Below are 144,179 nucleotides of genomic sequence, written 5' to 3'. Positions count from 1 at the left end.
ACAAAAAAACGGATTTCAATTTTGACCTTTTTAATTGAAATATTTAGTTGTTTTAAAAAGTCTTCAATTTGGATGTTTTAATCAATTTTAACAGATTGTTCAACAAAAGGATATTTTATTTAGGGTCAAAATTTAGTTTTGAAATATTGGATTTTTTTAGTCTGATCCCATTTTTTTAATAAAACTTGACTGTTTATGGTCTTGTAAATGAAGTGCATGAGCCTATCCTTCTGCACAAAAATCTCCATCACTTTCTTTCCTTTAGTTTTAAAAGTCTTAATCTTCCATTTTGGGTGTCGGTCGGAACAGAAAATAGGGTTAGGGTTTGTTTCCTGCCTTGTGCCCTGTGTTGGCTGGGATTGGCTCCAGCAGCCCCAAGTGACCCTGTAGTTAGGATATAGCAAGTTGGATAATGGATGGATGGATGGATACAGAAGACAAACGCAAGGTGCCTCACCTCGGACTGCGCTCTCCTTCACTTGCTGGGTTGATGTGTACGATTTGGCTTGGCCTGTTGCTGTCTCTCTGTATGTCGCCAATATAATGTCTGTAGACACATTTATTATACACCCTGACTTTGTCATATCTTTTAATGAATGTGTGTGACATATTTAGTGTTGGTGATCGGTCATAAAGCCACAGTGAATAGGCACAAGGTGAGTGAGGCAGACCGTACTGTGCCGCCCTGCAGAGGGCGCATGTGAGCCCAACAGGTGCCCATTGCTGCTGACGCAGAGGCGCCAATTAGTTAGTGATACCAGAAAGTGAAATGCGCTGCAGCACTTTTTTTTTTTTTTTTTTTTGTTCCGACTGCCAAAATGGAAGATTAAGGCTTTTTAAAACTAAAGGAAAATAAAGACTCTTACAAGAAAGTGATGGAGATTTTCATGGAGAAGGATAGGCACATGCCTTTCATTTACAAATAAAGGTAAATGCCATAAACTGTTTTCAATTTTATAAAAAATGGGATCGGACTAAAATTTTGACCTTCAAAAAAATTTTTTTATTAAAATTGATTAAAGCATTAGAATTATAAGCTTTTAAAAAACGGCTAAATATTTCAATTAAGGTCAAAACTGAAATCCGTTTTGTTTGTTGTACATGGCTCTGTACTTTCATTTGTATTGAATGAGTTTGAATTGTGGAATTGCAACAGCAAATTTATTACGCACGGAGGATGAGGAGCAAATTCTCTCTCTCTCTCTCTCGCTCTCTCTCTCTCTCTCTCTCTCTCTCTCTCTCTCTCTCTCTCTCTCTCTCTCTCTCTCTCTCTCTCTCTCTCTCTCTCTCTCTCTCTCTCTCTCTCTCTCTCTCTCTCTCTCTCTCTCTCTCTCTCTCTCTCTCTCTCTCTCTCTCTCTCTCTCTCTCTCTGCTATAAACGTAACGTTTTCTTTCTTCCACAGATGTGTGCCTTACCTGTGTGTGTAAAGAATGCAGATGAGATATGAAACATAGCCAGTAGTCCGTGCGCATGCTGGCTGCCAACTGATTAGTGAAGAAACGACTCTTTGGGGATCATAGCTTTGTAAATCTGACTCTGAAGGAGTCACCAGCCATGACCCTCACCTCATGTCACTGCCCTACATTTATGTGTATTTGCCATTTAAGGTGATGGAAACGGGTGTTTAGAGTCTGGGAATGGATTAATTCACTTTCCATTATTTCCACTGGGGAAAATTGATTCTGACTTTGAACAATTCAGAGTCCAAAGGGCCTCCTGAAACAAATTAAGTTCAAAGTACGAGGCTGCACTATAATGGGATTCAGGCTAGGGCCATCTTAACAGCATCATCGCCTCCACACCTGGTCCTAAGGAGGCAAAGTAGAGTACTGGGGTCTCACTTTTGATAGAAAAACCAACGCACACAGACATCGGAAACATTGTGGGCCCCCAGGTGCTCCTGGGTTCCACCAGCCAGTGCCCGTTGTGCCCTCACATTATGACATATTGATCATTTTAAAGGATAACGGATGCGTCCATAGTAAAGAAGCAAACGTCTCCTGATTTACTAGCCGGTCCACCTCTGAAATCTGACCATCTCCATTTACTTTTTGAGCGTTGACATCTCCATCTTTGCCCCTATCGTGATCTCGGCCCTCTCGTTTCTATCACATGGGTGGGTTTCCCAAACTAACTGCACTTTGATAATACATTAGTGTTTTAATTTTTCCCACAATCCCCCGCTATGTGCTTGGCAAATTTTAAAAGGAAATGTGTGGAAATACTGTGCAGTAGGCTGAATTTTTATTCCAAGTTTCTCATTTGTCTCGCAGGATGTCGGCAAAGAAAATCTTAAGGATGAGGTGTCGCCAATCTTTGTACTGCATGGCGATGAAGACCCTGGTCCCGACCACGTGGTGGCTCTGTGGCTGGGTATCTGTAAGGTTGTCATTACTGCCTGAAAGGATCCTACTCTGTTGGGCCCTCAAGTGAGGCCCTTAACTTAAAAGCAACTGCTTCCCTGGGCTGAACAATGGCTGACTCTGGGCCATGAACCCCAAAGGTCATGCAAAAAGATTAATAAAGTGTCATCACTGAGGGGACTGTGGCACTTGACAAGTGTAAATGTGTGACAAAGGCTTGACCTTCTGCTCATGGGCTCCATTTAGGCAATGAATTTAGAGTTACCCACACCGTGATGGACAGCTGGGATGCCCAAAGAATGGAAGGATAGGGGACACGGCCTCCTCCAGGACACTAGATGGCGATTTCCTTGAAGCATAGCGGTGCCCTGGATTCCTACAGGGCACCATGGGAGCTGGAGTTGGGCTTCATAGCCCTGCTGAGTACCATGGGGTGCTGCCAGGAGATGCTGCAGGGAGACGGAGGGGTGATTTTTGCTTCCCGTTTATCCCAGAAGTACGCCCGAGTCACGGGGACGGAAGCCCCAAAGTACTTCCAGCTGGAAGAAAATGCAAGTCCTCCATTTGACCCGGATGTGCTGGCAAGCCATGTGGGAGGAAGAACGGAAGCACTTCCGGGTCAAGGACTATATAAAGGACTGTTGGGAACCCACCAAGAGAGCCGGAGTTGGGAGGGGTGGAGGCGAGATAGTGTATGATTATAGTTATTGTTACTTAGCTGTGGTTTGGGGTGCTTAAAGGCACTAGTAATAGAAAAGGAATTAAAATACCTTTTTCCTGGATGTTTGTCTATCGGGTTTGAGCAGCGACGGCACCCTCTAGGGTCACACTGCCAATGTTAAAATTTTCAAAGGCTCTTTTTTGAGTGTGATACCTGAAAACAACTGCTCTGGGTGCTGAACAATAGCTGACTCTGCGCTGTGATCCCCAAAGCTCATGCAGATAAACATCTTCCCACCTCCGGGATTAATAAAGTGTCATCACTGAGGGGATTGTGGCTCTTGACAAGTGTGACAAAGGCTTGAACTTCTGCTCATTTAGGCATTAAATCCAAATTACCCACCAATGTAAAAAATATTCAATCCAAGTGTTTCAAATGCCCTTAAGGTGTTTTCTCCGAAAGTTCAGCTGGTGTCCTCCACCACACCTTCTGTGTTGATGGATGAGCACTTTCAAAACATTTCTTAATAATAAAGTCACATTTATAGAGCGCCGTTCACATCCCCAAGGTTGCTTTACATACAAAGTGGGAGAACAAAACAAGAAATTCACAGAAAAGACAAAAGTTTGTCAAAGATGAATGTTTTGAGTTGAGATATAAAAGTGGAGAAAGAGGAGCGATTTCGGAGACCATCTTAACAGTGTTATAGACCCACCGGGCAAAGCCGTGCACTGGGACCTACATAACTACTCAGCGAGTCACAACATACATAGATCAGCATGGGGCCCCTATGCTTGAGAGGGCAACTGCCCAGCATGCCCACGTGTTATGACGGCTCTGCTCGGAGAAACTGAGGAAGAGGGTTCCAGAGTTGAGGGGCCATAACACTGAAGGAGATGCCTGCCAGGGTGGAGAGTCTGGTGTTTGTGTGGGGACAGTAAGGAGATGACTGAGTGAGGACCTGAGCTGCAGCTGGCAGCTGAGTGAGGTAGAGGGGGGCTTTGAAGGTGAGAAGCAGAATTGAATCCTTGATGGAATTGGTAAGCTGGGGGAGATGTGAGCAGGATGCTCTGTGTGGCTGTGGAGTTCTGAATGAACTGTAGCTTCTGTACAGATGAAGAGGGAATAACAGTAATCGATTTGAGACATTAGGAAACAATGAACCAGATCTGAGCTCCATTAAAGGACAGAAATGGGTGGAGGCGGGTAATGAGACAGAGATGATAGAATGAAATTCTGGACAGAGACCTAATATGGAGCCCAAAAGTTAAGTGATGAATCAAACCAAATGCCAAGATGTCTGACAACAGGAGACGGTTTGACAACCATCAACAGAAACGGAGACGTTGGGTGCCTTAGAAAGTACCAGTAACACTTCAGTTTGATTGGCATTGAGTTTGAGAAAGTGATTTTACATCCATAGCTTAAGCTCAGTGATGCAGTCAGCTTACAATTGATTCCGTCTTTTAACAGTTTAGAGTCCCTAATATTAATTTTTAACCTTAGGAGGCACTAACTTCTTTAGGTTTCTCTAATAACCCTAAAACGTTATTTTTAAATTGTTTGGCTTTTATGTACTTTATTTGATCCTTATTTTGTTACTTTTTAGACCTCACAGTTAGTTTTATGAAAAATTGCTTTTAACTGTCTTAATTTTGCAGTTTGAAGTGTTTACATTCTTATGCACATTTTGTACAGTTTTTTAATAAAAGTAATAATTACAATAAATACATTTTAGGAGTTTTTTAGGCAATGTTTTAGGGTGTTTTAAAGTATTTTATAGGCTCTCTATATACTGTAAAAAATAATGATAGATAGATATAAAAGGCACTATATAATAGATAGATATGAAATGAACTAGTAAATAGATAGATAAATAAGAAAGGCACTTTATAATAGACAGATATGAAAGGCATGATATAATAGATAGATAGATAGATATGAAAGACACTATATAATAGATAGACACAACCATATTTAGTGCCTTATCTGTTTAGTAATTTAAATATTATGTATTGTCCCCTCATATCTATTATGCATTGTCTTTCACATGTCAGTCTAGTTTATATATATATATATATATATATATATATATATATATATATATAGATATATATATATATAGATATATATAGATATATATAGATGCAGCTCGATTGGCATTTGCCATAGAATACCAGAATTGGCAGGTCCACCAATGGTGTCCTGTGCTTTTCACAGATGAGAGCAGGTTCACCCTGAGCACGTGACAGAAGTGAAAGGGTCAGGAGAAGCCGTGGAGAATGTTCTGCTGCCTGTAACATCGTTCAGCATGACCGGTTTGGTGGTGGGTCAGTGATGGTCTGGGGAGGCATATCCATGGAGGGACGCACAGACATCTACTGCGTAGGAAATGGTGCTCTGATTGCCATAAGGTATCGAGATGAAATCCTTGGACCCATTGTCAGACCCTACACTGGTGCAGTAGGTCCTGGTTTCCTCCTAATGCACGACAATGCCCGGCCTCATGTGGCAAGAGTATGCAGGCAGTACCTGGAGGATGAAGGAATTGAAACAATTGAATGGCCTTCACGATCCCCAGACTTAAACCCAATAGAACATCTGTGGGACATTATGTTTCGGTCCATTAGGCGCGCCAGGTTGCTCCTCAGACAGTACAACAGCTCAGGGATGCCCTCATACAGATCTGGGAGGAAATGCCACAAGACACCAACCGTCGTCTCATTAGGAGCATGCCCCGACGTTGTCAAGCATGCATACAAGCTCGTGGGGGCCGCACAAGATACTGAAAAGCATTTTGAGTAGCAGAAATTAAGTTTTTGAAAAAATGGACTAGCCTGCCACATCTTCATTTCACACAATTGAGCCCTCTGTAGGCAGAAAACTTTTATTTTCATTAAAAGTCTTGGCATCCTTTTGTTCCTAAGACATTGCCCTGTCGTTATTTGTATAGATATCCAACTTCCTATTGAGATCTGATGTATCTAATGTGTTTCTTTAAAGTGTTCCTTTAATTTTTGTGAGCACTGTATATATATATATATATATATATATATATATATATATATATATATATATATATATATATATATATATATATATATACATAGAATACTGTACATAGACAGAAGTGATTGGCACTATAGTATTTAAAATAGATAGACTGACAGATATGAAAGGCACTACATAATAGGTAGCTATTCATAGATAGACATGAAAAACACTATACTGTATAAGTGAGAATGATGGGTAAAAATGAAAGGCGCTATACAGATTAAGGATAGATTGAAAAGTAAAGTACTGATTGACAGTCACATAGATTTGATTAGATACATTTTCTTAATCCCATGGGGAAATTCCGATATTTCAGGTAGTATAAACCAATGAAAGGCACAATATAAAAGATAGATAGATAGATGTGAAAGGCACTATATAATAGATATGAAATGATGAAAGACTAATCTTCTAGGCAGTCTTTTTGCTGATGACATTGTGTTGTGTAGCAACTGAAAAGAGGAAGTGGAGAGAAAGCTGGAAGAATGAAGAAGGGCTTTGGAAGATAAATAGGGAGAAGACGACAGAATATCTGAGGTTCAATGATGACCAGAATTCAGAAGTCAGCCTATAAGGAGAGCGAATGTAAAGAGTGGACACATTTAAATACCTAGAATCAGTGGTAGTCCAAGATGGAGAATTAGATACAATGATAACCCACAGAGTGCAGTGTGGATGGAGCAACTGGAAGAAGGTATCAGGAATATTGTGTGATCAAAGAATTAAAGTGAACGGTTAAAGGTCAGGTTTTTAAGACCGTGGTAGGATCAGCAATGATGTATGGAGCTGAGACATGGGCAGTAAAAAGGAGTGCAGGGGATTTGAGATATGCCAGTAAGAAATGAGTACTAAAAAAAATAAGGAAACAAATTACAAGCAAAGTTTTTAAGCATATTTAATATACTGTACTACTGAGTAAACTTAATTTATTAATTTACTCAAATTTAACTAAACTAAATGAGTTTGATTAAATATAAGTAGTGGCAACAATATTTTTTTTTTAATCTGATTTTCATTGAATTGCTCTTCAAACACTTCCTGCATTTACGCCAGCATATCTGGTTCAATGAATGGCCGCCTTTTCCACTGCTTTTCAGTATGTGACAGCGAAAATCATGAAATAAAATAGAACGTATCGGACATCACACCAGTTTTTTGTTTGTTTGTTCGCTAAATAAATCAGAGTGTTAAAAATGAACCAGAAAATACATTACCTTTGCAGAACACTAATTAAATAAGAAGTCAAATAATACTGTGACAGTTAGGCAAACGTCTTTTTATGTTGTTTACAGGTCGTAGTTTAGGACAAACGCCATAGCGTTCTCAAACTTATCTGAAAGTGTCATTTTCTTTTTCTGTGTAAAATAGTAATTTTAAACGAAAAACAAAATATAGGAACATACGTAACTATCCAAGAAATGTGCTTGCTTTTTAAAGCAAACTGACAAGGTAGGTAGTTAAAAAGATGTTACTTTACTCGCCATCCTCTCCACATGAAGGGAAAGGTTTCATGAAAACAACAACTGCTTACATCTGCAACTATACTAAATGAAATACAGCACGGAATGAAGTATGATTTCTACTTACACGTTGGTAGTAAAATATCTCTTATTGTGAATAAACATTACAGACAGCTGAATGTGTTATTGTAAAGACCAAGAAATCAATGTGAGAGGAAGTGCAGTGTCATTAAATTTAACTTAAATGTGTTCAATTCACAGTACAGTTTTTTTACTTAGAATAAGTTATAAAAAAAAGTTTACATTTTAAGAAAAATAATAAGTTAACATTATTCTTAATTTCTTTTTATTGAATTAGAATTAAATAATCAGATCCTGCCTGAAGAAGGGGCCTGAGTTGCCTCGAAAGCTTGCATATTGTAATCTTTTGAGTTAGCCAATTAAAGGAGTCATTTTGCTTGGCTTTTCTCTACATTCATAATGCTAGCACGGTACAACACCCTAGTACTAATTAAATAATCCATAAAAACAGTAAAACCCATTTTTATTAATAAAGTTATGATTATTTTGCATACGTTAGCTATTTTTTGTTGTTATTTTTCACACATACGAGGTTTATTTGTTACAGTGAATGGGAATGAGTGTTGACGCGGGGTAGTAAGTACTAGTTACTACTTTCATGGGCATGTGTGCCCATGCAATGTCTGCCCTCTAGGGGCAGTTCGGAATAATTAAAAACTAAATGTTAGAGATAGATAGGACTAGAAGTACGGGGTTTAAAAGGATTTTATTAGACATTTTGTGCAATGGGTGTATATACCTTTAAAAATATAAATATATGAATGGTGCTAGTGTACCCGTGCATAAGGCCTTCGGGCCGCTATCCCCGACCCTAAACCTAAACCTAATTTATTGGTTACTAATCTGGCTTTCTTGCTTTTTAGTCAGTTTTTTTTTTTTTTTTTTTAATTTTCTATGGTCTATCCCTCATTTTTTCTAATCTTAACCTCTTTAAAACAGGGCCCTGAGGTTAAAATTTTGTTTGTTTTTTTTATTATTTTTCTGGTCTATCTTTTTCTTTCTTAATCTAAATGTTTCTATAACAGGGCCTTGGAGTCAAAAAGAAATTTCTTACGCAGGTCCTGATGTTAATGTCGGGATTTGTGTGGTAGTGATTGTGTAGTGTTGTGGTAGTGTTTTATGTGGCGCAGTGGGTAGCGCTGCTGCTGCCTCGCAGTTAGGAGACCCGGGTTCGCTTCCAGGGTCCTCCCTGTGTGGAGTTTGCATGTTCTCCCCGTGTCTGCGTGGGTTTCCTCCCACAGTCCAAAGACATGCAGGTTAGGTGGATTGGCGATTCTAAATTGGCTTGGTGTGCTTGTGTGTGTCCTGTGGTGGGTTGGCACCCTGTCTGGGATTGGTTCCTGCCGTGTGCCCTGTGTTGGCTTGGATTGGCTCCAGCAGACCCCCGTGACCCTGTGTTCAGATTCAGCGGGTTAGAAAATGGATGGATGGATGATTTGTTTTATGTGATATGATGTTTGTTGATGGTTAAGGAGTCCTAAGATTTGGCTACCAGGAATAATATAGGAAGGGACCGGATTATTTAGAATCTGATCCCTAGTTTGAAAAAGAGTTTTTTTTTAGTGTTTGGGATTATTAATATTAATTTATCATTTGGAGTATAGTTCTTATGATCTGCTGATAGTGTCCTCTGAGTATCCATTTATAAAAAGAATTATTATCTAAGATTTATTTACAATTGAAAGCAGTATAATTTGACCAGTACGGGATATTCTTTATATGAGAAACCCTTATTAGGTATCAAAACAATAAAATACAAGGATTTGTAAAACTTTAGATATTTTTTTAATATTAATATTTGGATAGATAGGACCAAAATAAAAAGATATCTGGAACTAAAATTAGTAGTATGGGTGTTTTCTACAAAATAAAAATTTTATGGATAGAGTAAGTGTACCAATGCGTTTTTTGGATTTGCCTTTGGGCTGTTATCCCCTACCCTCACTCTACCCTAAACCTAACCCTAATTTATTGGTTACTTCTCTGGCTTTCTTGCTTTTTTTAAATTTTCATATTACAAGCTCATTAACCACCACAAAACCCTGCACTTATTGTAGCCGCCCTTGGTTTTCAAAGAATTGACACGCAGGGAGTCTCAGACTGGTGCGTTTATCTTTATTTACAGTGGTGTGAAAAACTATTTGCCCCCTTCCTGATTTCTAATTCTTTTGCATGTTTGTCACACAAAATGTTTCTGATCATCAAACACATTTAACCATTAGTCAAATATAACACAAGTAAACACAAAATGCAGTTTTAAATGATGGTTTTTATTATTTAGGAGAAAAAATCCAAACCTACATGGCCCTGTGTGAAAAGTAATTGCCCCCTTGTTCAAAAATCACCTAACTGTGGTGTATCACACCTGAGTTCAATTTCCTGATTACTGCCACACCTGTTTCAATCAAGAAATCACTTCAATAGGAGCTGCCTGACACAGAGAAGTAGACCAAAAGCACCTCAAAAGCTAGACATCATGCCAAGATCCAAAGAAATTCAGGAACAAATGAGAACAGAAGTAATTGAGATCTATTGAGAGACGACTCATCCGAGAGGTCACAAAAGACCCCAGGACAACGTCTAAAGAACTGCAGGCCTCACTTGGCTCAATTAAGGTCAGTGTTCACGACTCCACCATAAGAAAGAGACTGGGCAAAAACGGCCTGCATGGCAGATTTCCAAGACGCAAACCACTGCTAAGCAAAAAGAACATTAGGGCTCGTCTCAATTTTGCTAAGAAACATCTCAATGATTGCCAAGACTTTTGGGAAAATACCTTGTGGACTGATGAGACAAAAGTTGAACTTTTGGAAGGCAAATGTCCCGTTACATCTGGCGTAAAAGGAACACAGCATTTCAGAAAAAGAACATCATACCAACAGTAAAAAATGGTAAATCATAAAATATGGTGGTGGTAGTGTGATGGTCTGGGGTTGTTTTGCTGCTTCAGGACCTGGAAGGCTTGCTGTGATAGAAGGAACCATGAATTCTACTGTCTACCAAAAAATCCTGAAGGAGAATGTCCGGCCATCTGTTCATCAACTCAAGCTGAAGCGATCTTGGGTGCTGCAACAGGACAATGACCCAAAACACACCAGCAAATCCACCTCTGAATGGCTGAGGAAAAACAAAATCAATCAATCAATCAATCAATCAATCAACATTTATTTATATAGCACATATTCATACAAAAAAATGTAGCTCAAAGTGCTTTACAAAATGAATAGAGAAATAGAAGACACAATAAAAGATAAACATAAGTCAACATTAATTAACATAGAATAAGTAAGGTCCGATGGCCAGGGTGGACAGAAAAAACAAACAAAAAAAAAACTCCAAAGGCTGGAGAAAAAAATAAAATCTGTAGGGGTTCCAGACCAAGAGACCGCCCAGTCCCCTCTGGGCAATCTACCTAACATAAGTCAAACAGTCCTCTTTGTATGAATGAATGAAAATGAAGACTTTGGAGTGGCCTAGTCAAAGTCCTGACCTGAATCCAATTGAGATGCTATGACATGACCTTAAAAAGGCGGTTCATGCTAGAAAACCCTCAAATAAAGCTGAATTACAACAATTCTGCAAAGATTAGTGGGCCAAAATTCCTCCAGAGCGCTGAAAAGACTCATTGCAAGTTATCGCACGCTTGATTGCAGTTATTGCTGCTAAGGGTGGCCCAACCAGTTATTAGGTTCAGGGGCAATTACTTTTCACACAGGGCCATGTAGGTTTGGATTTTTTTTTCTCCCTAAATAATAAAAACCATCATTTAAAAACTGCATTTTGTGTTTACTTGTGTTATATTTGACTAATGGTTAAATGTGTTTGATGATCAGAAACATTTTGTGTGACAAACATGCAAAAGAATAAGAAATCAGGAAGGGGGCAAATAGTTTTTCACACCACTGTATGTTTCAAACTGTGGCTCTTTACTGTAGACTTTACTATCGTCACGAGCACCGTGAAAACTCTAAACAAATATAAACATACATTTTTTAACATTATACAAAGTAACAGAACAAATGAAAGAACATACAATTAATTGCGTACCTCACTCCGCTTACCAAGGGGTGCAACAAATCTAAAAGGTCACCGTTTCAGAGATAGCGTTAGTCCTCAATGTTTCTTCACACTTCTGGTATTTTACGTTGTTACATTCCCTACGTGCGGAATGATTTCGCGGTCATTTACACTTATTATAGATTGTGATAGACTTGTTAATGAAGAAGGAAACACTTCACTTCGTGACTGGGAAATCACTATAATTTGAAACGTAGTGTTATGTCTCTCTCTATGTGGATGGTACTTTAGATACAGAAGGGCAGAGCGGCGGTGTCAGCAGTCAGCGATGTCGTGTTTCTAATGGCAGGAGTGCCTGCTGGTGCTGTGACTGTCGTTATTGTGGCCGAGACTTTAACTGAGCACGTTATTCTCTCACAGCTTCTGGGATTTCTCTGTTGAGAAGACAGACGAGCAAAACTGGAGACTTGGATTTGTATAATCGCACTTCAGCTGATAGTCTTGGTCTTTATTTTATTTTTTTGTTGTAAGACACGTTAATATCCTCTTTTGCAAAACGTGTTTGAACTCTTCCTTCCTTTCTTCCTTTCTTTCTTCCTTTCTTTTTATATTTGCAGTAGAGTTCGATTATTTTTGTTTTATTTCACTTATGTTTTGGAACGGTGGAATCTTTGGGACCTAAGACATACATTGATGTCCCGTGTTTGTTTATTCACGCATGTGTGGAAACTTTTATGGAAGCAATACTAAAACAAAAATTAAAAAATAAATGTGCTCTTGTTTAAAGCTGCTTTCTGCTGTTCCTTAATTTTAACATAACACTTCAATTAAGTGTTATTATACTTCCTAAAGCTAATGAAAGCATTAAAGAATTAAACTGCACACATGAAAAACGGGACACCTCCGCGTGAAAATACGGAGCTGCTTACTTTCAAGTGTATTTTGCAATTCAGACTTAAGAGTGACAGTAAAAATTAATACTTACTGGCATGTTAACGTTACTTTAAGTTAAATTAGCTGTGCATTGTGTAGGTGTAAATTGTTACCAAGTGAACCGTCACTCCAATTTATTTATTTATTTATTTATTTATTTATTTATTTTCAGGGTGGGCGTTATAACAGAGTGACTAGTTGAGAACACGAACGCTTGCTTGGAGTTTGCAAAAAAACAAAAAACTTATTTGTTTGAAAAAATTGATGTCACAAAAAAGACGACGCTCTTTAACATTGAAGTCAGTGAAGAAAGAAAGAAAGAAAGAAAGAAAGAAAGAAAGAAAGAAAGAAAGAAAGAAAGAAAGAACGAGAAAACGACTGTTCTCTTTAACCTTTGGTTTCGCAGAGCCGGGCGGATTTAACTGGGCACGGAAAGGGGCGAACAATGAAACAAAACAAAACAAAAAAATCGGAATGGCGATTACAGCCTGAGCTGGCTAATCTAGTAAGTGCTCTCCGGGCACCGAGGGGCACCCCGACCCCACCTAAAGGACATCGAAGTCTACTCCCCGCTGTTGACAACGAGGGGCGCCGTCTGTGAACCCCGTCTAGGTCTCCCAAAGGGCTTCGAGCGGCCCGGCCCTGGCTGCAGCCCGCTGGTTTAACTGAAGTAACGGGTGAGTAAAGCAGGGTTCGTGAGCTGGAGGATGTAATGATAGTTGATTGGTCAGATGAACACTTACAATCTAACTAGTACTGGCTAGGTGTGTGGTGCGCAGACGCTGATGTAAGAGAGATCAATAGTGTTTGACTGAAAACGGCTTGTATTTAAAGGCACCGTCAATTAAAAACTAATAAACTCTTTCAATACTGTGTAATAATTAAACTACGAATCTAATAATATCGCCACAGTGTCCGGACGCGCAGACATTGAGGTCAAAGGCAGTTCTTCACGGTTGGCTTTCTTTCGATCCCCGTTTCTGTTCTGCTCTTTTCTTACTCGCCGATTTGCCACAGAAAAAGTCTCCGTGAAAGTAAAACGAGCTGATGCGTTTAATTATTAAATCATTTAAATGAATTTAACTCAATCTGTTTAAATGCTTTACTGTTATTTATTTTTTTTATTTTCATCATGAAAATAATCTCACATGTAAACCTTAGTATTCCAGAGCCGTGAGAGTCGAAGCTCATTTGAAGCCCTAGGCGGGGGGCGGACGGGGTCGGTGCCCCTTGCTCTCTATAGCGGGACATTATTAGACTTCTAGGACCTTTGCGGGGGGAGGGGGGTGTTGGGGTTTCCTCTGCCCCCCCACTCGGTGTCCGGTGCGCGAACTCAGATAAGAGGCACGCGCCTCATTTCCCCCAACTGTTGACGCCCCTTGCAAAACACACACACACACACTCCCCCCACATCTTTTGACGCTGATTGGCCATTTTGTTTACTTTATTTTTGTCACGTTTAAAGCGGGGTCTCGCTTCGAAATACATGCGGAGCTGCGGCCACGAGAAATAGAATACATCTGCTTTATTTTTTTCTTTTAGTTGTGACACGCGATCCATGAATTAAACATGAATTAAAATTTACTTCACGTTTGCATTACATTTTAAACTGTCACGAAAATTGCATGCCGTAGAGAAAAGCAATCGATCATTTGGCCGATGTGTTTTTAATTATGAGCCGATGAAACTGTGAACTGAACCCACATGCTGTGTATTGCATTTCAACGGAGTTGACACGTTGGATTGCATTTAAATTTGGCACAAATCGTCTGCCATACAAGACTTCAACGTTAATTGTGTCCACACTGAAAAAAAAAAAATGGTGGGTGCAATTTTTAAGATCTACACACTTGAACTGCATGACACATTTCTATCAATCTGAATTAAGCAACCTTAAAACAAGTTTGTGTCCTCTGATTTATTTAAATAATTTACATACTAAAGATAATTTTAAAATTTTCATGTAAAGAATAATACATTAAATAGGTTGTACTTAAATGTGATTTGTTCATTTCCTTTAAAATGATCACGTCTATTCATTTTACTATCGTTTCTGCTTTGAAAGAATTATTTGGGTTCGTTTGGTAAGATTTGCGTGTTTCAGCTGTATGACAAACAGCCATTGATGTCCTTCGTTTAATCTCAAAAACGGTTTGTTTTTCCTCTGATTTATACAATTGAAATTCTTAAGATAGACAAGTCTGAGAAAAAGATTGATTTAAATCATAATATGCTCAAAAAATCATTTTCTTCTATATCATCTTCTTTTACTTCTGTATATTAATAAAGCTACACATTTTATTCAGTCAATACTATTGAAATGATTATTTACATGTACTGTAATAAATTGGAGTGTATATGTTTAAATAGTTTGTCATATTTATATTATATATATAATTAATACTATTCAAGTGGTTATTCACATATTTTGAATTACAGTTTATATTTTTAAATTATTTAAATTATATTTATACTCAATTATATTTTTACTTATAAAATATATTTATATATGATCAATACTATTCAAATGGTTATTTATATATATATATATAATAGTTATATTTCATATTTTAAAATTATTTAAATTATATTTACTCAATTATATGTTTAATTATAATATATATTTAAATATTATCAATATTATTCAAATTATTATTTATATATAAGTATAGTTCACAATTTTACATTTTTTAGATTATTTTATATTTATATTGAATTTTATTTTTTATTATAATTTTACTTGTATATAACCAATACTATTCAAATGCTTTTCTTCTTCTTCTGCTATATATCAGTTATGCTACACTGCCGTTCAATCGATATTATTCAAATGGTTATATATAATTAACTATAGTTTATATTTTCAAGTTATTTCAGTTATATCTATATTTATCCATCCATTATCCAACCCGTTATATCCTAACTACAGGGTCACGGGGGTCTGCTGGAGCCAATCCCAGCCAGCACAGGGCGCAAGGCAGGAAACAAACCCCGGGCAGGGCGCCGGCCCATCGCAGTATCTATTATATTTTAATCATAATGTATATGCATATATTATCAATGTTACTATAAAGATTATTTATATCTAATAAAATAGTTTATATTTTAAAATTGTGTATATTATATTTAATATAATATATATTTATGTAATACTATTATATTTATATAATACTTTTCAAATGATATTCTTCTTCTTTCTATGTATCAATTATGCCACACATTTCCATTCAATCTATACTATTCAGGTGGTTATTTATATATACTAAATTGTAGTTCATATATGTCAATTATTTAATTCATATTTATATATTCAGTTATATTTGTATTATAACACACACACACATATATATATATATATATATATATATATATATATATATATATATATATATATATATATATATATAATTAATACTATTTAAATTATTATTTATATGCAAGTGTACTTCATCAATAGAAACAGTAATAAACCAGCAGGAAGGCAAATCCATTCTCTATTAATTTTCGATAGCTGCACTTTCTGTGTAAACTTAATAGTGCTAACTCTGCAATATAGTCGGCAAAATAAAGGAAAATTATCATAATTCAGCTTACACAACCACACAAAACTCAGTTCAGAATTCGCGGGTAAAAAAAAAAATCGGTTTACTAAAAGTTTTTAACTTTCTTTCCAGATCTGTAAAGATGTGCCGATCCCGTGGACCACAAGGCAACCAAAAGCGCGGATTTTATGCAAATACGGGATAGTCACGTACGTAACACGTGTCTGTTTCAAGTTAAAGCAGTGTAATTGAACTGTGTATAATGAAAACGGGCTTACCACGTTTCAAATGTTGAAAATGTGTTCATTTTGAGTAAGAGTTAAAACAGGTGAGTAAAGACAACCATCCCCAAGGCTGATATCGCTTCTGTTAAAATAAAATTAAAGATTTTGTTTTATGATGTAAATGCGACATCTAAGGGAATTATGTCAATATACGCATTAAAGATGATTGTTTTGAGTTATGCTATCTTAAATTAGATAAAGTGAATATCTCTATTGGTTTATTTTATTTTTATTTTATTTTATTTTTTACTATTTCTTTGTCACTTTCCGACCCAAATGTATTCCTTGCCGTTAATCAGACGCGGCTACCTTTAACGGCGGAGATGCCACAGCGTTTCTTCAGAACGACGCCAAAGTTATACAGAGACCCGAATTCTTGGTCCATTATAAGGGACCATCCGTAGGTTCCAGGAAGAGCCGTTATTTATTTACATCAGTAAGAGGCTCCATAGATTATCGACTATAGATAACAGCAGCCGCGGGTTCCTGCTTTTAAAAGGACCCTCGCTGCAGACCCTAACATGCCGGGTCAAGCTGAGCTTTGCTCGATCCGAGCACCCCCCTTTATAGCTCACGTTTTAAAATGAAGGTGACAGAGCGGTTCTTCAGAGCGATGTCATCGGGGTTCTCAAAAGACCCACCCACTGGAATGTCCCAGAAAGAGCCATGTATTTATTTAAATCTGTAACAGGCTTCATACATGAATAACCATGAGCAGAAAGTAACAGATTCGTGAGTCCTGATTTTAAAAGCATTACGTCCAGTAACACAAGCGAAGCCCAGGCTTTCTTAATCTGTTAGTGCCCTGCGGCCTGACATACATTAAAGATTTTTTTCTAAGTTTTAGGATTTTTTTTTTTTCAAACTACAAAGAACCAACTTCATATGCAAAGAACCCGTAACTAGAATGAAGTGGTTCTTTGTCAAGAAATGGAACCGTGCAGCCCATATAGTGCCATTAAAGAATCAGTTTTTTTGGAAAACTTTTTTTTTTCACATATTCTGAACATTTTCAAAACCCAAAGAACTTAATATGCACAGAACCCTTCCAAGAAATAAGCTGCTGCTTCTTCTTCTTTTTTTTTTTTTGATCAAGCGCTTTCTCGAACCGCACGCAACCCAGTAAAGTACCATTATAGGACCTTCACTTGTGGAAGCGGCTTCTTTAATGGCACTTTACTGGGTTGTGTGGCTCCTCGTATAGAGCCATTGCTTGAGAAAGAATTCTGTTTCATTCTGGGAAGAGTTAGTAGAATATCAAGTCAATGGGAAAGGCGCTATAAATGAAATGTATTAGCATTTTGAAAAGCTTTACTCAAAAACAATTTGCTAAATGAACTTGTTCCACACAATTACTTTGAGTAGTTTGGAAACTAAGCATTCGTTTTGATCTTATATACTCTTTAAAACGAAGTTGCCGCTGGTGATGCCACTAGGAGGGCCATTTTTGATTCCCGAAAGACCCATCCAGCACCTTTACCTGTGTTATTACCCTCCATGCAGTAGATAGCCACGACTATCTGGGAACAGATTTGTGAAATCTCAGTGGATTCCTGTTTTTAAAAAGGACTCTCAGTGCACACAATCACACAGGTAGCCTACCATGTGCCAGTAATTAAATATTTATTTTCTACACGTTAGATAGTTCCTGAAAGCACAAAGCACCGACTTCACGTGCGAAGAACCCGTCCCAGAATAAAATGGTGCTCGGAAAAGCAATGGGTCAACAAGAAACAAGAAAGTGAAGACCATCAAGTGCCATTAAAGAATCAGGATTTGTTAAGAGTGTGGACATCTTGTCGGGGCCCACGACAAAAAGACTTTAAAAGATCGATTACCGCCTAAGCCGGTCAGTTCGTTTATGAAAGCTTAAGGGGGCGTGCGCTCCATACAGTCTGCGTTATGTATATAGAGGGGGCATAAATTGGGTAACGCTCCGAGCATTGAGGGCAAGGTCATCAAAGTCTTTCTGGAACCTTCAGCAGATTCTGTGTAAAGGCTTCATTACAGTACTATAATTGGGTCACAGAACTGGGAAATATGAAAAGGCTCAGGATTTGAAGAGGGCTCTCGCTGCATGCAATTACACAAGTATGGGTTCAGGTCTGTGTATCTTACAAAATATTCAAGATTTCGTTTTATTTTCTAAAGTTTTTTTTTTTTTTTAAAGCAGAAAGAATTTACTCCGTTTGGAATGAACCCCTCCCTAAAATAAATGGTGCTTGGTCAATCACTGGTGCGACAAGGAATCGACCACACAACCTAGAACCGTAAGAGTGTACAGAGAACACAACAGTTAAGACATAACAATAAAAGTTATCAATTAAATTTAACGAATGTCTTTGGGTAGAATCACAGTTACTATTCCTTTCATTAAACGTATATTACCTATTTGTATTTGTTCAACATTCTTTTAGTTGAGGATACACATTTGTAACTTAATTATTTCGTTACATTACATGTGAATGAAAATTGTGGACAGTGGTGCGATTTAATAAATGCATAAAACGCTAAAGGGGGGAATTAGCGCGATAGAAAGCAGAGCAGATTCCGTTTCGGTTGAGTGCGTTTATTACATAATCTTAACGTGAGGTGTCACCGGTTGCACGGCTACACTCGGTCCCCAATCAGGGTGGTGGGTGCCGCAACGCGCTGTAATTAGCGCATGCGCTCTCAATCTCTCTCGCTCTTAACGTTAACTTTATTACTGTATCATCGTAAACAACGAAAAAGATGTTATTCTGATGTAGGGACGCAGGGTGGGCGACGTGTATCTAAATGTCAAAAATCGGCTTCCACGACCTCATGAAACCCATGACATTAGGGAAAAAAATCTTTTTCGTGAAAAGGCCGGTTTTTCATCGTGCGTTTGTCCCTCGTCTCTCACTCAGCTCTGTAGGCCGTTGCTCCAAGGCTTTCACCTGTGAAAGAAAACCACGCCTCCAAAAAACCCTCCCCTTTAAGAGGCGTGGTCCTCTAAACAATCCGATAAGTTACCAATTAAAATTGAAGAATAAAATGACGAGAGTATTCAAAACTATGAATTTACATTTATGTAATATGAACGAATTGCTAACATGGGCAGTGTGGACTTGAGAAAACCCAATTAAATACCGCACCTGCCCGATGTGGGGGCTGCAACAAGGGGTCCCCTGAAGCGAAGTTCCCCTAGTCAGCGGCTCAAAATGGGTTAATCGCGGGCCTTGCAAATTCAGTAACTGCCCAGAAAGTTCAAGTTCAGAATCTACCCCACAGTTTCCCACCATTTAATATTGTCGCAGAGTGAGTAAGACGGTCAACTCGTACAGTCGGCGGATTTTATGATGTTAACTGTAGAAGTAAAAATAACAACTTGAACGACTTCTGAAAAGAATCTTTTTTATTGGCTAAAATTGCGCAATTTTAAATATATATTTGGGGTAATGCTTATGTGCGCAGGCTATACCACCGGAAAAAATACGAACACCAATAAATGCAAAGACATTTTGTGCTTTAATAATAATAATAATAATAATAATAATACATTTTATTTATATAACGCCTTTCCCATGCTCAAGGCATTTATAATACTAATAAATAGTTTAACGACACTTTAGTATTGCGGTTTTAATGTTTTTCTTGTGAATTAATAAATTTGGAAGTCTTCTCATCATTTAATTGACTAAAAAAAAAAGAAAATGTTTCAAGGAAAGGACCGGTTAGAGGTCCATGGCGCATGCTGTGGTATTGCTACTGCCTCAGAGAAAGGAGACCACGCCGGGTTCACATCCCGGAAACACACGGCACTCTTTAATGGCAGCGTATGTGGTTCTTCGTGGAAACTTTACTTGACCTAACGTATTGGTTCTATGCATTTGAAATTGATGCTTTGGGCTTAGAAAAACGTCTTAATATGTAGAAAAAAAATCAGATATCTTTAATGTATAGTGGGCTTCAGGACACTAACATTAAGATTAAGAAAACCTGGACTTAGCCTGTGCTATTGCACATATACTGCAGTCCTTTTAAAATCAGGAGCCATCGGCATTTCACAAATCTGTTACCAGCTAGTCATGGTTATTTACTACTTAAGCCTGTTACAGATCTAAATAAATAAACAGATATTTATGGAACATTAGTGCGGCTGGGTCTTTTGGTAATCAAAAAATGGCTCCACTATGGAATCGCTCTACAGAACCACTCTGGCACCTTTATTTTTAAGAGTGCATGTGTGTAGTCGGCATGTTTTCCCAGTATCCATATCGATGGACTGATGATGCTGCACTTGTGTGGGATCACCCCAGTCAGTTGTTCCTGCTTGTGCCAATTGTTTAAATAGGATAGGCTCCAGGTGCTTGGCAACCCCACCTGGGATGGACGGATATAGAAAATGGATGGACGCAGTTTAGGTATAGACCTTCTTTGAAGGTTCATGTTCAAATGTGTGCATCCACACTGGACCAGTGTTGCCCTGATGTGTAAACCGCAATTGGGCCACGTGCAATTGGCTGCCCACACGTTTACACATATTGGGTCTACACGGGCCCAGTGTCAGTTGGTTACCAGGGGAACACGAAGTGCACAAGAAAATACCAGCACAGGCTATAGAAGCAAATCATGGGAGGTTGGGAACATGCGCTGATGCACTAATAAACACCTGGGATGGGGCAGAGTGCGGCGGGTGACACCTCACGACAACGCTGAAGCAGTGTGAGGGTTTTTTTTTTTACGGTGGCTAGAGTGCCAATCCTGCAATTTTTCTCTGAAAGGTAAATCTTAATGAAAAAAATGCATGTAATTAAGCTGTTTACTATTACAGGTAAAAAAAAAATTAACATTGGATTTATTGCAGACTGATTAGTTGTAGTAGGTTTGGAGTGTGCCTTGTTACAGTGCCGTGTCAAAGAAAAAAACAGAGAGTCTTCGGCACAAAGGAGAATATTGTAGGCCGCCGTCGGACTAATGCAAACTTGAAAAACGTCTTGTGGAACTGCTTCGCCGATAACGTCCCATTAAGGGAAGAGAATCCGTCCATTTTTAAAGTCGCGTATCTGGATGAGGATCACAGGCAGGAACAATCCCTGGACTGGGAGGGCGTCACTCTGTCCCAGCGAAGGATATCCATTTCTACAAACCCAAAACTCGAGGGATTTCATCCCAATCAGAGTAATCGCGCTGTAATTCGAAACGTGCTGAATTGTACGCAGTGAAATAGCCAGGGTTAGCTTTCAAAGGGTTAAAGTAACGGTATAGGAGCTGAGCCGTATTGCACTTAAAATGTCGATTTTACACCATTTCACTGTGAGCGAAAACCTTTTTTTGACGGAGAACCATGCAATACGGCACAAAGTCGCATTTGTTTAATACCCGTTGGAGACCATACAGAAAACAGACTCGGACTGACAGACAGTTTTCATAATTCGTCTCCTCCATTCTTCCGTATACTGACACAACTTAGTGCCACCGTTAAATACAATCTGTGGCTGCGGCCTTTAAACACAATGAACTGTCAAATATGAAACTTGCAAATGTATAATTAATTAAATGAACGTTTATGTTAAATAGGATTCTACGTCGGGCGATGGCCATCGGGACATTGCAAGCTCTGGGAATTCTATAGATAGATGGATACTTTATTAATCCCAAGGGGAAATTCACATACTCCAGCAGCAGTATACTGATACAAATATATATATATATATATATATATATATATATATATATATATATATATATATATATATATATATATATATATATATATATATATATATATATATATTTATATTTATATTAAATTAAATAGTAATAAGAATGCATGTAAAAGCAGACAATAACTTTAAATAATAATTCCCGGATGGAATTGAAGAGTCGCAAAGTGTGGGGGAGGAACGATCTCCTCAGTCTGTCAGTAAAGCAGGACAGTGACAAAAGTCTGTCACTGAAGCTACTCCTCTGCCTGGAAATGACACTGTTCAGTGGATGCAGTGGATTATTCATGATTATTAATAATTAAAGCATGATAATCACATTTCTAAAAACAAAGTTGTTTTTTATTATTTTTTTAATGAATTAGAAATTATCATGAGACGCACAAGTGAGTAATCAATGTACTTAAAAGATTACATTTTGTTAAAATTCAGTAACAAAACTGTTTTACATTCACAGTTGTCACTTTAAATAAGTCTGAGGAACTCGGATAAGTTACGCTCACCTAATTCCCTCTGGTTAGCGTAACCGGAGTTTAAAGCATTCGATACATTGGCATGGAAATTTTACACGCGTAACTGAATTAAGTTTCCCCAACGGATCTTTTTTTTTTTTTTTTTTTTTTTTAAGTGATATTGAGCCTGTTACTGATCTCAATAAAGGGTCTTTTGGAACTTTCATCTGGATATTTCTTTTGAGCGACCAATGATTTTTCTCCTTTGGCCGTGGTTCCTAAACCCGGTCCTGGGGACCCCCTGGGGCTGCACGTTTCTGTTCCAACTTCTGTTTTTCATTGGACTCGTAGACTAATTAAATAAGCTGTTATTGGGAAATTCGGATAAAGTGTGTGTGTGTGTGTGTATGTATATATATATATATATATATATATATATATATATATATATATATATATATATATATATATATATATATATATATATATATATATATATATATGAGAGAAAGAGATAGATATACAATTATTTTTTCCTTTTTATGTTCATCCAGATTTGCCTATAATTACCAATTAGTGGTTTTGACGATGAACCAGTTGAAGCCTTTCTTTTTTTATGCGTAAAGTACCATTAAGGCAACAAGGACTTTTAAGAGTGCAGAGTTGTTGTTCGCCCGAGTGTCTGTTTTGCTTGTTTTTAATTGTCACTATTCGGATATAATGAAGGGAGCAGACTGCGCAAAATAAGGGGAAAAGAACAGGTAAACGATTAAAAAGAGTTAAGCATTTAAAGCTATGGCAAAAATGAGAAATATTTCTAAATGTCTTATAATGTGAAGTCATACTGCTGTGCTTTTCTGAGTGCAGAATAAGAGAAAACTGAGACCAGCTAATTAAATAAAATCAGTTATTCTCAATTATCATCACTCATTGTGAATGTAGTTGGAACAAAACCCCGTAGCCAAAGGGGGACAGAGTTTGGGAACCATGGCGTCGCTCTGAAGTGCCGCTCTAGCGCCTTCATTTTTAAGGGGGTTGCTGTTATTTTGCATTAATTCGGTAATTGGAGAAACTCAGTTTAAGATCACCTGAAATTATTTAGGAATACAAGAACTTTTTGAGTTACTCGGACGTATTTAAACTGACAACTGTGAACATAAAATACAGTTTCGTTATAGTCAAGCGTCTACTCAATGAGCACAACCACATCATTGGTAAATAACATTGCCTATAGCAGCCAATCACACCAAGGTAATTAGCATATTAAATCACCTCCCGTAGCCAGCTCGTGTGCTTTCGGGCGTTCGACAGACTGGCCAGAATCTCGAAGCACAGGCGATTTAAGAGACTCTGCCATGCGGGCCGTCAGCCGAAAGACTCCACCCTCCCATGAGTCCCGACCTGGTCACATTTATTATACTTTTCAACGTCTAAATTAATAAGATCAGCAGGCAGAATTTTTGAAACACAAATCTTTTATTTTAATTTAGTAAAAAAGTTTAGTGAAAAAAAACACTAAGCAACATGTAGAAAACAGAAATGCAATAAAATAAATTAAAAAATCGAATAAGTAACAATTTAAATGGAGTGCAAAATAAATCTAAGGTGTGCATGGTAATAAAAAATAAATACAAATTGTACATAATATATATAAAAAAAGTAGTACACGTGATCGAAATAAAAAAAGACTTCTCCGCCTGCTGTAATGTTAATTCAATCGGCATTACGGATCTTTTGGATCTTTTACCACTTTTCGCCATCATTTCCTCTTTTATTCTTCTTCTACTTTTTTGTTTGCCTCCAGACATGTATATCCTCTTCATAATTTATTAAAACAGTCCTGATTACATTTGACTTTACAAAAAAAAGTGACGTTCATCACAGATCGTCTCGCAATAGATATTGGGAACCCACTCGTAAAGGGGCTGTCCGATTGTGTACTTGTAGTGTGGCGTTAATAATAATAATAATAATAATACATTTTATTTGCTTTACTCGGGGGCGTTAATTTGTCGCAGAAATAAGTACATATGAAAACGGGCGGTCTCGGGGGCCTCCTCAGAGTGTCCTGTCGAATACAAACGCGCTCAAAGCCGCCCATAACCGCACACATCCCTGGCACTTCAACGATTGTCATGTCCAGTCTTTTATCTTTCTCCAATGTTAGACAAATGGTCGAAAACTGCTAAAACTGCTGTATCTTTAGTAAAAGGATGGTCGCTCAGTACAAAGGAACACCTCTTATCCTAATAAGGCGTTTCTTGTCACCAAAATAACAAAAATCTACTCCAGTATTCTGGAAAACACCCCCCAAAAATATTTCTATACTGGAATTCTCCTCTGCAAAAAATATAGAACAAAAAACAGGCAGCGTTAGGGAAACTCTTAGCGCGTCGACGAGACCTTTTAAAAGTCTTATGTAAAGTGTCCCCTATTTACACTTAAAGTGTTCGTGTAACGGTAGCGCTTTTGCTGTTTTATTGTTCCTGATTTGTTAACAACGCATTCCAACGTGATAGCCAATGAATTTCTTTTGTTTTTATAAACATAAACAAACCGATCTCTTATGATAATTACTCCAAAGATGTCACGTGTACTAGTAATAGATACCTAAAGTCTACAGTCACCCACATTTTAAGTTAAAATAAATGAGCTGCGCCACGAGCAATTTTACTATATTTTTTTTATTATTATTATTATTTTAAACATTGATTCTGTGTAAAGTCAACTTAAGATGATTGGGTAACGGCAATGTTCCCAATGAATTTATGTAAATGATAACTCTTAGTTAAAGTAATGAAATTAGTGTTGTTGGTACACAAATTATATTTCTTAATGTGATGCGTTAGAAATTTAACAGAAATTAATATGTAAAGCTTTAAAACCACTTCATTGTGAATAAAGCCATTTTACATTATTTGATTAAAGACAACGGACCCCAAGAATCTTTTTTTTTTTTTTTTTTGAGTGGATGCCGACAGATCAAGAAAACTTCGAACTAACTTGAGCAGTTTTCCTTTTAAAACCAGAAACTCGTTAGGATTTCGTACATCTGTTAGAATTTATTCATGAAACCAAATTACCGAACTAAACAAACAAAAGTTCATTTTGAAATCTTCATTTGGATCGTTGTTTCGGGAACCGAACGTGGTTCATCTGTGGCTTCCCTCTCAAGACTCACTTATAGTGATCTTTTATTATTATTATTATTATTATTATTATTATTATTATTATTATTATTATTATTATTATTATTATTTTAAAGAGTGCAGGTCGCCACACTCGGTGTCACCCATCTGACAAACGTGTGTTTGTGACGTGAATGGACACCAAGGAATACAAGTCGAAAGAAGAAAAAACCGGGACACACCTGGAAGAACTTAAAGGCTTCACGCAGAAGAAGTCCGCGTTACCAGGATGACTTATAACATGCCGAAATCTTCTTCGGTTGGACAGAAATTTATCAGGAAACACTGCATTGTGGCAAAAACATTTGAACATCGACGAACTATATTATGTATTTCATAATAAATAGTAAAGTTAATTCAATATAATTGTGCCTGTATTACTTTATGAACATCTGAACAGTAGTATAGACAAAAAAAAAAAAAAAAAATAGCCAAGGGGTTAAACAAAAGTCTTGAAAAATGTCTATCCTGTCAATTTATCAATCGTCAATTTTCCAGTTTATGGCTTTGGTAAGCCTGGGTCAAAATGGTATATAAATTTAAATATATATTTTATGCAGGTTAAATCAAAGGCGAAAAATTAATTTAAAAAATACAAAACCATAAGATTTCATACATCCACTCATCCATTTCTATGGAGTCAGTCTGAGCAAACATCGGACACAAGGCAGGAACAATAAACAGACAGACAACGGACCACCGCGCGGTGAGCAAGCGTGCCTTTCAAACCTATCGATCATATAGTGCCCTGTCTATCTATCTATCTATCTATCTATCTATCTATCTATCTATCTATCTATCTATCTATCTATCTATCTAATCCGCTTATCCAGAGCATGGTCGGGTAGTAGGAGACATGGAGCCTATCTCAGTAAACATTGGGCATAATAACACCTGGACAAGATGCCAGTCCATCACAGAGTTAAAAACAAACACACACACACACATCATGGGACCAATGTAGCAATGCCAATTCACCTAACCTATATATTATATAGTGCCGTTCATATCTATCTATCTGTCTGTCTGTCTGTCTGTCTGTCTGTCTGTCTGTCTGTCTGTCTGTCATAGTGTGCCTTTCATACCACTCTGTAATACCGTGTACTATTTATGGATATCCATCTGTTTTCAAAATCCGCTTATCCAGAGCAGGTTCGGGTTTTTGAGTCTATCCCGGCAAGCACAACAATCCATGGACAAGGTATCAGCCCATCACAGAGTGACATACATGGGTCAATAGAGCAAAGTCTATCTATCTATCTATCTATCTATCTATCTATCTATCTATCTATCTATCTATCTATCTATCTATCATATACTGTATAACAGGATACAGTACGTGTGAAAGGCACTATATAATAGATAGATAGACATACTCCAGCAGCATACTGATAATAAAACAATATTAAATTAAAGAGTGATAAAAATGCGGGTAAAACAGACAATAACTTTGTATAATGTTAACGTTTACCCCACCGGTTTGTAAACGTCTTTAACGTTTGCATACAATAGGTGTGCAAATATCTATCTACAGTATATTATGTATCTCTACGCCCATTTTCTAAAAACGTCTCTCTAGAGGAGGGTCGCACAACAGCTTAGGACTTTTGGAGGCAGCATTGGCCGCAAGGATGAAACACACACACATACACACCCTCACACACACACACACATACACGCGCGCGCGCATTGGGGGCCAAGTTATCATCGCAAGTCAACTTAACCCACATGTCTCTGGAGTTTGGGTGAACATGGAGCATCGGGAAGTACACGAAGAGAACATGCAGACTCCTCGAAGATAGAACTCCCGGGAGACATGAACCCCAGTTTCCTTTTTGAGACGCTGCAGTTCCACCCCTCAGACACAGACATCGTCATTCTCAACTAAGTTATACCCGACCTCCTCGGCATACTTTTTTTATTATTATTATTATTATTATTATTATTATATAGTATTAGTATTATTATTATTATTATTATTAGTATTATTGTTCAGATATGTAAATGACAGTTCCTTCCTCTCCCATAACATCATCCATCCATTGTTTGTGCTGTCGTGCACCGCACGCTTGTCACACATAAGGGAAGAGTCGGTTCAGGACGGGACGCCGATCCGTTTTCGATCTCACCTACACTCAGATCGTTAGCTAAATTGCTCACATTTTCTCTTGTTCGTTTTTTCCGTCGATTCCGAGATGACCTTCGCGTAGTTTATGTTTCGACAGATGAGCTCCGCTGACCAGGGAGAAAGTGGAAGATCCTTGTTTTTTGCGAATAGACGAGTCGTTCTTTGTTCAGTGCCTGTGAGTTTGGAAATGACGAGTCCACTTTCAGCCGGGAAGTTTACCTCTACTGCGGCCTTTCATACCGAAGTTTGGTGAAGTCACAGAAGACGATACTTCGCGGGGTATTTTTGTAGGAGCTGATCTAAGCACGAGATGGGCCGGGAAGGAGTCAAGTGCGCGACAGCCAATCAACGCGGCAGGGGCGGAGAATCCCGTCTTATTTTAGCGATGGGATCGATCACAAGTCAATGGAACAGGAAACGAGATCTCGAGATCGTTTTCTTTTCAGTTATTTTCGCTATTTTGCCTTTTTTAGTTTCATTGCGATATTTCAGAAATTAAGGTAAGCAAGATAGCTTTACCCCCGATCTTTAAAAATTAAAAAAGAAAGAAAGTTCACCAGCCCTGCCGCATGGGGGCGCTTCCACCGATCCCTGCTAACTCTGTCTTTTCATTTCTCGTTTCGGACACTTGCGAAGTTGTCGGGATGCTGAGGAATTTAGTCTTCTGTCTGGGAGTCATCCGGATAACGTCGATGGAGACGGCTTTTGAAATTGGGGAAGCTAAGCTGGCAGGAATTCAGGAGACCTCCGGCACGAACATGGTGGCGCTCACTGCTCCGAACCCGCGCAAAGGTGAGTCAGGCTGGGGCCATCTTCTTATGGAATGAATTCAGATCTGTCTGTGAGTTTGGTATATGTAGAGGATGTGCAGATCGTTAAAAAGAGAAATCTATACATATAGTGTCTGTCGTGAGGCGATCTGTAAACTCAACTCGATTCGATTACTTAACTGCTTTGACGATGAAGGGGCATTCGGCCAAATGGAACTTAAACTTTTCTTTTTCTCCTGTTTTGTTTCCCATGAATTGAGATCTGGCAGTGTCGGAGTGCCGGGTTATAACTCGATCCATGTCTATCAATATGTCCAGGTAGAGATGCGTTTTACAGACGCATCCCCATGAAGATTCAGTCGGTCCCGTTTTTCTTTTTTTTTTTTTTTCAGTTGGAGTTGTAGGTCAGGTGACTTGCTGAGGGTCACACTGTGGTGTCAGTAGCGCGATCTGAAATCTAAAGTCTAAGCCACTGCCTCACATCAACTTACGGAGTTTTAGTGAAGGTCTTTTTAAATATGTGTGACTGGCTGACTATTAGGTAGTCCCACTCTCCTGGTTTATCTGGTAAGTCATTTTAGGAGCAAATATAGTCTTGGTTAAGGTCTTATTACACACAGAAGTATTATTAAGGACTTGTTTTAATCATTGGTGCTTTATAAATTCGTTTATGGAATCGCTTTATAGATTTGATTCAGCTGAAGTCTTGTTCAACACAGCATTAAATGTTAAATTGAGTGTAATAATCCTTGAAAGTGCCGAGCAAGCAGTTAACATCATGTCTTAACGGCAAGTTACCGAATGAAGAGACCTTCCAGTTAATATCTTTCTGTCCGTCGGATCACGCCTGGTTGCCAGTATAGGGCCAGTGTAGATCCATGCCCACCCACTTTTCTCATTGGCCCTCCCTATTTTGTAGCATATACATTTTTTTTTTTTTTTTAAACAAATGAAAAGTAACCTTTTCTGCATACATGCATCTTAATTGACATCTCATTGGATTAAATTGTATTATTTAATTAATTCATTATTAATTATTTATTATTATTATTATTATTATTATTGTAACATCAGTGACGGTCGAATCCCATAATCGCACCCTAAGTGGGGGGACGGGGATGGTGCCTCTCTGTGTCTATAGAAGTATTAGACTTCAATGACATTGTCCTCCTTGGTGTGTGGAGCACATGCCCCTTTTACTTATACAATTGGTGCCCCTTGGGGTCCAAAGCAGGTAGTCAGTATTAGACTTCGATGGCATTGTCCCCCGGGTGTCCAGGGTGTGTGCCCCTTATAGTTAAACAGTCGGCAACCCTCAGTTTCCAAGCCAGGCAGTCAGTCTTAAACTTTAATGACATTGCCCCCCTTGGTGTTGGAGTGCATGCCGCTGTTAGTTAAACAGTTGGCACCCCTCGGTGTCCATAGAAGGTAGTCAATATTAAACTTTAATGACATTGCCTCCCATGGTGTTTGAGCGAGTGCCCAACAGTTGGCACCCCTCGGTTTCTATGGCAGGTAATCAGTATTAAACTTTAACAACCTTGTCCCCCGGGGTGTCCAAAGTGTGTGCCCCTTTTAGTTAAACAGTTGGCACCTCTCAGTTTCCATGGCAGGTAGTCAGTATTAGATTTCGATGACATTGTCCCCTTCGGTGTGTGAAGCCTATGCCTCTTTTACTTATACAAATGGTGCCCCTCAGATTCCATAGCATGTAGCCAGCATTAGACTTTGATGACATTGTCCCCCTCAGTGTCTGGAGTGCATGCCCGTTTTAATTAAACAGTTTGCACCCCTCTGTTTCCATGGTGGGTAGCCAGTCTTAAACTTTAACAACTTTGTCCCCCTCGGTGTCAAGAGTGTGTGCCCCTTATAGTTAAACAGTTGGCACCCCTCGGTTTCCATGGCAGGTAGGCAGTCTTAAAACTTTGATGACATTGCCCCCCATGGTGTTGGAGTGCATGCCCCTATTAGTTACATAATTGACACCCCTCGGTGTCCAGAGCAGGTAGTCCGTATTAGATTTCAATGGCATTGTCCCCTTCAGTGTGTGAAGTCTATGCCCCTTTTACTTATACAAATGGCTCCCCTCGGTGTCCATAGCAAGTAGTGAGCATTAGACTTTGATGACATTGTCCCCCTCAGTGTCCGGAGTAAATGCCCCTTTTAAATAAACTGTTGGCGTCCCTCAGTTTCCATGGTGGGTAGCCAGTATTTTGATGACATTGACCTCCTTGGTGCCTGGAGTGTGTACCCCTTTTAGTTGCACAATTGGTGCCCTCTCTGTATACATAATGTGGATTTTATGACGCACATGCCCCTTAGCGTTCATAAATGGTGCCCCTAATGAATCGACCAGCTCAGGCAGTAATTGCCATTCTAAAGTTCTTGTCGTGGGTTCTTCTTGCCACCCCTGACATGATGCTCACCCACTTAACAAATCCTGGTTCTTGAATGACACTTAATGGCTCTTGACTGGGTTGTGTTGTTTCTTGTGGAGCCATTGTTTGACCGAGCACCATTTCATTCTCGTGTGGGTTCTTTGCACATGAAGTTGGTTCTTTGTGCTTTCAAGAACTTTCCAATATGTAGGAAAAATTGAAATCTTTCATTCCTGGAAGGCTACCTAAGAAAACCTGAACTCGGCCTGTGTGATTGCATGCACTGAGAGTCCTTTTAACCCACTGGGATTTCACCAATCTGATCCCAGACAGCCATGGCTATTTACTGCATGGAGGATAATACAGAGATGAAGGGGTTTTCTGGAACCTTCATGTGAGTGGGTCTTTTGGGAGCCAAAATGGTCCTCCTATGGCATTTTCTTGAAGGACCATGCTAACTAGGGTAAGAAAATAAGAGTTGTGCCAACCATCCATCCACCCATCCGTTATCCAGCCCACTATATCCTAACTACAGGGTCACGGGGGTCTGCTGAAGCCAATCCCAGCCAACACAGGGTGCAAGGCAGGAAACAAACCCCAGGCAAGGCGCCAGCCCACCACAGGGCTTGTGCCAACCACCAAAACCTAAAATATCAGACATTAGCAGGAGACTGTTAACTACTGGCTCACTTTCAATGTATCTCAACCCTGGGGGGTCACTAGGTGCCCCAAAATGGTTAGAAAAAAATGTTTTAGGGGTCTTCTGATTGCTGATTTCAGTTCTGCACCCAATCAAATGCGTAATACAAGTCTGTAAAGGAGGTCAAGGATGTTTACCAGACACTAGCAGATCATAAACTGAGAATGAATCAGCGGTGAGTGAGAGACACAAGAAGGTTCAAGATGACAGGGAGTGCAAGGTTCATATTTATTGTAACTGCAAAAGTGTTTGAGTGCGATGTAAATGTCTTCAGGAAATAAATAGTCTTAAAATAACTTAAAATGTGGATTTCCTCAGTCAATAAATAGATCTTCTTTTTCTTCTTCTGGCTGCTCCCATTAGGGGTTGCCACAGTGGATCATCTTCTTCCATATCTTTCTGTCCTCGTCATCTTGTTCTGTCACACCCACCACCTGCATGTCCTCTCTCACCACATCCATAAACCTTCTCTTAGGCCTTCCTCTTCCCTGACAGCTCTATCCTTAGCACCCTTCTCCCAATTTACATAGCATCTCTCCTCTTCATATGTCCAAACCAATGCAATCTCACCTCTCTGACTTTGTCTCCCTAACGTCCAACCTGAGCTGACCCTCTAATGTCCTCATTTCTAATCCTGTCCATCCTCGTCACACCCAATGTAAATCTTAACATCTTTAACTCTGCCACCTCCAGCTCTGTCTCCTATGCCACCGTCTCCAGCCCATATAATATAGCTGGTCTCACTACCGTCCTGTAGACCTTCCCTTTCACTCTTGTTGATAACCATCTGTCACAAATCACTCCTGACTTTCGTCTCCACCTTTCCTGCACCCTCTTTATCACTTCTCCTCCACACTCCCAGTTACTCTGTACTGTTGATCCCAAGTATTTAAACTCATCCAACTTCGCCAGCTCTACTCCCTCATCCTCACCATTCCACTGACCTCCCTCTCATTTACACACATGTATTCTGTCTTGGTGGTCCTACTGACCTTCATTCCTCTCCTCTCATATCTCCACCTCTCCAGGGTCTTCTCAACCTTTTCCCTACTATCTCTACAGATCACAATGTCATCAACAAGATTTTTGCCCGCGCACAACTGACCAAAATCCCACCATTGACACCACTATGTTGTAGCGGTGCTACATGATTAACATCATCATAAGTGTATTTTGTGCTGACGCCCGTCTTTCGTAGCGTTGTCCTGTTTACATGATCTGTGTGTCTTTGTCAATATGCTCCACTGGAAACAAAGGGGGAAGGATAACACAGTGGAACCGTGGTCCCTCATGATAATTTGTCCTGTCAATCCCATCACCTGCATCCAGGACATTGACTATTTAAACAGGAGGACAAAAAGTTCTGGTATACTGCCCATTCATTATAGAGTCAGGAGAAAGCAGCATCCCAGATCATTTACACCTTTTTCTACTTGACACTTTCAACACCTGACAACCTTACCTTTGCAACACAAAACCCTGGGGTTCTGGACTACGCAGACACACCGAGGATAAGCACGGTGAGACTGTTTCTTGTTGTTTGGCATGAGGAGCGAGCCATCATTCTCATCCGTATAATTGCCATTGGACACTTTTTTCCATCTGAACAAGGTTCACAAACATTATTCATTTTCCATGTAATCTTCTGGACTTTTATGTGCATGTCATGTTCAGTGTGGGGTCAAGAGAGGGTTTGTGTTGTATATTAACTTTTTGCTACACCTTTTTTTATTATTACTTTCTGCTGGTCACTTTTGGGGTTGATGTTGGGGCTGGTTGGGGTGTGATATATATATATATATACTGCTCAAAAGAATTAAAGGAACACTTTTTAATGAGAGTATAGCATAAAGTCAATGAAACTTATGGGATATTAATCTGGTCAGTTAAGTAGCAGAGGGGGTTGTTAATCAGTTTCAGCTGCTGTGGTGTTAATGAAATTAACAACAGATGCACTAGAGGGGCAACAATGAGATGACCCCCAAAACAGGAATGGTTTAACAGGTGGAGGCCACTGACATTTTTCCCTCCTCATCTTTTCTGACTTTTTCTTCACTAGTTTTGTATTTGGCTACAGTCAGTGTCACTACTGGTAGCATGAGGCGATACCTGGACCCTACAGAGGTTGCACAGGTAGTCCAACTTCTCCAGGATGGCACATCAATACGTGTCATTGCCAGAAGGTTTGCTGTGTCTCCCTGCACAGTCTCAAGGGCATGGAGGAGATTCTAGGAGACAAGCAGTTACTCTAGAAGAGACGGAGAGGGCCATAGAAGGTCCATAACCCATCAGCAGGACCAGTATCTGCTCCTTTGGGCAAGGAGGAACAGGATGAGCACTGCCAGAGCCCCACAAAATGACCTCCAGCAGGCCACTGGTGTGAATGTCTCTGACCAAACAACCAGAAAGACTTCATGAGGGTGACCCAAGGGCCCCATGTCCTCTAATGGGCCCTGAGCTCACTGCCCAGCAGCATGCAGCTCGATTGGCATTCGCCATAGAATACCAGAATTGGCAGATGCACCACTGGTGCCCTGTGCTTTTTACAGATGAGAGCAGGTTCACCCTGAGTATATGTGAAAGAAGTGAAAGGGTCTGGAGAAGCCATGGAGAACATTATGCTGCCTGTAACATCATTCAGCATGAGCAGTTTGGTGGTGGGTTAATGATTGTCTGGGGAGGCATATCCATGGAGGGTCACACAGACCGCTACAGGCTTGACAAAGGCACCTTGGCTGCCATTAGGTATCAGGATGAAATCCTTGGACCCATTGTCAGACCCTATGCTGGTACAGTGGCTCCTGGTGCACGACAATTCCTGGCCTCATGTGGTGAGAGTATGCAGGCAGTTCCTGGAGGATGAAGGAATTGATACCATTGACTGGCCACCACACTTTCCTGACCTAAATCCAATAGAACACCTCTGGGACATTATGTTTTGGTCCATCCAATGCCACCAGGTTGCACCTCAGACTGTCCAGGAGCTCAGTGATGCCCTGGTCCAGATCTGGGAGGAGATCCCCCACAACACCATCTGTCATCTCATTAGAAGCATGCACCGATGTTGTCAGGCATGTATACAAGAACACAGGGGCCATACAAAGTGCTGCGTACAATTTGGAGTTCCTGCAATTCAATTTTGGCAAAATGGACTAGCCTGCCACATAATGTTTTCACTCTGATTTTTGGGGCGTCTTTGAATTCAAGGCTCTGTAGGTTGATCATTTTCATTTCCATCAAACAACGTGGCATCCTTTCGTTCCTAACACATTACCCGGTCTATATCAGTATAGATATCCAGGAGGATTTCTTTTTTCCATTGAGATCTGATGTGTTTTCAAAGTGTTCCTTTAATTTTTTGAGCAGTTTATATATATTTATATATATATATATATTGTTTGGAGTTTGTTCACTTATTTTTTTATTAATAATAGGGGACTTCGCCCCCTGCTCGCTTTGCTCGCCCACCCCCAGCCTGCACTAGCCGCCAGCCACTTCACGTCTCTGCCGCTCGCTTATGTGGATTTCTCTTTCACCAAAACAACAAATCTTTTAATTCTCGCAGATAGGCCTCTTCATTAGGAAAGAAACACTACTTTTCCCTGATGGCAACACAAATTAGATGATCTAAAAGTCTCCAACTTAAAGTTTAAATCCGAACAATATCTATATACTTCTGTCATATCACCTATGTCCATATTTTCAATCTCTTTTCGCTGTTCTGTTATTTCACCAAGTAATGATTTCCATTTGTTAGCGCTAATGCGATCTTTACTATCAGTTTTTTGAGACTTTCAAAATTTAGTTCTTTCTTTATCTCTAACCTGCTCTGCATGGCAACGTTTTTGAACCTCTTTACAACATTCTACTTTGACTTCTACTCTTTGTCTTTTATTTCCAGACCCTGGCGTAGTTAAATCTCTTGGCACAAAGTCTCATCTCATGTGACTTGAAATTATTTCATGTAGAAATCCAAAAAAACTCCTTTGTCCGTGTTTTGCAGATATATTTCGTGTAAAGCGCAATTGTTTTGGACGTACAGATTTGTATTCATTATTGGCTGTAGAATTTCTAATATGTCTGATCGTTTAACTCTTTCGATTCTTTGTTGCATCACTTCTCCTTGATCATAAATATAAACCTGATGAACTGTGATTTCTTTGAAATTAAACTTGTCGTAGCTTTAATTGTTGCAGTACCACAGATTCTTATAGCGTGTGGTCCTGAATCGTGTAAATCTACATTTTTAACATTGAATGATGCGAACACGAACAGATCCTTGTAGATGCAAATATTTTGTCTTTAGTGTTTGTAGATTTCACTTTCACCAAATAACAAATCTTTTAATTCTCACGGATAGGCATCTTCATTGGGAGGAAACACTACTTTCCCCCGATGGAAACGCGGATTAGATGATCTACAAGTCTCCTACTTAAACTTTAAAGCTGAACAATATCTACATACTTCTGTCATATCACCTATGTTTATTTATTTGATCTCTTTTCGCTGTTCTGCTATTTCACTGAGTAATAATTTACGTTTGTTTGCGCTAATGGTGATCTTTACTATCATTATTTTGTGACTTTCGAATTTTAGCACTTTTATTCTCTCTAACCTGCTCTGCATGTGTATTGCGCCAATGTTTTAGAACCTCCTTATGACGTTCTACTTTGTCATCTGCTCTTTGTCTTTTATTTCCAACCCCAGGTGTGGTTACATCTCTGGGCACAAAGTCTCGTTTCTTGAAATGGGACTTGAAATTACCTTTCTGGTAAAGTTTTATCTCGTCCCAGGCTAAAAACTCTCGTCTCACGGGACTTGAAATTACATTCTGATAAAGTCTTGTCACGTCCCAGGCTAAAAATTCTCATCTCACGGGACTTGAAATTACATTTCTGATAAAGTCTCGTCTAATCCCAGGCTAAAAATTCTCGTCTCACGGGACTTGAAATTACATTTCTGACAAAGTCTCATCTCGTCCCAGGCTAAAAACTCTCGTCTCATGGGACTTGAAATTACATTTCTGATAAAGTCTCGTCTCATCCCAGGCTAAAAAGTCTTCTCTCGACCAAGGATTTTTTTTTTTATACAATAGAGACATACACTCACTTTATTATTTTACATACTGTTTGTTTGTTTTTTTTTATTTTTGATCAGCAATTGGGGAAGTTTATTTGGAAGAACTACGACCTGTCTAAAATCCTCAGCTTGCCAGGCCACAGGTCTTGGTGGTGTAGCTGGCGGAAAGGCAGAGTGAGTCGGCCGTTATAATGTTATCGTGAGCAAATCACTTCACCTTCCTGCGCTTTGACTAAAAACACAAAGGAAACACAACCAATTGTTTCTCAAAGGGTTTTAGTCACCTCAGATAAATGGTGTCAGTCAAGTAAGTAAACGTAAATGCGAAACTAAAATTACAAAACGCCACCACTCTTCAGTCCCGTGATAAGAGGAATTAGAAAATGGTGGAGATCAAATGGATTGGCAGTGATCTCTGTTTGGGGAAAAAAAAAAAAAAAACTTTCGGAATAAGACAATTTGATAGGAGAAAGTGAAGGAAAGGCCATCAATTATATTATCGATATTTCAGTGTCTCATAACGTGCAGATCGCCTTTCAACATTTATTCCTCAGGATTTTAATTTCCACATATTATAACCAAGGCCGTGCTTTGCTTGCGAATCCTGGGTGTTTATTTACCTGTTGACTTCACGCTGTGTTGTCTGCGGTTGGTGAATTTTTTCTTTAGTGCCTACCACCCAGGACAGTATGGGAGAATGTTTAAGTCATAAAGGGGGTAATAAATAGGCAAATGACTGTACTATGGAATGTGACAAAAAAGAGGACACATACAGTGCCTTTGGAAAGTATTTACTGTAATTGATATAAACTTTAACACAGTAAGCCATTAAACAATTTTAAGTGGGGAAAAAAAAAATGGTATGCTCTTAATGCTTTGTATTGATTTAGCATGAATGTCTGTTTTGCTAAAAAGCTCTACCAATGTTAATTACGCTCAACATGTCTGGCCATCGTTAGACAAACCCCAGTGGGTTGTGTTAAAGTTAATGTTGTTGGTTGCTTTGGTGTGAACAATCTCATCTGTGCTAAAGGTGTTAGCATAACTCAAGGAAGTCGTTTTACCATTGTGTTTATTTCACGTTCCATGTATTCATTTTTTTGGCTCTGAACTTGTCTTTAAACTCCCTGGAGGTCAGACATTGTAAAATAACCCTGCAATTTGATGTAACATCTTAAACTTTAAATGGGTTCCAGCCATGGCTCCAGACCAAAATATTTGGTTACAGTATATGGTATGATAAAGACCCAAAAATCCAACAGGTAACAATATAACTAACATTGCGGGTATGGTGGGCCTTAAATGATTTGGGGAGAGGACCTCGGGAATGAACAGAAGAACATGTGAAATTTGACAGTCGAGAGGAGGCCATTCAGTCCATCGAGCCTGTTTGTTTAGCTACTAGCTAAGCTCTCCCCGTGTCTCATCCAGATTCTTCTCAAAGGTTCTTAAGGTTTTTGCTTCGACTCCACGTTTCGGTAGTTTATTCCAGAGTAAGGACGTGCTTCCAGGCTTCAGTTTTAAAAGCACTTCCCTTTCATTTCCACTGATATCCTCGAGTACGTGATTCACCCTTAAGCTGAAAGAATGTTGCTGGATCTCCTTTATCGACGCCTTTGAGGATTTTAAAATACCTGGTTTACATTGTCCATGCAGTCTGCTCTGCTAAACAGGTTTTATTCTCCGAGTCTGTCAGAGTAGGACGTGTCCTCAAGTCCCATGATGCACTTGGTCACTCGTTTTTGCACAGCTTCAAATGCTGCTAAAGTTATGCTTGAAAGTTTGTGAACTCTTTAGAATTTTCTATATTTCTACATAAATGTGACCTAAAATGTCATCAGATTTTCACTCAAGTCCTAAAAGTAGATAAAGAGAAACCAGTTAAACAAATGAGACAAAAATATTATACTTGGTCATTTATTTATTAAGGAAAATGATCGAATATTACATATTTGTGAGTGGCAAAAGTATGTGAACCTCACGGATGATCAGTTAGTTTGAAGGTGAAATTCGAGTCGGGTGTTTTCAACCAATGGGATGCCAATCAGGTGTGAGTGGGCACCCTGTGTGATTTAAAGACCAGGATCTATCAAAGTCTGCTCTTCACAACACAGGTTTGTGGAAGTGTATCATGGCACGAACAAAGGAGATTTCTGAGGACCTCACAAAAAGAGTTGTTGATGCTCATCAGGCTTGAAAAGGTTACCAAACCATCCCTAAAGAGTTTGGACTCCACCAATCCACAGTCAGACAGATTGTGTACAAATGGAGGAAATTCAAGACCATTGTTACCCTCCGCAGGAGTGGCTGACCAACAAAGATTACTCCAAGAGCAAGGCACACGTGTAATAGTCGGCGAGGTCACAAAGGACCACAGGGTAACTTCTAAGCAACTGAAGGCCTCTCTCACATTGGCTAATGTTCATGTTCATGAGTCCACCATCAGGAGAACACTGAAGAACAATGGTGTGCATGGCAGGGTGGCAAGGAGAAAGCCACTGCTCTCCAAAAAAACATTGCTGCTCGTCTGCAGTTTGCTAAAGATCATGTGGACAAACCAGAAGGTTATTGGAAGAATGTTTTATGGACGGATGAGACCAAAATAGAACTGTTTGGTTTAAATGAATAGCGTTATGTTTGGAGAAATGAAAACACTGCATTCCAGCATAAGAACCTTATCCCATCTGTGAAACATGCTGGTGGTAGTATCACGGTTTGGGCCTGTTTTACTGCATCTGGGCCAGGACAGCTTGCCTTCATTGATGGAACAATGAATTCTGAATGATATCAGAGAATTCTAAAGGAAAATGTCAGGACATCTGTCCATGAACTGAATCTCAAGAGAAGGTGGGTCGTGCAGCAAGACAACGACCCTAAGCACACAAGTCGTTATACCAAAGAATGGCTAAAGAAGAATAAAGTGAATGTTCTGGAATGGTCAAGTCAAAGTCCTGACCTTAATCCAATCAAAATGTTGTGGAAGGACCTGAAGCGAGCAGTTCATGTGAGGAAACCCACCAACATCCCAGAGTTGAAGCTGTTCTGTACGGAGGAATGGGAAAATTCCCTCCAAGCCGGTGTGCAGGAATGATCAGAAGTTACCGGAAACATTTAGTTGAGTTATTGGGGGGTCACACCAGATACTGAAAGCAAAGGTTCACATACTTTTGCCACTCACAAATATGTAATATTCTATCATTTTCCAATAAATTATTATATATATATATATAAATAATATAAATATAAAAATTATATAATTATTTTCAAATAAATGACCAAGTATGATATTTTTGTCTCATTTGTTTAACTGGTTTCTCTTTATCTACTTTTAGGACTTGAGTGAAAATCTGATGACATTTTAGGTCACATTTATGCAGAAATATAGAAAATTCTAAAGGGTTCACAAACTTTCAAGCACAACTGTATGCCTTTCTTATGCCGTGGTGACAAGAACTGCACATAATACTCCAAATTTGGCTTTGGTGATGCATTTAAAAGAGGAAACACACAAGAGAGAAGAGGTAAAGGAATATCTCCACACTTAAAAGCTTTGATTTTGCTGGGTCTACTCTAAATTTGCCCCACCAAAGTTAAACTTAACATTTTTAGTCTTTGTACCTGCACTCCTCCAAAACACTGAGAACTGAATTATATTGTGGTCACTTGACCCTGGTGGTCCAATCACTTCTATGGCCTCAATTCTGCCCTGATTATTATAAAAAACGAAATCTACGCGGCTTCACCCGTCATTGGTGCGTTAACATACTGTGTCAAAAAAAAAGTCACTGATTACGTTTAAAAACATCTGTTCTTATGCTTCGTTATTTGTAAAGGTATCCCAGTTAACATTTGGGTAGTTAAACACCCCATAACTATAATATCAACCTGTAAATTTTCCCTTTTAATATCACTAAAGAGATTTATGTTGAAATTATTGTCTGCATTGGGAGGTATATAACATATTCCTAAATTAAGGCCTCTTTCCGTAATGCTTTCCAGACAAAGCCAGATGTCCTCACTAAGATGGGGCTCATCATCCAACAGAAGAGGCCTTGCGTTTAATTTCTGTTTGTCATAAAGAGCAACCCCAAACCCTTTTCTGTTCTTTCTATCCTTCCTAAAAAATGTGTTTCCCTCTATGTTATACTCATGTCCATCTTTGTTACGGTGATGTTTAATGGGCCCCCTTACAAGATAAAGTCGCTTTAATTTTTATGGGTCGTTGACAAAAAATGACTTCTGTGTTCAATTTTTCTTTAAGAACAAGTACATGTCTCAAAAGAAATTAAATGGGGGTGGCACAGTAGTGCTGCCACCTCACAACAATGAGTCCAGGGTTCAGGTCGCGGTGATGCCAATGTGGAGTTTTCATGCTCCCCCATGTGCATGTGAGTTTCCTCTCACAGTACAAAGTCATGTACCTTAGGCAGACTTGTGTGAAGTGTGTGTTTTCACCCCACAATGGACCGGATTGTTCCTGTCTTGCGCTTGATGTTTGCTGAGGTAGGCTCAAACTTCCCTGTGACGCTACTTGGGATAAGCTGGGTTTAGAAAAAAGAAGGATGGATGAATTGGCTCTGTGTAGTAGCAGCAGCAGTCCAATTGTCACTTATTGCTCAGAATACAGCGATTGTTGAGCATCTAATACTTCTTATTCTTCTTTCTGCTGCTCCCATTAGGGATCGCCACAGAAGATCATCTTCTTCCATATAATTCTGTCCATTAATTCTTATTATTTTACACCCATCACCTTCATGTCCTCTCTCAGCACATCCTTTAACCTTCTCTAAAGCCTTCGCCTTCTCCTCTTCCCTGGCAGCTTTATTCTTAACATCCTTCTTCCAATATACCCAGCATTTCTCCTCTGCACATGTCCAAACCAACGCAATCTCGCCTCTATGACTTTGTCTTCCAACCGTCCAACTTGAGCTGATCCTCTAATGTCCTCACTTCTAATCCTGTCCATCCTCGTCACACCCAATGCAAATCTTAGCATCTTTAACTCTGCCACCTCCAGCTCTGTCTCCAGTGCCACCGTCTCCAGCCCATATAACATAGCTGGTCTCACTACCGTCCTGTAGACCTTCCCTTTCACTCTTGCTAATACCCGTCTGTCACAAATTACTCCTGACACTCTTCTCCACCCACTCTACCCTGCCTGCAGTCTCTTTTTCTCCTCTCTTCCACAAACCCCATTACTCTGTACTGTTGATCCCAAGTATTTAAACTCATCCACCTTCGCCAACTCTACTCTCTCATCCTCACCATTCCACTGATCTCCCTCTCATTCATACACATGTATTCTGTTGTGGTGGCCCTACTGACCTTCATTCCTCTTCTCTCATATCTCCACCTCTCCAGGGTCTCCTCAACTTTCATCCTACTCTCACTAGAGATCACAATGTCATCAGCAAACCTCATAGTCCACAGGGACTCCTGTCTAATCTCGTCTGTCAACCTGTCCATCATCATTGCAAATAAGAAAGGGCTCAGAGCCGATCCCTGATGTAATCAAAACTCCAACTTGAATGCATCTGTCACTCCTACCGCAGACCTCACTACGGTCACACTTCCCTTTTACATATCCTGTACAACTCTTACGTACTTCTCGCCCACTCCCGACTTCCTCATACAATACCACAGGTCCTCTCCAGGCACCCTGTCATATGCTTTCTCCAGGTCTCCTTCTGGACTTCTCTCTACTTCTCCATTAACATTCTCAGAGCAAACATTGCATCTCTGGTGCTCTTTCATGGCTTGAAGCCATACTGCTTCTCAATAATTATCACCGCACTTCTTAACTGAGCTTCCACTACTCCTTCCCATGACTTCATGCTGTGGCTCATCAATTTTATTCCCCTGTAGTTACTGCAGTCCTGCACATCCACCTTATTCTTAAATATCGGCACCAGTACACTTCTTCTCCACTCCTCAGGCAACCTCACACTTTCCAAGATTCCATTAAACAATCTGGTTAAAAACTCCACTGCCATCTCTCCTAGACACCTTCATGCTTCCATAGGTATGTCATCTGGACCAATGGCCTTTCCATTTTTCATCCTCTTCATAGCTGTCCTTACTTCCTCCTGGCTAATCCAATGAACTTCCTGGTTCACTTTCTCCACATCATCCAACCTCTTCTCTCTCTCGTTCTCTTCATTCATCAGCCTCTCAAAGTACTCTTTCCATCTGCTCAACACACTCTCCTCACTTGTGAGTTAGTTTCCATCTTTATCCTTTATCACCCTAACCTGCTGCTCATCTTTCCCACCTCAGCCCCTCTCTCTATCCCACTAGTCCTTTTCTCCCTCCTTAGTGTCCAACCTCTCATACAACTCTTCATACGCCATTTCTTTAGCCTTCGCCACCTCTCTCTTCATCTTGTGCCTTATCTCCTTGTACTCTTGTCTACTTTCTGCATCTCTCTGACTATCCCGCTTCTTCTTCACCATCCTCTTCCTCTGTATAATCTCCTGTATTTCCTCATTCCACCACCAGGTTCAATTTGTCCTCCTTTCTCTTTCCAGATGTCAGGCCAAGCATCCTTCTTGCTGTCACCCTTACTACATCTGCTGTAGTTGCCCACCTGTCTGGTGACTCTTCACTGCCACCCAGTGCCAGTCTCACCTCCTCCCTAAACTCAACCTTGCAGTCATCCTTTTTCAACTTCCACCATTTGATCCTTGGCTCTGCCCTCATTCTCTTCCTCTTCTTGATCTCCTACAGACCACCATCTGATGCTGCTTAACTACACTTTCCCCTGCCACCACTTTGCAGTCTTTAATCTCCTTCAGATTGACTCTTCTGCATTCGATGTAATCTACCTGTGTGCATCTTCCTCCACTCCTGTACCTGTACGTCACCCTATGTTCCTCCCTCTTCTCAAAATACGTATTCACCACAGCCATGTCCATCGTTTTGGAAAAATCCACTATCATCTGACCTTCTTCATTCCTCTCCTTGACACCAAATCTACCCATCACCTCCTTATCTCCACTGTTCCCTTCAGCAACATGCCCATTGAAATCCACTCCAATCACCACTTTCTGTCCCTTGGGTACACTGTTCATCACTTTATCCAACTCACGCCAGAAATCTTCTTTCTCACCCATTGCACACCCAACTTGTGGTGCATATTCACTAACAACATTCATCATCACACCTCCAATGTCCAGCTTCATAATCATTACTCTGTCTGACACTCTGTGGTGTTATGGGTCCACAGCTCGTTGAGTAAAGGCCATTTTTAAATAAGTAATCGATGTGCTCGCGGCTTAGTGAGGGGACGTTGGGCCATAGTGGGCCGCGGGGCGATCCGTAGGGTGTGGGCGTTTCTCACCTAGTGCACAGGTGAGGAACTGCCCACATTCATGATTGTCCCGTGGCTAATGCTGCAGCTGCTGTGGCCCTCGTCATTTTAAAAAGAAGCGCAAGTCGGTTTTAAAGAGGAAAAAAGTGGAGAGAGAAAGGAAAGGAGAGGACGGAGGTTACCGGGAGCAGGAGAGGAAGCAGGCAGTGCGTGAGTGTGGTGAGCGTGCGATCGAGCGCTCGTGGACAGCTGCGTGGTGGCTGGGTGTTAGGCCGACACCCAGGCATTTGTGTTGATGTCGCTCCCGCTGAGCGATCAGGTAGCGGGAGTGACCAGGGAAGGCGACTGGCCGCAGAGAGGCCATTGAAAGGCAGCGGAAGTCGGGAGACTTGGTGGTGGGAATCCCCAACGTGGCGACCTGGCGTTGTGGGAAACCAAGTTCTCCGGGACTGGGATGAGTGCCATACCGGAGCCAGGGATCGGGAGGTCTCCAGTCTCAAATGTGTGATGTAGGAGGGCAGCTGCAGAGAGCGTCTTGCCTGCTGCGAAGCCCAAACGGGATAAGCAGGTGAGACGCTAACAGAGACGCTACCAGAAAAGCACCGGATTTGTTAGTGTTTTAAGACTGCTTCCATAAGAAGATTTAACCTCTTGTTTTAAAGGATTGTCTTTTCTTATTGTTTTAACCGCCACGTTCTTTTATGGATTATTTATTGACTCTTTGAAAGAACTGCACTATTTATGGAACACTGTTTTTGTTGGTTTTTAATAAAAGCACTTTTGCACTTTCTACCTTCCCCTTGCTCAGTAATTTGCCTCCATTGACTAGCTCACTCGGCAACATTATCGACGGTGTTGGGTTCAAGTGCTTCCAAGAGCAAAGGGAGTGTGGAGCCTGAACCCACATCGACACACACTCTTTTCACCTCCAAAACACTCTTGACGTGTTGTTTCTTCAGAATTAATCCTACTCCATTTCTCCTCCTATCCACACCATGATAGAACAATTTGAATCCACCTCTGATCCACCTGGCCTTACTCCCCTTCCATTTAGTCTCATCACACACAATATATCAACCATCCTTCTCTCCATCATATCAGCTAAGTCTCTCCCCTTACCAGTCATACTGCCAACATTCAATGTTCCTACCCTCAGTTCCACTCTCTTTACTTTCCTCCTGTCCTCCTGCCTTTTAAGGACACATCTCCCCCATCTTCCTCTCCTTCTTCTTCTTCGGACAACTGCAGCCCAATTTCCGGCAGCACCCTTTTGGCTAACAGTACTGGTGGCGGTCGTTGTTAACCCGGGGCTCGACCGATCCGGAATGGAAATTTGCATTGTTGTCCGCAAATATAGATTTGGTAAAATTTTACACCTGATGCCCTTCATGACATACCCACTCCCCCCCCCCACATTTATCGGGGCTTGGAATCGTCATTAAGAAACACACTGGCGTGTGCATCCCTTGTGGCTGGATTGATATTGCGTTGAATTCATCCGACCCACGACTTTAACAAGGGCCCCAGTCCCTGAACTAGCCACACAGCCCCACAGTATGATACAACAACAACAACATTTATTTCTATAGCACATTTTCATAGAAAAAGTAGCTCAAAGTGGTTTACATAATGAAGAATAGAAAAATAAAAGACACAATAAGAAAATAAAATAAGTCAACATTAATTAACATAGAATAAGAGTAAGGTCCAATGGCCAGGGTGGACAGAAAAGAAAAAAAAACTCCAGACAGCTGGAGAAAAAAAATAAAATCTGCAGGGATTCCAGACCATGAGACCACCCAGTTCCCTCTGATAGAACCTCCACCACATTTGACAGGAGGTAGCAGGTGTTTTTCTTGGAATGCGGTGTTCTTCTTCTGCCATACAAAGCGCTTTTTGTTCTCACCAAAGGACTCAATTTTTGTCTCATCAGTCCAAAGCACTTTGTTCCCAGATGAATCTGACTTGTCTAAATGAACATTTGATACAACAAGCGACTCTGTTTGTGGTGTGAGTGCAGAAAGGGCTTCTTTCTCATCACCCTGCCAATTGCACTGAATTGTAGAACGATGTCCAGATACACCATCTGCAGCGAGATGTTCTTGCAGGTCTCTGGAGGTGATCTGTGGTTGTCTGTCATCATTCTCACAATCCTGACTCTCCATATGCCGCTCCTGTATTTTTCTTGGCCTGCCAGACCTGCTGTGTTGGTTTAACAGCAACTGTGCCTGTGGCCTTCCATTTCCTGATTCCATTCCTTACAGTTGAAACTGACAGTTTAAACCTCTGAGATGGCTTTTTGTAGCCTTCACCTAAACCAGGAGACTCCACAATCTTTGTTTTCAGATCTTTGGAGAGTTGCTTTGAGGATCCCATGCAGTCTGTCACTCTTCAGAGGAGAGTCAAAGGGAAGGAAGCACAACTTGTGATTGACCACCTTAAATACCTTTGACCACTCATGATTGGACACTCCTGTCTATGAAGTTCAAGGCTTGACGAGCTCATCATACTAAGTAATCAGCATTGAGCAGTGACAGGCATTCAAATCAGCAAAATTGCAAGGGGACACACATTCATGCACAGCCAGTTTTTCACATTTGATTTAATTTCATATGACCAAATACTCTGTCACTAAAAATCTTTGTTCGGAAAACACCGCAGTTCTCCGATGGTCTAAGGAAATGAAAGACATACAACTCTTATATTTTTTGTTGAAAAGAGATTCAATTATTATGCAGGCCGAGAGGGGTTCTCAAACCTTTTCATATGACTGTAACTTGAGCAAATCGCTTCACCTTCCTGCGCTTTGACTAAAAACACAAAGGAAACACAACCAATTGTTTCTCAAAGGGTTTTAGTCACCTCAGATAAATGGTGTCAGTCAAGTAAGTAAACGTAAATGCGAAACTAAAATTACAAAACGCCACCACTCTTCAGTCCCGTGATAAGAGGAATTAGAAAATGGTGGAGATCAAATGGATTGAAAGTGATCTCTGTTTGAAAAAAAAACCAAAACTATCGGAATAAGACAATATGATAGGAGAAAGTGAAGGAAAGGCCATCAATTATATTATCGATATTTCAGTGTCTCATAACGTGCAGATCGCCTTTCAACATTTACTCCTCAGGATTTTAATTTCCACATATTATAACCAAGGCCGTGCTTTGCTTGCGAATCCTGGGTGTTTATTTACCTGTTGACTTCACGCTGTGTTGTCTGCGGTTGGTGAATTTTTTCTTTAGTGCCTACCACCCAGGACAGTATGGGAGAATGTTTAAGTCATAAAGGGGGTAATAAATAGGCAAATGACTGTACCATGGAATGTGACAATAAAGAGGACACATACAGTGCCTTTGGAAAGTATTTACTGTAATTGATATAAACTTTAACACAGTAAGCCATTAAACAATTTTAAGTGGGGTAAAAAAAATGGTATGCTCTTAATGCTTTGTATTGATTTAGCATGAATGTCTGTTTTGCTAAAAAGCTCTACCAATGTTAATTACGCTCAACATGTCTGGCCATCGTTAGACAAACCCCAGTGGGTTGTGTTAAAGTTAATGTTGTTGGTTGCTTTGGTGTGAACAATCTCATCTGTGCTAAAGGTGTTAGCATAACTCAAGGAAGTCGTTTTACCATTGTGTTTATTTCACGTTCCATGTATTCATTTTTTTGGCTCTGAACTTGTCTTTAAACTCCCTGGAGGTCAGACATTGTAAAATAACCCTGCAATTTGATGTAACATCTTAAACTTTAAATGGGTTCCAGCCATGGCTCCAGACCAAAATATTTGGGTACAGTATATGGAATTATAAAGTCCCAAAAATCCAACATGTAACAATATAACTAACACTGTGGAGGTGGTGGGCTTAAAATGATACTGGGGGGGGGTCTTGGGAATGAACAGAAGAACATGCGAAATTTGACAGGCGAGAGGAGGCCATTCAGTTCTTCGAGCCTGTTTGTTTAGCTACTAGCTAAGCTCTCCCCGTGTCTCATCCAGATTCTTCTTAAAGGTTCTTAAGGTTTTTGCTTCGACTCCACGTCTCGGTAGTTTATTCCAGGGTAAGGACGTGCTTCCAGGCTTAAGTTTTAAAAGCACTTCCCCTTCATTTCCACTGATATCCTCGAGTACGTGATTCACCCTTAAGCTGAAAGAATGTTGCTGGATCTCCTTTATCGAAGCCTTTGAGGATTTTAAAAAACCTGGTTTACATTGTCCATGCAGTCCATGCTAAACAGGTTTAATTCTCAGAGTCTGTCACAGTAGGACGTGTCCTCAGGTCCCATGATGCACTTGGTCGCTCTCTTTTGCACAGTTTCAAATGCTACTATGACCAGATCTGCACATAATACTCCAAATGTGGCTTTGGTGATGCGATCAAAAGAGGAGACACACGAGAGAGAAGAGGTAAAGGAATATCTCCACACTTAAAAGCTTTGATTTTGCTGGGTCTGCTCTAAATTTGCCCTATCAAAGTTAAACTTAACATTTTTAGTATTTGTATATGCACTCCTCCAAAACACTGAGAACTGAATTATATTGTGGTCACTAGACCCTGGCGGTTCAATCACTTCTATGGCCTCATTTCTGTCATGATTATTATAAAAAACGAAATCTAGGCAGGTTCACCCATCACTGGTGCTTTAACATACTGTGTCAAAAAAAAAATAGTCACTGATTACGTTTAAAAACTTCTGTTCTTGTGCTCTGTTATTTACGAAGGTATCCCAGTTAACATCTAGGTCCTTAAAGACCCCATAACTATAATTTCTACCTGTAAATTTTTCCTTTTAATATCACTAAAGAGATATGTGTTGAAATTATTGTCTGCATTGGGTGGTATATAACACATTCCTAAATTAAGGCCTCTTTCCCTAATGCTTTCCAGACAAAGCCAGATGTCCTCACTAAGATGGGGCTCATCATCCAACAGAAGAGGCCTTGCGTTTAATTTCTGTTTGTCATAAAGAGCAACCCCAAGCCCTTTTCTTTCTATCCTTCCTAAAAAATGTGTTTCCCTCTATGTTATACAGTAATCCCTTGCTATATTGCGCTTCGACTTTTGCTGCTTCACTCTATCGCGGATTTTATATGTAAGCATATCTAAATATATAACGTGGATTTTTCGCTGCTTCGCAGGTTTCTGCGGACAGTGGGTCTTTTAACTTCTGGTACATGCTGCCTAGTTGGTTTGCCCAGTTGATTTCATACAAGGGACGCTATTGGCAGATGGCTGAGAAGCTACCCATTCAGAGCGTGCAGTTAAGTTCCTGCATGCTGATTGGCTCAGAGACGGAGTGCCGAATTTGATTCTGCTGCGTTAACCAGGAAGTCTCGTCTCACTTATTCAGCATCAACGTGTTTCGCTGTGCAAAGAGTTAACTTTTGTGTTTATCTTTGTGCGTAGTCAAGCCCTTCATTTTGGCTCCAAAACCATTTGCTTCTGCTACGGCTTCAGAGGCCGTGCCCAAGCGTCAACGGAAGATGCTAACGATTGCCGAAAAGGAAAAAAGTTTTGGATATGTTGAAGGACGGGAACAGCTACACCGCTGCAGGACACCTTACCGGCATCAATGAGTCCACGATTCTTTTTATTTAAAAAGGAGGAAATGAATATAAGATCTACGGCCGCAGTGTCCTTTAACCAGGGCACAAAACGAGTTGTAAGTGGATGTAATAAGGCGGTAGTCTGGATGGAATCTGCTTTAGGTATTTGGATTGAAGACTGCCGGTTAGAAGAACAACGCCTGAAGAGGCTCCTTTAGAAGAGCTGGACCGCTCTCCTTTGTTGTGCAGTAAAATTAAACTCATTGTTATCGGACAAGTCGTCGTGTCATTGTTGGTGAATAGCCATAATTAATTTTCTACGTACAGTACTTAATACATGTACGTATGTCTAGTGTCACTCTACACACATTTTACTGTATACAATTTTTCTTGCATTGTACGTATTTATTGCTGTTGGCCTGTCTATCGTAATGGCAGTAACATATGTGATATCGGAGACGCTTGATATCTTTAAAATAATATTTAGGTTTTACTCTATATAAACAGTGTGTTTACATACAGAATTTCAACGAATCTTACCTAATATCTAATAGAATACAAAGGGTTTATGCTGTATAACTGTGCGGGAAATGTTTATAATAGTGTGGGAGAGTTTATAAGGGCTTAAAATATATAAAAATCACCATATAAACATATTGTTTTTACTTTGCGGATTTTCACCTTTCGTGGGGGGTTCTGGAACGCAACCCCCGCGATCGAGGAGGGATTACTGTACTCATCCCCATCTTTGTTATTTAGTTTCCATTATTTGCTGTAATTATGCTCCACTACCTACAACGGCAACTCACTTGCTTTATCAACAACTGTCTCTCTCTCTGTCTATATATATATATATATATATATATATATATATATATATATATATATATATATATATATATATATATATAAAATCCAACGTCTGTCTGTGTGTATGTCTGTCCGCTTTTCACAAGAGAACTACTTAACGGATTTAGATCGTGTTTTTTTCTATAATTTGCTTGAACATTCCAGTTGATTTTGTGGCTTCTCTCATCGTGCTAGGTGTCATAGTTCGATTGTGGTATCAATTTATTTGCATGAATCAGAGAGAGACAAGCTGCGGGCCGTGTTGCCCTCCACACTTACATTCCAGCTTCGGGACGTAACTTTAACTCCACTTAGCTAACGAACAAGAGAACTGCTTATCAGTTTGCAGTACGATTTGGAGTTGCTGCAATGAAATTTCATCCAAATGGACTCGCCTGCCTGCCTGTCTTCCTCATCATTTTATCCCTTTGATTTTCAGGGTGTCTTTGAATTCAGCCCTCTGTTGGTTGATCATTTTCATTGCCATCCTTTCATTCCTAATACCAGTGCCAAATTTAGACTTGATAAGGCCCTAAGCTATATGAGACATGGGGCCCTTTATAAGTATATATGACAATTGCTCACTCGGACAATTTGTTTTGGGGGCCCCCAAGAAGGCAGGGGCCCTAAGCTATAGCTTGTGTAGCTTATACGTAAATCCAGCACTGCCTAATACATCACCACATCAGTCCAAATCAGTAGAGAAATCCTGCAGGATTTGTTTCCCATTTAGATCTGATGTGTTTTCAAAGTGTTCCTTTAATTTTTTGAGCAGTTTATATGTTTTTTTCCCCACAAGAGCAAAAGTAGCTGGGTGTTTGGAAGTGCGCTTGGAAAAGTTATTTGTACTTGTTCTTTTCTTGTTATCTGTATTTGAATTAGCATCGAGGCGGCAGGGTAGAAAGCAGCAGTAACTGATATCGGCATTTGTAAATAAATAACCGCGTCGTCGTAACAGCGATTCCTTAGTTTAAAGGAAAAGAAAAAAAAGGCCGCGGCTGACTTCAAAGCAGTAAAAGGTGGAAGCTCAGTAGTGCGCAGGTAAGCGGCCTGCGTTAAGACACCGTCAGGCACAAGGAGCAGTAGGAGCAAATAAGGTAGTAAAGTTTTATTTATTTGTTTATTTTAGATTAAACAGTCCTTAGCGGTCCAGAGGCAGAACAGTTAAGTGGGCGACAGCGTATTGGTTCATTAATACGGGGGAATACAAACAGTGCGAGTGAAGAGCTTATAAGTAAGAAGAGCAAAGCTAGAAGAGACAGAGAAAAGTAAAGTTAACCTCATAGAAAGGCAGGCAGCTGAGAGGGAGAACAGTACAGGAGCTTAAGGGGGAAAAGGTGTAAAATATCTGTAGCAGATCTTAGTGTTACCATTTAAGTTAAGGAGCAGCTGAAGGAAGAAGAAATTTAATTTTAAGAGAAAAAAAAAATATAGTTAAGGCAGCTTAGTAATCCCAAATCAAATTTTAATAATGAGGCCAGTGCAATGCAAGTCCTGTTGGATGTTGGACTTTTTAGATGATGGTTTGGAAGAGCCAGTTGTCTATGAGGGCTACATCTGCAAGAGATGCCAGCTGATCCAGCACCTCGAGCTCAGGGTCGCTGAACTGGAGGAGGAGTTGGCTGACCTGCGTTGTAATAGAGAATTGGCGGACTTGGCCCAGGTGTCCTTTAGAGATAGTGTGCACCCCTAAGGTGGCGCGGGAGGAGATTCCAGACCAGACAGGTAGGAATAGGTGGGTCACGGTGCAAGGCTAAGGTAAAGGGTGCACACTGTCCGGGGCATCAACCCCAGAATTAGAAGTGTCTAACCGTTATCATGTCCTGGCGGAGCTGGACGGTGACTCTGATAATTCTGAGGTGGTAGGCAGGGTTGAGGAGCCCCAACGGGCCACCTCAAAACCAGTTCCCAAAAAGAGAGGTAGTGATAGTTGGGAACTCAATCATTAGGGGATTGAAGCGCAGGTGTGCTCCAGAGAGAGAGTCTCATGCGGTGTGTTGCCTTCCGGGAGCACAGGTGGGAGACCTCCTGGAAGGGTGGATAGGCTCTTGGCCAGAGCAGGGGTGGATCTAGTTGTCATTGTCCACGTTGGAACAAATGACATACATAAGGGTAGTCTGTCAGTTCTGCGATCCAAATTCAAAGAGTTAGGTACCAAGCTGAGGAGCAGAACTGACAAGGTAGTCTTCTCCGAAGTTCTGCCTGTGCCAGCGCCAGTCCAGGTAAGATTGAGGAGATTAGAAGGCTTAAGCGTGGCTCAAATCTTGGTGCAGGGTAGAAGGGTATAGGTTTATGGGGCATTGGGACTCCTTTTGGAACAGATGGGACCTGTTCCGCCTTTAAGGGTTACATCTGAACCGGAGGGGCACCAATGTATTGGGGAGGCGTATGTGTAGGCTAGTCGAGGATTGTTTAAACTAGGGAATGGGGGCAGGGAGTTTAGGACCGGCCAGATTGAGATCTATACATGGAAGAACAAACAATGGTGTAGAAATATATATATATATATATAATTTTAAGCAAACACGTAAAGATAGAAGGATTAACACATTAAAAATAGCTTGCCTTAATGCTAGAAGTATCAAAAATAAGGTAAGTGAGTTGGAGTTGTATGTAGCAGAGCACAATTATGATATTATAGCAATAACGGAAACCTGGCTAAATAACAAAGATGGGGATGAGTGTAACATAGAGGGATACACATTTTTAGGAAGGATAGACAGAACAGAAAAGGAGGTGGGGTTGCTGTTTATGCCAAACAGGAATTAAATGTAAGTCATCTTCAGTTGGATGATGAGCCCCATCTTAGTGAGGACATGTGGCTTCGCCTGGAAAATATTAGGGAAAAGGTCTCATTTTAGGAGTGTGTTATAGACCACCCAATTCAGACAGTAATTTCAACACACATCTTTTAGTAATATCAAAAGGCAAGTTTACAGGGGATATTATAGTCATGGGGACTTTAATTATCCAAATATTAACTGGGATAACCTTACAGATGGAGGAGCACAAGAGCAGGAGTTTTTAGAAGTAATCGCGACTGTTTTTAACACAGCATGTTAAAGCACCAACAAGGGGTGAAGCCTATCTGGATTTAGTATTCTGTAATAATCAGGATAGAATTGAGGGTGTAGAGGTGATTGAACCACTAGGGTCAAGTGACCATAATGTAATACAATTCTCAGTATTTTGTAAGAGTACAGATGCAAAGACTAAAATTGTTAAGTTGAACTTTAGTAGGGCTAATTTTGAGCAGATGCGACAAAGTCTAAGTAGGATAGACTGGGATAAGCTTTTAAATGTGGAGACAGTCGAGGAGCAGTGGAACAGGTTTAAAATGTTTTACATGTAATGCAGGACAGATACATACCTAAATTTGGAAGTAATAGGAAACTAAAAAATCTCCACGATGGATTAATAAAGATTTAAAAAGAAGTTGCAAAGGAAAAACTGCTGTATAAGGCATATAAGACTAATGACTGCAAAGAGAACCGTAGCGCGTGAGAAATGAGGGCAACCATTAAGAAGGATATCAGAGAGGCTAAAAGACAGTTGGAGAGGAATATAGCAGATAAGGCGAAAGAAGACCCCAAGAGATTCTTTCAGTATTTTAGTAGTAAAAGAACAGTTAAGGAGGAGGTCAAGTTCATCAGGAATAGTAAAGGGAATTAAAAGATACAGACAATGAAATAGCAGATGCCCTAAACTTACATTTTTCTGAGGTGTTTACAAGTGAGCAAGTGGATAACCTGCCAGAGGTAAACACAACTACTAAGGAGGTACTGAGGGATTTGGAAATTGTAGAGGGAGAAGTGCTGCTCAGATTAAATAAGATGAAATCAAACAAATCACCAGGCCCAGATAATATTTATCCTCGTGTTCTTAAGGAGGCTAGTGAGTACATATATAAACCCTTGACACATATTTTTAGGAAGTCACTGTGCACTGGAGAGATTCCAAAGGACTGGAAAATGGCAAATATCATCCCATTATATAAAAAGGGTGACAGGGCAGATCCAAGCAACTATAGGCCAGTAAGCTTAACAAGCATCACAGGAAAATTAATGGAAGGAATTATTAAGGATAAGATTGAGCAACACATGACAAGGACAGGAGTTATTCTGAACAGTCAGCATGGGTTCAGAGGGGGAGGTCGTGTTTTACTAACATGTTGGAATTCTATGAGGAGGCAACAAAAGGATACGATCAAAGTGGAGCTTATGATATTATTTATCTGGACTTTCAGAAAGCATTTGATAAGGTGCCACATGAGAGGTTGGGCATCAAGTTAAATAAAGTGGGAATTCAGGGTGATGTTTTTAGATGGGTGCAGAATTGGCTCAGACACAGGAAGCAGAGGGTGATGGTGCGAGGAACCTCATCAGAACTGGCGATGTTAAGAGTGGTGTTCCACAGGGGTCATATATATATATATATATATATATATATATATATATCATATATATATATATATATACACTCACCTAAAGGATTATTAGGACCACCATACTAATACGATGTTTGACCCCCTTTCGCCTTCAGAACTGCCTTAATTCTAGGTGGCATTGATTCAACAAGGTGCTGAAAGCATTCTTTAGAAATGTTGGCCCATATTGATAGGATAGCATCTTGCAGTTGATGGAGATTTGTGGGATGCACATCCAGGGCACGAAGCTCCCGTTCCACCACATCCCAAAGATGCTCTATTGGGTTGAGATCTGGTGACTGTGGGGGCCATTTTAGTACAGTGAACTCATTGTCATGTTCAAGAACCCAATTTGAAATGATTTGACCTTTGTGACATGGTGCATTATCCTGCTGGAAGTAGCCATCAGAGGATGGGTACATGGTGGTCATGAAGGGATGGACATGGTCAGAAACAATGCTCAGGTAGCCCGTGGCATTTAAACGATGCCCAATTGGCACTAAGGGGCCTAAAGTGTGCCAAGAAAACATCCCCCACACCATTACACCACCACCACCAGCATGCACAGTGGTAACAAGGCATGATGGATCCATGTTCTCATTCTGTTTACGCCAAATTCTGACTCCACCATTTGAATGTCTCAACAGAAATCGAGACTCATCAGACCAGGCAACATTTTTCCAGTCTTCAACTGTCCAATTTTGGTGAGCTCGTGCAAATTGTAGCCTCTTTTTCCTATTTGTAGTAGAGATGAGTGGTACCGGTGGGGTCTTCTGCTGTTGTAGCCCATCCGCCTCAAGGTTGTGCGTGTTGTGGCTTCACAAATGCTTTGCTGCATACCTCGGTTGTAACGAGTGGTTATTTCAGTCAAAGTTGCTCTTCTATCAGCTTGAATCAGTCGGCCCATTCTCCTCTGACCTCTAGCATCAACAAGGCATTTTCGCCCACAGGACTGCCGCATACTGGATGTTTTTCCCTTTTCACACCATTCTTTGTAAACCCTAGAAATGGTTGTGCGTGAAAATCCCAGTAACTGAGCAGATTGTGAAATACTCAGACCGGCCCGTCTGGCACCAACAACCATGCCACGCTCCAAATTGCTTAAATCACCTTTCTTTGCCATTCTGACATTCAGTTTGGAGTTCAGGAGATTGTCTTCACCAGGACCACACAGCTAAATGCATTGAAGCAACTGCCATGTGATTGGTTGATTAGATAATTGCATTCATGAGAAATTGAACAGGTGTTCCTAATAATCCTTTAGGTGAGTGTATACTATGGTCTTAACACACTCCAGAATGACTAAAAAGGAAGAAAATTTATAAAAAGAAGTAAAAGAACAATTCTGACTTGGCTGTCCCTGTCCCAGTGAGGCACGCTGAAAGATTCATAGATTGAAAGTCCTCAATGTTGCTGTGTCATAGAGAAGGATGTGCAGCATTGCTCATAATGGCACTCAGTATTGTTTTATTTTTCTCCTTAGCTAAGACTTCCATGGGCTCCATTGTGCATCCCATAACTGAGCCTACTCTTTAAATTATCTTGTTGATTCGGTGGGCCTCTCTTGAAGTGATGTTACCAGCCCAGCATACCACACTGGCCATCACAGTGTTGTAGAAGATGTGACGGATGCCACTAATCACATTAAAAGTATGTGTTGCAAGACCGGTGTAGCCACTCCCTGATGTGGACCCCCAAATACTTGCAGGAGTGCACCACCGCAACATCCACTCCCTGAACAGTGACTGGACTTAGAGGCTCTTTGGTCCAGCGAAAGTCAATGTTAAGTTGCAGACAGCTCTCAATGTTCTCCCTCTGACTCCTGTCCTCCCCTTTATCAATACCCTCCATAAGTGCAGAATCATCTGAGGATTTCTTGAAGTGACCTTGCCTGCTGTTATACTTGTAGACTGACAGAGTGAAGATTAAAGCAGACAGGCCTGCTCCTTGTGGTGCTCCAGTGTTGCTCACACAGTCCTTGAGTCTCACAAACTGTGGTCTCCCTGACAGATTGTTCATCATCCAGGACACCACAGGCTCATCCACCTGCATATCTCTGAGTTTACCCCTTAACAAAGATAGCTGGATTGATTTACCTACCTACCTATCTACCTACATATCTACTTATCTATCTATTTATTTATGTGTGTGTTCATTTATTAAACTCTGTCTGACATATTCCTCCATACTGCAGTAGTGATCTGTGAACTCTACAGTGGCGTATTGGACATTGATAACAGTAAATTGCTGTTGTTTTTGTTGATTGTTTCTTTCTGTAATATTTAAAGCACTTGATGGAATCTTTGCTGACTGTAATTTATGGTTAAACATATTGCAGGTAAAACACTGTAAATTTCTTTTTCACTGCAGGGCTAAGAGAGAATAAGAGAGAAAACAGCGTTTTTAAGAGTTTTGCTACTTTAATAGTTCCATTAAGGTGGCGTAGTGCAGGGGTGTCAAACTCCAGTCCTGGAGGGCCACAGTGGCTGCAGGTTTTCATTCTAACCCTTTTCCTAATCAGTGACCAGTTTTCACTGCTAATGAACTTGTTTTCCCCTTCATTTTAATAGGCCTGTTTTTAACGATTCAGTCCTCTGAATTGATTCCTTTCTTTATTACATGACAGCCAAACAGAAATGAGATGTGAAACGAGCCAACCGATGACCAGCTAAATTGGGACTTCAAAGTCCAACCAATCTTCTTAATGAGAAGCCGATTCTTGCTGTTAATTAAACCCGTTATTTAATTTCATGGCTTGTTTCTGCTCTCATTCTGCCACGGCAGACGGTTGATTTTCTGTTTTTTTCTAAGACCATCGTCAAAATGTTTGGGTGACCTGAGCAGACCAACATGACTGAGACCTTCCCCTTTCTTTATTTTCAGGTTAGCTGGTCACGTGGCAGCTCGTTTTGTGTCTCATTATTGTTTGGCTGTTAATTAAGGAAAAAGAGACAACTAAGGGGTCCGAGTCACGTCAATTAAAACGAAGCCAAAAGTAGTTAATTACAAGTGAAAACTGGTCATTGATTAGGAAAAGGGTTAGAATGAAAACCTGCAGCCACTGCGGCCCTCCAGGACTGGAGTTCAACACTTGTGGCGTAGTGGGTAGGATTTATGTGCTGTGTGTTCCCTGCGTGGAGTTGGTGTGAGTGTTCATTCTGTAACAATACAATACAATATAATTTATTTTTGTATAGCTCAAAATCACACAAGAAGTGCCACAATGGGCTTTAACAGGCCCTGCGTCTTGACAGCCCCCCAGCCTTGACTCTCTAAGAAGACAAGAAAAAACTTGTAGGGAAAAAAAATGGAAGAAACTTTGGGAAAGACAGTTCAAAGAGAGACCCCTTTCCAGGTAGTTTGGGCGTGCAGTGGGTGTCAAAAAAAGGGGGGGAGGGGGTTATATATAATACAATACACAGGACAGAACAAATCGTCAATACAGTATAATAGTAAAATAAAAATATTACAAGTACAGAGCAAAATTTAACAGTAGATGATATCACAGAATATGATTTGGATTTGTTCAGAGTCCCGGAGACCTCGGCCATCAAGCTGCCTCCCCCTATTGGCCATTCTACAGCTGAGTCAGTGCTTGGCCAGCCAATCCGATGTTAGGACCCCTCTACCCCACGATTCCTGCGATCCTCCATCAGGGATGACTTTACCTTAGGCAGGCAGAACAACTTGCCAGGTCGGCAGTGGCACCAAGTGGCACATCTGAGTACTGAGAAGAGAAACAGAATAGGTGAGGGTTAGTATCTAATTCTAACTGTCATGTTACTTCTGTTTTAGTGCTAATGACTAACGACAGAGATGCGGTCTGTACAGTTAATCAGCAGCTCTAGTCAGGGTGTGCTAAACTGAAGTAGTGAGTCTTCAGCCGGGATTTAAAGCTGAGACCGAAGGGGCATCTCGTATAGTAGCAGGCAGACCACTCCACAGTTTAGGGGGGTCCTGTAACTAAAAGCTCGGCCTCCCACTGTTATTTTATTAATCCTTGGGATCATAAGCAGACCCGCATCTTTAGATCTTATTGTGCGCTCTGGTTTGTAAGTCATGATAAGTTCTGATAAGTAAGACCGGACCTCGGCCAGTGTAAGGATTTAAGAACTGGAGTTATGTGTTTTGTATTTTCTTATTCTTGTAATAATTCTTGCAGCCGCATTTTGGATTAACTGGAGGCTGAATAAAGAACAGTTTGAACATCCAGTGAACACTGCATTGCAGTAATCAATCCTGTAATCAATGCATGAATTCATTTCTCAGAATCCTGTTTGTTTAGAAAGCACCTTAATTTCCCAACATTTTTAAGATGGAAGAAACATGATTTGAAAAACTTTGCAATGTGCGCTTTACATGACATGTTAGAGTTAAAGATAACTCCTTGATGATTCAGTCAAATTAATGGCCATTTTAACTAAGTTAAATGATGACAGAATATTGTTGTGATCAGCGTCATTCCCTCCAACAATTAACATCTCTGTTTTATCGTTGTGTTTAAAGACAAGTAGTTCTCATTCATCAACTCCTTTAATTCACTAACACAACTAATTAAAGACAACATTGGAGAAACTTCATTTGATTTAAATGAAAGGTCTGACTGGGTGTCATCCGCATACGAGTGAAAATTAACATGATGTTTCCTAATGAGAGATCCCAGTGGAAGCATGTAAAGTGAAAACAGTGAAGGTCTGAGTACTGAGCCCTGCGGGACACCATATTGAACTTCTGTATGTAATGATGGAGTCCTGTCAGCACACTTCTGTACGTATTGGAATCGATTTGATAAATAAGAACTAAACCAAGCAACCACAGTGCCTGTGAGCCCAACGTCATTTTCTAGCTTGTGCAGTAAAACAGAACGGTCAATGGTGTCAAACGCTGCGCTTAAGTCTAACAGCATACTTACAGTGGAATTTCCTTCATCGGAGGATATCAGAATGTCATTTACAACCCGCGTTAGTGCCGTTTCTGTACTACGACCAGTGCAGAAATTAGACTGGAATTTCTCAAATAAATTGTAATGCATGAGGTGTGACTGCAGCTGATTGGCGACTACTTTTTCAAGTATTTTAGAGAGAAAGAGTAAATTTGAAATGGGAAATGGGTCTGTAATTATTAAGTATGCGTGGGTCTGGGTCTGACTTTTTAAGTAACGGTTTAATGATTGGTTCTTTTAGTGCATCAGATACTGTGCCATGGAATAATGAACTATTGATAATGTTAAGAATAGGCGCTGCAAGAACATCCGTTGTACTTTTTAAAGGGGCGGCTGGCCATTAGGGCATTTGGGCAATGCCAGGTGGGCCTCAGACTCTGGTTTGGTCATCGGCTGGCCATTTCATGAAATAAATTTCATATACTGGTTACTGTTTGACATTAAATTTCTAAACTACTAAACATAATCTGTGCAGTACTGTGATTTATATAGTCCTATGTAATATACCGTATTATGTCATCAAGTTGTTTTAGTTGTCAGTACACAATGTTGCAGCAAAACTGCCTTATGTCGATTTCTGGTTTGATAAAACTACATTTCGTTTAGCATATACATTATTGCAATTTATTTTATCTCATATCTAGTATTTAAATTCTTGGGTGCTAATAATTAGTTCAGATTATGTATTATGCATTTTATTTTTCTCTAGTCATCAACATGAGTGATAATTAGTGGTTTTCAGCTGCGATTATTAGTATGATGAAATAATTAGTTATAAAGCACAGGATTGGAATTTTTCATATTAGGTCAGAACATTTACAGTTTATCGTTAAATTAATGGAACATTTAAATCATGTGAGGTTTTCATTCAAACCTCAGTTATCATTTATTCCATTGTAAATGAGCAGCTACTGGGGTACTGGCACTTGGACATGACATTGACATTTGACACGTACTCTAATAACGTGTAAGCCGTGTTACCAAATTCTTATTTTTCGTTACATTTTATTTCTAAGCATGTCATTAAATTTTAAGTTGTGTCTAAACAACAGTGTACAGATTAAGTTTGGCAACAGAGTTCATATCATAGGCTCATAGCAAGTAGCGAGCCACGTACTCATCACACATTTTAATAAAATTACAATGAATAATGGGCCGAGTGGGTTGACCTCGTCACCTCACTTGTTGAAGGATTCCCAGCCCGGTCTTGAGACCCCAGTCCGCTCCTGGCATTTTACTAGTTTTGTTGGCACTGGATCTAGGGAACAAAGACAGCCATATGAAAAAGTTTGGGAAGCCCTCTTAATTCTTTGAATTTTTGTTTCTCGTTGGCTGAGCTTTCAAAGTAGCAACTTCCTTTTAATATCTGATATGCCTTATGGACACAGTAGGATTTCAGCAGTGACATTAAGTTTATTGGATTAGCAGAAAATATGAAATATGCATCATAACAAAATTAGACAGGTGCATAAATGTGGGCACCCAACAGAGATATGACATCAATACTTAGCTGAGCCTCCTTTTGCTCCTTTGAGCCTCTCGATGCTGTCCTCCTATAGCCTGTGATGAGTGTCTGGATTCTGGATGGAGGTATTTCTGACCGTTCTTCATACAAAATCTCTCCAGTTCAGTTGAATTTGATGGACAGCCTGCTTCAAATCATCCCACAGATCTTCGATGATATTCAAGTCAGGGGACTGTGATGGCCATTCCAGAACATTGTACTTCTCCCTCTGCATGAATGCCTTGGTAGATTTTGAACTGTGTTTTGGGTCATTGTCTTGTTGGAATATCCAACACCTGCTTAAGTAAGTTCAACTTTGTGACTGATGCTTGAACATTATCATGAAGACTTTGTTGATATTGGGTTGAATTCATCTGACCCTCGACTTTAACAAGGCCCCAGTCCCTGAACTAGCCACACAGCCCCACAGCATGATGGGACCTCCACCACATTTGACAGGAGGTAGCAGGTGTTTTTCTTGGAATGAGGTGTTCTTCTTCCGCCATGCAAAATGACCAAATAACTAAATTTTTGTCTCATCAGTCCAAAGCACTTTGTTCCAAAATGAATCTGACTTGTCTAAATGAGCATTTGATACAACAAGCGACTCTGTTTGTGGTGTGAGTGCAGAAAGGGCTTCTTTCTCATCACCCTGCCATACAGATGTTCTTTGTGCAAATTGCGCTGAATTGTAGAACGATGTACAGATACACCATCTGCAGCAAGATGTTCTTACAGGTCTTTGGAGGTGATCTGTGGTGGTCTGTCACCATTCTCACAATCCTGCTCATATGCCACTCCTGTATTTTTCTTGGCCTACCAGACCTGTGGTTGGTTTAACATCAACTGTGCCTGTGGCCTTCCATTTCCTGATTCCATTCCTTACACTTGAAACTGACAGTTTAAACCTCTGAGATGTCTTTTTGTAGCCTTCCCCTAAACCAGGAGACTCAACAATCTTTGTTTTCAGATCTTTTGAGAGTTGCTTTGAGGATCCCATGCTGTCTGTCACTCTTCAGAGGAGAGTCAAAGGGAAGGAAGCACAACCTGAAATTGACCACCTTAAATACCTTTGACCACTCATGATTGGACACTCCTGTCTATGAAGTTCAAGGCTTAACGAGCTCATCCAACCAAGTAATCAGCATTGAGCAGTGACAGGCATTCAAATCAGCACAATGACAAGGGGACCCACATTTGTGCACAGCCAGTTTTTCACATTTGATTTAATTTCATATGACTAAATACTGCGTCACTAAAAATCTTTGTTCGGAAAACACCGCAGATGAGGAAATGAAATACATACCACTGTCATCTTTTGTGTTGAAAGGAGAGTCAATTATTATCAGGCTGAGGGGGGTCCCAAACTTTTTCATATGACTGTAATAGACTTCATTTTAGAAATTAAAGTTAAGACTTCCTGCTCAGTTACAGGAGTGTTGAATGCCAGGTGAGACGGGGTCTGCCAGGCTAGTGTGTGGTTTGCTCTGTGATGATGAGATCTGGGATCTGATATTTTTAATGTTCTCATTAAAGAAGTTTATAAAGTCTCTACTGCTAATATCTGTTGGTATTTTGCACTGCAGATCTGAAGTCTAGAGATCTAACAATAGGGATTGTTTCTGCCTTTGTTCCCAATGCTTGGCTAGGATTGGCTCCAGTTTCCCTGTGACGTGCTTTGGTTCAATGGGTTTGGAAGATCGGTGGTTGGTTCAATGAAAGTGGCAGGGTGGGTAGTGCCCACCCCTTCATAAATCCAGCACTCTAAAGTTCGTAGCCCTTGTCTGTTTTTCAAAGACGTGTTGGGGACATTAACTGGCGATTCCAAATTGGCGTTGGTGGTCAGTACAAGTGCAACGCAAAAGTGTGATTCCGAGTCTGTTTAGATGTCATCCCTCGGCAAACCTGACTTGAATTTGAGTGACTTTGACAGTGTTGTGTTATGTTGGTGGACTTCCAAGTTTTCGTTAAATATTTTGACAGGGTCGCACGGCTGACATTAATTAGCAGCTCCATGGCGGAGGGGCGTTTCAAGTTAAGGGTTGATTTAGCAGCTGGTGTGAAATTTATCAATAAAAGCATACGCTGAATGTGCCAGTTCAATGGAATGTCCTTCATGTAATCCCACATCCTTTAAATATACTGCAATGAAATCCATTATCTGGCACCGGTTGTCAAAACTAAGCCATCTAAAGTGTGACTGTGCTATAATTCTGCTGCATTTAACAAGCACACGCGATCGCTCCATCTTTCTGCTTAAGTGCCAGCCGCTAAGCCCATGCAAGCAGGCCGGATGTTTCGTTTTAAAAGTTAGCGCACATTCATTCCTTGTACAAAACCCCCCTGAAGCTATAAACCTGGTCGCCAGAATAAGCGTCAGGTGTTGTGGAGCAGGCAGCATGGTCCGCTGAGCCAGACAAGTGTCAAAGCTCTGCACATCTGCTAGGATTGACAGGATTATTCCACGTTCCAGCTTTGCCAGCCCTCAGGCTCTCGGTGCGGACTCGTGAGCAGGTGAAGGCGGAGGTGAGCATGATGAGTAACAGCAGACCTCCGATGGATAGACACGGCAGCGGCTCTGCTCGCAGGTAACAATGGGCCAGGGCTGGCGTGTGGGAGCGATCACTTTACCACTTCTTCGTGGGATTCCGGTGTCCTGTGCAATGCTGCGGGGTGTGAAGGGCAATTATAACGAGGGTACTGAATATGAAGTCACGGATGTGTTTGTTTAAGGTGCGACTTGCACTCTTGTACTACTTAACTGGCAATTTAATGATATAATCTCACGTAATACGCGTCGGTTCAGCCCTGCTGACTTTAGTTACAAACTCACATCCTTAAGGGTAAGAAACGCTGTTGCTTTTAAGGGCTTCACAATTGTACATTCCTGACCAAAAGTTTAGGGAATGACACAAATATTACATTTTCACAAAGTTTGCTGCCTCAGTTTTAATGATTGTGATTCGCATCGACTCCAGAATGTTCTGACGAGGGATCAGATGAATTGCAATGAATTACAAAGTCCCACTTTGCCACAAAAGTGAACTTCATCCCAAAAAACAACTGCATGTCAGCCCTGCCACCAAGGACCTACTGACGTCACTTCAGTGGTCCTCTCGCTAACTCAGGTGAGAGTGTCGACGAGGACAAGACTGGAGGTCACTCTGTCATGATGACCGAGTTACAATAGAGAGGTGAAGAAGGCCTCAGGGTGCCCAAGAAAGCCTAGTAAGTGCCAGGATCTTCTCCTAAAGTGGAATCAGCTGTGGGCACCACCAGGGCAGAGCTTGCTTTGGAATGAATGGCAGCAGGCAGGTGTGAGGGAGATGAAGACTTTGGGAGGATGGCCTGGTGGGTGTCAAGAAGGACAAGACTGGAGGTCACTCTGTCATGATGACCGAGTTACAATAGAGAGTTGAAGAAGACTTCAGGGTGCCCAAGAAAGTCCAGCAAGTGCCAGGGCCGTCTCCTAAAGTGGAATCAGCTGTGGGCACCACCAGGGCAGAGCTTGCTCAGGAATGAATGGCAGCAGGAAGGTGTGAGGGAGATGAAGACTTTGGGAGGATAGACTGGTGGGTGCCAAGAAGGGCAGCAAAGAAGCCAATACAAACATCAGGGACAGACTGATATCCTGGGATTGGTCTGCTCATTTTATATGATTAATCCCCTTTCTGACTGTTTGGGGCATCTGGAAAAAAGAAAAGGTGAGCTGTGCTACCATCAGTCCGGTGTCATGCCAACAGTAAAGCATCCTGCGACCATTCATGTCAGCCAAAACAGTCGGCTCACTCACAATTTGGCCTAAAAACTCAGCCCTGAATAAAGAATGGGACCAAAACATCCTCTGACAGCAACTTCTACCAACCATCCAAAAACAAGTGGTCCAGTCAAAACTTGTTGACAAACAAAACCCTCCAATTCTACCAACCTTCTACCAACCATCCAAAAACAGTGATGGAGCACCAGGCCATAAGGCAAAAGTGAGAACTACCATTTCCTGTAATACTTTTCTTTTGATGAATGTATCTTTAGTTTCATACTATTACATATAAATGAGGGTCTCTGGGATAATACAGCTGCAATGATAAAACAACAGTCAGTCATTGTCCAACCTGCTATAACCTAACACAGAGTCACGGGGTCTGCTGGAGCCAATCCCAGCCAACACAGGCCGCAAGGCAGGAGACAAATCCCTAGGCAGGGCGCCAGCCCACCGCAGGGATGCCACCCATGATAAAGAACACATCAGTGAAATGTGCTACTGAATAGTCTGGAGACTGTATGATTGTTAACAATCCAATGAGGGGAATGAAAACAGGCATAAACAATCAAGCAGTGAATCCTCTAGCGTGTTGGATAAGCTTATTTGGTCCAAAGAACAAACCATCAAATTTTGGCATCCATGGCTAGGAAACTGTTATAATAAGAAAGAAAATGTCAAGAAGACCAGTCAGAGACGTAAGAGGTGACTCTCAGTGACCTGCAGCTACTACAATATCAAAGGAGAGGCTGTATGGCAGAGTTGGCAGGTAAAAAGTCACTACTAAAAATGTCTTTTGAATGCTTGATTGGAATTTGTGACATCTTGACAAGAGTCCTGCATTCTGGAGTCATGCTGCCTGATGAGACCATTTTCACAACATGACTGTCTATTTGCATTTGTTTAGTTCACCAAGCTCTAAATGTTTCAAAATATGTACACGGAGAAAGAAAAGTTCATTGTGATACTCTGCATGTGTGATTTTTATAGGTTGAAATGATGCAAGATGGAAATATGGTGGCTTTCGGGCAGGGCGGCAGAAGGGTTGAATACTGTGGAGGAAACCCACACAGACACGGGAGAACATTTTGTGAAACAAAACATCAAAATTTGTCTATTTGGGTTCCCTGTTTCAAAATATGTACACGGAGAAAGAAAAGTTCACTGTGAAACTCCCCAGACCTTTAATCCCATTGAGAACTTGTGGTCGATCCTCAAACAAAACCCACCAATTCTGATTCTGCAAGAATGGGCAGCTGCCATCAGTCAGGATTTGGCCCAGAAGTTGCTTGGCAGACAGCCTGCCAGGTCGAATTGCAGAGGTCTTGAAAAAGTAAGAAGGGCCAGCACTGCAAATATGGACTCTTTCCATAAACTTCATGTCATTGTCAGTAAAAGCCTTTGAAACTTCTAAAATGCTTGTAATTCTACTTCAGTATACCAGAGAAACATCTGACAGATGCAGTGGGCTGGCGCCCTGCCCAGGGTTTGTTTCCTGATTGGCTCCAGCAGACCCCCGTGACCCTGTAGTTAGGATATAGCGGGTTGGATAATGGATGGATGGACATCTAACAGAAAGATCTAAAAACACTGAAGCAGCAAACTTTGTGAAAACCAACACTTCGGTCATTTTCAACACTTCTGCTCATGGCTGTAAGTCGGACGTAACAGAGCCTAGCATAAGAATGTCATGTCTGCTGAATGCAGATTCAGGGTGGCAGGGATCCCGAGTCTGCGCCAGCAGCCATACCGCCTGCACTTAAGGATAGATCATCCGCCTGAAGTTCAGCATGGTCGGACCCGGCTGCTACTGCATGTGGATGGATAACCATCTAGGAAGAAGCTGGGGTTGCTTCTAGAAGAGGTGTGTGTGAGGCCATTGGGGGCACCTACCCTGTGGTCCAAATGTAGACACCAACAACAATAACATTAATTTATATTTTACGTTTTCATACAACAATGTAGCTCAAAGTGCTTTACACTCTAGATGACAAAAAGAACGTTGCAAGGAAAGAAAAACAAGACAAGGCACCAATATAAAAGAATAGGTAAAAATAAAACAAGTGTGGACCACCAGGGGGGCTTACTGCTCGCCAAACTCCGACACAGACAGGCTGAGACACGAGTCTTGCCGAATTGCACACCTTTTATTTACTGTTAGTGGGGGTGTTTTTCTCTTGCCCCCTGCCACCCCCCAACTTCACAGCGCAGTACACAAAGCACCAAATACAACACACTGCTCTCTTCCTCTTTCTTTCAGTCTCCACTCCTTCTCCCGCAAAGCTTTGTCTTCCAGACTCTGGCTGCTGGTGAGGCGGCTCCAGGTGTTTCTTGCCCGGGTGTAGCGGAAGTGGTTCCTCCAACGGACTCGACTGCACCTTGTAGCGCCCACAGATCCAAACTACAACATGTCCTGCAGGGATCCACGGTGCTGCAGCAACCCAGGAGGGCTGCTCTCTAGTGTCTTGGCGATGATAGGGACTCTAACGAGGTCTGTTCCTCGGTCCTTCCACCCAGCTGGCATCCGGGCCAAGTAATGGCCCTGGCCGTCTGTCACACAACATAAGGTCAAATGACTGAGAGGACAGAAAAAAAAGTTAGGCTGGAGACAAAAAACGAAATCTGTAAGACCCCACTGGACATGCTGCCTAACATAACTGCTCTAAATCAGTCCTCGTAGTTTTCATGCTTCACATCTTAGGATTTAATGACATAGGTAATTTTGGACTGATGAGACACCCATCTTTATTTCTTCATCTCAGGGGGCTGCATAGTGCCTTGATCAGGTGGTTGGGGTGCAGAAAAAACGGAAAAGACAGCAGAAGTAGAGGGGAGCCGCAGTGATATTTTCATAACGAAAACGAGAACTACAACTGAAAATATTGTTTTTTCATTTTACAAGCACGAGAACTGAAATTAAGGCAAACAGAGAAGCTAAAGCTAAACAACATCCTTCAACATCTGCAGTAAGATGCTGCAGATGTTCTACCAGACGGTTGTGGTGAGTGCCCTCTTCTACGCGGTGGTGTGCTGGGGTGGCAGCATAAAGATGAAAGACGCCTCACACCTGGACAAACTTGTTAAGAAGGCAGGCTCTATTGTAGGAGTAAAGTTGGACAGTTTAACATCTGTGGCAGAGCGACGGGCATTAAGCAAACTTCTGTCAATCATGAAGAATCCACTGAACAGTGTCATCTCCAGACAGAGAAGTAGCTTCAGTGACAGATTTTTGTCACTGTCCTGCTCCACTGACAGACTGAGGAGATCGTTCCTCCCCCACACTATGCGACTCTTCAATTCCACCCGGGGGAGTAAATGCAAACATTAATTTTATTTTAATTTTTTTTCATTTTTATTTCTATTTAATTTAATATTGTTTTTTGTATCAGTATAACTGCTGCTGGAGTATGTGAATTTCCCCTTGGGATTAATAAAGTATCTATCTATCTATCTATCTATCTATCTATCTATCTATCTATCTATCTATCTATCTATCTATCTATTATGTAGTGCATTTCCCATCTATCTATCTATCTATCTATCTATCTATCTATCTATCTAGAATCTTGCCCTGGACACAGACAGGCAGACACGTTAATGTCACCCACAAACACACGTTTATTTTCCATTTTTTTATTTACAGTTCCGCTCACTAATCCCCAATACCCCTCAGTCCAGGCCACTCCAATGCCTTCTTTTCCTCTCTATCTCTCTCTCTTTTCTTCTTACCGCCTGCTCCCTTCTCCAGACGTTGCCACTCTTCCACCTGACTGGAGGGAGGCGGCCCCTTAAATGGGAACCCGGATGGGCTCCAGCTGCTTCCCGGCAATCAGTCCTAGCAACACCCCAGTGTGGCGGAAATGCCGGCTGCGCACCTGGAAGCCGTCCGGGTGTCCCCTGTTGTCTTCCCCCCCAGCACTTCCTGGTGTGGCGGAAGTGCTGGGCTCCTGCCTCTGTAGTTAGAACATCACGTGGCACACGCGGACGCAGTATTTCATGATTGGCTAAGAATGTTCAAATGCTCAAGTGACGCCGCTGGACGGCCGATTATAGTAAGTCGGTGTTGGTTCGAGCAGATAACAGTAAGTTCGGTTGGTTTTGCAACATTGGTTTGGTGGGGCGTACTTTCCAGGACTACCATCGTCGACTGACTTAAACCCTTCAACAGCTCCAGAACCGTAAGTAATTTAGAACGTATCGCTATTTGCTTGGTATGTCGAAATCTATCTTTGGGCAGGTTGACTTTGGCATCCGACCTTCTGACATCTGTTGGCAAACTGAGTAATGATGGCTGGGTATTAACAACAGTCATTGTTTAAATTTTAGCAGATCTCTGATCAAAAATGACCTCGCCGACATAATTATTACTCCGACTCTGATTAGAGTCGTAAAATAGGGTTTGTTTTGAAAATTTGTTTGCCGGAAAAAAATCAAATGAGGTGCGCCGAAGAGCTGAGTTCACGTCTCGCAGTCCCGTTTAAACAGGAAGCTCTTCATTACATCGGCCGAAAAGGTCTATTTTAAGCACAGATCAGTGCCATGATAACAAAATCACTTCAAGGACTTAAAAAACAAATAATTCTTTGCAGAAATAATGTGGATTTCACAAACGTAGAATTTATAGCCCGATTCGATCGGGCTCCCAGTCGCTAGTTACTATATAAAATACGAATATACCAAAATTTACAAAAACACTCCCTTTGCATCTAAACAAACAATTAATAGAAACACGGACCACAAATACAAACACAGATTAGGCAAACACAGCGATTGAAAATGTGGTGATAAATGAGCCCAAAATAAAGTCCGGCGGTATTGATACTAGTTGTAGTGTAATTGTGCTCCGTCCTGAAAACAAAAATAACCTCACTGTGAAAAATCCTGCCAATGGCTGGGATGAATCCAAACCCCGGGATTACTCAGCACTGGCTGTCGTGATGTTGAAATAGCAAGCAGTGGACTAAAGCAATGATAAGCAATTATCGGCAATGCGGACTTTGTAAATGAATGGGTAAATTGACTCCTTTCTCCTCTCGATTTCTGTCCTCTCTCTTTCTCGCCTTCACTCCTCTTTTTAAATACTGAATGTATCTGGTGAGTTTAACAGGTTGCGGCCTCCCTCCATCATCCTTCCCCTCTTCGCTTACGGGACAACATTTACTGACGCACATATAACGGGATGATAAAAACAAAACGCACTCCGCACAGACAAGAAACAAATACTTATTATTATGTAGCCCCGTTACAACGTGGTGGCACTTCCGTAAAGGACCGCTGTTTGTTTGTTGAGCACATTGGATTCGTCGGGTTGAAGCCGTAAGCACATGCAGTTGACGAATTTTGCACAGATGTTTGCGGGCAGATAGAGAAAAAATAACGTGTGGAAAACGTTTCATTGCAGCGCTTATACTAATAAAGGCAAATGAAGCATGCAAGAAGAAGAAAAAGAGTGAGTTTGTAGTTAATGGTAAAAATATTACAAATCTGAGGGCTCATTTAGCTCAACATAATGCAACGATTTTAAGTGCATTAAATGAGGAAATCAAGAATAAAGCTTAGAAGAGAAAGAGAGAACAGCAACATACAGTCTGCTTGCGCCAGTGGCCAAGGACCTCATCTGTGCATCACAGACGTTCGTCGAGCGAATATTTAAACTGTGTGGCTGTCTGTGCGACGGACGCCGTTCCAACATGAAAACATCTCTCGAAATGCGTGCTCGTTTAAAGTTTAACAGCAACATGCTGGCACAGACTGGCTTCTTGGGTTGAAGCATTTGATCTTGCCGACTACACTCATTAGGCCACTTCATCTGTTTGTTCATCGATAGTCAAGCATTGTGTTTAATGGCATTATGAACGGTGAGTGTATTTTGTTGAGTGAAACATAACTTGCATTGAAATACAGTATGTGTAGGCCGGCATTTGTGGTCTTGCAAAAGAAAAAAAAAAATAAATAAAATTGTACTAATATTATGTTAAAAGGCCAGAACTAAATAAAATAAAAACTGAAATTTTAAATAAATACATTTCTAAATAAAAGTAAAAACTGTTGACTCTACTGACTAGAACTAGAACGAAACAAAAATAAATATTAATTTTATAAAATAAAAACTAAAACTACAGTTACAGTTTGTTTCAATTGCTAAGACAAATTCTGCAATACTGAAGTTGTTTCTCAAAACTCTTCATCCAGTCACCACAATGTCAGCTTATGTGGGCCAAACTGTTAAGCATTTCTCTTTGCTTTCATACAAAATGCATTCAGTGACTAAACACTTCAAAATTCATGGATTCCTGTCTCCTTCAAAATCCACCAACGTCACAGCATTACGTTTTCAGAGGCCTACATACTGTCACCACAACTGCTAATTCATTGACATTCAAAACTGAGATATGACAATTTGCTAAATTGCAAGCGAGACCCTTTCTAAAACAGACTGTAAAAACCATAGAATACAAATAAAACATGTCAACTGACACGAGATCACACACAGCTGCTTTGTGTTAGTTGATTGGTGTGGGATAACATGGCATTCCAGCACTCCACTGCAGTCACAGAATGGTCTGCGGAACACCCGAGGGTGTCCTCATTGTTTCTGCCACCATACCCTCCCTTCCTGAACCCCTTTGAGGAATATCTTTCTGTATGGAGGTGGAAGGTTTATGACCACCGGCCACATGATCATGATCACAAGTCTTTATGTGTGTGTGTGTGTATATATATATATATATATATATATATATATATATATATATATATATATATATATATATATATATATATATATATATATATATATATATATGCCCTACCTGGGGTTTGTTTCCTGCCTTGCACCCTGTGTTGGCTGGGAATGGCTCCAGCAGACCCCAGTGACCCTGTAGTTAGGATATAACAGGTTGTACTGTATAATGGATGGATGAATGCATGGCCCCCACATTCTAACATGGACCCCTAGGCCAGGATCTCTGGCGGGCCCTTCACCTAGGGTTAAGAAAAACATGATACCCAATAGGATTTAAATGTAGGCATACAATTTAGTTGAAGATCCGTACAGTTCTATGACGCTTAGTTTTTCATGTACTCTGGCATTTTTGATATACAGGGTGGGCCATTTATATGGATACATCTTAATAAAATGGGAATGGTTGGTGATATTAACTTCCTGTTTGTGGCACATTAGTATATGTGAGGGGGAAAACTTTTCAAGATGGGTGGTGACCATGGTGGCCATTTTGAAGTTGGCCATTTTGGATCCAACTTTTGTTTTTTCAATAGGAAGAGGGTCATGTGACACATCAAACTTATTGGGAATTTCACAAGAAAAACAATGGTGTGCTTGGTTTTAACGTAACTTTATTCACCATTGTTTTTCTTGTGTGTCACATGACCCTCTTCCTATTGAAAAAACAAAAGTTGGATCCAAAATGGCCAACTTCAAAATGGCCACCATGGTCACCACCCATCTTGAAAAGTTTTCCCCCTCACATATACTAATGTGCCACAAACAGGAAGTTAATATCACCAACCATTCCCATTTTATTAAGATGTATCCATATAAATGGCCTACCCTGTACTTTTCTAAGGTAGGGTTTCCTATAGGAAATTTTCCCACTAAAATAATGCTGATTGTCGCAGGCCTCAATTTTCTTGCAAAAAGCCGGAAATTATGTCTTTTTGAAAATGGCGGCAATTTTCGAAATTTCGAAAAAATCAAAATTTTAACTTTAACTCTTTATATCTGCAGAAATAAGTGACATAAATGTTTAATTTTTTTGTGTACTATTTCTTAATTAATTTTGTTTAAAAATCATGTATAATTTGTTTAACTGTATTGTTTACAATATTTATAAATAAAGAATATATAAAACTACAGTAATCCCTCCTCGATCGCGGGGGTTGCATTCCAGAACCCCCCGCGATAGATGAAAATCCATGAAGTAGAAACCATATGTTTGTGTAGTTATTTTTATATATTTTAAGCCCTTATAAACTCTCCCACACTGTTAACATTATTAGAGCCCTCTAGACATGAAATAACACCCTTTAGTCAAAAGTTTAGACTGTGCTCCATGACAAGACAGAGATGACAGTTCTTTCTCACAATTAAAAGAATGGAAACAGATCTTATCTTCAAATAATGCTTGTCAGGAGCAGAGAATGTCAGAGAGCGAGAAAAAAGCAAACAATCAAGCACCACGCGTATATCATTGAGTTTTATTTAATATGTAATACATGCTCTGATTGGGTAGCTTCTCAGCCATCCGCCAATAGCGTCCCTTGTATGAAATCAACTGGGCAAACCAACTGAGGAAGCATGTACAGGAAGTAAAAAGACGTATAGTCCACAGAAATCCGCGAAGCAGCGAAAAATCCGCGATATATATTTAGGTATGCTTACATTTAAAATCCGCGATGGAGTGATATGCTTACATTTAAAGTCGATGGAGTGAAGCTGATATAGCGAGGGATAACTGTATATGACACCAAATCAGCAATTAATATCAAAACTTTTGACCACTGGAGAGGTCTATGTTTTATTTGGATTTTTAAACTGTCAAAGCGAGAAAGTTGTAGAAAAATGTATGTAGAAATTTTTTTTATCTGAAACTTTTTTGATAGTTTTTTAGTTTTCAAAATATCCTATGCTGAAGTTGACACTCAGCACTGTAGGATCAATTCTTGCTTTCTGTTCATACGTTTTGTTTGTGCATAATATCTACTCATCCCACACCGGGCAATCGTCTGCCACTCTTCAAATGGTGCATTTTATTCTTCTGTTTTTCTGCTGAACAAGAAAGAGAGAGACATCATTGCCCTGTACAAAACCCACTTTCTTTGTGTTATCACGCGTCATTGAGCCCATTAGCTGCTCCTCAAGCGTGTGTGTGTGACAATATATATGTGTGTGTATATATATATATATATATATATATATATATATATATATATATATATATATATATTGTAAGCTGGAGGTGTGATCACACCCCCAGAGGACACAGACGCCCCTGAGAAAACCCCTGAAACACAGTCTACCTTCACATTGCTCCTTACCCTTCTCACTTGTGCCATAAGGCGTGATAAACCTCTCATGCGGTACTCCGCTAACTTAAAAGCCTTGTGCAGCGCCTGTCAGCTTTGGAATTGATTGTTTTGCTTTTATCTCTCTTTCTCTCTCTCTGACATTCTCTGCTCCTGGCAGAACTGTCATCTCTGACTTGTCATGGAGCACGTTTAAGCTTTTGTGAGTTTTCTACAACCACCCGTGTCTCTGTGCAAATCTGTAGCCCTGAATCAGCCCAGTCGCTCTTCTCTGGACCTTCTCTAGAGCTGATAGATAGATAGATAGATAGATAGATAGATAGATAGATAGATAGATAGATAGAAGGCACTATATAGCTTTAAGATAGATAGATAGATCGATACTTTATTAATCCAAAGGGGAAATTCACATAATTCAGCAGCAGCATACTGATAAAGAACAATATTAAATTAAAGAGTGATAACAATGCAGGTATAACAGACAATAACTTTGTATAATGTTAACGTTTACCCCGCCGGGTGGAATTGAAGAGTCGCATAGTGTGGGGTCTCCTCAGTGTGTCAGTGGAGCAGGACAGTGACAGCAGTCTGTCGCTGAAGCTGCTCCTCTGTCTGGAGATGATCCTGTTCTGTGGATTCTCCATGATTGACAGAAGTCTGTTCAGTGCCCGTCGCTCTGCCACGGATGTTAGACTGTCCAGCTCTGTGCCTACAATAGAGCCTGCCTTTCTCACCAGTTTGTCCAGGTGTGAGGCGTCCCTCTTCTTTATGCTACCTTCCCAGCACACCACCGTGTAGAAGAGGGCGCTCGCCACAACCGTCTGATAGAACATCTGCAGCATCTTATTGTTGAAGGACGCCAGCCTTCTAAGGAAGTATAGTCGGACGTATATGTCCTTTTTGTAGCCTGGAGACCAAAACTGCACCCAGGACTCCAGATGAGGCCTCACCAGTGTGTTATAAAGCTTGAGCAGAACCTCCTGTGACTTGTACTCCATACATCAGGGTGTTATATAACCCTCTAAAACCTTTCAATCTTTTCAGAGGTTGCTTCCAGTAGCTCAGTGTCTCCCATCTTGTATTTATAATTGATGTTCCTTTTGGTTCCTTTTGCCCACGTGTAGCACTTTTCCGCTTTCCTCCATTAAACTGCATTTTCCAAGTCAAGTGTTTGCCCTGTTCTGAAACTTGTCCGGGTATTTCTGAACTATTTTTGCTACCTACTCAGTGCCAGGTGTTCATCCAAATTTTTTATCATCTGCAAATTTCACAATTTTACTAATCAATGTCATTAATTTAAATCATAAAAAGTACAGCCGTGGCCAAAAGTTTTGAGAATGACCCAAGTGTTGGTTTTCACAAAGTTTGCTGCTTCATTGTTTTTAGATCTTTCTGTCAGATGTTTCTTTGGTATACTGAAGTAGAACTACAAGCAGTTCAGGAGTTTTAAAGGCTTTTATTGACAATGACTTGAAGTTTATGCAAAGAGTCCATATTTACAGTGTTGGCCCTTCTTTCTTTTTCCAGACCTCTGCAATTCACCCTGGCAAGCTGTCTGTCAGTAAGCTTCTGGGCCAAATCCTGACTGACGGCAGCCCATTACAAAATCAGAATTGGTGGGATTTTGATTGTCCACCCGCCTCTTGAGGATTTGACCACAAGTTTTCAATTGGGAGTTTCCTAGCCATGGATCCCAAAATTTGATGGTTTGTTTTCCGGGCCACTTATCCATCATTATTGGTCACCAAACTGTTCTTGGATGGTTAGAAGAAGTTGCTCTCAGTTGATGTTTTGGTCCCATTCTTTACTCAGGGCTGTGTTTTTAGGCCAAATTGTGAGTGAGCCTTGCACTGCCTTGGCTGACATGAATGGTTTCAGGATGCTTTATTGTTGGCATGACACAGGACTGATGGGAGCACCACTCACCTTTTCTTTTATCCGGATGCCCCAAACAATCAGAAAGGGGATTCATCAGAGACAATGACTTGACCCAAGTAGTCCTCAGCAGTTCAATCCCAGAATATCAGTCTTTCTCTAATGTTTTTCTTGGATTCTTTGCTGTCCTTCTTGACACCCACCAGGCCATCCTCCAAAAGTCTTCGCCTCACTCACACCTGACTGCTGCCAGTCATTCTTGAGCAAGCTCTGCCCTGGTGGTGCACTTTTAGGAGATGGTCCGGGCGCTTGCTGGACTTTCTTGGGTGCCCTGAAGCCTTCTTCACCTCTCTATTCTAACTCAATCATTGTGCCAGAGTGACCTCCAGCCTTGTCCTCATCTACACTCTCACCTGTGTTAATGAGAGGACCACTGAAATTATGTCAGCAGGTCCTTTTGTGGTAGGGTTGACATGCAGGGGTGTTTTTGGGATGAAGTTCATTTTCATGCCAATGAGGGGCTTTCATTTGTCAGAACATTCTGGAATCGATGCAAATTACTGAGGCAGCAAACTTTATGAAAATTCACATTTGTGTCATTCTCAAAACTTTTGGCCATCACTGTATTGGTTTTAGACCCATGAGGGACTCCATTGATGACTGCACTTCACTGATGACCTCCTGCATTCTCCTCTTCTCTGTACTCTTTGTCTTCTGCCGGTTAACCCAGCTCATCTCTAGTTTTGTAAGATACCTCTGATGCCTACAGCTCTGAGTCAAAGGCTTTTTAAAAGTCTCCATAAATTTGGTTGCATGCTTTGCTTTTGTTGACGACAGCGATGGACTGTTCATGAAAATCTGAAAGGCTGGCTTGACAAGATCTTCGTCTTGTGAATTCATGCCCGCTGTTTCTTAGTAATGTTATTTTCATATTGGTGCTGAATATTGGGAAGTATGTTGGGAAATTGGTACTGAATTTATCTCATGGGATAATTAAAGTTATTGTCTAATCCAATCTAATAAGAAAAACAGAAATTGTGGGTTTGAGATTTCTGACAAAGAATCGTGACATGCACTCTGTAGGAGTTCAAAAACGGTAATTTGACACACCGTCTCATACACCAGTACTGCATTCTTATGAACTGCTTTGTTTTCATTTTATCCACGTTGTTCAATACAGTCATATGGAAAAGTTTGGGAACCCCTCTCAGCCTGCATAATAATTAACTCAAATTTCAACAATAAAGATATCAGTGGTATGTCTTTCATTTCCTAGGAGTATTGCGGTGTTTTCTGAACAAAGATTTTTAGTGACGCAGTATTTAGTTGTATGAAATTAAATCAAATGTGAAAAACTGGCTGTGCACAAATGTGGGTCCCCTTGTCATTGTGCTGATTTGAATGCCTGTCACTGCTCAATGCTGATTACTTGGTTGGATGAGCTCGTTAAGCCTTGAACTTCATAGACAGGAGTGTCCAATCATGAGTGGTCAAAGGTATTTAAGGTGGTCAATTACAAGTTGTGCTTCCTTCCCTTTGACTCTCCTCTGAAGAGTGACAGACAGCATGGGATCCTCAAAGCAACTCTCCAAAGATCTGAAAACAAAGATTGTTGAGTCTCCTGGTTTAGGGGAAGGCTACAAAAAGCCATCTCTGAGGTTTAAACTGTCAGTTTCAACTCTAAGGAATGGAATCAGGAAATGGAAGGCCACAGGCACAGTTGCTGTTAAACCAACACAGCAGGTCTGGCAGGCCAAGAAAAATAGAGGGGTGGCATATGAGGCAGGATTGTGAGAATGGTGACAGACAACCACAGATCACCTCCACAGACCTGCAAGAACATCTCGCTGCAGATGGTGTATCTGTACATCGTTCTACAATTCAGCACAATTTGCACAAAGAACATCTGTATGGCAGGGTGATGAGAAAGAAGCCCTTTCTGCACTCATGTCACAAACAGAGTCACTTGTTGTATGCAAATCCTCATTTAGACAAGCCAGATTCATTTTGGAACAAAGTGCTTTGGACTGATGTGACAAAAATTGAGTTATTTGGTCAGAACAAAAAGCACTTGGCATGGCAGAAGAAGAACACCGCATTACAAGAAAAACACCTGCTACCTCCTGTCAAATGTGGTGGAGGTTCCATCATGCTGTGGGGCTGTGTGGCCAGTTCAGGGACTGGGGCCCTTGTTAAAGTCGAGGTTTAGATGAATTCAACCCAATATCAACAAATTCTTCAGGATAATGTTCAAGCATCAGTCACAAAGTTGAAGTTACTCAAGCAGGGGTTGGATATTCCAACAAGACAATGACTCAAAACACAGTTGGAAATCTACAAAGGCATTCATGCAGAGGAAGAAGTACAATGTTCTGGAATGGCCGTCACAGTCCCCTGACTTGAATGTCATCGAAAATCTGTGGGATGATTTGAAGCAGGCTGTCCATCAAATTGAACTGAACTGGAGAGATTTTGTATGAAGAATGGTCAGAAATACCTCCATCCAGAATCCAGACACTCATCACAGGCTATAGGAGGACAGCATCGAGAGGCTCAAAGGAGCAAAGGAGGCTCAACTAAGTATTGATGTCATATCTCTGTTGAGGTGCCCACATTTATGCACTTCTCTAATTTTGTTATGATGCATACTGCATATTTTCTGTTAATCCAATAAACTTAATGTCACTGCTGAAATCCTACTGTTTCCATTAGGCATGTCAGACATTAAAAGGAAGTTGATACTTTGAAAGCTCAGCCAATGATACATAAAAATCCAAGGAATTAAGAGGGCTTCCCAAACTTTTTCTTATGACTGTATTTTATTTGTGTTTTTATACGTGCAGTTATGTTTTTTTTTGGGGTTCCTTTTGACACACACAAGACCCTGTGGACACAAAAATAAAGGCGGCATGCAGTCACAGATGCTTGCGACATGACCGCCGATGAAATTTGCATCACGTGGACATTTTGCGGCTACACGGATGTGCAAAATATTAACAGGCCTTGAGATGAAGGGGAGGATGCGAGAGGATGTGTCTATACAGCAGGGGGCGCTAGGTCCCTGGTTGGAATAAGTTCTTTTGTAATTGCGGCGTGTTACATAACCTGAAACTAGATGGATATGATATTAAAAGGCGATACCCCTGCCTTAGTGATACGGCGGTAAGAAATCACATAGGAGAAATAACTGAGTTTTCTTTAATGACTGTTTACGTGGCATAACAGACGAGGAAGCCATGCCAAGACTATTACCGAAGTGGGAGCTCGATCTATGCAGTCTGCCATTTTCATTGCTGCACAGGAAGGATTTTCAGGATCGGATGACGTTATCTCCCCTCCGTCCGTCTTCTTCAAAGGTGTGCAGGGCAATGTTCCAAAGTTTTATACTCTTTCTCCATGTGCAGGCCCTCACTTACACCTAAACAAGGAAAAGAAGATCCAATGTCATGCTGACTCTGACACGCAGAAATAGTACACGTTGCCCATTTCGCAGTTGTCCCTTTCTTGTCTTCTAATGCCTGCCTAGCAGTTCTAAATGATGAGCCCCCGTGTGCTAAATCTGGCCTTGTGTTAGCTGTGCATGTGAGTGGATTTATAAAATATTTTTTGTACAGAGCACAGTGACATATTAAACTTATGTACTTAATGTGGAACCACAAAAAAGAGAAGCCTTGGAAAGTTAAAGCAGGAGTGTAAGCGCTGGACGGCAGCAGAGGAAGGAGATTGTGGCTTCAGCTGTAGGAGAATCAACAGTCACTGCTGCCCCCACTCACATCCTTCGCATCCCCAACCCTCCCTACTACAATCTTGTTTATTAATAAAAGATTTCAGAAATAGACAATATGACTTCCTTTTTCTTCGTCTTCGAGTGAGTGTATGTGAACATGCTCTCCACTGTGGACTGGAGCCACTCTGGGTATCGTTCCTTCTTGGCACTCGATCCTGCACAAGTGTTTAGAAAATAGATGGATAGATGGATGGACTCCTCAGTGTTACTCAACATGATGTTAACACAATGTGTACCTTTTGTTTATTTGTAGAAATCGTCAGTCCTATAAAAACCAACGTGATTTCAGGCCGAAAGCAAATTCAGCAAAAGAAACCCAACAGAGTCATGGTAAGTAATAAGTTGAATGATAAATTACCTTGAAATTTAAAATGGAGCAATGTTTATTACAAATGGCGATGTGTGAAATAAACTTTAATTTGCAAATATAATTAGATGTAACACAGGCAGCTTAATGAACATAATCAACAAAAACAATAAATGGCATAACAATAAGAAATGAAACAAGAATTTGAACCCCAGGCAGTGTTTACTCGATTATGTTGACCTCTTTATGAGTTACTTTGGATAAAAGCATCTGCTAAACAAATACAATACAATACAATACAATTTATTTTTGTATAGCCCAGAATCACACATGGAGTGCCACAATGGGCTTTAACAGGCCCTGTCTCTTGACAGCCCCCCAGCCTTGACTCTCTAAGAAGACCAAAATAAAACCCTTTTAGGGAAAAAATGGAAGAAACCTCGGGAAAGGCAATTCAAATAGAGACCCCTTTCAAAGGCTGGTTGGGCATGCAGTGGCTGTTCAGAAACTAGGGGTCAATGCCATACAATACACAGAACAGAACACAAGTCATCCTCAATACAATATTCCATCCATCCATCCATCCATTATCCAACCCACCACATCCTAACTACAGGGTCATGGGGGTCTGTTGGAGCCAATCCCAGCCAACACAGGGGGCAAGGTAAGAAACAAACTCTGGGCATGGTGCCAGCCCACCGCAGTCAATACGATATCATAGTGCAATAGAAATATTACAAGTACAGAGCAGAATTCAACAGTAGATGATATCCCATAATAGGATTTGGATTTGTTCAGAGTCCTGGAGACCTCGGCCATCAAGCTGCCTCCCCCTATTGGCCATTCCACAGCTGAGACAGCGCTGGGCAAGCCAATCTGATGAAAGGACCCCTCCACCTAACGATTCCTGCGATCCTCCATCAGAGATGACTTTACCTTAGGCAGGCAAAATGACTTGATAGGTGGGCATTGCCATCAAGTGCCACATTTGAGTACCGAGAAGAGAAACAGAATAGGTGAGGGTTAGTAACAAATTCTAACTATCATGTCACTTATGTTTTACTGCTAATGACTAACAACAGAGATGCAGTCTGTACAGTTAATCAGCAGCTATAGTCAGGGTGTGCTAAACTGTATATATATATTGTGGAGCCGACCTGGACACAGACAGGCGGACATGTTGTTTGTCACCACCACACGTATTTTATTTACAAATATATACAATAATTATAAATGGTCACTCAGACCCAGTTCATGCACAATACCCCAAACACTCAGTCCTGGCCACAAATGCCTCTTCTTCGGGCCGTCTCCACACCTCTCTCGTGCCTCGTCCTACTTCCACCCAAGTCCAGCCTTGAATGAAGGGAGACGGCCCCTTTTATACTCTCCCGGATGAGCTCCAGGTGGTTCCCGGCATTCCCCTCTTGGCCACGCCCCAGCGTGGCGGAAGTGCCGGCTGTCCTCCCGGCAGCTCTCCGGGTAACCTTCTAAGTCTTCCCCCCAGCATTTCCTGGTGTGGCGGAAGTGCTGAGGCAACAGGTCCCCAAGGCATTAGGGCCCCAACAGGGTGGGGCTTCCATGCCCTCAACCCGTGGCCCCCAGTGCAACCAGGAAGGCGGCCCCCACGTGATCCAGGGTGGGCCTTGACCTTCTTCCGGTCCCTGATGGCGTCCCGGCCGGGTCGTTGCCCCTGGCATCCCTGACAATATATATATTGGAACCTCGGTTTATGAGTAACTTGGTTTACGAGTGTTTTGCAAGACGAGCAAAAATTTTTAATAAATTTTGACTTGATAAACGAGCTATGTCTTGCAATATGAGTAGTATGGAAACACTTTGTTTGCTGAGCGTCATGTGATCACAACTGAGCTGATGGTTCTTCTCTCTCTCTCCTTATCTCACTCGCCCAGCACGTCTCTCTCTCTCCTTATCTCGCTCGCCCAGCGCGTCTCTCTCTCCTTATCTCGCTCGCTCGCTTGCCCAGCGCGTCTCTCTCTCTCTCTCTCTCTCCTTATCTCGCTCGCCCAGCGCGTCTCTCTGTTTACTACAGCATTGTGATTGTGTGTGTGTTCGCTGTGAAGTGCGAGTCCCCATCTTGCTCCCCAAAACACGAAGTTGAGTCTCAGTACTTTAACACCAGCTTTATTCAGCTTGAAGCAGCAACAGCGCTGTTATTTATTGTAGCAGAATCTTTATAATGTTCCTTGTATGACCCATTGACAACAGGCGCTTATAGCATGTCCGCGATCTTTTTGGAAGCTCTTATACAGCGAACTGCTACAGCGCTGGGAGACTGCGATTGCTTTGGGACGCTCTTCAGTGTGTCGTCCTGTTGGGTGGAATCCCACTTGAGTTTAGAAACTCACACCAGCCATGATTCCTTTTAAAGGTAAAGAGCAGGTTAATTTGTTTTATGTATTTTACTTTATATTTTGTATTAATCATTTTTATATGAATAGTTTTGGGTTGTGGAACGAATCCTCTGAGTTTCCATTATTTCTTATGGGGAAATTCGCTTTGATATACGAGTGCTTTGGATTGCGAGCACGTTTCCGGAACGAATTATGCTCACAAACCGAGGTACTTTATATATACGAGGGATGCTCAAAAAGTTTCTGTACCTTTTTTTAACTCTATTAAGAATTTAAAAACAAATTACATTACTTTTCTACATTGTCACATTCCTTTGCGATGCAATTTTCCCAATGTCATCCCAACTTTTTAATGCCCAATTATTACTCCTCACACCTTCACCGTTTCCAACAAAAATATAAAAGTGCGGAATCTGATTGAACAGTCTTCATATATATATAATATATAATAATATATATAATAATGAAATGAACAACAAGTGCACTAGAGGGGCAACATTGGGACGACCCCCAAAACAGGAATGAATGGTTTAACAGCTGGAGGGAGGCCATTGACATGTTTTGTCACTTGCTTTGCATTTAGCTATGGTCAGTGTCACAACTGACAGTATGAGGCCATACCTGGACTGTCCAGAGCTGGCACAGGTAGTCTAACTTCTCCAGGATGGCACATGAATGCTTTCCACTGCCAGAAGGTTTGCTGTGTCTCTCAGCACAGTCTCAAGGGCATGGAGGAGTCTTCTTGAGACAGACAGGCAGTTGCTCTAGGATAGAAGGTCCATAGTCCATCAGCAGGACCCACCGATATCTGCTCCTATGGGCAAAGAGGAACAGGATGAGAACTGCCAGAGCCTACAAAATGACCTCCAGCAGGCAGGCCACTGGTGTGAATGTCTCTTACCAAACAATCAGAAAAAAACTTCATGAGGGTGGCCAGAGGGCCCAACGTCCTCTATTGGCCACTGTAGAGCCTGATTGGCATTTACCGTAGAATACCAGAATTGGCAGGTCCACCACTGGCACCCTGTGCTTTTCACAGATGACAGCAGGTTCACCCTGAGCACATGTGACAGACGTGAAATGGTCTGGAGAAGCTGTGGAGAACATTATGCTGCCTGTAACATCGTTCAGCATGACCGGTTTAGTGGGGGGTCAGTGGTCTGGGGAGGCATATTCATGGAGGGACGCACGGACCTCTACAGGCTAGAAAACGGTACCATTACTGCCATTAGGTATCAAGATGAAATTTTTGGACCCATTGTCAGACCCTATGCTGGTGCAGTGGCTCCTGGGTTCCAACTGGTGCACGACAATGCCCGGCCTCATGTGGCGAGAACATGAACATGAAGGAATCGATCCCATTGACTGCCAACCATGCTCACTCACCTGACCTCAATCCAATAGAACACCTCTGGGTGGGACATTATGTTTCGGTCCATCCGACACCTCAGACTAAGTGATGCCCTGGTCCACATCTGGGAGGAGATCCCCCAGGACGCCATCCATCGTCTCATTAGGACGTTGTCAGGCATGAATACAAGCACAATGGGGTGAGGGGTATACAAACTATTAAGTATGATTTGGAGTTGCTGCAATGACATTTCGGCCAAATGGACTCGCCTGCATGCCTGCCGCATCAATTTTTTCCTTTGGTTTCCGGGGTGTCTTTGAATTCAGCCCTCTGTTGGTTGATCATTTTCATTTCCATCAGACAATGTGCCGTCCTTTTGTTCCTAACACATTGCCATATCAGTCCATAGCAGTAGAGTTATCCAGCAGGATTTTTTCCCATTGAGATCTGATGTCTTTTCAAAGTGTTCCTTTCATTTTTTTGGAGCAGTTTATATATTAGCTCGGCACTCTTGGTTGACTTTGTGGGTCAGTGCTAGCCTATGACATCCCAGGCGCTGTTTGTTTGGAACTTCCTGTAATGATCCCCAGATCCCCTAAATTAAGGACCCCCTGTCACCTGTCCTTTACAGTGGCATGAACGGAATCTCATATTGCATGACAGGTCTCACTGTTGCCCCCGTCAGTCTGGAGGACTGATATTCCGTTACTCGTAATTCCCCACTGCCACTTTAGTACACAGTTGTTTCCTGGAATGACGTATTCTGGAATTATCTTCCAATTAAGAACCCTAAGACCCTTTAGTGATGTTGACCCAGTACTGCAGTGTTCTCCTTCTTGATGTCTTACAGCCCAACGCCTGCCCTGTACTGAACCTAAATCCCTTCTTGTCAGTCCAAACTGGAAAATCAAAGTAAAACAGAAAGCTGTTTGCTTTTAAGTGGCCTCACCACAATCACATTTGCGCATTTTTTGCCTTATCTCTAAGAATGTCACAGGCCTGGACATTAAGTGTCGATGAGAAAACGGCATTCATTTCTGACGCAGCTTGTCAGCTCCTATTCACAAGTCTCATTTGAGATAAGATGGTCCCTGAGGTGACACATGAGGAGGACTTTCACGGGACTCTCTGACACTTGTGTGACGTTTACTCTCAATGGGTTTTCGTCTTGGCTCCACATCCTTATTGGTAAAATAACTTGTGACGGCCACCTTATCATTGTCCTTCCTGATGTTAAACCCTTCTATCCTGTCTCTTCTTAATTTTTGTTTGCTAGGCCTTGCAGATATTTTTCTCGTTTACTCCTTCAGCGTTGCTCGTTCCCAGCAGTCCTGGTCTAGTAGCATAAAGAGAAGAACAAGGCACCATGGCGGCACAGAGGAGAGTGAAGCTTCCTCAATGGTTCAGATCCAGTCTGTGTGCAGATTGTATATTCCTAATGGATTTGATTAGGGTGCTAACGTTTTCCTCCCACATTCCCAAAGACTTAATAATAATAATAATAATAATAACTAGGGGGCTTTGCCCCCTGCTCGCTTCACTCACCAGCCCCCCTGCATACGCTACACACTAGCCTCTTTGCGGTTCTGCCGCTCGCGTATGGGTTTGCAAATGTACAATTTACTAATTATTTTACATTACAGTGAGTAATTAAAAAATATTAACATGTAATAATTTGAATGTAAATTATATTTCATGTTGCATTAGAGTTATTCGTTGCGTAATACGATTTTGTTCTGTTTGGCTTTGAAATTAACACCAAATACTGAAACTTCAGAAAAAACTATTTTTTGAATTAAATTTTCAGCAATATCGCATTGAAATTTGATTCTGTGTTTGGACTTTCATCGTGAATGAATTTCGTTTCTTTCTCTCTATTAAATAAAACGACTTTTTTGAATGTTTAGCTCCATGATTTGTTAATTGTCTTTGCAAAAGCTATTCTAACAGGAAACTGTTAACATTTTAATATGAAAGGCATATCAAGATCTCCTTTGATGTCTAATGTCATTAGTGAAGATGGACTACATTACCTTTCTTGGATACATCCTCCTTTCTACAGTAATTCGGCTGGTGGAAGACCGGACGGCGTTAACGGTTGTAGATATTCTTCATGATATTGTAAGTTTTCATCTTCCACACTATCACCACCAACTGTTTCAGATGAGTCTATTGATACGCATTTAACCAATTTGCCATGTAACTGATCGACAATTCTGGCGTTAATTCGTTTGACTTTATCGTTTCTCGGTGCTAAGATTGCCCATGTACCCATTTCTTCTGTTGATAACCCTTCAGGATGAAATCCTTCAATAAGATTTGGACATAATGCGTCTTCTTTAATTGGGAACTTAAAGTGAGGAAAACGTTAAAATTTAAAAGAGCTGAGAGAGCAGGAACTGTGTCTGTCAAAAGCATTCACACCAATGAGAGGTGAGAGGGCTGTGGGCGTGGCTGAATATCGCTGAGAGGAGGGCGGGACTTGAAAAACATCTCATGGCCAAAGTCTCGGACTCACGGGACTTGAAAAAATCTTCCAAAAAGTCTTGTCTGGTCGCAGGATTTTTTTTTATTATAGTAGAGAGAAATGTTTCATTTATAGGCACCATTGGTGAGACCCAAGGGCACTGCACATACGCAAATGTAGAAAAGTAGCACACCCCGTGAAACGCTGTTTCTTTTTTAACATATGTGGACATAAAGAGATTTGTTCTTCATTTAATCAAAATCTTTAGATATACATGAGGTCATACTGACTTCTTGTAATCTGCTGTTTGCAGATGATTCCTAGATAGGTGGATTAGCAGATAATTTGGAATCCGTTATATCATCACAGAAGGACTTGGATAGCATACAGGCTTGGGCAGATGAAATTTAATGTCAGTAAATGTAAAGAATTACACATAGGAAGTAAAAATGTGAGGTTTGAATGCACAATGGGCGGTCGGAAAATCGAGAGTCCACCTTATGAGAAGGATTTAGGAGTCGTAGTGAACTCTAAGCTATCGACTTCCAGACAGTGTTCAGAAGCCATTAAGAAGGCTAACAGAATGTCAGGTTATATAGCGCCTTGATGTGTAGAGTACAAGTCACAGGAGGTTCTGCTCAACCTTTATAACGCACTGGTGAGGCCTCATCTGGAGTCCTGTGTGCAGTTTTGGTCTACAAAAAGGACATAACAGCACTAGAAAAAGTCCAGAGAAGAGCGACTAGGCTGATTGAGGGCTACATGGGATGAGTGATGAGGAAAGAATAAAAGAGCTGAGCCTTTACAGTTTAAGAAAAAGAAGATTAAGAGGAGACCTGACAGAAGTGTTTTATAATGATGAAGGGAATTAGTCCAGTGGATCGAGACCAGGACTTTAAAATGAGTTCATCAAGAACACAGGGACACAGTTGGAAACTTGTGAAAGGTAAATTTTGCACAAACATTAGGACGTTTTTCTTTACACACAGAACAATAGACACTTGGAATAAGCAACCAAGTAGTATGGTAGATAGTAAGACTTTAGGGACTTTCAAAACTCGACTTGATGGGTTTTTTTTGGAAGAAATAAGTGGAGAGGACTGGCGAGCTTTGTTGGGCTGAATGGCCTGTTCTCGTCTCGAGTGCTCTAATGTTCTAATTGCAAATTCTGCATATGGACAAAGCAAGCGCACCCCTTCATTTCTCACTACCTCAAAGACCTCAGATTTGATTCCGGTGCAAATGATTAGAACTTCAGTAGAGAGGATCTTGCCTGAGCTCGTCTTCTTATTCGAACCTCGGATATTTAGTTTGGCGTCCTGTTTGTTGTTGATGTGTGTTCACACCATGCCAAGATCATAAGAGCTCTCTGAAGCCTTCAGAAAGAAGGTTTTGGCTGTTAACAAGCCTGGAAGGTGTTTTCAAAAGATTTCCAAACAACTAATTCACTGTCCAGAAGATCACCTGCAAGTGGAGAAGATCAGCAACAAACAGCTGCTAGTTTTTTTTTTCCGAGCCAGGCCACCCACCTAAGTTCAGGTTGAGCACAAGATGCTGAACAAGGTCTCCACGAAACCCAGAGTTTCATCTTGGGACCTCCACGTAGACCTGTTGCTACTGTTGATGTCAAAGTGCACGGATCTACCATTAGAAGGAGGAGTATCAGGAGGAAACAGAAAGAACGTCAGGTTTGCCCACAAACACCGAACAGATGGAGTTAGTTGACCACAGAACCAGAAGACATGTTTGGTGAAAACTAAAGACAGCATTGGAGCAGAAGAACCTGATAGCCCCCTTGCAAAGCTCAGTGGTGGAAATCTTCTGGTTTGGGGGCTGCTTTGCTGCATCAAGGCCTGGGCAGCTCACCATCATACTATCCACTACCACAGTGTTCTTGAGGAGTATAGAAGACCATCTGTCAGGAGAATAAAGTTCAACCAAAAGTTGACCTTACAACATATCCATAACCCTGAAAAAACCAGTAAATCCATCAAAAAATGGTTGAAAGGAAAGAAATGAAGAGTTCTGGAATGACCAAGTCAAAGGCCCAATCTGAACCCCTTCGAGATGCTCAGGAGGAGTGGATTTGAAATGGACTGTGGATGGAGGAGACCCCTCAAAACATCACAAGGCTGAAAGAATTCTGCATAGAGGAGCGGGAAAGAACTTTGAGCCAGTTGGCATCAGAGACTATGAGACAGTGAGATGAAATGTGGGGGCCGTACCAGCTGTAAGAGCCAAAAGGTGCACTTCACTTTTTCCAGAACAGAAACAGTAACCGACAGAAATGGCATATCAGTTCATAAAATGTTGAATAAATTATGGCAAGGTCAAATATACATCATTGTGCTTTTCTCAATTACACCCCCTTTCATCTAAAGGGACTGTTTCAATGAAGATGGGATCTTGATATGTCCATATATGTTCAAAAAGTAGAAGCGTCTCAAGGGGTGTACTTACCTTCCCATTTAAGTGACAAGAAGAATTAGAAAATCTTCAGATCCCCCCCCCCTTTCTGCCCACTTTATTGGTTGCAGATTTAATTTTAAATGTATAAATTTGCGATTTTTGCCCATCAGTCTACACTCAATAACCCATTATGACTAAGTGAAAAGATTTTTTCATAAAGCCTTGCCAAATATATTACAAATCAAAACTGAAATCTCTCATTCCTAGAAATACTCAGACCATCAATTCAGTACTTTGTAGAAGCTCCTTTGGCAGCTTTTGTTCAAGTCTCGACAAGCTTGGCACGCCTGGCTTTTGGACAGTTTTTATCCCATTCTTCCTGGCAGATCCTCTAAAGATTTGTTAGACTGCCATCTTCAGGTCTCTTCATGCATAATCTATGGGTTGAAGTCAGGGCCACTCAAGGACACTCAGAGACTCCAGCATTGTCTTGGCTGTATGCTTGGGGTCATTGAGTTGCTGAAAGGAACACCATTACCCCAGGCTGGCATCTTGTTGTTCTGTTCAAATGCCATCTTTAATTTTTACATGCTTTTCTGATACCATGGTCCAATAGCACAATCTTTGCCTTTTCTGTCCGGAGCACATTGGTCCTGGGCTTTGCCTAGGTGTTCATGGGCAAACTTTAGTTTTGCCCTGATGTTCTTTCTGTTTCCTCCTGGCATTCCTCTCATGTAGATCTAATTTTCTTCAATGACATCTCTGTATTTGGATGAATTCATCCTTCCCTCAATTCTGACAGTCAGCAGATAGATTAGGAGAGCACTGGGGGGTCATGAGGTCGCTGGAGAGGGGTGTGTGGCGCTCCTCATATCTTTGCAAAAGGACAAAGTCTTTAGAGTCCTGGTGCTTCCCGTTTGTGAGACATGGACTGGACTGGACTGGACTCCTTCATGTGTGTCTCTTCAGAGGGTCCCTGGGAACCGCTGGTGTCCCGAATGAGGCACATGACCTGCATTGTGAGGGAGTGTCAGTTACGTCACTATGGCCATGTGGCGTGATTACCTGAGGGTGATCCAGCGCATTGCTGAGGACCCGAGTGGCTGCACCAGGCCATTGGGATGCCCAAGTGACACTTGGCAGCGGCAGATAGAGGGTCATTTCCGGAGGGAGAGACTGGACTACCTCTCTGCCATTGCCAACCAGAATCCCAAGCTGTGTCATCGTGTGGTGGGTTTGGCAACACACTGTACCAGTGCATGTTCCCCAACCTGATCTGACCTCCCTGTCCCTGCTACTGAGAAAACTCACTCACTCACTGCTTCACCATAGTGATGGTATTAGGAAGAGGAGGAGTACTGCCTGCTCTTCATCAGACACAATGCTTTGAGTTCCACCCAAAGAGTTCTATGTTTGTGTTGGAGTGCACCTTGCCTCCTCTTAGCTAGCGATACATTTGTTTAGCAGACATTATCATCTAGAGATTGTTAAAGAGTAATGTTTGACACTCTTGAGAGACAGATCAGAGCTACGTGTTTTTAAGAGGGTAGCTGCTGATTGCCAGAGATATCACACCCATGCGCTTTCCTCCCCACGCGGGGAATACTCTCCCGTCAGAGCTGAACATAATCAGATACGGTGCCAACCAGAGATGGGGACAAGTCGCATATGATCAAGTCCAAGCAAGTTTCAAGTGTTAACCATCAAGTCTCGAGTCACAGTTAAGACAAACCAAGCAAGTCAAGTCAAGTCCTGATAAGTTTCAAGCCAAGTCAAGTCAAGTTGCAGTACTAAAACAAACAGAGGTTACATTTTCGATACGTTTATTTTTGCACAGAAAAATTCTTACAGAAAAGATGAACTTATATACATATATTATGTATCTTATTTGCATTGCTATATTTAAATTATATGCATATCTGTGCTACATTAATATCTGAAAATAAAATTGTGTTGCTTACACAAAATGTTTAAAACTAAGAAATCCAGTCTAAAATGGATAATGCAATTCAATCTGAAAGGATTAGTTTACTTTGACAACAACAATGTACAGATAGTGTACAGATAATGTACTCACCCCTTGTCATCCGATATGTTCATGTCTTTCTTTCCTCAGTCATAAAGAAATTGTTTTGTTTTTTTTTTTTGTTTTGAGGAAAACATTTCAGGATTTCTGTCTATATATAATGGATATGTATGGCGCCCCGAAGTGTGAACTTCCAAAATGCAGTTTAAATGCAGCTTCAGAAAGCCCGAAATGATTGGCTATTTTCCAAACAAATTGACAATGTATATACTTTTTAGCCTCAAACGCTGGTCTTGTCTCCTCTCTGTGCAGTCTGTGTGATTCGGGTAAATACAGTTAATAGATGTCAAAAAAACAACAATCTCTTTTATATCTTTAATGTCAAAAACATCCTGCAATGCTGTTTTTACCTTTTTTTGTAAAGGGCATTTGAGCTTCTATACATGTTAACTGTGTAAACACTGGGTCTGCACTTTTACTGCAATCTAAAACTGTATTTACCCGAATCACACAGACTGCGCAGAGACAACACAAGACCAGCGTTTGAGGTTAAAAAGTAAATAAATTGTCCATTTGTTTAGAAAATAGCCGATTGTTTCGCTAGATAAGACTCCTCCTCCTCGGCTGGAATCGTTTAAAGTCTTCTGAAGCTGCAGTTAAACTGCATTTTGGAAATTCAAACTTCGGGGTGCCATACATATCCATTATATGAAGCCCAGTGATGAAGTTATGAAGCTTAATCGTCATCTCTGCGGTGGACGCGCAATATACACGTTTCATACATAATATATAATCTGACATATTTGTTTTCTATTTGAACTGGTTTCATTGTTATACAGCACACAACATTTTGTTGTTATTGTGAGTGTACACAAAAAAATTATAGACACTTAACGTAACCGATTCGAACGATGAAATTATTCTTGTCTGTATGACCAAAAAGTTTTGAACGAGTTATTGCAGGAGAAGTGATTGCACCGACGCTTTCATCTTAGATTTTCATGCAGTATAACGTTACACGAGCTGCCATTCAACTAACCACACGCAGTCAGTCCATACAAACGCTTGAAAATGCGCACATTTAATATAGACATTATAGTTTACATGTCATATCGAGAAGCCCTTTCATTTCAAGTTACACTCAACATTAAAATGTGGCTACGCCACTGGTAACGTCATAGAGTTTTATTTATGAGATGATCATCACATTTCTGATAAAAAAACATGCAACCAAGGCCAAATTATGACAAACAGAAAAGATTAATTGAATTAATTAGTAATCGTTTTATTAACTTGACTATAAAGAATTCGACTTTCTTACCTTTCCTCGTGGTTTTTGAAGTGCCGGATGAAATTTGATGTTGTGGTTGTCGTGTCTGATACTCTCGCGTTGCATTCTCTGCATCTGGCAAATCTTTTTTTGTTAGTACAGTCTAGTTCAAAGTCCTTATAGCCAAACGTGACTATATGAGGAGCTCGACTATAGTCTGCCATGTTTGGCACGGTTTGAGTTGTGCAGCGTTAAGGGCGCAGGCGCCAATTATGGTGCTGCTGAGTCATAATTATTTTATTAAATTATTTTATTTTATTACACAAATTATATTTAAAAGTTCAAGTCATTGTCAATGTCGAGTCTTCCACTTTAAGTCAAGTCTCAAGTCACTTACTCTCAAGTCAAAGTCAAGTCAAGTCATTTTCTTACTTCAATCAAGCAAGTCTCAAGTCCTGAAAATTGTGACTCGAGTCCCCCATCTCTGGTGCCAACGTCTATTGAAGTTTGTTCTGTTTCATTACTATGTGGGCAAAGCCACGGCAATACAGCTAGGATAGATAGATAGATAGATAGATAGATAGATATGATAGATAGATAGATAGATAGATAGATAGATAGATATGAAAGGCACTATATAATAGATAGATAGATATGAAAGGCACTGTATAATAGATAGACAGGCAGATATGAAAGGCACTATATGATAGATAGATAGATAGATAGATATGACATGGTATCAAATGTGGCACTTGGTGCCACGGCCCACCTGCCAAGTTGTTTTGCCTGCCTATGGAGGATCGCAGGAATCATGGGAAAGAGGGGTCCTTTCATCAGATTGGCTGGCCCAGCTCTGTTTCAGCCATGGAATGGCCAAATCGGGGAGGCAGCTTGATGGATGAGGTCTCCAGGACTAAAAATATCCAAATCTTATTATGTGATATCGTCTACTGTTAAATTCTGCTCCGTACTTCTAAAATTTTTATTTTTATACTGTATTGAGGATTTGTTCTGTTCTGTGTATTGTATTGTATTGACACCCTTTTTCTTTTTGACACCCACTGCACGCCCAACCTACCTGGAAAGGGTCTCTCTTTGAACTGCCTTTCCCGAGATTTCTTCCATTTTTCCATACAATTTTTTTTGGGGAGTTTTTTCTTGTCTTTTAGAGAGTCAAGACTGGGGGGCTCTCAAGAGGCAGAGCCTGTTAAAGCCCATTGCAGCACTTCCTGTGTGATTTTGGGCTATACAAAAATAAATTGTATTGTATATTGTATATGAAAGGCACTATATAATAGGTAGATACATAAATAGATATATAGATAGATAGATAGATAGATAGATAGATAGATAGATAGATAGATAGATAGATATGAAAGATGCTGTATGAAAAAAAGATGGATAGATAGATTTTACTTTGTAGCAGTCCGGTGTCACTAAGATTCACACCGTCGAGAAAACGGTGATTTATTTCTTTTTTAGGTGGAGATTCCAGGAACGCATCCAGCCTTGGCTCGACCCGCACACACTCACAGGTAGAGACACAAAACCAACAAATAAATAAATAATATATTAGATTGAAAACCCAATACACAACAACAACAATCAGACAAACCTCCCCTTTCCTCTACGGTGATCCAGTTGTAACATAACTATGAACCACAACAATAAACCCTCACGACAACGTCCTTATCCAGTCCAGTACAGCAAAAGTGGATGAAATGGTTTGGTGTGAAGATGACAATCCAGAGAACAGCTTCCATAGAAAATGAGTGAACTTGTCCTAGCAGTAGTCCTGAGTGGTGAGGGGTGAGATTTGCTTTTGAAGGATTAATCCACAACTATACACACGACAGGCTGGTGCAAGATAGTCCATTCATCCTCTTGGGAAACAATCCAGAGGCACAATGAACTTTTCAGATGACACATTGGACAGGTTACACTGATCTCCGGTTGCTCCATCAGGACCCCTTTCAACTTTCCCACCGGCCTCTTTTGTCCCTGCAAGTTTCACTGATCCATAAAGGTTATCCCCTTCATCCTCCTGGGAAATGGAGTTCTCCAGAGGCACTGCTACAACTTATTTTGCATTTATTTTGGACAGGTTACACTCCACCCTCTTGCAGAATTACTGAGTGTGCAGCACAGTGTGTTGTTGTCAATCGTGCTGCATGTGCGAAAAAGATTTTTACGGAGGCAAATGATGTTAAGGGTGGAGTTTGCAGCTTTTCTTGCCAACTACAATGCATGGTCATCTGTAAGGTGAAGAATTAAAATCTGTTTTGAACTGAAATGGTATCGAATGAAAATTGACATCACGTCTGTTTTCCGCCCTTGGGCAAGTTTAACGATCAGACTGTTCCCGAATCCTACTAAACCACACTCGAGCCTACCCTGTCCACGCAGTCCAGAACATGGGATGGTTGGCCCGGCATGAAGCAATCACCCTCGTCAAAACGAACTAGACATTGGGGGGTTACATGCGGACAAATATGCTCGGGCACGGAACTGAGTACACCCTAAAGGAACGTTTTGACAAGTACAGATGGTTCAGCCCTAACTAACTTGACAACCTCTATCTCTAAACCTACCTAACTGTTCGGGTCCAGTCACGCTTGAGGAGCATTGTACATGTCCAGCATTTGTCTGACTTTTCACAAGCTTCTTAATGGAACTTGGTCAGCATTTTCAATTGAAATGTGACTATCAGGTGTTCTAGTAGTCAAAGAAGACTGTTGTGCGTCCATAATGTCTTCTATGACTTTAATGCTTTTCATTCTGAAAGAGAAGTGTGTGAAGATTGACCACGAGATGTATGAGGGACTGAGAAGTCAGGTTGGAAGCAGTATTGGGGTAGCAGACAGGACCCCGGTTAGAGGAGATCTTCACCAGGGGTCTTCTTGAACTCATCACTTCTGGTTATGGATGTGTTGGTTTGTGTAGTAAAAGGCCAATCCCCCCTGGTGGTGGCTTTGTGCTGATGACATCGTGTTGTGTAGCACCAGACAGATGGAAATGGAGATGAAGTTGGAAGAATGGAAAAGGGCTTTGAACGACAGAGGATTGAAGATAATATAAGATAGAATAGCTGAGGTTTTATGATGATAAAGGATTCAGAAGTTAGCTTTCAGGGACAGCTACTGAAAAGAGTGTATGAGTTTGAATATTGGGGATCAGTGGTAGCCCAGGATGGAGAATTAGATAACCCACAGAGTGCCTGCAGTGTGGATGAAACAATTGGAAGAAGGTTAGCGGGGATATTGTGTGATCGAAGAATTAAGGTGAAGGTTAAAGGTGAGGTGTATAAGATAGTGGTAAGACCAGCCATTGATTTATGGTGTTTTGACGTGGACAATGAAGGAAGCACAGCAAGTGAAGATATTGGACGTGGCAGAAATGAGAATGATGGCTGCCAATGCAAAGTGGAGTCTTAATTTTGTAGAGGGGTACCAATACATTTATCTACCTCTTGTGGAGCCAACCCGGACACAGACCGGCGGACATGTTGTAATCACCACCACACGTTTTATTTACACTATTTACAATTATTAAACTGGTCACACAGACCCCAGCCAATGGTCACTAAGACCCAGTCAGGTGCACAAAAACCCCCCATATACTCAGTCCTGGCCACAATGCCTCTCTTCAGGCTGCCTCCACAGCTCTCCTGTGCTTTGTCCTTCCACCTCCCGACTCCAGCCCTGAATGAATGGAGACGGCCCCTTTTATCCAGTTCCCGGATGAGCACCGGGTGTTCCCGGCATTCTTACCTTGGCCACGCACCAGCGTGGCGGAAGTGCCGGCTGTCCTCCCGGCAGCTCTCCGGGTGCCATCCTAAATCTTCCCCCCAGCTCTTCCGCTGCAACAGGTCCCCAAGGCATTGGGGCGCCTCCTGGCGGTGACCACGGGCCCCTACAGGGTGGAGCTTCCATGCCCTGAACCCGTGGCCCCCAAAGCAACCAGGAAGGCAGCCCCCACGTGATCCCAGATGGGCGCACGCCCACTTCCGGTCTTCCAAGGCGTCCCAGATGGGTCGTCGCCCCTGGCATCCGTGACCCTCTGTAAGTATACAGAATTCTGCTACTTATTGGTCTTACATGGTACTATGTGCAATACTGCCATGTGTTGGTCTTTTGTGGTACTGCAGGTCAATTAAATATGCTAATGATCCTTTCATTTGTCACCATCAGATGAAGCCATCACTACAATAAAATACAATACAACACAATTTATTTTTGTAGAGCCCAAAAAAAGTGCTGCGATGGGCTTTAATAGGCACTGCCTTTTGACAGCCCCCCAAGGCTTGACTTTCTAAGAAGACAAATAAAACACTGTTGTAGGGGGAAAAAAATGGAAGAAACCTCGGGAAAGGCAGTTCAAAGAAAGACTCTTTTCCAGGTAGGTTGGTCGTGCAGTGGGTGTCAAAAAAAGGGGGTCAATACAATACCATACACAGAACAGAACACAAATAATCTTCAATACAATGAAATAGTAAAATAAAAATATTACAAGTACAGAGCAGAATTCAATAGTAGATGATGGATTTGTTTAGAGTCCTGGAGACCTCGGCCATCAAGCTGCCTCCCCCTATTGGCCATTCCACAGCTGAGACAGTGCTGGGCGAGCCAATCTGAAGAAAGGATGATTACTGGGATCTTCCATCAGAGATGACTTTACCTTAGGCAGACAGAACAACTTGGCAGGTGGGCCACATTTGAGTACCGAGAAGAGAAACAGAATAGGTGTGGGTTAGTAACAAATTCTAACTATCATATTACTTATGTTTTAGTGCTAATGACTAACAACAGAGATGCAGTCTGTACAGTTAATCAGCAGCTCTAGGCAGGGTGTACTCAACTGAAGTCGTGAGCCTTTAGCCGGGATTTAAAAGCTGAGGCCGAAGTAGTAACTGTACACACACACACACACATGCACCATAATAGATATACACAATATGTGTGTGGCATACATGCTATGGAAAATGCCCAGGCTACACAAGAAAATCATCCCTGAAGCTGAGCAGCATTTCCGTGTGTCTTTAGGATGACATGTAGCACCAGAAGGAACCCAAACTGGAAAATGCAATAGAAAGTAACAGGAGTGTCCACCGTGTGCTAAACAAGTCAGTGTGTTCTGCATGCTTTCTCAAAATACGGGTCAATACATGTGGTCAGATGTTGTTCAAATGTGAGTGGATCACTGAAAGAACACCTCAATGCCAAGAGGTACTTTTGTAATAATGAATTAGTAGGCCAGTATTAAGGGAATGGTGAACACTGACTTTAAATGTTATTTTCTTATTTTTCAGAAGCCACCCCGGGAGTCCCGTCGGCTCATGCCCAAGTGTTCGAAAGTCTTGGAAAGCTGCCTACCCTTCTCCTTGTGCTGTGACCCCTGTGCCACCTGCCACTGCCGCTTCTTCAATGCCATCTGCTACTGTAGAAAGCTGAACCGAAACTGCAGGAAGAAGATATAAAGGCTCGACTTCTAAGGCAAATTCCTTTCCACCCTTGTGATTTTTAAAATTAGCGTGTTACAAAAGCACTGCTCCTGCTTGGAAAAGTAACCAGTATCTAAAGAAACGAGCAAGTCCCTTCCTATTTAATTATAAGTCTTTTATTTGGGGGCATGTTTGTGGTTTATGACACTTAGTGTACATTAGGGTGTTGTCGGTCACTCACAAAAACGATGACCTGACAGAGGAGTAGCCAGCCGACACATGGAATTACAAGAGTTCATTAGTCACATCATTTGTTTTAGTTATTTTTAATATTCCTTATTAATATAACGCAGGCATTGGCATAACAGAATGAAATCATTAAAAAGCAAGCAGTGGCGATGGGCTGCTTAACCTGTCTATCCTAATTGAATTTGCTCACAGATCTAGTTGTGATGACTTGTGATTTTGTAGTGGCTTTATCCTTAATTTTATTTGGAATCACTTCCGAAAACTTAAAGAGTCATTGACTTAATGAAGACTTGTCCACTGATTTGCCAAATAACCTTCAAGGGCAACGCCTCAGTCTGAGTGGCACAACAGCTGGCAGGAAGTCCAGGGAATGATGGTGGGCCTGAATGCAAATGGCTTAATACTATAAACAATTCCATCAGGTGTTATCATGTCGAGGACTGGTTGTTGTCCTACTGCTAGGATAGCTCCTCCATCTTACACCCGATATTTGGGAAATTGACCTCAGATATTTGTAGATGTGTTGTTATTCCATCCACTGTCATCATGTCCGGAATTGTTTCTTCTCATGTACCTAATGCTCCTCGGAGAGCATCTCCCTCTTACGACCCCAGATTTGGGGACCTGAACCTCAGATATTTGTAGAAGTATGTGATTGAGGCTTCCATCCCTCAGCAATCACTGGGCATTATACCACATTATCATATCCAGAATTGTTTTTTCTCATGCCATGCACCTAATGTTCCTAGGATAGCTTCCCCATATTACCACCCTATACAGTGACCCCTCTTTATATCGTGCTTCGACTTTCGCGGCTTCGCTCCATCGCGGATTTTAAATGTAACCATGTCTAAATATATATCATGGATTTTTCGCTGGTTCGCGGATTTCTGCAGACAATTGGTCTTTTAATTTCTAGTACATGCTTCCTCAGTTGGTTTGCCCAGTTGATTTCATACAAGGGAAACTATTGGCGGATGGCCGAGAAGCTACCCAATCAGAGCACGTATTACGTATTAAATAAAACTCCTCAATGATGTACGATATGCTTCCTGCGCGATGCTTTGCGTACTTAAAAGCTCTAACAGCACCTATTGATTTTTGATTGTTTGCTTTTCTCTGTCTCTCTCACTCTCTCTGACATTCAATGCTTCTGATGGAGGGGGTGTAAGCTGAGGGGCTGTTTGCACAGAAGATGCGGACGCTCCTTTAAAAAATGCTGAAAGACTACCTTCACATTGCCCCCTTCCTTGCGGCCACTTTATCGCATACTTAAAAGCCCAACAGCATGTATTGATTTTTAATTGTTTGCTTTTCTCTCTCTCTCTCTCTGACATTCTCTGCTCCTGACGTGCACTCCTTTGAAGATAGGTTTGCATTTATTTAATTGTGAGAAAGAACTGTCATCTCTGTCTTGTCATGGAGCACAGTTTAAACGTTTTACTAAAGGGTGTTATTTCATGTCTAGAGGGCTCTGATAATGTTAAAAAACGTATTTAGAAGGTTGTAAACAGGTTTTCAATGCTGTAACTGCGAAAATATTAGATTTATAAATAAAGAATCCTACTTTGTGGAAATTCATTTATCTCGGTAGAGTCTGGAACAGATTAACCGCGATAAACGAGGGTTTACTGTATTTTAGTAAATGTCTTCAGAAATTTGTTAATGTGTGATTTTAGGGCTTCCATCAGGTATTATCAGGTAGAGGACTGGTTGTTCTCCTACTGCTAGGATAGCTCCTCCATCTTACACCCTATATTTGGGAAATTGACCTCAGACTTCTGCAGATGTATGTTATTCAGGTTGTCATCAGTTGTTATCACATCCAGGATGGGTTCTTCCCATGCTACTAGGATTGCCTTTCCTACTTACAAACCTGTATTTGCTAAACACTATCATACATTGTAGATGAATGTTGTTCAGGATTCCATCAACTGTCATCATGTCCGGAATTGGTTGGACTCATGCACCTAATGCTCCTAGGATAGCTCCTCCATATTATGTTTAGTAAATGACTCCAGAAATTTGTTAATGTGTGATTTTAAGGCTTCCCTTCCATCAACTGTTATGTTGAGGACTGGTTCTTCTACCTGCTGCTAGGATGGATCTTCCATCTTACAACCCTCTTTTTGGGACATTGAGATATTTGTAGAAGTATGTGATTAAGGCTTCCATCACCCAGCACCCACTGGGTCATTATGTCCAGGATTGGTTCTTCTCGTGCATCTATTGCTCCTACAGTGATGTGCAGTGAGGTTCGTGGCTAGTGACTCCTTCAGAGTCAAATTTACAAATATATGAACCCAAAAGAGTAGCTTATTCACTATTTAATTGGCACATGAACTACTGGTTATGTTTCAAATCTCATCAGCATTATTTACACACACAGATAAGGCGCATATTTGGCTAAGAAAGAACGTTACGTTTATAGCAGCGAGAGAGAGCAGAGAGAGCGCATTTGCTCCTCACCTTCCACGTGTTCTAAATTTGCCATTGTAATTCTACAATTCACACTCATTCAATACAAACGAAAGTATAGTGCAGTGTACAAAAAAAAAGGATTTCAATTTGAACTTGATTGAAATATTTAGTTGTTTTTAAAAGCTTTTAATTCTGATGCTTTAATCAATTTTAATACAGACTGTTCAACAAAAGGATGACAAGAAAGAATATTTTATTTTAAAGAATATTTAAAGTCAAAATTTACTTCTTAAATATTGGATTGTTTTTTTTTTTTTTTCTTAGTCTGATCCCATTTTTTATAAAATTGAAAACCATTTATGGTCTTACCTTTATTTGTAACCCTAACCCTAACCCTATCCTTCACCATGAAAATCTCCGCACTTTCTTGTAATTTAGTTTAAAAACTCTTAATCTTCCATTTTTGGGAGTCAGTTGGAAAAAAATATTAAAATAAACGGAGTGCTTCAGTGAACTGATGTCGCTAACTTATTGGCGTCTCTGCGTAGAAGAACAGCAGCAACGAGCACCAGTTGGGCTGACATGTGCCCCCTTCAGGGCGGCACAGTACTGTCTGCCTCACTTTGTGCCTATTTACTGTGGTTTTATGTCTGATCAGCAAGACTAAATATGTCACACACATTCAAATATAGATATTAGCCAGACTGTGGAAAGTCAGGGTGTATGATAAACATGTCTACAAACATCACATTCACGACATACAGAGAGACAGCAACAGGCACGTGCAAAATCACATACATCAACCCTGTGTGCGAGGGGAGGTGAGGCTTGTCTCAATTTTTTTATTTTTAATAAATTTGCAAAAATCTCAAGTAAACTTTTTTAACGTTGTCATTATGGGGTGTTGTGTGTAGAATTCTGAGGAAAAAAATGAATTGAATCCATTTTGGAATAAGGCTGTAACATAACAAAATGTGGAAAAAGTGATGTGCTGTGAATACTTTCCGGATGCACTGTATATTATTCAGGCTGCCATGGACTGCTGATCTGACCAGGGTTGGTTTTTGTTTCTTGCCTGGCACAAACATGTATTTCTAAAGCACATTTTCCTATACCTGGCGCCCTGCCCGGGGTTTGTTTCCTGCCTTGCGCCCTGTGTTGGCTGGGATTGGCTCCAGCAGACCCCCGTGACCCTGTAGTTAGGATATAGCGGGTTGGATAATGGATGGATTTCATACACAGGGTGTTGCTCAAAGTGCTTTGCAAGATGACAAGAAAAGCAATTAAAATTAGGTAACAATAATAACAAATAAATAACATGAGAAAGAAATAACCCACACTTACGTAAGGTAGATTTATAGCCTAAAAAAATGTAGAATCTTTATATAGAGAACTGTATTTTAAATCTCTACAGGTGAGTCTGATGATAAGGTGGACAGAAAACAAAACCTAAAAGGCCAATGGACCACCCAGCCCCTCCTGGACATTCTAATTCACGTAAATGTAGTTAAATCATTTGTTATTGTTGTGAAGGCCTCGTCTTAGAGGAATCGACGCAGTGGGTCTTGTGGGAAGTTGGGGTATCAGCTTTTATTCACACATCACAGGCAGCTGCACACGACACGACACCACCACAGAAGAACCACAACAGAAAATGGAGAAAAGTAGAGTTTAGGAAAGATTGCAGGCTCGTTGAGGAATGCGATCATTCTGTGCATATGTCGTTTATTAGGAGACTGGTGTCATTAATTCCACTGCCTTGCATTTGCGATATACTCGTTTATTTCCATGACTCATTATCTGATGTTCAAAATGTCTACGTGTTTCCTGCATGTAACACATCCAAAATTTGACAGTCGAGAGGAGACCATTCAGTCCATTTGTCGCTCGTTTGTTTAGCAAATAGCTAAGCCAGGATTGACACTCCAGTCACTGTAAAATAAAACCTCCCGCTATTCCTTCAGTGCGGTGCTGAGGTGTCACCCATTGCACGGCTGCACTTGGATCTCAATCTGTGTGGTGGTTGCAGCCAAGGGCTATGCTCCCAACCTAAGCTGTCCCCAATATCCCCTCCAGATAGATACATCTTATAGTTGCCAGGCTTTCGGCTTCAACTGCATGTCTCGGTAGTTTGCTCCGCATTTGCAAACCTCTTTGTTTAAAGAAGGGCTTCCTTGCTTCAGGCCTAAATGCACTTCCCCTTAACTTCCACTGGTATTCCTCAAGCATGTGATTCCCCATGTAGCTGGATCTACTGTGCATTATTTACTAGGTGATTAGAATACGACATGTCATTAATTTCTGGGATGCCCTTAGTTGCTCTGCTCAGTACATGAATAGATATGAGATGCTAAGTAAAATGAACGACTCACTCACCTGTCTATGCCCTACAATGAATTTGTCATCCTGTCCAGGGTTTGTCCCTGCCAGGGAATTCTTCATGCCCCATTACACTGAACCGGTTTATAGGAGTTGGGTAATTGATGGACTCTCTTATGCCCAGGACTTTAATTTAAGTTTTCACTCTACAGAACTGCTGTCTCATATGCCTTATGCAACTGATGTTATCCATAATTTATTCCGATACTAAATGTTTTGAGATTGCCACGATTCGCCCCGCGTGTGACATAATGAGATTCTCATGCCCCATTCCAGGCTCTATTTGATTCCTCGAATGCCGAAGTACAGATTTAACGCATAGTTCTTCATGCCCAGTTTAATGCCTGTTTTGGCGTTTGTTCAAAAATGACTAAAAGCCAATTTCCTACTGCACTCCCATGACTGATGAATTATTTACAAGGAAAATAAAGGTGAAGTGATGTTAAACTATGTTCACAAGCTTTGTACTTTGATATTCATTTTAAATGAGTCGATATTGATATTCATTTTAAATGAGTCGATAATTAAACCATAAGACATAGCTAAGAAGATGGGTGGGAAGCTCTTGTCCAGGAATGCTTAGATATCTACAGTTTTGAATTCTGCCCAGTTTTTTTGTTCCTCTTTAAATTATACCATCAATCGTTGTAATACCCCATGATTGGTCACACTTGTGACTCCACCCCTCTATGCCCTCCCATATGTACATGTTTTCCTAATTTATCTACACATCACAGCTAGCAGTTTCAACTTTGACTTTGCTCGATTTGTATGCTGATCACGTTGCGTCCTTTATTACGGCCCACTTGGTACTGTTGTTCTTTACTGGCCAAAGCATCTTGATGCACTCAGCAGGATCCCTTGAAGACATATCAGCTCAGTGTTTTTATCAACTCAAGGCACCATAATTAAGGAAAATTCTGTAGGTATAAACAGATTTGAATAACTGAAATCCCTAAATGGGATCACAATAGGATAGATAGATAGATAGATAGAGAGAAAGGCACTATAAGATAGATAGATAGATAGATAGATAGATAGGGTTCATCAGAATGGCCATCTAAATGTAATGTTAGCCAACGTCCTGAGCAAAACAAAACAGAAATTCTGCCAACATAAATGAACTCTGACAAGAGACAGTGAGGGTCATTACTTTATAAATGTATATGTGGGGGTCTGCCTCTTGTTTATCCTGCAATTCTGCACAGATTCTGCGTTAATGTTTGCCTTTAAAATAATATTCTTCTGAGCTCTCTGAACCCGATTCATGTAAATAAAACATATAACATATGGACCTTAGCAGAAGGTGCTGCTGACTTGTTAAGCATTTTGTTAGTGACAGGGAGACAAACAACTAGGACAGTTTATGATATGAAAATGTCCAGACAGGCCTTGCCACCTAGTAAGTGTGAGCACCTGTCTGCGTTAACTAGCTCTTAATGAGCACATCCACCACACTGCAAAGTGGATAGAAGTGATTGTTACGATATAGTTTAAACATTGATTTCTCTTCGGATATATGTTTCTCACAGGTTTGAAAGACGTTTTTTTTTTCTGTGAACATGGAGATTTAGGAATACCAATTTCTAATTTTAAGAACATGTCTGTGATAAACTTATTTTGTTTTTATTAATTGTAATATTTGCCGCAACAGCATTTTGTTTTTCTTCTGAGCACTGCCATTCAGGTAAGCTGTCGTAAAGATGCTACCGTTAGTAGCTGGGGACGTTGCACAATGATACATCACACAAGGAACTGTATCTAAACCAGCATGGCGCACATTAAGTTATCTTGGCATTTGGAGAGAGAAAAGCCTTCTTTTGAAAGTGTGTTTTCCTATCTCTCGGTTATGGAAATCTTGGTGAGTCTTTCAACTTCCTTTTCGATAAAGATTTTCTTGTTATGCGTAGTTCGGTCATCTTCCCTATTACGCCCTACCTCCCCATCCTTTCTCCTTTGTCGTGTATCAGGAGTCTACCTTACTTTCGTTAATCCGTGCAGTGTTTTTATCAACTCAAGACACCATAATTAAGAACAACTTTGTAAGTATAAACAGATTTGAATAACTTAAATCCCTAAATGGGATCACAATAGGATTAATCAGAATGGCTACATAAATGTAATGTTAGCTAACGTCCTGAGCAAAACCAAATAGAAATTCTGACAAGATACATGAACTTTGACAAGAGATTGTGAGGGTCATTACTTTGTAAATGTATACATGGCGTCTGCCTCTTGTTTATCCTGCAATTCTGCCTTTAAAATAAAGTTCTTCTGATCTCTCTGAACTAGATTCATGTAAATAAAAAATAGAACATATGAACCTTTGCAGAAGGTGCTGCTGACTTGTTAAGCATTTTGTTAGTGACAGGGAGACAAATAACTAGGACAGTTTGTGATATGAAAATGTCCAGACAGGTCTTTTCATCTACTAAGTGTGAGCAGCAGTCTGCGTTAACTAGCTCTTGATGAGCACATCCACCACACTGCTGAAGTGAACAGAAGCTATTGTTACGATATAGTTTAAACATTGATTTCTCTTCAGATACATGTTTCTCACAGGTTTGAAAGACATTTTTTTTTCTGTGAACATGGAGATTTAGGAATACCAATTTCTAATTTTTAGAACATGTCTGTGATAAACTTATTTTGTTTTTATTAATTGTAATATTTGCCGCAACAGCATTTTGTTTTTGTTCTGAGCACTGCCATTCAGCTAAAGCTGTCATAAAGATGCTGCCGTTCTTAGCTGGGGACGTTGCACAATGATACATCACACAAAGAACTGTATCTAAACCAGCATGGCGCACATTAAGTTATCTTGGCATTTGGAGAGGGAAAAGCCTTCTTTTGAAAGTGTGTTTTCCCATCTCTCGGTTATTGAAATCTTGGTGAGTCTTTCAATTTCATTTTCAATAGCAATTTTCTTGTCATGCTTAGTTCGCCCGTCTTCCCCATTCCACCTTAATCCACATCCTTTCTCCTTTGTCGTGTCTTCAAGAGTCTACCATACTTTTGTTAACCCGTGCAGTGTTTTTATCAAATCAAGTGGAAAATTTTGTAGGTATAAAAAGATTTGAATAACTTAAATCCCTAAATGGGATCACAATAGGGTTCATCAGAATCTATACTAATAAAAGGCAAAGCCCTCACTCACTCACTCACTGACTCATCACTAATTCTCCAACTTCCGTGTAGGTAGAAGGCTGAAATTTGGCAGGCTTATTCCTTACAGCTTACTTACAAAAGTTGGGCAGGTTTCATTTCGAAATTCTACGCATAAGGGTCATAACTGGAAGCTATTTTTCCCCATATAATGTAATGGAGTCTTGAGTTGGAGATGGCCGTGGGGGGTGGAGTTTCGTGTGACATCATCACGCCTCCTACGTAAGTACGTAGAGAACAAGGAAGAACTCCAAACAGCGATGAGCACAAAACGCCATTTCACAATTGAGAAGGCAGAAAACATTATGAAGCAAATGATGCATACAAGCATATTCATAAGTACAGCTACTGCGGAAACAAAGCACGGCGTGAACTGTAAGTTTATATTAAATTAAGTTCATAGACAGGCTGCCACTAGCGCTTGTAATTTAGTGCCTGCCCATATAAGGCCGCCCATCAGCGCAATCCAATACAAACACTGCAGTAAATGTTCACGGGTGAAGGACTGTGCTTATGCAGAGGAAGATGAGATGGTCAGGGTGGTGTTTGGCACAAACTCATTGAAACTGCAAGAGAAACTTTTAAGTGCCGGGTCTTAGCTGACATTACACGAGATGGCACCAGTACAGCTGGGAACCTTCGATGCAAGAACACCAAGCGGCTCACGGAACTGACGCAATGCGCAGACAAAAAGCAACAGTTCCAAAGAGTGCTGAACAAAAACCGAATTACACAATTGAGAAGGCAGCAAAAAAATATGAAGCGTCTGATACATAGAATCATATTCATAAGTGCAGCTACTGCGGAAACAAAGCACACGGTGGAAAAAGTGAATGTCCCGCTAAAGGAAGACAGTGTAAAAAAAACCCGTGCATGCAGTTTGTCACATCACAGATAAAAAGGAAGACGAGCTGTTTATTGGCGCCGTAAGGAACTAATCGATGAATGAAACCTCTTATCTTTACAACGATTGACAAACACGGAATGTAACTTGAACACATCCTACAAATACGAGCCTGATTGAAAGAAATAATGATAATCAAATCCTTGATGACAGCAACATTCAATAACACTCACAAAACAATTACTGTATATTGACAATCATGTTACGCTATTTTTAAAATGTTCCCTTTTCTTTTTCATAACTTCTACTTCTCCACTGTGGTACACGGGTATATATATAAATGTATATATATACCCCGATCTACAATACATACTTTAGCATAGACAAGCCACACGCTGTGGCTAATTATAGAGTCTTCGCTCTAACGCCGACATTCGAGGTTCGATTCCGAGAGGGGTGTACTGACTATGTACGCGCTACCCGATTCATTTTACCTTCGATCTCCTTGGTTTGGGACGTATGAAAAAATATTAGGTTAACGCAGAATCATGTTACGTTATTTTTAAAATTTTCCCTTTCTTAGCACAAGCACAGCTGAGAAGCTTCGATGCATGTACTCCATAACGCGTTAAAAATAACGATTTAATCACACTTTCAATTCCAAGCAAACGGAACTTTTGTCAATGCATGATTTCCTGGTACATCCATTACACTGATGCACACATCACAGCTACAAAAATGTTAGAGTCGGAATAAAGCGCTCCTACGACTGATCATTTCGACTACCCGTAAGCCTTGATAAAAGCATGGTTTTGTGCACACTGAAAAGCAAGCAAAATTAGATGCATTACAGAAAGCGGACTTTGTGGCTCTTACTGGGATCATTGGACTTCCGTGACCGCTAGTAATTCTAAATACATCTAATTACAAAATGTTCAATGATCACACTGTTTTAGCCTAATGTACAAAATAATTTTGGCTAATGTTACTCAGAGTTTAAAGAGTAAGTTGGTCAAATTACCTTTTATGTTTCTGACTTATTTTTTTAAGAAGAAAACTGCACTTTATGTTGAAATTTTGTTTATTATTATTTAAAGACAATACTATTCTGAAAATGTACTTAAAGTACTTAAACTACCACTTTATTTTTAAGTCTGCCCAATTTTAACCAGGGATGATATTTTTGTTTCTGTTTTGAATTCAAATGCAGTTTAAAAGCTTTTTTTCAGAAATTAAAACAGCTTCAGTTTACAATATTCATGTACATGTCTATTATTTGATTCTGTCGCCCACTAAAACCGTTTTAAATTAAAAAAAAAAAAACATTTGTGATTTGGGGCAAATTTACGTGTGCGATTACATACGATTAATCAAGATTAATTCTTACACAGCCTCTAATTAATTGGATTAATTTTTTTAATCGAGTCCCACCCCTAATATATATATATGTATATATATATATGTAGATTTGTATATATATGTGTATATACAGTATATATGTAGATATGTATATGTTGTATATACAGTATGTATATGTGTGTGTGTGTATATATACAGTATGTGTATATATGTATGTGTGTATATGTATATATATATAACTGTATATATATGTGTATAGATGTGTGTATATATATATATATATATATATATATATATATATATATATGCCAGCAACACTCATGACAATGACAAAACAATTACATTGTCAATCATGTTACGTTATTATTAAAATGTTTCCTTTTCTTTTACTTCTCGCTGCCAATCACAGGTATTTTGCTATATATATATATATATCTATATATATATATATAATATAAATAGATAGATATGACAACAACACTCATATCAATGACAAAACAATTACATTAACAATTTTAAAATGTTTGCTTTTCTTTTCATAACTTCTTTAACACACTACTTCATGGCTGGTATTCTGCTAGTGGCTACATAAATGTAATGTTAGCCAACATCCTGAGGCAGAACCAAATGGAAATTCTGACAAGATAAATGAACTCTGACAAGAGACAGTGAGGGTCATTACTTTATAAATGTATACGTGGGGTTTGCCTCTTGTTTATCCTGCAATTCTGCACAGATTCTGCGTTAAAACTCTACCATTAAAATAATGTTCTTCTGATCTCTCTGAACCAGATTCATGTAAATAAAAAATAGAACATATGAACCTTTGCAGAAGGTGCTGCTGACTTGTTAAGCATTTTGTTAGTGACAGGGAGACAAATAACTAGGACAGTTTGTGATATGAAAATGTCCAGACAGGCCTTGCCACCTAGTAAGTGTGAGCACCTGTCTGCGTTAACTAGCTCTTAATGAGCACATCCACCACACTGCTGAAGTGGACAGAAGTGATTGTTACGATATGGTTTAAACATCGATTTCTCACAGGTTTGTTCTGAGCACCGCCATTTAGTGGAGCTGTTGTAAAGATGCTGTCCTTTGTAGCTGGGGATGTTGCACAATGATACATCACACAACAAACTGTATGTAAATCGGCAAGGTGTACATGAAGTTATCTTGGCATTTGGAGAGGGAAAAGCCTTCTTTTGAAAGTTTGTTTTCCCATCCCTTGGTTATTGAAATCTTGGTAAGTCTTTCAACTTCATTTTCGATAGCGATTTTCTCGTTATGTGTATTTCGATCGCCCTCCCCATCCTTTCTCCTTTGTCGTTTCTTCAAGAGTCTACTGTACTTTCGTTAACCCGTGCCTCGACTGATCTGGTATGGAAATCTGTATTGTTATCTGCATGTTGATCTGGCAAAATTTTACACCTGATGTTACCCTCCCCATTTACTGTATCTGGGCTTGGGACCAGCATGAAGAAACTCACCGGTTTGTGTATCCCCTGTGGTTGGGTTTATTCTGATGCAGAACAGTAATAAGGTGAAAAATAAATATATACAAAGGCGGACAAATTAAAAAGTATCCAAAAAACAATTTCAGAAAGCTAGCAAAAGCACGAGTGCTCAAATTCCTCTTATTGTTGACACTTCTTTGACAAAATGAATAGACCAAAGGGAGAAGATTGCACTTTGTTACAAAAGCTAACCAAGAAATGTCAGGTTTTTCAAAGGAAAACCAAGGGAATTGTAAGACTAAAGAAGAAATTGAGCGGATGACACAACCTTTGATACTTTGATACCTCATTCTACATGTTCACCCAGATAGGTTCATCATCTGAAGCGTTCTTGCTGAATCTTCCCATAAGAATCCATCCATCCATCCATTTTCTAACCTGCTGAATCCGAATACAGGGTCACGGGGGTCTGCTGGAGCCAATCCCAGCCAACACAGGGCACAAGGCAGGAACCAAACCTGGGCAGGGTGCCAACCCACCGCAGAACACACACAAACACACCCACGGGCCAATTTAGAATCGCCAATCCACCTAACCTGCATGTCTTTGGATTGTGGGAGGAAACCAGAGCGCCCGGAGGAAACCCACGCAGACACGGGGAGAACATGCAAACTCCACGCAGGGAGAACCCGGGAAGCGAACCCGGGTCTCCTAACTGCGAGGCAGCAGCGCTACCACTGCGCCACTGTGCCGCCCTCCCATAAGAATGTAAAATCAAAAAAGAGATCTCCTTAATTTTTTTTTTGCTTTTTCTTCAACAACAATGAGATAATAAACAAAATAAAATGGAGACACTGTCATGTTTCTCAGATTTTTCTCTTCTGTATTCTCACCAGTGTCTCCAATCTTCCAAGTAGTGCCTTGGTGTGTTTATATATCTGTATATTAGCGACTGGGAGCCCGATCGGAATCCAAATTCTACGTTTCTGAAATCCATACTTTCACTAAAATGAATTATTTGTTTTTTTAAGTCTTTGAAATTATTTTGTTATCATAGCACTGATTTGTGCTTAAAATAGACCTTTTTGGCCAATGTAATGAAGAGACTCCTGTTTAAACGGGGCTGCGAGACGTGAACGCAGCTCTTCGGCGCACCTCATTTGATTTTTTACGGCAAACAAATTTTCAAAACAATCCGTATTTTACGACTGTAATCAGAGTTGGAGTAATAATTATGTTGTCATGGTCATTTTAGATCTGAGATTGGATAAAATTTAAACAATGACCATTGTTAATACCCAGCCGTCATTACTCAGATACCTAGATGTCAATGTACCAAGCAAATGGCGATACGTTCTAAATTACTTACGGTTCCGGAACTGTCGAAGGGTTTAAGTCAGTCGACGACGTTAGTCCTGGAAAGTACACCCCGCCAAACCAACGTTCGAAAAAGCAGCCGAACTTCCTGTTATCTGCTCAAATCAACACCGACTTACTATACTCGGCCATCACTGAATCATGCAATACTGCGTCCGCGTTTGCCACGTGATGTTCTAACTACAGAGACAGAGTCACATTACATGGTTTTAACTTGTATTGAGTCGAGGTATTGACGCGAACACCATACATACGGATAGTATCAAATTATATATAAGGATATATATGTTACATAGTTTTCTGTCAAATAATGCAAAGAGTACACGACATGTGTTTCACCCTTATTTGGGCTCATCAGGTGTACATACTCCACTGCTCCCCATGTGGGGATCGAACCTCGGATGTCAGCGTCAGAGATTAGGCCCCTTTACACTGCGCCATGGCATGTGGTTTGTTTATTTGACAGCCTGGAGAACAGAGTAATTATATTCATAGTATCCGTAGTCTGCTTCCAGTGGCGCAGCATAACGGGGCTTTGTCTCTGACGTTGATGTCCGAGGTTCGATCCCTGTGAGGGGTGCAGTGGAGTATTTACATATAGCTTGTACGGTCCGGAATGGATTAATTGTATTTACATACAATCCTATGGGGGAAATTACCTCGGGTCACAACCAAATCGGGTCACGACCAAAGTTTTGGAACGAATTATGGTCGTGACCCGAGGTTCCACTGTAGATAGATAGACAGAAATGAAGACCACTATATAATTAATAGATAGATGTGAAAGGCACTATAGATAGATAGATATGAAAGGCACTATATAACACAGATATGAAACACTATATAATAGATGGATAGATGTGAAAGGCAATATATAATAGACAGATAGAGATAGATAGACAGATAGATAGATGTGAAAGGCAATATATAAGAGATAGATAGATAGATGTGAAAGGCACTATATAACAGCATTGTTCATAGTGGCACTCAGTTTTCTTCTGTCTCTACAGAGGGTCCGGGGGCATTCTGTAACCCTAAGCCTAACCCTACAATGTACCATTGTAACGTATCGATATGCTGGCAGCAAGTGCATATGCAGTTGTTTAAAGTACACGGGTAATAAAGTATTGTATGATATAAGTGTCTTTGATGGCTCAGTTTATTTGGTTGTGTTCTTTAGAGTTGTCTTATTTATGAACAGTGTAAATGTGTTTATATACAGCATTGTAAAACTGCGATACCCCCAGGAAACCCCTGCTTTACCATATTCTTTCTGGGACAAACTGGTTTCCCTGTTTTTTGGGGCAACCATTTATACTTGATCCTTTTATTTTTATTAGTGTAGGGGAAAAGTTCCAAACTGTTAAAGGGTTTATTTTAGCTTGCAAGAACAATCAGACCCTTATTGTCCAATTAGCTTACTTTTGTTTAATGGGCAATGACAGAGTCCCAGATGGATATCATGGGTGAAGTTAATTCGGTGATATTGGTGTTAGTGGCCCAGCCTACCCTAGTGGGTGAATGTTACTAAAATGCATCTCAAATAAAAGGTACTTTTTCCTTACAAGTGTTTCTAAGGCAACATCTCCTGTAAATGTATTATTAGTCAAGGAATACGTTAATTAAATCTGTCCTGCCCTAAGCACCTCTCTTTTGCACCAAAAGCTCTGTTACACTCTGAAGCGCACGTACATCCCAGATGTCTGTGGCGCAGTGTGATTCCTGTAAACCAGGAGGGCGTTATTCTCATTACAAAATGACCACCATGACAGACTGTGAATTTAACATAACCAGTTGGAAACCGCGACTTTGTAAGATTAGTTTAATGCTGAGACGAAATTGTAAAATATAGACAATTATTTCAATGTTTACCACTGTAGCTAATAAAATCCAGTCAGGCTAATTTCTCATATTACATGTTTACTAAAGCAATGTGATTGGCAGCAGAATTAAATGGAAATGACAGCCAGAGCAGCTGTAAGTTATTTGGATGATCTATCCTCTAATCTTCGGATTAGATTGATTTTATCTTAGATGGCATTTTACTTAGATGGAAAGTTCATTTGGAAACACTTTTCGCTTTGTGTGTTCGTAAGCCGTGACACAAAAGAACTTTCTCAAATCTGCGGTTCTGTGGCTGATTTTTAAAGTCGATTCTGACAGCGTTGAATGTAAGGCAGTAACCAACCCTGGATGGGGTGCTGGTCCAATTAAGGACCCTCTCGCATACACAGCCACAAAGGATCTGATATTCAATACAATCCAGTAAACAGACATGACCTTAGGGATGTGGGTGGGAGCACAGGGACCCTGGAAGGCATGGTAGTGTGCCAAGGCTGCACAAAGTCATATTAGGTGGTGGTGTGACATCTGAGAACTCGGCCTCTGGTGGGATTCCCTGCTGGACTTTGCTGTGACTTTTATGGTGTTATATGTTATAAGAGCGGACCCGAGAAATTCCCAGGATTGTTAAAAGTGCCCTCTAAATTATGAAATGTACTGCAATATCCCATTTTAGTCACCTCCTTGAGACGCAGTCCGTTAGTCCCAGTGCTTCTTCCAGTCCCATTCACATGTCCTCGTCTTTTGTCTCCACATCTAGAGCCCCTTTCTTGGATTTCCTCTGCCAGTGCTGTGCAAGTTCACACCTCACAAGAACTCGCTCAAAGTTCAGCTCACACAGATTCAAATTAATACATTCACGTTCACCATTTCAGCTTTGAACCAGTTCATATTCAGTTTATTTTGTATTTTTGAAGGATTTGAGAATAAAAGACCCATAAGTTTACTTTATTCAATTTTGCATGCCTTATATTAGGCTATTACAGTGTTCTTGAATAAAATACAATAATTATGAAGACGTTTTTATTTAAATACACTTTATTGAGTTATACCCAGCAACAAACACGCATAACCATATATGCCAATATCCTCCCGGTCAAAAAAGAAATGAAATAGATTTATAAGTATATATAAATGACCGCTCTATGTGACACAAATGGTGACCTAACCAATTACGCTTCCGGTTAAAATTCATGTCACATATTGCATGTCCAACGGGGAAAACTATAAAGTGGCCTCGCAACGGACGTTTTCCTAAATGTGAAAGCGGAGCTTCACCGCATGCTCATCTCAGTAGGGGTGCAGCTTAAGCACAAGCAGACAGACACAGACAGCGCCTATTTGTTTTAAGTTATTTTTTCCCCAAATACAAATAAATGGCCAAAAATCCGTACAAAATAAATATTCGTAAAAATCCACTATTCATGCTTATCTGAATAACATATTCAGATTCAACTCCACCCCTACATTACAGGGTAAGGCGAAACATTTAATCAGGAGCTAAACCAGATCCAGAATGTCACCTAAAGTTCTTCACTTGCAAATATGTTACGTTAAGTTTATCTGTGAAATTTCTCAGTCATCCAGGTGAAATCATCTGGTAGTTGAGTCATGGCAACTGGACTTCTTGCTTGTTAGGTAGATACGTTTCACTGCTCATCCAAGGAACTTCGTCAGTTGAGATCACAATTTTATCCTCCAGGTTAGTTTCACTTCCCACCTGCCCTGATTAGGCTCATTGAGTAAAAACAAAGCCAAGGGAGAGGTGTGGGTAGATGTAACCGTCACACATTTTGACAGCCCCTCCTACCCCCATAAAGTGGCTCATTAGGAGTGGTCCACCTGCTGGAGGTGTGAATTGGGCCAGATTTTCCTGGAGATGGATGTAAGGGCAGCATGATAAATTGAAGACAGGTTATGCCTAAGGCCTCCACCTCTGTTGAGTAAGGGGTTGTTGATTTGCATGTCCAAAGCTTCCCTCACCCCTCTCGCAAACCACTTGTCTTCTGTATCCAATATCTGGACATTAATGTCCTCAAATGAGTGTCCTTTGTCCTTCAAATGGAGATACACAGCTGATTCCGGCCCCGAGGTGTTACTCCTTCTGTGCTGGGCCATCCTCCTGTGTAGAGGCTGCTTGGTTGCTCCAATGTACAGTTCAGGACACTCTTCGCTAAATTGAACGGCATATATTCCATTGCTCTTCTTCTGTTTCCGTATCCGGTCTTTGTGGTGGACGAGTCTCTGTCTCAGTGTGTTAGTGGGTTTGAAGTGGACAGGTATGTGGTGTTTTTCCAAAAATCCTTTTTAACTTTTTGGACACACCAGCCATGCATAGAATAATGAGGTTCTTCTGTTGGTCCTGGGACTCTGACTGTACCGTTGTCCTTTTTCTGGAACAAGATACTGCCTTGTTAAAGGCCCACTTGGGGTAGCCACAGGTCTTAAAGGCTGTCTTCAGATGCCTGTTTTCCTTCTTCTTAGCCTCTGTGGAAGTGGGGATGTTCTCTGCTATGTGGTGTACAGTAATCCCTCCTTAATCGCGGGGGTTGCGTTCTAGAACCCCCCCGGGAAAGGTGAAAATCCGCAAAGTAAAATCCATATGTTTGTATGGTTATTTTTATATATTTTCAGCCCTTATAAACTCTCCCATACTCTTATAAACATTTCCCGTACAGTAATACAGCATAAACCCTTTGTATTCTCTTAGATATTAGGTAAGATTAATTGAAATTATGTATGTAAACACACTGTTTATATACAGTAAAACCTAAATATTATTTTAAAGATATCGAGTGTCTCCGATATCACGTATGTTACAGCCATTACGATAGACAGGCCACCAGCAATAAATACGTACAATGCCAGAAAAATTGTATACAGTAAAATGTGTGTACAGTGACACTAAACGTACATACATTTACTAAGTACTTTATGTAGAAAATTGATTATGGTTACTCCCCAACAATGACACAACGATTTGTCTGATAACGATGAGTTTAATTTTACTGCACAACAAAGGAGAGCGTTACAGCTCTTCTAAATTGAGCCTCTTCAGGCGACTGTGTGGTTCTTCTTCCGGCAGTCTTCAACCCAAATCCCTAAAGCAGATTCCATCCAGACTACCGCATTATTACATCCACTTACAACTCGTTTTGTGCCCTGGTTAAAGGACACTGTGGCCGTAGATCTTATATTCTTTTCCTCCTTTTTAAATAAAAAGAATCGTGGACTCATTGATGCCGTAATGGCGTCCTGCAGCGGTGTAGCTGTTCCCGTCCTTCAACATATCCAAAACTTTTACTTTTTCGGCAATCGTTAGCATCTTCCGTTGACGCTTGGGCACGGCCCCTGAAGCAGTAGCAGGAGCAGATCGTTTTGGAGCTTGACTACGCACAAAGATAAACACAAAAGAGCACAAAAGTTAACTCTTTACACATCGAAACATGTTGATGCTGAATGAGCGAGACGAGACTTCCTGGTTATTGCAGCGGAATCGAACTGGGCGCTCCGTCGCTGAGCCAATCAGCACACAGGAACTTAACTGCGTGCTCTGATTGGGTTGCTTCTCAGCCATCTGCCAATAACATCCCTTGTATGTAAACCTACTGAGGAAGCATGTACCAGAAGTAAAAAGACCCATTGCCAGCAGAAACCTGCGAAGCAGTGAAAAATCCATGTTGTATATTTAGATATGCTTACATATAAAATCCGTGATAGAGTGAAGCCGCTAAAGTCGAAGTGCGATGTAGCGAGGGATTACTATAGAGTCCTCATAACTCCTAGTTTATGTTGTAGTGGGTGATGTGAGTCAAACAAAAGATACCGGTCAGTGTGGGTGGGTTTTCTGTTACGTTAAGTTCACCATTCTTTAGAAAAATGAGCTTGTTCAATGAACGCGCTCTGCTGAATTAGTTCATGCACAACACTGCCCTTCACAGTAGCAAACGTTCTTCCCTTCAGTCATAATTTTAATTTTCGGCAATAGCAAAGAAGTCACAGCAAGATGTGGTGAATATGGGAGGCACGAAATGACAAATCACTTCGTTTTTGGTGGCCAAAAATTTCTTTGACTGACTCCGTGGTGTGAGGTGGTGCGTTTTGGACACGTTGGTTCACCAGATGTTTTTTAAGCTCCTGAATTCTGGTGAAGGGGTCAACAATTTTATACCGAGTTGGGTTTGCATTCTGAATCCACAATGTTCAAAATGTCAGGAAAAGTTGATTTTAGTAAGGTGTCTGTGTTTGTCTGCGGAAAATCGAACGAGATTTTCATGTTGTAAAATTACAACTTTATTCGCTTTCTGCATTGTGTAGATGACTGCATCATAGAAAAGATGCCATAATTTTGAACGAGTGCTTCTGAGACATCCACCCTGATCACTGAAACTGGTCTACACTCCCTCGCTACTTTATTAGGCACTCCTGGCTATTACCGGGCTGGACCCCTTTTGCTTTCAGAACTGCCCCAATTCTTGGTGGCATAGATTCAACAAGGTGCTGGAAACGTTCCTCTGAGATTTTGGTCCATGTTGACGTGATAGCATCATACAGTTACTGCAGATTTGTCAGTAGTTGCACATCCATGATGGGAATCTTCCATCCTACCACATCCCTAAGGTGCTCCACTGGATTGAGGAGGCCATTTCAGTGCAGTAAACTCATTGTCATATTCAAGAAGTCAGTGTGAGATGATTTGAGCTTTGTGACTTGGCGCGTTATGCTGCTGGAAATTGTGGAGACTGCGGTCATAAATGGATGGAGTTGGTCAGCAACAATTCTCAGCTAGGCTGTGGCATTTAAACGATGCTCAGCTGGTACTAAGGGGCCCAGAGTTTGCCAAGACAGTATCCCCCACACCATTACATCACCACCAGCCTGAACCGGTGATACAAGGCTCGATAAATCCCTGCTTTCATGTTGTTAACCCGACCATCCAAATGTCTCAGCAGAAATCGAGACTCATCAGACTAGATAACGTTGTTCCAGTCTTCTACTTTCCAATTTTGGTGAACCCGTGTGAATTGTAGTCTCAGTTGCCTGTTCTTACCTGACAGTAGTGGCACCTGGTGTGGTCTCCTGCAGCTATAGCCCACCTGCTTTAAGGTTCAACGTGTTGTGTGTTCAGAGATGCTCTTCTGCACACCTCAGTTGTAACGAGTGCCTTTTTGAGTCCCTGTCACCTTTCTATCAGCTCAGACCAGTCTGACCATTCTCCTATGACCTCTTGCATCAACGAGGCATTGTTGCCCAGACAACTGCCATTCACTGGATATTTTCTCCTTTTTCAGACCATTCTATGATAAACCCCAGAGATGGTGCTGAGTGAAAATCCCAGTAGATGAGCAGTTTCGGAAATACTCCGACCAGTCCACCTGGCACCAACAAATATGCCCATTGAAAGTCACTTCAGTCCCCTTTTTTCCCCATTCTGGTGTCCCATTTGAACTTCAAGCAGGGTGGTCTTGACAACGTCTGCAGGCCGAAATGAGTTGCTGCCATGTGGTTGGCTGATTAGAGAGTTACGTTAACAAGCAGTTGAACCGTGTACCTAATAAAGTGGCCGGTGAGCGAATACTAATTATACTGAATGGCTTCTATCCTTGTTAACTGTTAGCTTTTACCTTTAGTACTCTTGGCATTTTAATTAAAGCCTTATGTTTTGTGAATCAGTCCCTGCTGCTACTTTAGTACCAGGATGATTATGGAAAAGAGAAGTGTAGCAGAATCCTGAATCCTAGGCTCTTGATTATCAGTAACTAGCAAGGACATGAGAAATGAACCTAATCACACACTTCTGTAATTGACATGTGTGTTTAAGCAGTGTGGCTAATAAAGTGGCCGGTGAGCGTATAACAATAACGTCCATAAAGACGGACCAATCCTTTTTTTCAAGCAAGTTGCATCATGTTACATGCTCCGGGCCTACTGTCTTTGATCCAGTGTGTGTCACTCCTGTTTTGATTCGTTTACACCAGCATGTGTCAGGTCATCAGCCGTCAAGTTGGACCAAGATCGTAGTTTGTGACAGTTTGTGACAGTAATCGTGCGACAGGCAGAAAAACCTTAGCCGTTATATAGATAGACTAGGGGGCTTTGCCCCCTGCTCGCTTCGCTTGCCAACGCCCGTTTCTGCGCTACACGCTAGCCTCTTTGCGGTTCTGCCACTCGCCTATGGGGATGTGGATATGCAATTTAAACTGATTTTTATTTTCATGGGAATTCTTACATATGTATAGTAGAACTAACTATTTTACATTACACTGAGTAATTAACAATAGTAAAAAGGAGGAAAACTTAATAATTTGAAAGTAAATTATCATTCATGTTGCATTAGAGTTATTCGTGGAGTAATACGATTTTGTTCTGGTTGGCTTTGAAATTAACACACAAATACTTTTTAAACTTTAAAAGTTCAGTAAAAACAATATTTTGAATTAAACTTTCATCAATATCGCATTGAGTTTTGATTCTGAGTTTGGACTTTCATCGTAACATCGCAATATATAACTGCCCGTGATTGAATTCCGTCTCTTTCTCTCTGTTAAATAAAACAACTTTTTCAAATGTTTGACTCTGAGATTTGTTAATTGTCTTTGCAAAAGCTATTCTAGCGGGAAACTGTAAACGTTTTAATACGGATGGCATATCAACATCTCCTTTGTTGTGTAATGTTATCCCCTGAAGATGTACTACATTACCTTTCTTGGATATATCCTTCTTTCTACAGTAATTTGTGCGACGGAAGACCAGACGGTGTTAACGGTTGTAGTTATTTTTCGTGATATTGTAAGTTCTTCTACACCATCACCACCAACTGTTTCAGCAGAGCATATTGATACGCATTTAACTGATTTGCTGTGTAACCAATCAACATTTTTGCCATTAATTCATTTGACTTCATCGTTTCTCGGTGCCCGTGTACTCATTTTTTCTGTTGATAACCCTTCATGATGAAATTCCTCAATAAGATTTGGACATAATACATCTTCTTTAATTGGGAACTTAAAGTGAGGAAAATGTTAAAATTTCTAAGAGCTGAGAGAGCAAGAACTGTGTCTGTCAAAAGCATTCACACCAATGAGAGGTGAGAGGGCCGTGGGCGTGGCAGAATATAGCTGAGAGGAGGGCGGGACTTCAAAAAAAATCTAATGGCCAAAGTCTCGTCTCGTCCCAGAATGTCTTTTATATAATAGAGATATATACTGTATAAGATTTTTCCATTTGTGGATAAATTAGTTTTCAATTGCGAGGATTCCTCGAAAAATATGTAAGTAAAATCAGATTTACTGACGTGGACTATCAGTGAATTTTTACAATTGTATAGTTTTGATTTTTTTGTTTTTTAAGGTGGGGGGAATGGCTACAGTTGTGTGCAATTTGCAGTGGAATTGATTATCCCACCTCCTTTAAAACAGTTTTTCAAATTTGGGATGTCTGGGATGGTTTGCCAGGTCCACTCAAATATATACTCAAAGGCCAAAATTAAAGTATCCTGTCATTCACACCTGCTGAGATACAATACAGTATAATACAATTTATTTTTGTATAGCCCAAAATCACACAAGAAGTGCCACAATAAACTTTAAAAGGCCCTGCCTTTTGACAGCCCCCCAGCCTTGACTCTCTAAGAAGACAAGGAAAAACTCCCAAAAAAACCTTGTAGGGAAAAAATGGAAGAAACTTTGGGAGAGGCAGGTAGGTTGGGCGTGCAGTGGGTGTCAAAAAGAAGGGGGGTCAATACAATACAATAGACAGAACGAGTAATTCTCAATACAATATAATAGTGCAATATACTGTAAATATTACAAGTACAGAGCAGAATTCAACAGGAGATGATATCCCATAATAAGATTTAGATTTGATTAGAGTCCTGGAGACCTCGGCCATCAAGCTGCCATTCCACAGCTGAGTCAGCACTGGGCCAGCCAATCCAATGAAAGGACCCCTCTACCTGATGATTCCTGCGATCCTCCATCAGAGATGACTTTACCTTAGGCAGGCAGAACAACTTGGCAGGTGGGCCTTGGCACCAAGTGCCACATTTGAGTACCGAGAAGAGAAACAGAATAGGTGAGGGTTGGTAACAAATTCTAACTATCATGTTACTTCTGTTTTAGTGCTAATGACTAACAACAGAGATGCAGTCTGTACAGTTAATCAGCAGCTCTAGTCAGGGTTTGCTAAATTAAAGTAGTGAGTCTTCAGCCGGAATTTAAAAGCTGAGACCGAAGGGGCATCTCTTATAGTAGCAGGCAGACCACTCCACAGTTTAGGGACCTCCTGTAACGAAAAGCTCGACCTCCCACTGTTATTTTATTAATTTTTGGAAACGTAAGCAGACCGGCATTTTGAGATCTTAATGTGCGCTCTGGTTTGTAAGTCATGATAAGTTCAGACAAGTTAGCCGGACCTCGGCCATTTAAGGATTTTGCAATCTGCCCAAAACTTAACCAGGAGCCAGTATAAGGAGATGAAGAAGGAGTACCCCGAGGACAAACCACACAGAGGCAGATGTGAAAGTACAGATGTCACCAAGATGGTGACTGGGCTTGGGTTTGGCCCCAGGATTTCAAAAGCTGTAATGGAGCATTAGTAACCACCACACCACCATTCCATTCTTTACTTACTCAATTTGTTCTGAACTCACTTGTAGGGTTCTGAGGGAAATGGGGGGTCAAGTCAACTCCGGCAGAATTAGGCATAAGAAAAGAATCAATCCTGGATGGCAGATCATGGTGCATTAAGTCAGTCATGCGCTAAATCCAGTGTCACTTTATGTGACTTCTAGTTGTAGGACGGCAGTTGCTGATCTGGACGCTAGACCATCGCAGTTTAAGTGACAAGAAATCGTTGGGCATGTCACATTTACCAAGCACATTTCCATTGACTTCTCTGGCTAATGACCTATATCTAAGGCAAATTATGACATTTATGATACAATTTGTTCCATTTCTTTTCTTGGTTTTCCAATTGGAGTACACAGATGTATCCAGCAGGAATAAGTTCTTTTGTAATTGCGGCATGTTACATAACCCGATACTAGATTGATATAATATAAAAAGGTGATACCCCTCCCTTAGTGATAAGTCAGTAAGAAATCACTTAGGAGAAATAACTTAGCTTTCTTTAATGATGGTTTACACGGTATAACAGAAGAGGAAGCCATGACAAGACCATCGCCAAAGTGGGAGCCCGATGTATACAGTCTGCCATTTTCGTCGCTAAGTTGGAAGGATTTTCTGGATCGGATGACGTTATCTCCCATCTGTCTGTCGGCTTCAAAGGTGTGCCGGGCAATGATCCAAGGCTTTATACTCTTTCTCCATGTGCAGGCCCTCAGTTAGTTAAATCATGCCATTCCAAACAAGGAAAAGAAGATCCAATGTCATACTGACTCTGACACACAGAAATAGTACGCTGCCCATTTCACAGTTGTCCCTTAACTTAATGGTGAACTCCTATGTGCTAAATCTGGCTTTGTGCTAGCTGTACATGTGAGTAGAAAGGAAAAGTAGATTTAGAATATTTGCACAGAGCACAGTGACATATTAAACTTATATTCTGATTACAACAGGCAGGTCAGGTGATGTGCTCACAGTGGTGTCAGTAGTGGGATTTCAACCCACACCCTCAGGGTTTGAAGTCCAAAGCTTTTACCGCTACACCATTACATGGCAACTTTCATTTGCTTCCTGACAGAGTGCCGGTCCAGTTTGAAGGGTTAACTGGTCTGGTAAGTTTGGATGCAATCCCTTTTTTCTTTTCCTCTCTTTTATCTATTCTGTTGCAGTTCATAAATCACGAGACCACAGAGTGGTTTGTGAGGTCCAGAACTCCCACGTTCCTTATTCCTTGTCACTGATTTCTATGCATTGTACTGAGCATTCATTGTTTGTCAGCTCTCACATACACAGTGCCCACCCCTTCACCCCCAATGACAAAAGACAAAATCAAACCTGGCGGTGGGGAGTCACTGGGTATGTCAGACTAGGTGACAAAAGTTGACGAGAGTGCGATGCCAACTGCCTTCCGGCTTGCTAAGATTACATAGATGAAAGCAACGGCTGAAAATCGCTGGGAAAGTCGTCTAATGTGACAAGGCCTTGAGTTTTATTACAGAAGTGTGGGATGTGGGAGGAAACCCAAAAATACAGTGTTAAACTAAAAAGGATGGAGGCACAGGGTGAACGTGTTAACTTCATGCCCACTAGAAGCCGAACCTCTGAGGCAATTAGGATAACAAGTGTGCCACCTGCAGCAGATTTCGCACACGTGAAATAGCAATTAAAACAAAAAAATTAACAACTTAACAGCAAGTAAACGTCAAATGAAAGCTGGGATCAGCGGACATTGTGCAAACTGCACTTGCAATTGGGAAGAAACTGTACAGGAAATGTGCTATCAATGTAAGCGAGTTCTTTTAATGCTATTTAATGTAACAATCCTGATAAGTTAACTAAGATTTAAAACTCCTACATCCAGTTTTTGAATGAAATGTGCATAATGGAGGCAGTTGGAGCCTTCAGTATTTCCACCTTCAGGACACTACCGATCCTCAAGTGTTTTTGGAGCGTGTGAGAGCTGTCATGCTGAGACTGGCATCCCGGCTGGAGCAGGACTGCCATCCTTACCTGGCAGGGATGTCAATAGCGTGGGAAGGAAAGGGGAAGATGAATTATTCAGGGCATTGTCTCCCTCAGCACCCTAGGTGGTAACCCACAGGGTGTATCAGGAATTGTAGTTCTTCTGGGCAGCCAGGGGGCACTGAAGTGTTTTAAAGAGCCTTACTAGTACCCAGAAGTACTCCCAACCCACATTATCAGACAACGTTATTATAGTTAACAAAAACTAAAATCAAAACTGGAACTATTATTAAAAAACATTTTTGTAAACTGAAATAAAATAATTAAAAAAACTGAAACGAAAAACTAAAACTAAAAAAAGCTATTAAAGTAGCTGGAAAGACTAACTGAAGTAAAATAATTAAATTATTATAATTATTATAAATAAATAAGTTTTTGTTTTTGAATGAATATTCTTGCCATTCGTCTTGAACCCTTGTAACTTTTAACTCTAAAACAGAAAGTACTCGCCCACGAGCCAGCTAGTGAATGGCGCCTAGTGAAGGAGGGCAGGTGTTCACAAAGCATTAGCGGTGTCAGAGCAAGCTGAAAACGGGCGCGTAAAGCGTGTGAAATAGAAAGCAATTTACGTGCCGCCTTTCTTTGCATTTGTTTTATATCAAGATATGATTAAAACACCTGAAATCAGAATGTATTGGTAACCTAAACATATTCCATATGGACAGACAAAAACACTACATACTTGTATTTCTTTGTTTCCCTCAATACAGCTAGGTGGGGTCTGCACACTGATTCAGTTCTAAGAGCCTTGTTCTTCCTAAGCCCCAATGATTTTTATGAGCACACCTGTCAGGACACAGTAGAATCTGTTTTCTGATTTTTCATATCTTTTCAGGTCTACAGGTGGCAAAATTCTGTCTTTAAATTTTATTTGCCTGAGGTGGAATTAGAAATCAATATGGCTGGTAGAAAATAACAAAGCCCAGTATATGAGGTTTTTGAATGCAATATTGGAGTCATTCATTGTAAGCACATTGTCTTGGAGCAGGATATGTTGTACGCTGTTCCACTCCAGGGGTTGGCGCCGTATTCTAATGTCTGTTCTCTTCCTTCCTCTGCAGTCTGGATGATTGACAGCTGTAACATCTCTGACGTCACTTCCTGTGTCCGACTGCCTGGACCCGCCTCTTCCTACCGGAAGGACATATAACCCTTGGAAGTTTGGCCATTCTGAGATCAGTGCACTGTGGACCTCCCGTCTGAAAGACTTTCTTTGCAATTATTGTTTGTTTTTTCTGCTTTTCAAGTACACGGGGCCATTGGGTGGTGCCCCCCTTCTTTCTTGTGATCCGTCCAATCTCTTACAATTTCCTTAAATTGTTAGGAGACATACTAGACAAAGCGTGTGATTCCTTTTTAGATTAGATCAGATCAACTCTATTAAATGCATGGGAAAATTAATTTTTAGCCTTTTTCTTTTTAAAATGACTTGCACGCTGACACACTATATACAATTGTATGACCTGGACTTTTTAACCGTGTTCATGTTCACTATTTATATTTATTATACAAACGCAAACTTTTTATATATAAAGTCTCTTTTTATTAAACATGTTATGCATACACGTCTCAATGCCTGATTTATTTCTTCTGGGTGGATGGTGTGTTAAGTAAATTGGGAACGAGAGTCTCTCATATTTCGAGGAGTGTGCAGATTTGGAGTTCCCAACATGGCAGGTGACCTTCAGAAAGCTCCACAAAAAGAGACAACTGAGACCCACAGAGAAGGCTCCCTTCAGACCAGTTTATCCCTTCTGGCTTTCGGCCTGGAAGTGACTCCAGAATGGGAAGATGGCTTTGAAAATGTCAAAAATAATATAAAAGTCTCAGAATATACACCACATCGTACAAGGGGGATACAATCATGAAACCTCCGGCTTCACCAGCCAATCCCACATTTGGGTTATTTTTCTTCTTGTAAATCTTTTTCCGCTTTCAGGTGGGGTCCCTATGTTTGACCAGCTCTGAGGTCTCATGCCAGCTTTGGTGCTGTCCTTTGGTGGGGCATCTAGCAGTTCATAAAAAAACGAGGATGGACCACAAGCAAGTGAGGGGACAGACAAGGTTTGTGGCTCAAATGAGAGCAAATCGTTTATTAAAACCACAAAGAATCGATGTTTACAAGGTGTACATCAAAAAATAGCAGTGTGCAGCCATTGAAAAACACTGAGACCTCGTCCAGACATACCTGGCCATTTTTAACCCTTAAACTGCCACCTACTTGGAGGGGTTAATGCACCCCTGGATGCCAAATACTTTTTTGCTTCACTTTTTAAGGAAACGTCACAATTCACTACGAAAAAGTGAAATTTTAATGGAACACATTTTTTTCATGCAAAGAGCATAACAATTACTGCAGCACGGATCATTTCACACACTGCCAAAGGGCTGTAAAAACTATAAAAAAAACTACTGCAACAATATATTATTATAGATAGATAGGAAAGGCACTATATAATAGACAGAAAGATAGATAGGAAAGGCACTATATAACAGACAGATAGATAGAGTGTAAGGCACTATATAATAGATAGATAGATAGATAGATGAAATTGAGTAAATCACAGAGTCAAGTGCGCTTGAACTGGCTAAACACAGAGGCCAATGGTGATACTGGCAGGCAAGTCTAATGCAGCAGCAGAATCCCAGGGACAGTGAGGTTGATTCGCTAGGGGGCGCCAGTGGTCATGAGCTGGCTGCTCAACGAATGGATGACACAAATTGATCATCTCCAGCATGCTGGCAAATTGCACAGGGAAACAACTAGAGCCGGCTGTGGCATTCAATGAATGTACGTTGCAAAATATACTCGGCTCCGGTGTGCTGGCAGATTGCATTGGGAACCGAATGTAGCCGGTTACAGCGGTTTAAGAGTTAAAAACAGGAGTTTTTTTCTCCCTTGTCTATACTAATAAAAGGCAAAGCCCTCACTGACTCACTGACTCACTGACTGACTCATCACTAATTCTCCAACTTCCCGTGTAGGTAGAAGGCTGAAACTTGGCAGGCTCATTCCTTTTTTTTTTTTTTTTATTTTTATTTATTAATTTTATTACAATCAATACATAGCAATCAAGTTTTTACAAAAAAAAAGAATTATGCTAAGAACAGATCGATCCCCACCCTTGAGAGAGAGAGCAAGCCAAACGGTGTAAAATTTAAGGCTTGTAAAAATACCTAAATCAACAAATTCTCTGTGCTTTATAAACATTTTAAAATATTACTGATTAGATCCTGCCATGTTTTGAAAAAAGTCTGCACAGATCCTCTAACTGAGTATTTGATTTTTTCCAATTTTAAATAATATAACACATCAGTTTCCCACGGACTTAAAGAGGAGAGTTTGGGTTCTTCCAGTTTATCAGAATAAGTCTGCGTGCCAACAGTGTAGTGAATGCAATCACAATTTGTTTGTCTTTCTCCACTTTAAGACCCTCTGGAAGAACCCCAAACACAGCTGTTAATGGGTTAGGAGGGATTGTGAGTCCAAGACTGTCTGAGAGGTAATTAAAAATTTTTGTCCAGAATAATGTTAATTTGGTGCAGGCCCAGAACATGTGACCTAGTGAGGCTGGGGCTTGGTTGCAACGCTCGCAGGTTGGATCATGCCCTGGAAACATTTTGGAGAGTTTTAGTCGAGACAGATGTGCTCGATATATAATTTTGAGTTGTATAATTGTATGCTTTGCGCATATGGAGCTTGAGTGAATTCTCTGCATTGCTACTTTCCACTCCTTTTCTGATATATTAATTGAGAGGTCATTTTCCCAGTGTCCTCTTGGATCTTTGAAAGGAAGGGATTGTAAAAGGATTTTATATATTGTAGAGATGGAGTCTAACTCCTTGAAATTGAGCAATAATTTTTCCAGCGTGGATGAGGGTGCAAGATGAGGAAAATCTGGAAGGTTCTGTTTAACAAAGTTCCTGATTTGAAGATAGTGAAAGAAATTTGTAGCTGGAATGTTAAATTTGGAATGTAATTGTTCATAGGATGCAAAGACGTTGTCTATATAAAGATCTCTAAGCAAGTTAATTCCAAATTTTTCCAGATATTAAAACTGCATATGTTTGTGAGGGTTGAAAGAGGTGGTTCTTTGCAGGGTGCCACAGAAAGAAGCTTCTCCGTCTTAAAATGCTTTCTACATTGGTTCCAGATTCTAAGTGAGTGGAGCACAATTGTTATTAGTGTATTGCCGATAACGTGTGTTTATTGGAGCACAGAGCAAGGAATACAAAGAAGTACTGCAGGATTTTACTTCTATTGCGGTCCATGCCTGTGTATGTTCTTCTATTTGTGTCCAGGTTCTTATCGACTGTATATTTGCCCAGTAATAAAACTGGAAGTTAGGTAGAGCCATGCCGCCTTCTGCCTTTTGTCTTTGTAGGGTCGCTCTTTTGATGCGTGGATGTTTAGAATTCCAAATAAATGAGGTTATTGTTGAATCTAATTGCTTAAAGAACGATTTATTAATGTATATTGGTATGTTTTGAAATAAAAAGGAGCTTAGGAAGAATATTCATCTTAACAGTGTTAATTCTTCCAGCTAGTGTGAGATGAAGGGTTGACCATCTATGCAAGTCTTGTTTAATTTTTTCCATGCAGACGAGAAAATTTTGTTGATAAAGAGCTTTATGTTTACTTGTGATGTTTACCCCGAGGTATTTAAACTGTTCTGCAATGATAAAAGGAAGGGTGTCTAATCTAATATTATATGCTTGAGAATTCACCGGAAAGAGTACACTTTTATTCAGATTAATTCTGAGACCAGAGAGCTTTTGAAATTCTGTGAGTGCTGCTAAGACTGCAGGCACAGAATTTTCTGGGTCCGATATATACAGTACCATGTCATCTGCATATAATGAGATTTTCTGTTCCAGTCCTTCTCTGCTAATCCCCTTTATCTGATCAGTATTTCGACAATGTATTGCCAGTGGTTCAATGGCAATTGCAAACAGCAGTGGTGACAAAGGGCATCCTTGTCTTGTGCCACGCTCTAGTTTAAAGTAGTCTGAGCAAATGTTATTGATGCAAACTGAAGCTTCTGGGTTAGTATACAGTAATTTAATCCATGCACAAATGTTCGGGCCAAACCCAAACTTCTCCAAAATAGTAAAAAGGTATTTCCATTCAATCATGTCGAATGCTTTTTCTGCATCCAATGATAATAATATTTCTGGGGTGTTTGATTTAGTTGGTGAGTATATTACATTAAACAGGCGTCAAGATTTGAAGATAAGTGTCGGCCCCTAATAAATCCAGTTTGGTCTTGTGATATTACTGAGGGGAGCACTTTCTCCATCCTTCTAGCTATGATTTTAGAGAGTATTTTAACGTCGTTATTCAGAAGTGAAATTGGTCTGTATGATGCACATTGTAATAAGTCCTTATTTTGTTTTGGAAAGACAGTGATTAGTGCTTGGCTTAAAGGTTTGTGGAAGAGATTGGTTATCTCTGGCTTCTGTAAATGTTGCTAATAGGAGGGAGCTAGCTGAGCGGAGAATTTCTTGTAAAACTCTGCAGGGTAGCCGTCAGGGCCTGCTGCTTTTCCACCTTGGAGTGACTTTATAGCATCCAGTAATTCTGATAATGACAGAGGTTTATCGAGTTCCTCCACACTAAAAGCGTCAATTTGTGGTATCTGTAATTTATCCAGAAATGCATTAGATTGTATATTGTCTTCTTTAAACTCAGTAGTATATAGGGATTTATAGTAGTCTCTAAAAGTGTACATTATATTTTTGTGTTCGATGATTTTATCTCCGTTCGTGTTAGTAATTACCGAGATTGCGTATGCATACATCTTGCTTGTGAATTTGTTGCGCTAAAAGCTTATTAGCTTTCTCCATGTTCATAATAATGATGTCTGGATTTGTAAATTAGTTGTTCAGTTTCTTTAGTTGTCAAGAGGTTTAATTCTGAATGTAGAGCCTGCCTCCTCTTATGTAGAGTCTCGCTTGGTAGTCTGGCATGTTCTTCATCTATTTTAGTAATTTCGCTTTTATCTCTGCTACTTTCTTCGCTTCGGATTTATTTCTGTGGGAAAGATATGAGATAATCTGTCCTCTTAAGAAGGCCTTAAGAGTTTCCCAGAGTATTCCTGCAGAGATCTCAGGGGATGTATTTGTCTCTAGAAAGAATTCAATTTGTTTGGATATAAATTCAGTACAATTCTCGTCAGCTAATAGAAGCGGATTGAGGCCATCTGCGGGTGAGTGTATGGGGCTTAGTAATTTCAGCTCCAAGATCATTGGAGCATGGTCTGAAATAACAATAGCATCGTATTTACAAGATTTAATCTTAGGCAAGAAGTTATTATCTATAAAGAAGTAATCAATCCTTGAGTAGCAATGATGTACTGGTGAGTAGAAAGAATATGTTCTTGAATTTGGGTTTAAAAACCTCCAGGGATCTGATAAGTTGTGATCAGTTATAAACTTTGTAATTATCTTTGCGGTGTTAGTTGCCGTTCCCCCTGTGGAGGAAGTCTTATCTAAAAGTGGATTTAGAACACAATTAAAGTCCCCAGCCATTATAAGTTTATGAGTGTTCAGATTGGGAATGGATGCAAATAAATTTTGTATAAATTCCTTATCATCAACATTAGGTGCATAAACATTTATCAAAATCATTTTACAGTTAGATAAGTCTCCCATGACCATCACATATCTCCCTTCAGGATCCAATACTACATCTGATGCTACAAATGGTACTGTTCTATGTATGAGAATTCCCACCCTCTAGTTTTCTTTGTAAAACTAGAATGGAACATTTGGCCAGTCCAGTCTTTTGCAGCCGGAACTGATCCTTACTTAGTAAGTGGGTTTCCTGTAAAAATACTATTTTAGCATTTAGACCTGTTAGGTGAGAAAGTACTTTCTTTCTCTTTAATTCGTGATTCAGGCCTTTAACATTCCAGCTTACGAAGTTAACTGTCCCATCATGGAGACACTGATTCTGAGTTTTTGATGTCATTTTATAGTCTTAACTGGAAGTGAAATAGTTTAGGTCTTAATTTCCTATTCCCCCAAGAGTTGTTGCCATGCAGCTTATTATTACGTTGATAGTTATAATTATAAAGATTGAGATGATAGATTAGATATAGATCAAGCCTGCTCTCTTTCTCTTCCCCCCTTAACCCCCACCCTCCCTTTTTGCCTCCCCAGGTGAGGCTAAAACCCACTTCATGCAGTCCCAGTCCTCTGACATACCCAGAGACAGAGCACGTCCAAAGCACATCAAGCCCCCATGCAGTGGCGCTTTAAGGTTAAAAGATAGAGATATCTGTTACCAATATAGTCTTTAAAAGAGGAAAAAGAAAAAAAGAAAAGAATTTTGCACTTAATATATATATATATATAATCTTCAGCAATTTTAGTGCATTAAGATGATACCCCAGATAATAAACCCAGGTGATGGTGTTAAAGATGTGTCCAAAACAAGCATAACAAGTCTTAATGCAGTAATAGCAATAACAGTAAACCAAGGGTATGATATTGAACAGTCTCATTTAGGGTACACATGAAATAATTAGAAAAGAAAAAGAGGAGGAAAACGTAATTAAGCACAATAAAACATAAACATTTAGCCCTAGTAATACTAAGTAATAATAAGTAATAAGTAAGTAATAATAATAATAAGTAATAATAAGAATATGAGAATATATGCTGATAAAAAACCCGTATTTTAAAACAAATAGATCAGACAGTAGATTATTAATCCTAGCTTTATCATTTACCGCCATGACTCACAATTATGTATCAGAATAGTCCGGGATCAGCTTTCTTAATTCATTTTCTGCTTCCTCCTTGCTAGCGAAAACATAGAAATGACCCTGCCATTCCACTTTCAGTTTTGCGGATACAGGAGGCGTATTTGACATTGGCTTGCCGTAGCAGCTGTTTAATATTATAGAAGGCTGCGTTTAATAGCTGTTGCTGGAGAGAAGTCAGGGAAGACGAATGTGGCTATTTTCATATATATAATATCTTCCTTTTTTCTGAGGAGTTCCATCACCTCTAACTTAAATGATAATCGTTCAAAACGAACTATAAAAGATCTTGGTCGGGTCTGACGGTGTTTGATCAGACGCGTAAGCCGCTGCTATCTCAGATTCTGCTTTAAAGTCGCCCCCGATTATTTTAGAAAAAAGTTCAGTTGCGAATTTCACAGGGTTTAAACTTTCTCGATTCTCCGGCAGGCCTTCAATTCTGACATTATACCTTCTACTCCCATCTTCTAAAGCAGCCAGTCTGTCTCCAAGTTTTTCTCGAGTTTTTACATTCGAACTGACATTTACTGCTCTTTCCTCGGCACTGGCAGCTAGATGTTCGCCATTTCGATCCGATTCGTGAATGTCTCATTAAGATGCTCCAATTGATCAGCAAGCGTGCTCAGTTTAACTGAGTTTTTCTCAATGCGCTCTTCAATTTTACCCAGCACCTGTCGAAGTTCAAGTTGTACCTCTTGTCGCAGCCTTTCATTTGCCTGTTGGATTTCCTGTTGCAGCCATTCATTGGCCTGTTTCATCTCCTGTTTCAGTCTCTCATGTGCCTTTGCCGTTGCTTTCTCATTAGCCTTCTCGCTTTTCTTTATATCTTGCGTGAGCTCAGCGAGCAACACTTTCAGTTCAGATAGCTCAAATGTGCCTTCTTGTACCGTAGATGAAGCAGCAGACTCTGCTGAAGCCGGTGTCCCGCTGCTCCAGTCCCGCGTAATTGCGTAACTGAAGCCGCGGACCTCCCGGCCTTTTCCAGTTTCAGGTAATCCTCTCCAATCGGCGAGCTATCCACATCTGCACTCACGATCGCACCTTCGCTCCCCTTTTCGCTCTCAGCCGGCGACGATGTAGCGGACCGTGGTCCCGAGGAGTCTGTACTTTCGCCCATCTGATCCAGGTCTGTCTCTGAGAGGCCGTATCTCGAGCTAGGGCTTGCTGATCGCAGCTTGGATGTAGCTTTAGTCTTCGATTCTTTCGGACCCCCCTTCTTGTTGGCCATGTTTATATGTGTTTACATATACTGTAGCGGTCCCTCTCGGGTTGAATAAATACAGGGTATCTCAGAATAATAAGCAAATAATATGAAAAATAGCACCACTGCTAGCGGAGCTCCACTTCAGACGTCCATCTCTCGCATCGGACGAGACCAAATCCAGGCTCATTCCTTACAGCTTACTTACAAAAGTTGGGCAGGTTTCATTTCGAAATTCTACGCGTAACGGTCATAACTGAATCCTACTTACGTACATATATACGGCCATAGCCTGCAGCTCGGTCGCCGTGTGAGGCGGAGTTGCACCCCTCATCGTCACTCCTCCCACGTATTTGAATGCCTGCCCATGTAAGGCCGTCCATCGGCAGCAATCCAATAGACACGATGCCACTAAATATTCGCGGGTGAAGGACTGTGCTTATTCAAATGAAGATGAGATGGTCAGGGATAGACTAGTGTTTGGCACAAACTAGAGAAACTTTTAAGTGCCGGGTCTGAGCTAACATTAAATAAAGCCGTGGACATCTCAACATCTCACGAGATAGCACAAGCACAGCTGAGAACCTTCAATTCATGTACTCCGAGCGGCTCACTTGAATTATTCGCAGGCAAATCCACAACTTAATAACGGGAATACCTGTTAAACATCTTAGATTCACGAGTACTAATTTGGGTAGTGAACACTTCGATGAATGAAACCTGTTATCTTTATAACGGTTGACAAACACGAAATGTAACTTGAACACAACACGTCCTCCAAATACGAACCTGATTGAAAGAAATAATGATAATCAAATCCTTGATGACAGCAACACTCATAGCAGTGACAAAACAATTACATTGACAATCATGTTACGTTATTTTTAAAATATTTCCTTTTCTTTTTCATAACTTCTTTAACACATTACTTCTCTGCTGCAAAGCGCGGATATTTTGCTAGTTTTAAAATAAATTCCTGTCGATGCATGCATTGTTTTTTCAGAAAAACCTCCATCCACGTGAAAACGTAAAAATATGGTGTCAAGAGCATGAAACAAGCATAGAAAACAAAGGGCATGTCATTCAGATTAATTTGAGAAAATATGGCGTCACGAACACAAACCGGCCATTTCACGACAGAGTCAATAAACGATCTTGACTTGCCGTCGCAGGTGGCTTATATGTTAGGAGAAAACGACAACATTTATTTCTATAGCACATTTTCCTACAAAAGATGAAGCTCAAAGTGCTTTACAGGATGGAGAAAGAGAAAAATGACAAAATACAGAAATAAGATTAGGTAATACTAATTAACATAGCATAGAATAGAATGGCAAGGGAGGGCATAAAAACAAAAAATCCTCCTGAAGGCTGGAGAAAAAAAAAATAAAAATTCTGCAGGGGTTCCAAGGCCACGAGACCACCTGGCCAACCCCCTCTAGGCATTCTACCTAACATCAAAGATCTCAATCAGTCCTCATGGTATTCAGGCTTCACATGGAAGAATTTGAAGATGAGGGTCATGTGGGCTTCTGGCCTTCAATCCAACAATGTAGGGACTGCATTGCACCCTGATCAGGTGGTGGGGGTTCAGATCAACACCACAGAACAGCAGAGAAAGTAGGGGTAGGTAGGAATTGAGGAGCCACCAAGAATGATAATAATAATTAAATGCAAATACAAAATATCAGGGTTAAACTAAAATGAACCTGAGAGAAAGCCATGTTAAAAAAATGAGTTTTAGCAGTTTTTAAAAGTGCTCCACCATATTAGCCAGGAGAATTTCTATCATCAGCTATTCCAGATTTAGGTACATAACAGCAGAAGGCCACCTCACCACTTCTTTTAAGTTTAGCTCTTGGAATACTAAGCAGACCCTCATTTGAAGATCTAAGGTTACAATTTGGAGTGTAAAGTGAGAGGAGTTCAGTCATATGAAAAGGTTTGTGAAGCCCTCTTAATTCTTTGGATTTTTGTTTCTCATTGGCTGAGCTCTCAAAGTAGCAACTTCCTTTTAATATCTGACATGCCTTATGGACACAGTAGGATTTCAGCAGTGACATTAAGTTTATTGGATTAACAGAAAATATGCAATATGCATCATAACAAAATTAGACAGGTGCATAAATGTGGGCACTCAACAGAGATATGACATCAATACTTAGTTGAGCCTCCTTTTGCTCCTTTGAGCCTCCAGACGCTGTCCTCCTATAGCCTGTGATGAGTGTCTGGACTCTGATGTTGGTATTTCTGACCATTCTTCATACAAAATCTCTCCAGTTCAGTTCAATGTGATGGACAGCCTGCTTCAAATCATCCCATAGATTGTCGATGATATTCAAGTCAGGGGACTGTGACGGCCATTCCAGAACATTGTACTTCTCCCTCTGCATGAATGCCTTAGTAGATTTCCAACTGTGTTTTGGATCATTGTCTTGTCTTGTTGGAATATCCAACCCCTGCACAACTTCAACTTTGTGACTGATGCTTGAACATTATCCTGAAGAACTAGTCGATATTGGGTTGAATTCATCTTTAACAAGGGCCCCAGTCCCTGAACTAGTCACACAGCCCCACAGCATGATGGGACCTCCACCAAATATGACAGGAGGTAGCAGGTGTTTTTCTTGGAATGCTGTGTTCTTCTTCCGCCATGCAAAGTGCTTTTTGTTCTGACCAAATAACTCAATTTTTGTCTCATCAGTCCAAAGCACTTTGTTCCCAAATGAATCTGTCTTGTCTAAATGAGCATTTGATACAACAAGCGACTCTGTTTGTGGCGTGAGTGCAGAAAGGGCTTCTTTCTCATCACCCTGCCATACAGATGTTCGTTGTGCAAATTGTGCTGAATTGTAGAACGATGTACAGATACACCATCTGCAGCGAGATGTTCTTGCAGGTCTTTGGAGGTGATCTGTGGGTTGTGTGTCTGTCTCACAATCCTGCTCATATGCCGCTCCTGTATTTTTCTTGGCCTGCCAGACTTGCTGGGTTGGTTTAACATCAACTGTGCCTGTGGCCTTCCACTTCCTGATTACATTCTTTACAGTTGAAACTGACAGTTTAAACCTCTGAGATGGCTTTTTGTAGCCTTCCCCTAAACCAGGAGACTCAACAATCTTTGTTTTTAGATCTTTTGAGAGTTGCTTTGAGGATCTCATGCTGTCTGTCACTCTTCAGAGGAGAGTCAAAGGGAAGCACAACTTGTAGTTGACCACCTTAAATACCTTTGACCACTCATGATTGGACACTCCTGTCTATGAAGTTCAAGGCTTAACGAGTTCATCATACCAAGTAATCAGCATTGAGCAGTGACAGGCATTCAAATCAGCACAATGACAAGGGGACCCACATTTCTGCACAGCCAGTTTTTCAAACCCACAATTTCTGTTTTTCTTATTAGATTGGATTAGATAAGATTAGATAACTTTAATTATCCCATGAGATAAATTCAGTATCAATTTACCAAGGGGACACACATTTGTGCACAGCCAGTTTTTCACATTTGATTTAATTTCATACAACTAAATATTGCAAAACTAAAAATCTTTGTTTGAAAAACACAGCAGTACTCCGAGGAAATGAAAGTCATACCACTGTTATCTTTTTTTGTTGATCGTAGAGTAAACTATTATGCAGGCTCGGGGGAGGGGGGGGGGGTCCCAAACTTTTTCATATGACTGTAATAGACTTCATTTTAGAAATTAAAGTTAAGACTTCCTGCTCAGTTACAGGAGTGTTGAATGCCAGGTGAGACGGGGTCTGCCAGGCTAGTGTGTGGGTTGCTCTGTGATGCTGCGATCTGGGATCTGATATTTTTAATTTTCTCATTAAAGAAGTTTATAAAGTCTGTACTGCTAATATCTGTTGGTATTTTGCACTGTAAACCTTAAGCAGTTTTTTAAAGTCAATTCTAAATGTCACGGGTAACTGGTGTGATGTGCTCAGATATTCTTTTCCTAGTTAAGATTCTGACAGCTGCATTCTGCCCTCGTAATCGATTGATGTCTTTTTCAGGTGGTCCTAAGAGTAATCTAGTCAACTAAAAATAAAAGCGTGAACTCATTTTTCAGCATATTGCAAAGTTATAAGTCATCTCTCTATCAGGCAAACAATTAAGAAAGGATACGCCAGTAAGTTACGAAGCTGTGCACCGTACTCTCAAACCTGCTTTGCAGTCCACACTTTATAATGCCAGGTAGGTGGGCTCTTATGATTTGTTAAGTCAACCCCTCTGACGTGTCCACTCAGCCTCACATCAACTCTGGTTATCATCGTCCACATTCCTAAAACTCTGGAGGAGGAAACTCCAATGGCTTACTTGCTTTTTTTAAAGAAAGGCTGAATCTTTCTTTTAAAGTGACGAATTTAATCTTATCGTTAAATGACATTATAATATACTATTATTATAATGCTAAATATCACAAATACAGAGTAAACCGAAACAACAGCAACACAACATTATCAAGGCAGGGTTTCACAGGCAGTTTTGTCCAGTCCTTCAGCTCAGTTCTGTTTCAGAGGTGACTGTGCAAAGGGTGCAGACCTATAAATACCTGGGAGTGCAGCTGGATGATAAACTGGACTGGACTGCCAATACTGATGTTCTGTGCAAGAAAAGACAGAGCCGATTATACTAGGCTGGCATCCTTCAACAATAAGCAATAAGATGCTGCAGATGTTCTATCAGACGGTTGTGGCGAGCGCCCTCTTCTACGCGGTGGTGTGCTGGGGAGGCAGCATTAAGAAGAGGGACACCTCACGCCTGGACAAACTGGTGAGGAAGGCAGGCTCTCTCTATTGTAGGCATTAAGCTGGACAGTCTGACATCCGTGGCAGAGCGATAGGCGCTGAGCAGACTCCTGTCAATCATGGAGAATCCACTGCATCCACTGAACAGGATCATCTCTAGACAGAGGAGCAGCTTCAGCGACAGACAGACTGCTGTCACCGTCCTGCTCCACTGACAGACTGAGGAGACCCCACACTATGTGACTCTTCAATTCCACCCGGGGGGGTAAATGTTAACATTATACAAAGTTATTGTCTGTTATACCTGCATTGTTATCACTCTTTAATTTAATATTGTTCTTTATCAGTATGCTGCTGCTGGAGTATGGGAATTTCCCCTTGGGATTAATAAAGTATCTATCTATCTATCTATTATATATCTCACATCTATCTATCTATCTATCTATCTATCTATCTATCTATCTATCTATCTATCTATCTATTATCTATCTATCTATCTATCTATCTATCTATCTATCTATCTATCTATCTTATGTTGATTTCTGCGTGAAACCATTGCTTTTCAGAGAGTATGTTTTTTGGAAAAAATATTCAGCCCTCAAAGAGTTTAGTCCAAATTAGCACCAAATTAGAGTAGAGTTTAACACAAAGGTCTAGAGTAGGCCATAACAGGCTTCACACTGCCTTATGCCCGATGCTTGTTGGGATGTGCCGCTGTCCCCACCTCGATCTTGCGGAGGATTAAGCAGGCTTAGAAAATGGCATGCTATGCTATTATTGGTGTGCCAGTCCAAAACGAATTTGCTTTGTTTCGAGTTTGTTGAAAACACAGAAATATTCAGAAATGTGCAAATCCGTGGAAAGTATCAAGCAGGTAAGCAGGTAGCAGACTCCATTTAAACGTCTGGTAGCAAGTGAAGCGAGTTGGTGTGATGAGGCACCATCTAAACTGAAAACTGATCTGAAAACTCAACTGAGAGTCCTACTGATATGTGTTTGGCTCGCCGTAAAATCATTGTGGTTACGCACTAATCAGCTCATTTACCTGTTCAGCTCAGTCCAGTGACACGGGATATCACAATTTCCCCACACGCTTATGGTTTTGGACTTTCCTTTAAGGAATGTTGCTTGAGGACCCCTGCCACCTCCAGGTTCCCCACATCAAAGAGGAGCTCATTGGGTAGTTTTGGCATGAAGTGAGGATGCCCAGGGCTCCCTCTATAGAATGTATACCACAACAATCCAGGATACCCTGAGGAGACTGGCCTGGGGGCCTTAGGGAATTCCTAAAAAGCAGACAGATAAGACAGTCAGGTCCTTGGAACTCAGGGTGTTTCCACATTGACCGTCACCAGGAAAAAAGCAATTAATAAAATGAACCGAACTGAAAGAAACGTAAGCTTGGAGCTGCTGCTGACACACATCTGGCAGGCCAGAGACAATGTGTCTTATTCCAGTCGGTTGGATTTGTAGAAATAAATAAAAACAGGTGGGGGTAAAGCTGACCCCTTTGCCTCTGTACTTCATTTTATCCACGCCGTAGTGCAAAATCTTTAAGAACAGGGAACCAGTGAAGCTGCCACTGAAGCATCTGTAAGATCTCATGGGCATAATTGTGTTTTTTTTCTCAGAGTTTCCAAGGTATCAGTGCAAAGTGGGGACTGAGATGTCTAATTGGAAAGGACACCTTTATTTGGAGGTACTCAGAGGTCGTCCCTGGGAATTCTGGGAGGGAAAACTAGGTCGTCAAATGTCACACGGTCAAATAGTGCAGTCTAAACAGAGTTATTATCTCTGACTATCGTGAATGAGAAGCCTCTCTGAAGGGAGCAAACTGAATGTGCTGTTGTGCTTTTTAAAAGTTAGTTTTATAGAATTAAGTGACTGAGCTCAGAGCAAAACACAAGCAGGTTACAATAAAACCAAATGGCTAATGCCAGTTAGACAGACATTCTCAGAACAAGAGGGTCCTCAAATGCTTCCTAAACACATTGAGGGAGCATTCAGAATTCCTCATGGACGTGGGCAACTTGTTCCACAAGCTAGGAGCTACACAAGAAAAGAGTCTGGACTGAGATTTGATACCACGCATAGGTGGCATCACCAGATGCTGTTCATCAGTAGACCTCAGGGGTCAGGAAGGAGCAGTGGACTTCCCAAGTGTCTCCATATATGGAGGTGCTGACCAACTGACAACTCTCTAGGCGAGTATCAAGGATTGTGGTCCAGAAGGAGCAGAGGTCCTCCCAATTGTCTCCATATGTACAGTAGATGTGCTAACCCATTGACTACTCTCTAGGTGAACATCAAGGATTGTGGTCCAGAAGGAGCGGAGGACCTCCCAATTGTCTCAATATATACAGTAGATGTGCTAACCCATTGACTACTCTCTAGGCGAGTATCAAGGATTGTGGTCCAGAAGGAGCAGAGGACCTCCCAATTGTCTCCATATATACAGTAGATGTGCTAACCCATTGACTACTCTCTAGGTGAACATCAAGGATTGTGGTCCAGAAGGAGCAGATAACCTCCCAAGTGTCTCCATATATATAGTGGAGGTGCTGACCCATTGATTATTCTCTAGGCGAGTATCAAGGATTGTGGTCCAGTATGAGCAGTGGACCTCCCAAGACTCTCCATATATACAATGGAGGTGCTGAATCATTGACTACTCTCTAGGCGAGCTTCAAAGATTGTGGTTCAGAAGGAGCAGAGGACCTCCCAAGTGTCTCCATATACTGTATAGAGGTGCTGACTCATTGACTACTCTCTAGACGAGCATCAAGGACTTGAACTTGATACGTGTCACTACAGGAAAACAGTGAAGAGAGGTGTGACATACAATGAGCTACCAAGTAGAGGGGTAGACATTAGGACTTGATGTTATTTTAGAAGAATTAAGTGGGTAGGACTAGCGAGCTTTTTTGAGCTAAATGGCCTGCCCTCATCTACATACTCCTAATGTACCCATCTTGGCTGGATGAGCATGAAAATTTGCTGCTGCATTTTGAATCATCTTTAGTGGGTTGGTGACACAGGCCAGTAGAGGGCTATTGTAGTCCAGACAAGACGGGACCAAAGCCTGGACTAAGAGTTGCCCCACGTACTCCATCAGTGTTGAATACAGTGAATCATCAAGACAGATGGAGAGTCGCAAGGTGGACTGTGAAGGACAGCAGGCCATCGATCACCACCTCAAGGTTAGGTACACACTTGGCAGGCGTTAGTGACAATGAACTGAGCCGAACACAGAATAGACAGATGGGATGGGATAACAACAAGGACCTCCATACCTGGGGCTAAGCTGGAGATGGTGGTCTTTTATCCAGAGACTTTAGATGACACTGTGTGGTCATCTGGAGGGAGCAGCAGATGCAACGGTGTGTCATTTGTATAGCGCAAATATGAGAAACAATGAAACTGAATGATTTTGGGAAGTGGAGGACCCAGCAGGGATCCCTAGAGCACTGCTGAGAGGGTAATAATTTCAGGATTTCATCCTTTTAGGCAAAGTCCAATGCTTGTGAGATGATTATCAATCAATCAATCAACATTTATTTATATAGCACATATTCATACAAAAAATGTAGCTCAAAGTGCTTTACAAAATTAATAGAAAAATAGAAGACACAATAAAAAATAAACATAAGTCAACATTAATTAACATAGAATAAGTAAGGTCCGATGGCCAGGGTGGACAGAAAAAACAAAAAAAACTCCAAAGGCTGGAGAAAAAAAAAAAATCTGTAGGGGTTCCAGACCAAGAGATCGCCCAGTCCCCTCTGGGCAATCTACCTAACATTAGTCAAACAGTCCTCTTTGTATTTAGGGTTTTCATGGAAGGACCTGATGATGATGGTCACATAGACTTCTGGCTTTCAGTCCATCAATGTTGGTGCATCATGATGCTTTATGGGGTAAACCAAAATCAGCATTAAGGGGCTTATGCTTATGCTTATGCTACTGTCATGATTTCAATTGAGAGATTATAGCCCACCAAACAACTGCAGTTGCCGGAAGATATTAGATTACATGTCAAGGAATCTCATCTTGCTAATATTGCATGGAGTGACTGACAGACCACAGCAGCAGGGTCCCTGAAGGACAGCTGGCCACCTTGGCAGGTGTTAGTGATAATGAGCTGAGCGGAAGAGATGGATGAGCAGGGATGACAAGGAGGTCCATCTTGGTCTGGGCTGAGCTGGAGATGATCCTCTTTGATCAAGGTTGCAATATCAGCGAGATATGTGGTGATTTTAGCTGATATTATGTTGTCCTCTGGAGCAGGGGTAGCCAACTCCAATCCTGGAGGACCACTGTGGCTGCAGGGTTTCATTCTAACCCTTTTCTTAATGAGTAACCCATTTTTGCTGCTAATTAGCTTCTTTTCAATTCATTTTAATTGACTTGTTCTTGAAGACTCAGACCCCTAAATGTTTCTTTTTCCTTAATTAGCAGCCAACCAATAATGAGATACAAAATGAGTCTAAACAACTGGTGTCCATCACACAATATCTGAACATAAAGAAAGATGAAGGTCTCAGGACTGTTGATCTGCTCAGATCTACAAAACATTTTAACGGTCCTCTTAGAAAAGAGAAAAAGCAACAATTTCGGAAATAGGTGTTAATGCACCACGAGAGCAGCAACAAGCCACGTAATTAAAGAATGGGTTTAATTAACGACAAGAATCGGTGCCTAATGAAGCAGCTGGTTGGAGTTTGAGGCCCTGACTTAGCTGGTCTTCTGTTGGCTCCATCACTTCACACTTCATTTCTGTTTGGGAAGAAATGAAGCAATTCAGAGAAATGACGAATAAATTCAAGGGAACAAACCATAAAAAAGCAATTCAATTAAAATGAATTCACAAGAAGTGATTTAGCAGCACAAACAGGGCCCTTATTAAAAATGAAAACCTGCAGCCATGGTGGTCCTCCAGGACCAGAGTTGGCGACCCCTGTTCTGGAGGGAGCAACAGATACAGCCATGTGTCATCAGCACTGAAAGTACAAACCACGTGACTCGATGACGAGACCCAGTGAGGTGGTGTATAGAGAGGAGAGACGCCATCAGTGATCTCAGCAGGGGAGACTTCATGATTTAATTCTTCCAGTCAGTCAATGTCCAAAACTTGGGAGATGAATGTGGAGTACACCGAAATCGACATTGAGGGGCTGAACTCCAGCATAGGCTTGGGTCTCCTGTCATTGTTTCCTAATGTCTCGTATCGATTACTGTAATTCCCTCTTCATCTATACAGAGGCTCCAGTACTTTCAGAACTCGGCAGCCACACAGAGCGTCCTGCTCACGTCTCCCCTGTTCTCTCCCAGCTTAGCTGGTTACCGATGCCATCAAGGATTACGTTCAAGATTCTCACCTTCAAAGCCCCCTCTCTACCTCACTCAGCACCCAAGTGCCATACACTCCTTGTCGCTCTCTCAGGTCCTCACTCAGTCATCTCCTTACTTCCCAACACACACACCAGACTCTCCACCCTGGCAGGCAGCTCCTTCAGTGTTATGGCCCCTCAACTCTTCCTCTGTCTCTCTTCTTAATGCATGGGCACACTGGGTAGTTGCCCGGGGGCCCCACAAGCATAGGAGCCCCATGCTAATTGTGAAAGAAAAATTAACTGCTTGCAAGCTACTAAGGGTTAAAAGCTGACAAAGCTGTTTTGCTCTAACGGCAGGTTCTTATTCATACAGGGTGCAGTAAGTTTACTGAGGAAAACTTCCTTATTATGAACGCGACCTTTCCTTCTTTAGGGTCCCCTCTGACACATACGCAAAACAGAGATGGTTGGCCGATTTGCACAATATAAGATGTAGAGAAAAGCCAAGCAAAATGACACAATTTAGTGGCTAACTAAATAGATTACAATATGTAAGCTTTCGAGGCAACTCAGGCCCCTTCTTCAGGCAGAGATGTAATACAGAAACTGGAGTTCCCTGTGTTTATATCCACACACTAGGACAAGAAACAACATTGGTAAATCTTTAAATGAAAACTCTTAAATGTAAAAAAATTATAGATACTTTCAAGCTAAGACTATTTTAACAAGAGAGAGTAGAACAATGTATGGTCAAGATCTTTGGATAAGATAACTGTCCAACAAAGTCCTTTGAAGTTTGTGATGAGTTTTTCAAAACAATATGGGTCTGTAGTCAGGTTATCTGTGTCAGTCTGAGAGATGCAAACAATCCTCAAATCTGGCCATAAGACCCATGTCTCTATTCAAACCATGTTGTAATGTGTTAAATGTTAGTATGAGTTTGACTTCCTTTTCTTTTCTCTCTTGCTGTGTTCTGAAGTTGCCCATAAAGTCTGTGACTTTAAAGTCCCTCTCACAGTGTCCATGGCTGTTGTGAACATCTGTGTTGCCAGGCTTGATGTGGCACCTGTATAAATTCATTCTCTGGTGGAGTGTTTGTCCAGTTTCTCCCACATAGAGATCAGTGTCAGGACATTTCATGCAGAGAATTAGGTAGACCACATTAGATGATTTGCAGGAAAACGATCCCTTTATGTGGTGTTCAAGTCAGCAGTGTGGTATAACTATACTGCCTGTATTGTAAATGTGGGCACACGTTTTACATCTTTTCTGTAGGCAGGGAGATGTGCCATTTTCTGTTGGTTCACTTAGGGAGATTCAGACAATTAGTTGCTGAAGGTTTGGTGGTTGTCTGTATGCCAGGAGGGGAGGTTCAGCATTTTTTAGTGTCTGGTTTTAGTGTCTAAGTTATTATTAGCACTTCTTTTTCTTTTCCGGGCCTGCAAGGTAAGCATGGCTCCCCAGGTCGTTTCACAGCTCCCCCTGGTGGCACCCAACAGGGCTGAGGAACCGGACTCCAAGTCCCATGATAATGTTGAGACGGGATCGGGGCGCCCTTTTGAGGAGAGGACCACGGGAGTGGACATATCACCAGCAGTACCTTCCCCAGAACACTACAGGGCAGCCCCCCTTGGTTTACATCGGGGCCACAGGACTGGAGCTTAGAAGCTCAACCCTGAGGGGGCCCGTGGCCCCCAGTAGGGAGTGCCTAAACAGTTCCGGAGCCGTGGTCTGCGAAACTTCCGGTACACTCGGAAGATCTTCCAGAAGAGGAGTCGGAGTCTCATACAGCTCTTCTACCACACCTGAAAGTGTTGCCGGATCTTGATCGAGGACCACCTGGAGCACTTCTGGTTGCGGTATAAAAGAAGCCGCCTAACTCCACTTTAGGCACAGGACAGATCTTGTGAGAC

At 40.8% G+C, this 144,179-nt stretch overlaps 1 protein-coding gene across 1 annotated transcript; it reads left to right on the top strand.

Moving 5' to 3' along the window:
* The first annotated feature begins 28,246 nt into the window (after positions 1-28,246).
* Positions 28,247-124,626, top strand: LOC120529953 (agouti-related protein-like). The gene is made up of 5 exons (XM_039754157.1): positions 28,247-28,354; positions 28,491-28,646; positions 80,084-80,160; positions 97,344-97,527; positions 124,273-124,626. Exons 2-4 carry the CDS (start codon positions 28,499-28,501, stop codon positions 97,509-97,511), a joined length of 393 nt encoding a protein of 130 aa, XP_039610091.1. The 5' UTR covers positions 28,247-28,354; positions 28,491-28,498; the 3' UTR covers positions 97,512-97,527; positions 124,273-124,626.
* The last annotated feature ends 19,553 nt before the right edge of the window (positions 124,627-144,179 follow it).

Source organism: Polypterus senegalus, chromosome 5 (assembly GCF_016835505.1).
Source record: "Polypterus senegalus isolate Bchr_013 chromosome 5, ASM1683550v1, whole genome shotgun sequence".
Classification (NCBI taxonomy): domain Eukaryota; kingdom Metazoa; phylum Chordata; class Cladistia; order Polypteriformes; family Polypteridae; genus Polypterus; species Polypterus senegalus.
Note: the sequence above shows the minus strand (reverse complement) of the source record. Positions and strands in the feature narration are given on the sequence as shown.

Coding starts and splice junctions, on each gene's coding strand:
- LOC120529953 (XM_039754157.1), top strand. CDS start 28,499: ATGCTGAGGAATTTAGTCTTCTGTCTGGGAGTCATCCGGATAACGTCG. Junction 28,647..80,083: donor TGCTCCGAACCCGCGCAAAG/GTGAGTCAGGCT, acceptor GTTTATTTGTAG/AAATCGTCAGTCCTATAAAA. Junction 80,161..97,343: donor AGAAACCCAACAGAGTCATG/GTAAGTAATAAG, acceptor CTTATTTTTCAG/AAGCCACCCCGGGAGTCCCG.